General features: G+C 44.3%; 1 protein-coding gene across 1 annotated transcript; it reads right to left on the bottom strand.

Moving 5' to 3' along the window:
* Positions 1-20,529: 20,529 nt before the first annotated feature.
* On the bottom strand, positions 20,530-77,761 carry cdh2 (cadherin 2, type 1, N-cadherin (neuronal)). The gene is made up of 16 exons (XM_076098308.1): positions 77,306-77,761; positions 75,498-75,606; positions 41,763-41,974; positions 37,805-37,972; positions 36,722-36,877; positions 35,478-35,622; positions 35,000-35,172; positions 33,724-33,861; positions 33,107-33,292; positions 32,378-32,631; positions 31,528-31,670; positions 30,221-30,454; positions 29,221-29,454; positions 28,860-28,999; positions 24,213-24,377; positions 20,530-21,813 (listed from the first exon to the last, which is right to left on the bottom strand). The coding sequence occupies exons 1-16, from the start codon at positions 77,363-77,365 to the stop codon at positions 21,607-21,609; spliced, it is 2,724 nt and encodes a 907-aa protein (XP_075954423.1). The 5' UTR covers positions 77,366-77,761; the 3' UTR covers positions 20,530-21,606.
* Positions 77,762-144,179: the final 66,418 nt, after the last annotated feature.

Here is a 144,179-nt window from a genome sequence, read left to right on the forward strand (position 1 = left end):
CATCCTGGTGGACTATTGTGTCGTTTGCTGGCTCCCTGTGTGAGCGGGGATGCAGGAATGCAGCATCCAGTAAGCGGTGCCCTGCAGCCAACACTAGTAGAGCCCCCGCTAGCCCACGATGCGTTCTGCTAGCAATCACGGCCCACTGAGTCACGGACCAGTGGAAAGTGTCAGATAAACATCACACTGGGAATGAGCTTCCACCCTCTCTCCCTCGGCAGTATGAGTGGTTTAAGAATAGCACTAGAGACGGAGCCGCTTATTTTAAGTGACACCGCGAGAGTCAAAAGGTCAACTGAAACACTCAAGGTTAGGACGGGGCGAATGCGGTGCCGAGTAGATCGGATGACTGCGGTTTGTGCCAGAGCATGTTGTGAGTCTCACTCTAATTCAAACGCCCGTGCCGCGTGTTATTCCGCCTCGCCGACATCTCTGCTGTCAGCCTCCATCATGTACCGGGCCGTAAAGGAGGGGAAGGTATACATGGAGGAAGTGAAACCTGAGTTCTGCTGCAGAAACGCGGCGTTAGGACGAAGCGGAGGCTCGGCTCGCTCTCAGCCATCTCAATTTACACCTTCGCACAAACAGTCACAAAAGCTTGTCGTAATTTCCTGTCAGACCCTTAATAACACACACACAAACACACACACAGACACACACACACACACACGCACACACACAGAGTCAGGAACATTTCTCACTGCAGACTGCTATTGTAAATCACAGGAGGGTAGCTCCGATATTTCATTTCTGCTGTACATTTCTCTGCTCATCGACCGGTGGGAGAAAGTAGCCTGTGAAACATCTCTTCCAATTTCATGACGTATTACACAGACTGCAAGTGGGACTTACGCTATCTCACATTTTTTTGTCCGTTGTAATAGCTTTTTGTCATAGGAGATATAAAAATGAATTCCCTAACTTCTAAGGTATTATGCAGCCGCGGAAAGTATCGAGGTACATTTACTCAGGTGCTCCATTTTGTGCTACCCTTGCATTTTTAATAGAACATTTGAATAGTGCTTACTTAAAAAGGCATCAGTAATATTTATTTATTAATGTAACATACTCTGAAAAAGGGCTGTTTTGTGAAATAAATACTTTGTTGCACGTACTTCTGTACTTTTGCTAAATTGTGAAACTTGGACTTTAACTTGAAATTGAGTAATTGACAGTATCACACATGTATCTTCATTGAAGCTATATGATGTTAAAACTGAGTACTACATTAAATTACATTTTTCCCCACAATCTAGGCTGGAATATTTTGTGTCTCCACCAGAACATATAATAAAGTACCGTCGGAATGGACAACACGAATTTGTAGGTTAAAGGATCATCCGAATTCACAAAACCAATAAAACACGAAGTAAAACCTTATTCCCTAAACTCTAAAAGACTGGGCACAGCTTCATCGCAGGTTCCTCAGCCCCAGTCATCTTCCCGCCTTAAATGACTCCTCTCCAGTCGCAGAGACCTCGTTGCCGTTGCTGACTGAGTGCTGCCCAGCCGTCTGCTTTTCGGCTGCCTGGAGCAGGGATGAGCTACTGTAAGTGCCGTCTGGTTTCTCCTCCTCTCCCTCCCTGGCATTCACTCGAGGTGGCAGCCGGTGATCATGGCAACGGCGGCTCTTTTTTGGCGGGGGCCAGTCAGGTCTAGACCGGTCCAAGATGCAGTAGACTGCTGGCCGCAGTGCTAAGGCGCTGTGTTTAATTAGGCCCGTCCTGCTGAGCTGCTGCTGTTTATTTCCCCTGTGACACTCCGCTGATCTCTGAGAGAGAGAGAGAGAGAGAGAGAGAGGATCACTATGCAAACACTACTGCAGGAAAAGCACCCATACACTAACCGCTACATAGACACTTACCCCAAACCCAGCACAGCAACACTCTCATATGACCTGACTACATTCATACGCATTCATTTTCTGGCAGATTTCATTCTGTGCACACACAACCAATTTTCCAAAGAGACAGTATAGCAGCTCATGGTGCTCAGCCAGTGATCCTCTGGTCTTAGCCTCCCACATTATCACACTGCAGCAGTGTGCTAGCCTCTCACATCTCTTAAAAAAAGCACCTCAAAAGTCCTAGAAAGCTGAAAGTGTCTGCTTGATATTAGCCCCGTCATCGTTGGGACTCACGATCAGACGTCTAATAAATTAGTTTTCCTCTTTGGGGAGAAAATCTATCATTAAAAGACATTCGTACGACATTGTGGGAAATACACTTGGCTCGCGCGCTAGAGTTAGATGGGCAGATCGATACCACTCTCACGGCTGTACGGTAAATGTGAAGCTACAGCCAGAAGCCCATTACTTTAGCTTAGCACAAAGACTGGAAACAGGGAAAATAGCTCTGCTCAAAGGTAACTTTGACAACCTGAGGTTGGAAGCATCTGCCGGGCCAACATATTTTCCAGCAAAGAACCCCCCCTGGGAAACCACGACGTCATTTTCAGGTTTAACATTTTATACAGATTTAAAAACAACAAGATAATGTGTTAATTAGCGAGCTTTAAACCACATCAGCGGCTCCATGCCGTCTTGGGACAGACATCTGTCCACCACGAAACACCCGAACAGCAAAAAAATGGATAAATCTCTTCCCTTTTCTGTTGGCATCACGTTCAACATCTGGGAAGGAGTGGGACAGACCATTCACCTGAATCTAATCCTTATTTCAGGGTCTGACAAAATCAACATGTGTTCCGGTTAATGACAACAGTTGTATTGACGTTTAAAATGACAAAATCGGCATAAATCTAGACAGCAGAGATGGTACCGGTGTTGATCTTTGCATCTAACTCTCTCTAAGTATTTCTCATTGCCGTACTTTGTCAGTAAGCTACGTGAACACATGATGTGAGTGTACAACGTATCCTCATAACGGTTCATATGACATCCTACGGACATTTTTTGTGTGCTTTCCTATGACAGCTTGCAACAAGTGTCAATTTCCACTCGCTACATGCATTCGGCCTTTTCAAAATAAACTTCCGTCTTCACAGGAAACTCAGGTTTAGGCAACAAAACTACTTGGTTAGGTTTAGGAATAGGTTGTGATATACTAAACTTAAGTTTAGGCAACAAAAGTCATTTAGTTTTAGGAATAGATCGTCGTTTGGGTTAAAATAACCACGGAAATATTGTTACGGGAGTACGCAAGTTACGTGACACAAACATCAACACGGACTACTTGTTTCACGTGGGGAATGAACTGCGGTCTCCTGGCTGAAAGATAGTTGTTTTTCGGACTCTCCCGAAAATCTTTCGTGGGATATCTACGAATTACGCCGCATTTATTTTCGTAGGTATTGCTACGACTGCTGGATGAGACCAGCCTGGAGTGTAAGAAATATGGGATATGCACTGATGTTTTTTTTTAGTATTTGTTAAGAGTGCTACTGTGGCACGTCTTGATGTGGGAAAAAAAATCCACACCTCTTATAAAAATGGAAAAAGATATACACAAACATACACCACCCTCTGTCCCACATACACAGCTAAAAATGGAGTGCACATATCAGGGAAAGCCGAGTCTCTCTGGTACAAAAATCAATCCAAGAAAAAAAAGCCCTTGACAGAAGTTAAGTTGGGCATGTGAGTATCTCGGGAGCAGGGACAGAAGCTCCTCTGGGTTCTTTTAAGTATTAGCTGTTTGTGTGGCTCCAGTGAACTGGGGGAGTATTACTGTTTATCTCTGCTGGGTCTCCGTGCAGCAGGGAGAAGCATCAGGTCACAACATGGCAGCCGAATGGAGAGGCAGAGACGGATGGATTGTCAGAATACCTCGGTACCAAACAGCTCCTGGTGTAGGACGCCTTTTCCCACTGTGCAATTTGAGCAGCTTGGCTTAACAAGTGCGGGTGGAGCAAAGACAGACGAACAGGATAATGTGCTGTCTACGCCTTTTCTCTGCTTGCTTTTTGACTAAATTGAGAACAATTGGAACACATGACATGTTGGAAATCAGTTCTCTGCTCTGGCACCTACCAAACTGTGAAAGTAGGACTGGCAAAGCAACCATATGCTCTGTGCCAGAACAATCCTGTTAAACACACACACAATTATTTAGGGGAAAAATGATTGATTTCCTGTTTTTAAATATAAACAGCCATTTATTATATATGCCCTCTAGTTGTAATGTCAGGCTAAACTGAAGTTTGACGTAGAAAGGAAAACATATGAGTTGCTTTTCTTACAGGTATAATGGCACAATATCAAAACCACTTTGGGTTGAGAAGCTCGTGAATCTATATTCAAGCTTCAGGTGTTTCATTGTTGTTACATTACAAATTGACCCGTCGCTAAGTCCCGCCCCTCCAACGCAGCCTGGCCAATCATAGCGTGACACATGCCAGCTCCGACTGAGGTCCGGCAATTATCCGGCTCTGCTCCTTAGACTCCATAGAAGCAGAGTACGTTAGCACAGCATTAACTAGCGTTAGCACTTCTATGCTAAGCACGCTACTGAAGGTATATTGAATGCATTTATCTTTTGAAAGCCTTAACCGCATATTGAAGATATATTCTTTCCTTAAATACATTGTATTTATTCAGTGTAGTTAGTAACAGTGTGGGCTCCATGGCAGCTCTGACAGAGTAGCAGTGGGGGGGGCGGGGCTCAGCGAAGGGTTAATTATGTTTAGTTTTTTTGGGTTCTGGCAGGCGGGCTCCTTTGGCCCTTAAGATAAGAAGAGAATATTTTCTTTGGTAAATGGAACAATTGCTCCTCTCTAGTTACTTTTATAGGATCCGCCTCGGCTTGTAATTCATTGGCCACCTGGTGTCACTGTGTCTGGATGATAAAGTGACTGAAAGCTGCAAATAGGACATGCAGGAATTCCTTTGAAGCGCACAGCTGTGCTCATATTAGTTGTATACGAAGTGTAATGAGGGACCTCCTCGTCACTGTCACCTGTGATGGACTCATCAGACTCCAGCTCACACGGCTAATGGAGAGATCGCCCAGTGGGACGCGAGGGAGAGATATTGTCGCACGCGCGCAGAGTGTCACCTGAGCACTGCTATGTGATGCATAATGGCGGATTTATTTATGGTGTTAATGTATTTGAGAGGAGCTCATTCGTCTGTCACTGTGTGTGCTTGACTGGAGAGGATGGAGATTAGCCGCGGAGTCAGTGTGACCTTTCTCTCCGTCACTGCCGTTTCATTTTCACTGTCTGTTGCGCCGAGCTTTGGTATTCGTCTCAGACGGAGTGAGACCGTGAACTCGGTTTAAAAGAGGTCCTTGGCAGCAGCGGCGTTCCTGTACGATGACAAGGCCTCCAGGAAGGAGCTGATTGCTGCTGGTGTTTACTTAAACCTGATTAAAAACACACACTTATCATCGCACAGGCATGTGGGACCAGTTATGATTTGGAAAGAAAAACGCGATTGTAGCTTAACGTGTGACGTTTGTTTGCTTTAGCCTGTCATCTCTAAATGCAATGAATATAGAACAGATAAGAAAATGTGAGATACATGCGTCTCTGGAAGGTCTCACAGCTCATGCTTTAAACGGTCCAAAATAACGACTGATAAATAGCGATCCCCGAGGTAGTATCATGGTATCCAGACTGTTTTACTACTGGTTTATCTATGTTTACATAATGTTCGGGAGGACGCTGAAAGACAAAACATGTGTTCAGGGCCTTGACAGGCGTCGGAATCCGAAGCCAAAACAGAGTCATAGCGCAGAAACCCTCTTGCCAAATGTTTGTAAAGATTAGCCACAGTCTAACTGGCAGTTTCATTATTGTGTAATTGCACATTATTAGCAACGGTCTCAGTACGAAGTCTGAGAGTCCATTGTTGAATCCCCCCCCCCCCCCCTTTTCTCCATGTCACCTGAGTTCGGTGAACACTGTTGCCTTTGAGAATGATTGGAGGAAAAAAGAAAAAGAGGCTAAAAGTGACGGACCAGAGCAAACAATCTCAGCATGATCAAAGCTGCTGAGTGGAAGAGAACACTGTGTGCCATTATTGGAGAGGGGCGGGAGGAGGGCACCGTAGTGAAACGGACCGCCTCAACACAAAGTTCCTCTGACGCTGCAGTTCACTGGACGGGACTGGGGGGGGGGGGGGGGTGCAGTTACACTCCATTAATCATAACTAGCAGACTCTAGTGTCAAGCGATAGGAACTTTACGGCGAGCCGGGACGTGGCGGCCGCGAACTGCGACGAAAATGAAACAGCCTGCCTGTATTTCCTCACTTCCTCATATTATTCTACCTGAGGTGTGACAACAGGAAGCGGTAAACAACAGATGTCAGAGGTCATCGCAATCAAACCGACAATGCAGCAAACCTGCGTTTTTTTCGTGTCGTGTTAACAATCTGCCTGCTTGTGCGCAATCGTCACATTTTCCCGAGCGCAGCGAGCATCGTCGGTAGAGAGAAAGACACGAGACAAGCACACCCACCAAGCACAGTCATTAGACACTGAGTGGAGGCAAAGTTCAGCAGACGACTCCGGTATTAGGCCTAATGGTTGCACCTCGGGATGAGGAGCTGATGGGAACAGGCCAAGTAAAAAAAAAAAAAAACTATAATGGGGTGATTCATTATTAACTGGGCGGGACTTACAGTTAGCCGGCTGCGAAGCTGTAAATAATGCTTCCTTATTTCGACAGTATGATGTCATCCGTCTTCCTCTGAATACAGCAGCTCGAGGCTCCTCCGATTGTTCCACAAGCCACAGAATTGGTTTCGGTGGTGGTATTTCTCACCCACGTCAATTAGGGTTTGACTGTATGGTTTTGTGGAAGGCAATATTTGTTGCCAAATATTTGTAGGACCAAAATGGATATATTTCTCATAGCAGACCCTAGTCTGCTGAGACACTCAAAATATAGTTGAAATCTATGAGGAATCAGTTGTATGTGTGAAAACACCTTAAAATTCCATGGCCAGCAAATTATGGATTAGACTTTTAGGAAGGAATTCAACCATTTGGGGGTTAAAAGTCGATACTTTGGGCTCTTTAGGCATTTTCATGCCAACAAATAAAAAAAGCAAATAGAAATAAAAAAAATGAGATGAGAGTTCAGGCTTCAGGAAAGTTTGATTCGTGGCAAGTTGAGTTGACCTTCTAGCTGCGACGCTATAAGAAGACACCGACACGTAAACTCAGTAGAGCATTAAAACATAAAATAATACCAGTAATGAAAAAACATGAATGCATGCTTATTGGTGTGCAGTAAGTATTGACATAACAGACAATCAAGTAATACAGTATGTGTCTTCATGTCGAGGACGACTTTGATTATTCAGAGAATGTTAGTTCTGAATATGAAGTTTTATTAGTTTGATTCTACATCAACAGAACTGTATCTAAAATATATTCCTGAAAAATATATTCACGTTTGTTCCTGTGTTCTTTATTTTCGTCTATTTTGTGCAAATTTGTGTTTGCATATTAGAGATGGTACAATATAGGATTTGCAGGTCGGGAAAAAAACACTTGAAATAAGTCGATCGTGGTGAGTTTACATTATCATTTTAGTTATCGTCACATGACTTGAAAAAGCTGTCCAGCTTGCTATCATGGTAGAGAAATGAAAAATAGAGCCTGATGTTATAAAGACAGTACTTATGTAAAAACGTACACAATGTTGCTATTTATTTTAATGTGTTTATCCTCATGACATTATGATTTATGATCACCTTATTAAAGATTGTTTACGCGCTGTCTGTGATGCATTTTATATATTTGTTTCATCATTTTCAGCGGATTGTCAGTTCCTCGGCAAGATTCTCATCCAATCTGTTCCCTCCATGTACAATTAAAACACTGCTCAGGAATACTTCAGCGTGTACCAATTATATTCCTCCCAAAATGTTCCCGGCTACATTTCTGCAGAGTGCGCTCCTCTCCCTCTCCTCCCACCTCTACGTTTGGGTGACAGGCATCTGAAATACCTGGTTTGCCTGTAGAGCTTTCCACACAATGCCCCAGATCCATCATTGCGGGGCCATCGAGGCTCATTGTGTGCATCCATTAACTGTATCTATGGCGGAACCTTACAAAGGGCCAGCTTGAAGAGGGTTCACTGGCGCGTGGGCCACCGCCGCCATAAATCTGGGGCGGTCCAGAGCTAAACCTCCCCTGTGCTCGACTAATGGAGCTCTAAACGCGGGTAGCACTTCTTGAGTGGGACGAAGTGGTGTGTGTGTGTGTGTGTGTTTTGGGGGTTTGGGGCCTGAAGAAGGGACGGGGTGTATAAAGCATTTCTCATTTGTTTCCAAGCTCCGAGACCAATGAGCCCGAACTAATCACCCGGCTTTTTGTCTTTTCCATAAAAGTGTTTCTGTAGAGCACAAATTAGCCAACCGTTTTAGAGACACTTCCTTTGTCAAGATATGGATATTAATCATCGTGTCTATCCCCGCTCCAGCACAGTGTTAATATCCATATGAATAAAATATAGACCGCGCACGAGGCGTGGTCAAACCCCCTTCCCTCGCCGGCTTTCGGATGGATCTCATTGCACCTCATTATTGAAGTGGGTCAGTGCCTCTTCACCTCCCTGCTCACCTGTAGAAAAACATCTGGGTTTAGAGAGACCTGCAATATTAATGTCCCCATAAAGCAGGAAGGACCTTTCCTGCAACCATAAATATAGGTTCATGTTGTGCTTCTGTTGAGGAAAGCAGCTCTACACACGGTAAAGATAATTTGTTCCCCTGTGCTTGTAGAAGAGGTGCTCAAGGCACTACATGATTGTTTACAGCAATCTTCAGTGTTGAGTCTTCTGAGCGCCATATATGGTGATGTAAACAAAGATCTGGGCAATAAATTGATTTGATATATTTACTGGAATTCATGGTTAAGGACGGTGTTTAAAAAGGGACATTTTCACTTTAACTTCGCTAATAACGCTACAGAACAGCCACCGCCTCCCTTTGCTCCGGGAGTTCATAGTTGACGTGCAAGTTCTCTTCCGACCGCTTCACACTAAGGCAGAAAGTCAACATGGCAGCATGCTAATTAGTGTGGTGTTCTTTCCTATAAAAAGGCACTGTGTCTCCTCAGCAACCTTCAGAAAACCACTGCCCGCTGGAACGTTTGTCTAAAGTCTGTGGCAACTAAAAGTAAACTAATTAAACTACTAAACTGAACTAAAGCATCTCAAACACGCAGCCGAGTGGGAGAAGCGCGAGCGCGTTTTCTTCAGGGATACAGTGCATTGTTTTTTCAATTTCATTCTCTTATTTTTATACATTTTTTGTGTATATTTTCTCGGCCTTTGTCTGTTTTCAAGAAGAAACAAAAACAAAATCGAATGTCCCACTCTTCCCTCTACAAAAACATTCATTCAGTGCTGTGATGATTGCTGCAAATCATCACAGCACTGAACGATAAGACATTCTAAGCATAATTTGTAGTTGCAATGTTGCAATATCTTACCCCGAAGCGATTCATGAAAGGAAGAACTTGGAAATATATTAGAAAAACGGGCTGTTAAGAAACGTTTTCCACTCGTTGTGAAGAAAGCTGTGTCAGAGAGTGAAAGCTGGCCTCCGTACCAAAGTCACAAATTGTTACCTTGTCTAATGTGTTTCCCTGCGCTCTGAATGCTGAATAGCATCCCTGCTAGCATTGCCATGCAGGTACAAGTGTCCCGCTAATTCGCCTGCAGGGCCCCGGGAGAGCCCGATTCCCTGGTGCTGTATACCATCATCTAAATTGGGTTATTTTGAGAAAGCTAAGCAGGATATGAGAAGATTCTTTAACACCTGGTATCCCACAGTTTGTCCTCTGGAGTCAAATAATCTACTTAATTTATTTTTTTCCCCTCTGCTTTTTATGTTTTTCTTCTCTCCACCCCCAGCTTTTGTAGGCTGCTCAGTCAGAGCATCTCCCACCAGAGTCTGTGGGTGTCCTCTCAAGTAAGAAGGGACCTCCTATTGGTTCTCCCACTCCATCCCACCCACACACATCAAAAGGTTCCCCTCTCTTTGCCAATCGGTGCTGGCAGCCATCACAGTGTCTGAAACACAAAGGAGCGTGTCCACCTTAATACTGTCTCTGGGTGCAGGGAGATGCAGACTGCTGGTATTGGCAAAAAAAGAGACGAGTGCCTTTGCTTGAGCGTCCTCAGTCCCTCTCTCTCCTTCATGTGGAGGATGATCAAACCTCAGAGGAAGATTCCAGTCAAGTGCCTAGATGACAATGTCCCCCCCCCCCCCCCCCCACCCCCCCCTGGAATATAGCCAGTCATATTCTCACATCAAGTAAACCATTTAGATAATAGACTTTGTACACGGCTTGATGTCCAATCTTGCTGTTTACTCAGAAAGCCCCAAAAGTGGATGAATACATGAAATAAATGATCACATTGAGTTTTATAAAATACACAATTTAATCAATAATTTGTGAAACAATAAGCTATTCATAGTCTTTAATGCAGTTTTTGATTCATAACAGCATTTTTTTCCTTTGGCAGTTTTATTTTGTCACATTTTATTTCCACGTCCCCTTTATGTCTTATTTATACGTGTGCAGCTGTGCACCTATGCATTCTGTGCAGGCTGCTGCTGCGGGCACCTCTTGCGAGCGGCAGGCAGACACAGTATGGAGCATTTCTTTTTGGACCTGCGGTTTTCAAATCCTTTGTCAGGCGGATTTATTAGATAGGAGGGATTCAATAGTTCCATATAAGTTTGGCCCGAGACAACTTCACGGCTGTGGGGGGGGGGGGGGGGGGGGGGGGGGGGGGGGAGAAAATGGAACAGTTGGATGATGAGAAAGAGCTCCTGTGCTTAGAATTCATAAGGAGAAAAAGTGAGAACCGAATGAGGCCATGGTATGTGCTGCCTCTCAACACAACCCTTATTTGTAGAGGAGTTGTATGAGGGAATTATCCATAGTAGTGTATTACGTACAGTAGATGGCAGTTGGCACGCCCCCCAGAAGCAGGCAGGACTAACAGCACGGGAGCAAAGCAATGCACTGTGTGTGGGGGGGGGGGGGGGGCGCAGTTAGCTCCTGTTAGCTTCAACAATTCAAAAATAACTCTGAATCAACCAACTAGACACTGCTGCTATGAATGAATGCTATGAACACAGTGCACAGACACGGTGACGACCCACTGCTTTAATTACGCATAACAAGCTATGTTGCACATGCTACCTTAGCTAGCCGTTTAACTAGCTTGCTAAAGCTGCTCTTGAAATAAAGACACAGTCTCTCCAGCCAACAGGAGCTAGCTAACAGTGCTAACAGCAGCTCTTCACCCAGTAATAAATACAGCTTACAGCCCTGCCTAGCTAATTAGCTACTGCAGGTAGGAAGCATGTGCAGCCTTGCTAAGCTAAATGAAACAGTGGGCAAATGATTTGGTTGATTCAAAATTAGACATTGGTATTGCTCTAGTTGTGCTAACAGTTGTTTATATAATTATTTACATGATATATTATTGAAAAACATTAGGGCTCCATATTTCCTTGCTTTAGAAGAAGGGATAGTTCTATTGTCGCAATTGAACACAATCTACACTGTGTACATATTTTTCCTTTGCTCTTGCAATACCCTCATTAGCATCAATAATCTAAGTCACCTGTCATGATGCCACGTCAAGTGTGTGGGTGCCTCCATATGGTTAGTTCTAACCCATATGGAGATTCATTTACCCCAACACTAGCACCTATTAATCCATGCATACATCTCTAAATTAGTTATTTTTCTGTTTTTCCATGCAACCGTAACTAATAGCACTTTTAATGATGCATGGTGTACTCTTCCTCCTTGTGTCACGGGTCTAAGACAATGTTTTCTCCGAGGTTATCTTCCATAGCTATAGGCTAGCACTTTATTGTCAGTGAAGCTCGTATAATATGCCAGAGAATGCCATATCAGATATTCATCCGAGGTAGTTTCCAGTGTGTAAACATGAATGTCGCCCTTGATAAGGTTGTGCCCAATAGTCCGGCAATGATGATAGATGGCCAGTGATCCAGCCGTGTGTTATTCGACGCTCCTTCCAACGTGCTCGTCGGCTGCAGAGGTTGTCATTCTGCTCGGGTCCTTCTTCTTCTGTGTACCAGGGCGCTCTGCAAAATATTAAATACATACGCAAACAAGCACGCCAGCAGATTGAATAAATAAAGAGAAATATTCATGCCTACCTGTTGGATGTTGTTTGGTTATGATTTCTGGATCACTCGTGCATACGGCTCGCTTCATTAAATGGGATTCCTGCAGTGTTCTTAAAGCCATTTCGCCGCTCGCGTTCTGTTGGAGATCAGATTGTCTGTGGTGCCGTACAATGGTGCATTTTTAAAGCCGGTGGAGAGTTTTGTCAAAAAAGATGACATAATTATATAGGTAATCCCTGTCCTCTCTCTCTTCGTTTGTAAAATGCTTTATATATACCTAACGCACACATCTCTGTCGGTGTGCTGAAAACACAGCAAGTCCCCAGAGAAGACGTTCCCAAGTTAGACACTCTAATTGGAATTTTTTTCTTCGAGTTTGCAGCGATGCATTCACACTCGACTGCACATGTAAATTACAATAAATTATTTGAACGTCACTCTTTCTGTCTTACCTTCTGAGTATCCATGTCTTTTAACATGAACTTCTGCTGAGTGTCCTCTTTCCTTCCCATCTCTCCTCAGTGATACATCAAGGTGACCTGTCACTGGAAGCCACAGTAGAGTCTGAGGAGTTACATTATGACAGGTGGCTCTCGGTCTCAAAATGACACCTGAGAAAAAAAAAATCCAAAATAAACTGAGAAATGCATGTTTCCACATATTGACTCATTGCTAAAGAACCCACTGCGGTACAGTGAAGCTATAAAAGCAGCAGCGTGAGTCAGAAAGCAGAGGGAAGGAGCACAACAGAGATGCAGGTGGGAGAGAAAATCAGCTGAAGGCCAGAGACGAGCTTCATCTCTTTCTTATTATACGGCGTGCTTGATCCCCCGGTGTCATTTGTAGTGCTGCAAGTAAATGTGCGGTGCTTTCATCGATGGGTCATGGGCCCGGTCGCCAATATGTTGCCTCGTGCGGTGAGGAATGGCGACTTGACAGACGTTGGTGTGGTTGAAAGATCCTCCAGAATGACACGTTAAGGTTCATCCGTAGTTACTTGCTGGTATTCTTTTTCTTTTATGCTTATTTAGTTTCATATTACTTTTTTGCGTGTTGTTTGTTTTAAAGCACAATTATTGTTTTTGCTTTGAAACTCCAAATTATAATCAGTTAAAATGTATTCATTTGTTTGTTCCAATCAAAACTGGTGATATGCGTTTACAGGCTTCTTGCCTCTCTTACATGTTCCGTTATTATCTGCATCTTTTTCTTGCATGTTCCTCTCGATGTGCTCTGAGATCAAAGAGGAAGAAAGAATGCCATTAATGGTGTCGGAGCTCACACGGAGACACCGTGATAACAAGGTCATGCTACCCCCATTGTGCAGTGCTGTTCCTTGACAGGGTGGCAATATCCGCCGCCTCCGACTCACTTCCGAATCTTTCCACTTAGATGGACTATTATTACAAATTTGGGTTCTTCACTGCCACGGATAAAAACGGGGTTAAGATCCGTTTGAAAGCCTGTTTTGCATATCAATGTTTAATGAGTAGCTCCCATCCACAACCACAACCAGGGAATTATTGGCTTTGCATAGTCATTTCAACGCTAATGTGTCTTAATGACATCTCTATGCTTCCTATTTGGGACACTAATAGGCAGTAACGGATCTCAAACCGTGGTGTGTTGTATTAAATTAATTATCGATCGCCGCCTCGTATGCAATTGATGTCTTAGTTCTCGGATCCCTTGTTATTGATGATTCTCACCGAGGTCGTGGAAAGCGTGTCTGAGGCCCAAACGCACCAGGCTGTGCTGTCACGCAGACGCTTTCAGCGGCAATGTGTGCAATTTGTTTGTCCATATCGAGTCAAATCAACGAAGAACATACCCGCGGAGTTTCATTCACAATGGCCGGCTCTACTGCGACGTCGATACGCGGGGATAATGAGCTGATATTGCTATGTTCGGCTTGAACGGTGGGCGTCATCTTTCGCCATATTTTAATTAGAATGAATTTGCACTATTGTCACAGTGCCGTCTGGTTTTGTTTACACTGTGTAAACAATGTCACAAAATACTCTGAATCTGTAAGGGCGGGAATTAATACATGTTTTCACTTCTTTATTAGACTCACATTCAACCATGCTTTGGCATCTAAACTGTGGAGCTGGCTCTGTTCACATACTGCCGCTGTACTGTGCGTATGAACGGCGTGTTTGTATTTATTGGCCGTCTCGCACTGCATTCCTGCTGCCAGACGGCCATATGCAAACAGCACGCTTGCACCGTTGCGTCTTCGTCTTTGTGCGTTGTGACTTTTGTTTGTGTGCCTGCTCGAAACCACTTCCACTATGTTCTCCGCACTGATAATAGCAGTTCTGGGTTCTGCGGCTCCGGAGCCGTGAAGATGATTCATCCGTCTTGGCAGGCATGCGTTTCTGCTTGTTTATAAAATGAACACTTTATGGGGTTCTCTTTATTGGCACTGCTGCCTTCATCTGTCTGTCTGTACCGTTTCTTTTTCTTCTTCTTCTTATTTTCTCTTTCGGAATAATCTCCACGCTGCAGGAGAAAACAAAACATCTTAACATTGTTTCTTAAAGCCGGTGAGTGTCGGCGCTTAAAGATGCAGGCTGGCTGAGCTGGCAGCGGTTTTGGACAGTGCAGCACAACAAAAAAACAACAGTTTGACCAATAAGATGAGCTAAAAGGGGGAAGGTTAATCTAGACAGTGAGGTGTTTCATAATAATTTCAGCTTCGGCCTCACGCTGCACACCTCTGCATTGTGGGAGTGGGCAGCTTCTTTCCTCTCTGTGTATTTGTTTGCCCATCAAACAGTTCTTCCACGCCGCAAACAAGACGAGCGAGGCGGTCCTCTCGCTGCTTTTCTTTGTGCTGCTAGTCAGCCCTGGTTTCTTTGTTTTTTTCGTGTGCTAAAAATACTTTCTGTGTGGACAAACAGAAAACAATAAGAAGGGGAGAGAGAGAGAGAAATTCACATTCTGTTGCGACACATTAAGAAATGTTTTGAAATATTCACAACTATTTCATTCCCACTCTCGTGCTCCCCTTCAGTGTGGGAGTTATTAAGGCGTTATTATAGCTGTAAAAAACAAAAAAGTCAAGATACGCCCTAAAAAGTAATTTAACTATAATGTGCAGACTGTATACCAAAACGCACCCTGTGAGAAGTTCCTCTAGTGCAGCCATAGCTGGATATGTATTTGTGTATCTCTTCCACCCACAAGGGACATGATGCAAATGAGCCGATGACTCCGTGGCAATAAGGCCCAATGTGACACTTGTGAAATCTCCCCGGAGTGAGATCTGTGCTTGGACTTTGGACTTCTAAAGGACAGAGCTTGTAAAAAGTTCCCTGCGACAGAGAGAGAGAGAGAGAGAGAAGAGGATCCGAGTGTAAGCCGCCCTGCTTTTGAAGCTCCTCTCCGCCTCAAATTGAGGCTAAAGGGTCAAACCAAGAGAAGAAGGCATTTGTTAAAAACGATGGCCCCGAAGAGAGATTAGTCGGCGTCGGCCGAAAGCTCATCTAACATCATCCAGTCGCAGTGTGAATCTGTTTTACACCTTTTTGAGAGTTGCTGGGGCAACTACATATTAGCAGGAAATACCAGTTTGAGCTATTCATCATATCATGGAAGTTTTGCCAATTGAATTTTGGGATTAAAGGAAGCCTGTAATCGCCTTTTTTTTATCACCATCACAGAGGATGCTTTCACATACACGGCAGTGTTGACTAATGCTTTTTTCAGCTGCTAATTTATCACTGTGTTACAGTAATGAGATGTATTCCGTGTATCCCATTCTTACAGATGTCTCATGATAATAATAGGCTGATTAAAACACACTTGAATGGACGTGCGCTCATTCTCTGTGTGTGTGCGAGTGAGGAGCTGATGTTCTTTAGACGGACCGTGCTCCGGAGTCGTGCTCCTGCCCCGGCTGATGGCTTGTCACTCTGGCCCTGGGCTACCCATGCGAATGGGTGACTACAATAGAGTCAGTAGACAGGAAACACTGGCCTGCCCAGTGGCCTCCTTTCTCCTCCACGTGGACCACAATGGAACGAGCCCGTTGTACAATCGGCTGCACATTGATCTCGGGGGCCGTCTGGCCCCCGGCACATTTATTAGCCACCGATCATGGAAGGCCCTCACTAGTCGGCAGGGAGAACGGGCGACATATTTGTTCTCATTGGACGAAATGATCTGGTTATTGTGCGGCCGTGGCCAGGGGACATAAAGCCTTAATGACAAGAGGGTGATGGAATGTCAAGTGTTTAAAAGCATGAATAAATCGAAAGGCTCTCGGGGGACTCTTTGTTTTCCCTGCATGCCGTTCTCTTTTCCTCACTCCACTTTTGCATATTTTATTTCAAAGGAAAATAAAAAAGTATTTCTCTAGAGTGCCCAGTTGCCGTTTGGCTTTGCTTGATGTAATTGTTTAGGGTTTTTTGTCAGGTTGTGATAAAGAAGGTAAGAGCCTCTGTGTGTGTGAGAGAGAGATGTTAGAGTTAGAGAGAGATGGAAGGTTGGGATGTGTGTGGTTTATGATGACATGTCCTTTTTGTGGAGCACATCAACCATTCATGCAAAAGGAAACCGCGGCGAGATGAAAAATGTCCTTCCGTGCCCTCGCGGGCGCCGCAAAGTGACATTGAACGTCCCGCAGAAAATCTCACGCTCAGCCGATATGCATCTTATGTGAGAACCGGCGTTCATCATTTTCGTCTCAGTGTGCCCCGCCCTCCCCCATCCCCTCCCTCACCCGGTCCCGTGACCACGGTGTCACGGCCGTGCGTGGTCCGAGAGTAACGGCAGGACGGGGTCCTGATAAATGAAGGCTGATAAATCAGCGTCGCCGACAGAGGCAGAACAATATCTGCTGAAGCAGCGGGTGAGCCGTTCCACAGATATCTGCCTGCAGTCAGTGGGAACACGGGGGAGCTGTAGATCACGGATCTGGATGTTTGGTGGACCGCCGCGCAAAGAACCCGCGACTCAGGAGCAGGTCCCCCCCCGCCGGTCTCCGTGGGTGAAGCAATCCAAACCAATCGATCTAATATCACACTTAGAAGGCAGCGGCGTAGAAATGAAATTGATTGATTCCACACAAGCGACTAGGTCTATACACAAATACATTAAAGACTGCACCTGCCCCGCGTGTGCACTCGCTGTCATCCAGAGCCTGCTTACTTATTCATTCAAAGGTAGCATGCAGGGACCGGGGACCAGAAGAAATATGGGCTCGCTGCTGCGGGCTAGAAAGTTTCTATCGATAGCCCGGGTAGCATCCATCTTCCCAAAGTCCACCAAAGGTCAGGAGCAGCATAACTTAGAAGCTGGTTTGCATCGGATCCTAGTCTGTATTCTGCATGTTTACTGGCAGCCCCCCCCCCCCCCCATGGAGGCCGGGTTGGATCCGTGACACTTTGCTCAGCCATCCACACACACGCGCCGAGGAGCTGAGGACGGCTGTCTAGTAAATCTGCGATGGTGAGGGGGCGTCGGTGGAAGCATTGTTTCACAGTCAATAAAAGGGGCCCTGGGGTGCTTGTAAGAACAGCAATCTGCAGCCATTTTCCAAAGAGAACATCTTGGGAGTACTCGGGGGGGGGGGGTTATAAATTGAGTTGCTACCCGCATTTGGAGTTAATATTTTGAAATATAAAATATATATATATATAATAATGTGCCGGGTATATTGCAGTATCGAATGGGAAAAGACAACGGAGTCACTGGAATGCAATGTGCACACGGGAGACAGAAGGATACACAACAAAGCCCACAATGCTCGCCAGCTCATAACAGCTCATTATTTATTCATCTTTGTATTCCTGAGGTGTTTGCTCCGTTTTTTCTAAATGTGCATTTGCCATGTCAAAGACATAAACTGGCAGATGAAACCGATGTCGTGCCCATCCAATTTAATTAGCTTTGCACATAATCCCGGCCCATTTGCATTCCCTTGCATTACTATTTTTTATCCATTTGTCAGCGCGCTAAAATATGCAGAAACAAGATACTATTTCGAGCAATTATTTCACCCATCCATACGGCACCACATGGCAAATAAAATGATGAAAATATCACACAATAGTCATTCCAATTAGCGCTCACTCAGTCAACGTCAATCACGATAATCCACAAACTACGTCGTCCTTCAATGTCCCATAAAATACACTCTTTTTTTTTTTGCTTGCGTTGTGTTAACGCCGCGTGTCTATAAATGGCGGCAGCGTCTGTTTTTTTGGGGCGTGGATGGTGAAGGAGCCGTGCAGAGGCCTGCCTTTATGTCCTGGGCTCTCTTGGATTGCCGGCTTTCCTTCGGGGATAATCCATGTTGTGAAATTGAAGTACAGTGCTGGAATATCAATTCTTTTTTTTTTTTTTTGCTCCCCCTGCTGAGGGTTAATAAAAAAAAAAAAAAAAAAGTAGAGAGACAGAGGACTTTACTGCTTGGTGGATATGAACCCGCTGGAGCAATCTGAACATCGTGATGACAATATGGCGGGAGAGCCTCTGTAGCCCACGTGCTGCAACTGTAAAGCTACTCATCATCTGTGTATAATTTAAAGCAGTAGTTTGACAGTCGGGACTGTCTGGCGCAGAGTTAGATCGATATAACTCCCAAATCCGTCCGTTAAATGTACAAAATGTCTAACCACTCCGGTTAATGCCGTAAAATCCCACCTCTGTAAATATGTCCCGCTCGGCTGCACAGTAGTTAAGTAGTTCTTTAAGTCTTAAGCCGTAAAAAGCATATGGCGAAGCCCTTTTGAGACGTTGAGTCACGAACCACATCTGTGCCGACCAGAGATCAAAGCAAAGAAAGCATTTAGGCAGAGGTTTAAGTGCTGTTATCGCTCGTTTGGCAAAGCAGAAACAAAAGGAAGCACTTTAAAGCCAGCCGTCTGGTTTGAAAACCTCAGAGTTTAAGGAAGTAAATTGGCAAAAAAAAATAAAAAATCTGACTCGGCTGCAGTTGAAACGGCACCTTTGCGGTCTGACAAGTTTGTTGTTTAACATTTCACCCGACGATAAAGAAAAATGTCATGTTGCTTCTGGCTAATGGAGTGCGCAGCTTTGCATACTTTGAGATAAGTGATATGCGCCAGACAAGGTCACCTGAAAACAAGTCTGTAAAAAAAACACACAAGTCCTCGCCTCACGCAGGAGGATGTATGAGAACAGACTGGTGTTCTTCAGGTGTGTGTGGAGCAGCTACACCCATTACACCGGCTGAAAAACAAAAGGCAGGTACGGTTCACCGGTCACTCTCTAATAGACATGCGTCTGGGTTCTTGTGCGAGGACTACAAAACCAGACTCGCTCCCGTCTAATTTGGTTGAATTAATAAGCCATGTCCACATCTATTCAGCTGGGTGCAAGGGGAGGGAGGGGAAAGAGGAGGGCAGGTGAAGGCTAAACGGCCGACTTTCATCACAGAGATTCACCGCACACGGCAGAGCAGGTCGTTACCGCGCCGCCGCCGCCACACACACACACACACACACACACACACACACACACACACACACACACACACACACACACACACACACACACACACACACACACACACACACACACACACACACACACACACACACACACACACACACACACACACACACACACACACACACACACACACACACACACACGTGTCAAGTCTCGTCTCCATCCTGCCACGTGTCCCAGGGAGGCAGCGTGCGGAGTCCCTAGAGTCAGTTTTTGGAGGCGTGCTTCATTTTGAGGTCAAGTCCAATCCGACCTACAGTACTGTACAGTACACATGGCTGACGGCAGACAGGTGCCGGATGGATTTGGCATTTTCCACGAGCTTTTGACCTCTGACTTGGCTTAGAAACACAGTGTTCTCCGGAGTGAGTTTGTTGTTTACAACTTATCATCTAACCGCTTGGCCTAAAGAGTTTGGATTGTGTACAGCGTGTGCAAAAGGATAAATAAGGGTTTAAATGATTTATTCTCCCCTCTGGTAAAATATTGTAGAATACAATATGTACTATTTTTTTGTTGTCGTTTCGTTTAAAGCTATTGTCCTTAGAGATAGATTGCACAATTCGCAATCTAATTACGCCTCTGCAACAATGCTGAGTTTGAGTAAAACCAAATAAACGAAGAGGCAGTTTAGTTTTTAGCTCCAAAATTTGCATTTTATTTGGATGGTCGGGGTCAGAGATGTATAGTTTGCTTTCCAGTACACATGGTTCTCCTCAAGGCTTAAGTCCAAAACCTTCTCCAGTCTTAAAGCTGATTCAGCAATTAGTGCCTAGCATGTCACACCCCCCCCCCCCCCCCCCTCCCCCCTCCCTCCTCCTCCACCCAACCCACCCCCTTTTTGGTACAAATTCAACAGTTGTGCTGACAAGATCACTACTTTTCCATTTTTATCAATGCATTTTTCTTCACGTTTTATACCAAAAAAAAAAAAAAAACTTTACTTCTACACAGTTAATGTCACCCAGATTTTTTATTTTTTTTTTCACCTTGTAAATAAATTTGGGAAGCAACATTTTTCATTTCTGTTGTCATGAAAAGATAAAAACATGCAAAAAACTTGAATTTGTAGTCCAAATTATACATTTACAAGTTTGGAACCTTTTGCACTTTTTCATGTACTACAATAAAAGAAAAAGATCAAAGGAGAAAAAAAAGAAACATTATGTACACACATCTTTTTACATGATGATGACTAAGGCAAATGAAGTGTACATAGATTAGACCGAAACAGCTGTTTTTTTTTGTTTTTGTAAAATACTACATCACCTCAGAAACAAACGAAAAAAAAAAAAAAAAAACTGCTACAAAAGTATGATTCATAACTCCCTTTATTTGCAACCAGCTGCATAATTTTTTTTTTTTTTGTGAAAAAGTCTAGAAGTCTAGCGTAATGTACAGTGCTGTTCTTAATTGACTTTCTTTCTGTCCAAGCTAACAGAAGATCCTTCATTTCTTCGTCTTTGTAGTTTATTTAAATAATCTTCAACAAACAGGAGCGTTGTGTAACCGAAGAGGAAAAAAAGCATGTAGAAGCATACCAGAGTGTAACATACTTAGTTTGAAATCACTCCAAAAGTCAGTACCATTAAAGCCTTGAACATAAAACTAATCATTTAGATCCAAAAAATGTACAAAAAGGCACATTATATCCCAGTGCTTCTGTACTGTGAAATTCAAGTGTAACTGAGCGCATTCAATACCAACAATCCGAGTGGCGACAGCCCACCAGTGTTCCCTCCCCACAGCCTCCATAACCGGACCACAGCCTATGCCTAAGCTTTCAACAAGCATATGTATGCGTAGACTACAACAATAAGCCTAGGTTGGTTGTTTTTGAAAAAAATTCTGAATCAATGTTTATTTCTTTTTTTTTTGTATTTTTTCTGTCACAGTTCCGTCACTCTCGGGGAATATCAGAAGCCGTCCGTGTCCATCAACAGGAAATCTTTCCTTCGTTTTTTTTTTTTTTTTTCTTCTTCTTCTTTCTTTTCTCTCGCATCTCTTCTTCCTTCGCGCGCTCTAGTCATCACTTCCGCCGTACATGTCCGCCAGTTTCCTGAAGCGCGGGCCCCAGTCGTTGAGGTAATCGTAGTCCTGGTCGCCCCCGCTGCTGGAGGAGTTGAGGGAGCTGAGGGAGCCGGCCGTGGAGCCGCTGCCCTCGTAGTCGAACACGAGCAGGGAGTCGTAGGGGGGGGCGGTGGGGTCGTTGTCTGCCGCCTTAAGTCCCTGCACGGAAGGAAGCAAAACCGCGGTTAGATGAGGAGATTAAATTAAGTCTGCGCAACAACACTTCTGCACACAAGCAGACTAATCCGTCCTGCAAACCCAGTGGATGGTTCTACCTCCACTTCAGGAAGTCAGATTAATCAGGCTCTAGTGTTCCTGTGAGTTCCCGCTGTCTTCGGGTCTGAACTCTTTCTGGGATGTCGGATTATCTGCTGCTTGATCGAAAGCCAAGATTGAGCATTTAGACGAGAGGGGCTATGTGTTATCTCGGGGGTGGGGGGGGTGAGTCTATTCCGAAGATTGTGCTCAACATTCCCAGAAATCCTCGCCGCGGCATGAGAGGTCCTTATGGATTGTTATTGATTTTCAGCCGGGACTCATGGGACTTGATGGATTGCTAATCTAGGAGTTGAGATGTGCTTTGGCCATGAACCACTTTGGATCTAAGCCTGGTTTCTGCCAGGTAACCCAACAAATAAGAAATTAATTAACAGAAGTGGAGCAACGTGACACAGAACAAAAAAAAATAAATAAAAAAATCGAGACCTCTGCCCAACTTGTCAAAGATTTATAGTTTCCTCTGTGCTGCTATTACGGCTCTGAAATGCTCTCAAATAAAAAGACGGATTGAATTAAAGTGCCCGGGCACTTAGCGATTATTTTCCACTTGTTAGCTTCCGTTAAGTATTTGCTCAGGGCTGCGATGCTGATAATTTGGTGGGAAATATGACAGATGGATCGTTCATTACAATTACAACATAATCGCTCCGCTGGTTATGGTCTGCTCCATCTCCAACCAAAAAACCCTGCTGGCAGTTTCATAAGGTTAGTCAATCACAGAACTCAGCCTCGTGGTTTCATAATAACCGGGTCACCAGGCGGGGGGGTCCTGCGCTGGAGACGATCACGACTCTCGGTGAGATGTTGAACTGCGCCCCCCCCCACTGGTTGGAGTCGCTCCGTCCCACAGATAACAACACAGACGTGTAATAAAACCCACTGGTGTTTCCATTCGGACGCCACACCATGCAACAAAAAAAACAATGAGCGCAATCACTTCAGCTTTGTCTCCCTGTGTTTGGCACTGTGTCCACCTGTGACCAACCGAGGTCATGTCAAGTTGGTGTGTGCCCTCCCCCACCACCACCACCACCCTTTGTGAGAACAGACCAGTTGCCTAATAGACCTTTGTTTGTCCAACTGTGAGGTTAAAGTCCTTATGCTAAACCTCTGCCTAATGTATTTGTCCCTCTAATTGAATTAAGAGCCACAAGCTCCTGGGGGCGTGTGCACATTTCAGGATGGAGATCAGATGCCTCCTCTCCCCCCCTCACTGTCTCCCCCCTCACTGTCTCCCCCACTCCTCTGGTGGCGAGCCCTTATCAGTTAGGTCAGATTCCAGCTCCGTGTGAGCCGCCATGACTGAGCTTTTAGCGACAGTCAAATCTGGGACTGGAAACAGATCAGCGCTGTCTGGTTGCGGTGAGCTTTTTCTGGGTCAGGATGCTCAGACTTGGGTTTGTGTTTCAAAAGGTCTTGTGAGAACGTTAAAATAACAAGCCTGATGAAGGATGGGTGCGCGTTGTCAAACTGTTCGTCGTCGAGCGGCGGGGAAACATTACATTTCCACTTGGCTCAATCGGCCGCCACGACAAAATGCATTATGTGTGTTCACGACACGCGGCGAGAGCGAGAGCGAGAACGAGCGGCGTCTGGGCAAAAGAGATCTGAGAGATGGATTGCCGGGGAGCAGCGCTGAAAGAGCAAGTTCTAATTTAGAAACATGGGCGCCATCCAAAAAACTAGGAGAGAACTCCATTTGTAATGCTGTGAAACTCTTGTCTGTTGGAGCTTGTGGAAAAATACACGACTGCTCTTTTCATTTTACATTCTCCCTTCATGCTGGAGTCAATGATGGCCCCAGGCAAACCAAGGCACTCTGAATAGAGCACTCCGATAGAAAGCCAATGCATTGCTTCTCTCATCTCCTATTTCTATGCTGACACATCTATAACTCTGCTTTGGCGGAAAGTGAGGAGAAAAACAATTATGTCTAAGTGAGTTAGCATCATGTACTCTTTGGGCTTCTCTGTGTGTCTCAGTGGAAGTGTGTTCTTCTGCTGGAGAACGCTGAAAACAATTCTAATAATAATAATAGATTCAATTTAAAGTCCCCCCCGCACTACAAGGCGACACGCAACTGCTTGATGAGTCCTATAAACCAAATTGTTTATTTAGATAGTTTATGATAATAAAAGTCATTTGGCTTGAAAATGAAATTCCAGCTTTGTAACCACACAGATTCTTTCACTTCATCTGATTTCCTGGGATTTCATTTCACCGTACAACAAAACAATCTCAGTTTACCAAGTACTCTGTGTGTGTTGGATTTTTTTTACCTCATTGATGAAGTCTCCGATGTCTCCAGGGTGGGGTGCTGCTGACCTCATGGGGTACTGTGGCTCAGGGTGGAGGGGTCTCTCGTCTAGACGGCGGATTCCCACCGGCTTGATGGCATCAGGCTCTATCGTGTCCGGCTGCTGGAGCTGACTCAGGTCGTAATCCTATGGAGGGGGGGGGGTGCACATAGACAGATGGGAGTTAGCTAAGCGGGCGCGACGAGACCCCGAAGTGGAGCGTGATTATCCAAATAGGTAAACACATCCTGCTCTGCGCAGAGGCCGAGGAAGTTCAGCTGAGTGGAGGGGAAAAGAGATTTTAAAGTTGGAATGCAGCGGGAAGAGTTGAGGGTACCCGAGGGGAAACTTTAAATCTTCTTGTCTGTGAAGCACAAGCCCAGGGACAATTTGACACATCCAGAGAGCCGGCACCGAGGGGGTCCAAGCTGAGGACCACATCATACGCCTGCAGAGTGTTTGTACTTGCGCGGTGTGCTGCAGGAAGGACGTGCAGGCGACTGCTTTGCTCTAATCAATGCCCAGACACGGGATGGTGGATATGCATAAGCCATCGCTAATCCTATTAACATTACCAAGGCAACCTGAATGGCTCGCAGTTTGTGCAAAGTCATGGGCAGAAGAAGGAGGAGGAGGAGGTGGGGAAATAGTGAAGAGAGAAAAAAAGGAGTTGGGGGAGAGAAAAAGGCCGCGGTGAAGAGCAGAGCAGAGCGACTGGAGTGTCCCGGTGACAGCAGATATGAAGGAGAAAATGCCATTTGAGAATCAGGGTGTGTGTGCGCGCCTAATAAGCGTGCATGATGGATTGTCCCTCTTTAGAAGATTTTCGGTAATCCATCCATCTCTAATATCCCCCTTCAAAATTGCCTTTGCTCAGTTGTACATGCACCTACACACAAAGACGGCCGCACGCTCACTCCCAGGGGAAACAAGGAAAAGGCTGCAGACGCTCCAATGTAAAAATAAACAGGAGAATAAATACAAACCCTGTGATGCTGCACAAACAGCCCGGATAGACAAACACGACAGAGCATGTGGCCACTTGACAAACACCAACTCAAGTCCACACCAGTAAGTACCACGGCCAATCCAAAACAAGCACATTGATTATTCATGTGTAATTTGATTTCATGGGGAATGGCGGTGAACCCCGAGGCTGGCTGGAGGAGGAGAAGCAAGAACAACGGTCAGCACACATCGCGCGGTGACGAGCATCCATCATCTTTGGTCCGTTTCAGGCCAACTACTGTCCGACCTTCTCATGAGGTCGCACACCGGAGGGGTCAGGAGCCGGTTAACGGGAATGGCAACAGAGACGTATAATGGCCCGACTCAGCAGGAAGGTCTAATGACATACCAGTCCCCCTCCTGGGAATTGACTCCTCACATGTACTCTGGCCGGCTGGAATGGCCGCCCCCGGCCTTAACGACCCACATTCAAACATGGCAGACTGCCTTACACACTTGATCTGCTGTGAGGCACAGCTGAGCCGTTTAAAAACACAGAACTCAGTTTATCGATTTCGGCGTTTTTTGCCGTAATTCCTACTGGTAATAATAACATCGTACGCACGTATTAAAATCTGGAATCTGGAAGAGCGGTAACTTCACCCAAAAAAATAAAATCCAATGGGGCAAGAAACAGTCACATGATCACACCGGCCGTTTATAGAGAGAGCTCCAGGTGCAAGTCTGAGCACACACAGGTTTCCTGTGCAGTGATGGATTATTACAAACATGTCCTCTGTGCTCACTTTTGGCTCTACCTACCAAATATGATAGTTTATATAATCTGGCATTAACATGTCTTAAATAAATAGATCCAAAGACTTGGATGAGAAAATGTATACCACTATCTTTGTCTGTCTGCTCAACATAAGACCAGAGCCAGCAGCCGGTCAGCTTAGCTTAGCACACTGGGAACAGACGTGCCAGTAGACAGATTCTGTAACCTTTGGACTAAGCAGCTAGCCGTCTCCCTCTTTGGCCAGACTGTATGCTAAGTTTCAGGGTTCACACTTTTCCAGTCATTGAAAAAATGCGGGGGAAAAAACAGCAACTCAAATGTCCTGTAAAACCATGTCCTGTCCCTGAAAATGATTTCAACATTCTACTATTTTCCTTTTGCTGAGAATGAAATACTAATCTACGTATCAGAGCTCCACCAAAACAGATTTGCCATCTGAAAGGACCGAGTTATGTTCCGGAGCATTTTAACGTTAAATTTATCCATTCCCATCCATTATCCGTAACCGCTCATCCTGTTTCAGGGTCGCGGGATCAGCAATGTGCAGACATCAACGATGGGTACACATTGGACAGGTCGCCAGACTATTGCAGGGCTGACGTAAAGAGACAGACCACCATTCAAAACGGAGGAAACCCACGCTGACACGGGCAGGACACGCTAACTCCACACAGAGGAGACAGGGCTTTGCCACCACCCCACCGTGCAGCCCAGCTAGCTTGTTTTGTCTATGATCACTTTGTCATAATTTCCAAGCTCATAGGAGATGATCATAGATGAGTGTGTGTGTATGTATGTATGTGTATGTGCGCGTCCCAACCTGCCCACTGGCTTTGAAAGAGCTAGATTTGTGTTTTAGCGTTTTCAAAACCACGCTCGTTTGGACAGGATTTCTGATTTGAGAATGAAGGAGGAAAAAAGCGCCCGTGTACATGTGAACTAGATTACAGACTGCACGTCTTTTAGCTCCGACGTCCACAGAGAGGAACATATTAGTGTGTGGCGCGATCTCCGTCTGTCATACCAGCTCTCATCACTGACAAGGTCCTGGAAAAGGATCTCTAGGAAAGAGTGGGGGGCCTGAGTTGAGCTTCATATTAACCGTACACAGTCTCTAGAGGTGCAAAAAGAAAATAAGCCTCAGATTGTGATAAGCCAGAACTATCTCGTTGATATCAGAGATGTTACAGTTCCTCCGACATGTTAAACAGAATCCCTGCATAAGCAGGTCTGATTTGCGTAGTTCCACTTACTGCATGGGATTGAAAAACAAAACCTCGTTGTCTCTGAGGTGATGCGTCAAATCATTCTCAGGTCATTTGAAGAAGCCGATCCCTTTCTTACATACATTTTTTGTTTTTAACCTGCAAACCTGTGCACGACAACTTGATCTGCTATTATTCCTCCATTGTTATTTTTCCCTGATCAGCTGTCTGCCTTTTGATGAAACGAGTGCTTCACAAACCAAAACAAGCCGGAGCGATGGCAGCGGAAACTAAAATCATATACTCGGAGTGCACCCAATGGCCTGACACTTCAATTCCCTCCCCGGCGGGAGATAGGGAGAACAGAGGTGGGCATTATAAAGACCACATCGCTGGGAGACAAAGGGACACACACCCCCCCACGCTGACTCTCCTGACAAGGACCATTTTCTCCCTTCGCTCTGCCCTCCTCTGTGTCACTCAAAGAATGGAAGCTTGCTCTCCCTCTACAAATTGAAGTGTTTTTTTTTTATCATGCAACATGTTCTGGTCCACAGGTTCCACCATTCGCTGTGTGAAACAGAGGACGCCAATGAGCGAGTGGGTGCACTCCCACCTGCCTAATCGCCGGCCGATGTTTAATGGTCTTCCAGTCATATTGTCACCTTAGACGGAGCTTCATTATTGTGCCGCAGCAGATGTCTGTCTCCGAATGGCAGCAGCTCACCAATTACAAGTCTCCGAGGCTAATTTGGAACTGTGCTGGGTCAGACCGGGGTCTCCCGCTCAGATCTGCTCGACCTAAGCCACCGGAGCGTTTCAGCCAGCGGCAAGAAAACAGCCCATTTGGTATATTACTGCAGTTATTTTATATAAAATGATTCCGTTGTGCTAACAAGGGGTCATGAGGACAATTGAGTTTGTGTCTGTGTGTGCCTGATCAGCGCAAGGCGGATGAAGAGATGGGACTTTATTGATGCCTGTGGCACTGCATTTTCTGTCGTGCGTTTTGTGTGAAGCGGGAGCCGGTTCCAGTTGAGGAAGCAGTTCAAATAGTTCCAGAGACCGGTTGAAGATGTGTTTGTCTTATCGATTCCAGATTTCGATTCCCAGCTCCTTTCTTTCAGGTTCCAGGTTCCAGGTTCCAATGGAAACGCTCTCCCTCCTCGTTGTGACTGTGTGAAGCGTGTCTCGGAGCAGCATAACAAGCGGGACTAGAAGGAATGCATTGGAGGTGCATGCGTGTCGAGGTGGCCCCCCTTTTGTCCGTAGACTGCTTCGGTTACACACAAACTGCTACTCTGCTGCATATTGTAGATGTGACCTGAATGTTGCTCCCCAACGCACTCGCCTTATGTCACCCTTTCAGCAACGCTGCACAGCTTCACGGTGCGTTTGTCCGGGTGCTGTTTGACATTTTTATTTGCTGAAACCAAAACTATATCTTCTTCTGCCATCTTCGAGAAATTGGTGCTACAAGTGTGTATGTAACGTCTCACTGAGACAGAGCAGACTGTCTCTCCCCCCCAATTCAAAATACCCTTAATTTGGGGGGAAACAAAAAGAAACTCGGTAATGCGGGACACGGGACACTTATAGTGATAAGCATATTGAGGTTTTCGGGGACAACAGAAGTGTTGAGGAGTGTGCTCTCTGTGTTTACCACATCCTTCTCACCTGATCCTCCTCTCCCCCGCCTTCCTCGTCGTACTTGAGAATGTTGTCTCGCACATCGTCCTCCGGGTCGATGAGGAGCTGCTTGGCCTGACGCTCTTTGTCGCGGCGCTTCATCCACACCACGAACATCAGCACGAGAACTGATGGACGGACAGACAGATGTCATATTACAAAACATAATAACACATGTTTTCAGACAAATGTAAATCGGATCCGGTGTTTTAGAGCCTGGACGGGCGCCCGATCACGGCTATCTTTTTGGTAATCCTACGGTAAGCTAGCCGTATCTCGGATAACGTTTAGCTGCCTTTGTAATCCCCGTGTGCGTCCGTGTTCGAGAGGGCCCCGCTGAGACACTCACTGAGGAGGATGATGATGCAGAGGAGGATGGAGATGATGGCCCCGGTGCCCAGGCCGGCGGCCATGATGTGCTGCTGGTCGGTGCAGTCTCCGTTCATGTCGCACTGGCACACTTTGATCCGCAGATAGGAGGTGTTGGACATGGGCAGGTTGCCCGAGTCCGTGATTATGATGGGGATCTCGTAGATACCGCTCTCAAGGAAGCCGATCTTCAGGCTCACCTGAGCATAGTCACCTGACAGAGAGAGAGAAAACGACAGGAAGCGTGAGTGGGTGATCCACGGCGGTGCCTGTTTCAGAGCGAACGCGTAAACAGTGCTGAGACGAGAGATTAAGTTGCTCAATGTGTATGGAAATAAAATAACATCATGTTTCTTCAGCTTCTTTAAGAGGGGATTAAATCAAAACAGTGAATCGTCGTCTGTATAGGCCGTGTTACACAGCAAGATTACGTTCCTTTTACGGCAAATATGCGGCGTAAATTCCTACCTGGAAGTTGCATCAGCATATCTAATCCAAAACATGGTCGGGATTTAGATTTGGAGCTTATAAATCTACTGAATACCTTTTTGATAATGCTGCTTAGGCTCAATTCCCAGCTGCAATAAATCCAAATGCCATTATCCTATTAAGATATATTCACTGCTGCTCAACTGACACTATCTAATAGCTAAACACCCGAACCACTCATGGTTTTTCCTTTTTTAAATTAGCATAAACAATTAATGACTGCATGGTAATGTTCATATATTTTAGTGTCTCTACCTGACCCCTCTGCAGTGGGCTGTTTACACGTCTCCAAAGTGTTTTCAACGATTGCTCGAGCTTTAATTACTGAACAGGCCGCTGAATGTTATAACCATATTTCTTTCTAATTAATAATCGTGATTAATTGAAAAAACAGCTGAAAAGGGCTTCTCTTTTTTCATTTTCCAGTCACAAATTCAACTGAAAAACGCCACGTGAAGATGACTTTATACCAGAGTTGCTGTGCGTCTTACCGCTGACTCTTGTGATGGTCCAGTTTCTCCGAACGTCAATGGGCCGGTGGGCCAGCTCGAAGGCGAAGGGCCCGGCGTTGGGGTTCAGGTCTCCGTCCAGCGCGGTGATGTTGATGGCGTTCGGCTCCGGCTTCTCGCATACCTCGGTCTCCTGAGGGAACACCTTGGGAGCGTTGTCGTTGATGTCTATCAGGTAGATCTGCAGAGTGCCCGTGCCGCTCGCTGAAGGCACACCTGCGTGGACCATAGAAGGACAAGCACACACACACTCAGCACATACATATTTATGGAGTACACATGGACGGGAATATATACTATTGAAATGCCGTTTCTCATTTTCGCAGTCATTATGCAGGCGACAGAGAAAAGTAAAGTATGGAGTTTATTCTTTGGGTCTCATGCTTTAATAAGACACTCTAAACAGCCATTTACTCTAGTGGGAGAAGACCCATCCAAACTGCATACTGATCTGAGAATCTAATCTCAAGTGAGGAGGGAGACAGAAAGAGGGAGATATCAGAACATTTGGGCAGTGTGTGTGTGTGAGTGTGAGTGTGTGTGCGCGCCTGAAGAACGCAGGACACGGGATGGGAATACTAAAGCAGGCAAACAGAGCCCACTGTCGCTCCTCTCAGGCTCCTCTATGTATTCGCTCCGCTAAGAGGCTTTTTTTTTTTTTTTACCATTCAGGCCACGCTCAAAGGAGCTAGTCATCCAATCCTGACCCATTAATGCTGAGAAACCTCTTTATTGGTAGAGTTTTTAAGCCTATTGGCCCCTAAGCTATGCTCCGCAGAACAGGGTAAACCTGAACAGAGGTAAATCCCGCCAGCGCGGGGAAGAGGTGAATGTATCCACAGGCCGGATGGCTCTGGGATTGCGAGCACATTAACCTTGGACTAAGGCGGTCAGCTCTCCAGACGTGCCAAGTGCCTGGTACAATGTTGACCTTCAAGCATAGTGGATGTATTTGTGGCTGTAACTTAGTTGTTGTTTTTTTGTTTCTTTCTTTCAACAGATATTGTGCGTTGGTGGACCTGGCTTCAGATGTATCGCAGTGGAAGTCAAAGTGATGCTCGGTGGAAGATTGACCTTTGAGAGGTAGGTTACTGGAGACATCCGCGAGGTTTTTCTTTTGAAAGAAGGCGGCATTATCTCCTCCTGGATGCTCTTAACAGCAATGGCAGGGAACAGAGTGCTCATGTAACGAGTCCGACTGAAAACACCTCGACAGCGCGACCGCTGTGTCGCCCGGAGCTCAACGAGGTATTTTTCGGAAATGCAGCGGCGCTTGACCGGTTACTTACCGTCGTCAGACGCCAGGAACGTTGCATTGTACAAACTGTTCTTCACAAAGGGCGACTCTCGGTCCAAAACGGCAGTTGTTGTGATGCGACCGGTGTTCGGGTCAATCCTCAGCCAGTTGGCTGGATCTGAGAGTTTGGTGTATCTGAGGGAAGGAGAGAGAAAAACAGGTTTAACCAGAGTTATAATCCTTACTTTAAGATGCATTTTAAATCAGGAGTTAATCTGCAAGATCTTTTTTTTTTTTTTTTTTTAAGTAGTGAGGAGGTTCTATTGTGTTTTCATCAGAAGGAAATCTTGCTGCTGAATTTAGTCTCCATTTCCAGCTCTGGCATCGTCTAAAGAAACGCCTTTGTTTTTATTTGTACACAGAATAAATATTTCAGACATCATGCATTTTACATAATGCTAACTTTTGAGAACAGCCTCACATCGGAGACCAAACTGGCTCGTTATCAGCAGCTCAAACTAATTTGTAGGACAAACCGAGGAATTACAAAGCTAGCTTATTTCACATGGACTGTTTTGGGGCTGATAAACTCTATCGCGGCCAAACAGCTGCGAGGAAAAGGCCGTTTGATGATGAACAGGGGGAAATAATAGGGGTTGTTGGCAGCGTGGTGCTATTCGAGCAGGAATGAAGCAGAAAGTGGCCAGTCATCTCGATCATCATGTTACTCCTGTTTCACACTTAGAGGACTATATAGTCAGTGATAAACCTACCGGCATCTTCATTTCAGTTGTCGCTGAATGTGTGATAAAGCATCTGTGCTGGATGTTTAAGGGAGATCAGACATTCTAGGAAATTCAGCTATGAAATGGACTCGACTCCATTTCTGCTGTAAAATCTACCTGATGCTTTGCTTCATGAAGCGATCCGGGTCCTGTGCAGTGAAGGTGCACAGCGTTGACCCGGACAAAATGCCCTCGTCCCGTCTAATGAGTTCGGGGTTGGGCTCGAAGTAGGGACTCTCGTTGACGTCGATCACTCTGATGGAGACGGTGGCGGTGGACTGTCGAGGAGAGTGGATGCCTCTGGCCAGGGGGACCTCGTTCCTCGCCTCCACCGTCAGCACATACGTCCTGCTGGTTTCATAGTCAATGGGCTGGAAGAAACAGGAAGAGGGTGTGAATGGAGATGCAGGATGAATTAAACAAAAAGGGAATCACGTTACATTTTTGGTAACGTGAAACTAGTGAGAGAGCAAACCAAGAGAACTCGAGCTTTTTTTTTCTTCCTCTTGCTTGAAACGTCGTATCGGGAAAGCTCACAATATGTATATATAATATAATATAATGAGATGCAATAAAGAGACTGTGTCCATATGTGGTCAGTTAAAGCGTACACAACGGCAAGAGAGCTTTTTAAAAATCACGTTACAAGTATTAATTATGCATTTAAAAATTTATATATGTGACAAATGTGCTGCAGTGACCTTGAGTTTGGTCAGTACTGGTCTCCTGTGAACTGTGTTACACAAAATGCTTGTGACACACAACAGAGTGAATAAGTGTTACATGAGTAGTCTCCCATGCCTCTCTGAGGGATTACAGGGGCGGAGTTTGAAGAGGAGGCCTCACCTTGACGACCGTCACCAGGCCCTCGTTAGTGGTGGGATCGGTGGGCACGGAGAACCTGCCGGTGGGGTCGCCCCCGGTGATCTTGTAGACGGCGTTCCAGGCCGGCGTGTTGGGCTGGTCCTTGTCGGTCACCGTCAGGTTGGCCACGATGACGTTCACGCGGTTCTCGGGCACCTCGCCGAAAAACTGCGTGAATAAACCATGAAGGGACAGAAACAGCGAGCCGTTAGTGATACTGCTGCGGCGGCAGAAACAAAAAATATTCCCGAGCCCGGCCTCACACGGCACGGCAGGACCGATCTTGGATAAACAGACATCTAAGGCAACTCATCATGTGGTCATGGTCATCTCATTCGCAGTACAAATACACAGTAAGTGCCTCTTTCACTCAGGCATGCATCCCAGTAGTTGCACGTGTCAACATTTGATATAACACTTTACGCACGGCTGGCTACTTGCATATCTGTACGGCTTCAGAAGCGCTGGTCAAGCAGAACTAGGTAAGTGAGCGGAACTGGCGGCTGAGTGCATACTCGGGGTGAAACAGGGGTCCTCGTGCTGCTTTCCCTGGGCTAAGATCGCCCCGTTGCTGCCTCAGATATGAATTTGTTTCTTACCGTCTCAGCAGTAAACTCTGGCGGATTGTCGTTAACGTCCGTCACTCTGATGACAGCAGTGGCTGTGTTGGAGAGGCCGTACATGGGGTTGCCCTCCATGTCCGTAGCCTGGATGATCAGCGTGTACTGAGGCACTTTCTGGAGGGAAAGGGAAGCGAGGCAATAGCAGGAATTAAGGCACAATTCTTTCTTCTTTCAACCATAAAATCAATTCTGTAGCCGCGTTTGAAGAAATCGCACTGAACTGTCAGTTTGTATGTAAATGAGGACAAAAGTTTTCTTAACAAATTCTCAGCAAAATAACGATTTTTTTTCTCTGTACAGTTTTTTTTTAGCTTGCAATGGACGACACACGTGTCCCTATTAAGCTGGCACCTCAACGCACATCAGTACGACTGTGTCCAACCTCAAATGAAACAAACCTGGCCGGCTTCTTAATTATGATGACTAATGGTGGCTTTTTGTATACATCCCATTCATTCTCTATGGGGGATGCCAGTTTGCGAGTGTATGTGTGAAACTGTGCTATGTACACCATCATGAAGCTAACAAATGACTCTCTTCACATTAAAAGCCACTCAGGTGATGGACCAGTTGCTAGGTAATGAGAGTCGGGGCAAATTACTTTCATGGTGGCAACTGGCGGACATAAAACGGCGGCCCCGGGGCGGAAGTGATTGAGCAGCCACCTAGCCAGATTGCCCTCAGTAGAATTGCACCAACTGGCTTTGGCTTTCTATATTCATTTTTATTTATTGTCTCAAACAGCTATGCGATCCAATTAAATGAAAAGGTGGGGTGGGGTGGGTGGCCGGGGAAATAGAGAGGAAAATGGGAGTAAAGCTTCTGCTTTAGAGAAAGAAAGACGGAGAGGGCGAGAGTGAAGGAAAGGAAACATTTAGCTGCTCAGTGATGCACGCTGCCTCCTTGAAAGAGTAAATAAGTGTGAAGCAGCCAAGTCCATTTCTACTTCTCATTTAGTCGGTAATCAACTAAATTCACTTGGGCTCATTAGTCCTCAGTCAGTCTGGATATTAGCAAATACACTCAAGCTGCGTTTTGTCATGTTGAAAAAGAGAAATGTTCAGTCCATATATGTAAACAGGGATGCGTTGATATGCAACAAATGCAAGAGGAAAATTAATCAATATAATAGTCTCACTTAAATGCTGAAACAATCAAGTCTACATTCACAAACATTAAGTTTCTAGAAAGCTAAGTCATAAAGCGATGGACCAGAAACAATGAATTCTAAGAAAGACGACGCATCAAGCACCTCTCTGTCCAGGCCTGCCGCCACCGTGATGATGCCTCCCGTCTTATTGTTGATGGTGTACATGTTGGAGGTCGGGCTCTCTGGGTTCTGAGACAGGATCTTGTAACGCAGCATCCCATTGGCTGTTTTCGGGTCGTCTTTGTCGACGGACGTCACCGTCATAACAAATGTTCCTAGAGGACAGGAAGACAGAGAGCAAATGCGTTTAACTCATTCGTTTATCGGCAATCAAAAGACATTCGAAGCCGAGCAGACGGTGCCGCATTGAGCGCTGCTAGATTTAAAGCTTTGTAATATAGGAATCCAATGTTCTTTCCTTGTGATCTTAAAATACCCATAAACGCTTTAATGCAAAGTCAACACAGTGGCCGTCGATGCCGTTTGGTCTGCCAACGGTACGGCGGCATGTGAAGCCGGGGGCTCAGACTACAGCCAATCGGGTCGCTCGAACGGTGGGAGGCTTCGCGTGGTGCATTACCTGGCTTGGAACCCTCTGGAACGGTGCCGTTCCAGATCTGGTGAGTGAACTCGGGTCTGTTGTCGTTCATGTCGATCACATTGATCACAATGTCAATCGGGTTTTCTACCTGGTTGCCGTTCAGGTCCACCGCATGGGCTCTCAGCTGGAGGAAACACAAACACATCTGGGCTGTAGAACGCGTTCGAGCAGGGACGATTCTCGGCTGTGCAAACAATATATTGGGACAGAGTGCGAACTACTCGCTCAATGTCACCCACTGACCTCTGCATTTAATTCTGGTTTCGTAAAGACTAAATTCTTTCAAAAGAGAAACACGCGATTCGTTTTTTTAGGGAGATACCGGCAGCGTGTTCACGGTCGTCTCTTGAAAACAAACTGATTTCATTCAGTACCGTTGCCTACACTCGTTCAGCACAGGTTCACTTCTATTTTAGCAAAACAACTCTGATTTGCTGCCTTTTTTTTGCACTTCAAGTACATCTCTCCTGCATACACACACCTGCAAGGTTGGTGCCTCACACAGGAGTTCAATTGACTGCATTCATTCTCTTTAATAAATATAGGTAACAGTTTATCAACAAGACTATGAACAGAATCCTTCAGATGTAATGCCTTAAAGTCTAGTTGAAGTGGAAATAAATGAATGTTTATACTGAAAGTGGAGTGCAGACAGTAAGTTTAATAGTAAATATGACTCACAAGTCAGCGACAGATAAAACTGAGCTCCTCATTGATCTGCAGTTCACAGTTCAGGTTGGACGTCTGTGAAGGTTTCTTGTCGTGAAAGTCTTTCGTGCCCTTCAAAGATCACGTAAGTAGACTCGATCATTTTAACTACAGCTCTGCTTGATGTCTACCGTTTGTCTACCGTTTTGTCTGCTTGAATAGCATTAAAAGCTAAGCTATATAGTTTAAAGACCACTGCAATGTAATGGGAGAACCACTAATGAATGAAGCAGCTCTGAAGGAGCCGCAGGTTATCATAATGCATCCAACACACTCGGTTCACTCCAAAACATCACGCTAAGTCCTCTACATTCTCAGACGGATAAGTCAGACTTCCTGGGAGACCCCGGTCTTTATTGGGTCTGAGCAGACTGTATAGGCTACACGTGACCCTCGGGCACATGACAACTGGCAGGAATGGACAGCACGGACAGAGAGAACACCATTTTACAATCATGAGGATATCATAAAGAGATTTTTTTTTTTTTTTTTTTAAACTACGGTGTCTGACGTACATGGAAGTTGGAGATGTGCTCTCGATCCAGGGGCTTGTTGACAGATAGCTCTCCAGAGATTGGTTCAATGATGAAGATGCCGGTGGGGGGCTGGTCAGCTCCAGGACCCGTCACACTGTATCTGAGGGACCGGTTTTTGTCGTGGTCCGACCGGATCTGTGGGTGGAAAGATATATTAATGATGAGCAGCAAAAGCCCGGGATACCACTTGATTTTCTTTTAGCTGATATCATATCTAATAACAACATGGACTGATAGTTCCCTTTTGACATCGGCATATAAACACTTGTAGCGAAGTCTATGTGTTCATGCGATGTTTATTTCAGCACCAATCATGGTATTAGTTTAAAAATAGGTTGGCGTGTAAGTAAAAGAGTGCATATGAAGAGTGTGTGTGCGTCTGTGTACTGATGTTCTGGGCCGTCTATCCTGTTTGCCATGTAAGCCGAGACCCTCTGTTTGCTCAGCATGGATGGAGGGTGTAGGCACAGAGTATTTCCTCATCCTGGTATCATCCATTACGGCCCAGAAACATCCTTCTAATATGACCGGATTAAATATAAAAGCATGTACAGGACTTAAAAACTCGGTTCGGAAGTCAGCTTAACATCTACTTCTTAGCTGTCCCTGGGAGCGTTGCTTGTCCTCTGTGAACCATCTACACCCAGCCCTGACCAGAGAATGGCAGCAAATTAATTTGGTCGCGAGTGTCCTTGAGCCATGATAAAAAGGAGTATAATATCTCAACAGGCAACCAAGGAGCAATTGTGCTGGTGGCCACTTCAGATTTCTCTCTGCTTCTAAGTAATGCCAGGTTACAGCAATACCGACCGGCGACCGGCCCTTAAACAAAAGATAAATAATAAGAGCCCTGACCTTAAGCAAAGTGCTGTAAATATGAAGCATTTGGAGAAGGCATACGTCCAATGTCTGTGACCCTCCGAGTGGGAGCTACAAGGTTGTCATATCTAGCAAATAGGCATTTTCTTTCATGTCGTGAGAGTGGTGTGTGTGTGTATGTGTATGTGTATGTATGTGTGTGTGTGTGTGCGTGCGTGCGTGCGCTTGGGTGAGCTACGTTACCCGGACAAGCTCTTGTGGGAATGGGCCTCGTGAGTTCTCTGGGACATTGATTGGGGGGATGACCCAGTCTCTCTTCATGCGTTTGAGTGGGCTGTCCGCGTTTCGGGATGGAAATGCTATTTCCTTCAAATCCTTCGACATGACTGGAGGGGCAGCAACTTGCTGGACCTGTGAAAAGGAAAATGATTAAGTTCAAGGGCTGGGCAGTGATCATATCTGTGCAGAAAAAATACAGACGAGTACATTCATTTTTAAAATCACGCTAGCGGCATGGCTCTACGGGCGGCATCGTCGGCCGGTCGATCGGTCCACCGCAGACTGAAATGGCGAGACAGCTGTTGGATGGATTGTCATGAAATGTTATACGGGCATTCGTGGTCCCCAGAGGATGAACCCTATGGCTTCAGTGATCTCCTCAAGCATTCCTTATCCTTTAATCTAGCGCCTTTATCAGGTCAACATTTCCATACATCCAATACCTAAGTAGAAAGCTAATGGCATGTCATGTCATTTTGTTAGCTAGTTGGCAAACATGCTAAACTAAGACGGTGGATAAAGCACCGACTCTTAGTCTTGTTATCCTGCGGGAATGAAAGACTTAATCCGATCGTGTATCCATTCAGCTACAATCAATAGCAGCCGGCGCCAACCCAAACACTGTCGCGACACCTTACTGCAACGAACGGTATTGCGGGCCGACTGACGACGGTTCCATCAAAGGAACTTGATGTGGTGATAAAACGAAACCGGCTGCAATTTCCTGCAAAACTAATAAGCTCTTCCAAATGCCATTCAATACGTATTCAGAAATGTGTGATCAACCACACAATCCATTTTTTTTTTTTTGCGACTTTCTTTGTAGCTTAAAATATCTACAGTACAACATGTGATGATATGCCTTGAAATGCTTTGGTGTGGTTACGGCAGCGGCAGCCGCACACGGACAGCCCTCCTTGCTTTAAACGGCAGACCCCTTCTTATGTCCTGATAAAATGCGCCCACACAGACAGAGCAGCTTCCATAATGGATCTGCCATCCTCCCTCGGCTGTAATGAATGAGATTTGAAACAAAGGAGGATGGTACCTGCAAGCCAGACACTAAACACACAGATGGCTCAAATTGCCTATGCCGCTCCAGAGACTGAGGAGACTGAAGTAGTGCCAGGGAAAGTTAAAATAACCTTGAACGAAATGAGGCGGGAAGGAAAACAGAAAAACAATATGTAAAATCTGTCAATGTCAATGAATGATAGCTGGGAATTCAATGGAGCGTTCAAGTCCCTTGAAGTATCTTCCCTACTGTTGCCTGTAATTATTCAAATGTTGATTGGTTGTGAGGTAGTCAAGTCCTACAGAATACTACAAAGTGTCCTATGCAAATACAGAAAATAATTACCCCTTTGTCACCTTATAGCGTGATCCCATATCCCCCCTCCCCCCCTACCTCTTAACATCTGGGGAGCTGTCGCAGAGCTTCCACTAATCATGTTTGAAATCCGATTATACTGCTTTCACACATTGGAAATGCAGAGAGGCGAGCGGACAGATAGCGAAGGAGCATGCTTCAGAAATATCTATTACCCTGTTAGAATGGGCGCGAGTGAGGGCAGTAATTATTTGCAACCCGCGTCTGGAATGATGAATGGCACGCTGGGTTCGTTCAGCCCAACACGCATCTATCTGTGGAGCGCTGGAGGTCCCGCGCCTTTCTACACTCTAAGAACCCCCCCTCCATCTTCCCACTAGGAGTCTACTTTAGAGTCCAGGAGAGTGTTCGGCTGAGTGATGACCTGCGTGTGGGGTGGGGGGGGAGAGATTAGGCATGAGTCTATTTGTCCTTTTTAGAAAAATTCTCCCTTTCAGATACGACATGTTTTCACCTCACGGACTCCGGGGTTGTAATAGAGGTGGCGACGGCGGCCGAGGACACTCATGTGAATGAGGATATTGTTTGGTTGTCATTGATTAAAATGTTTCCCCCAAGGCTGCCGCAATCTAATAAAAAAAAAAAAAAAATGCAAATCACTTATGTGATTAAGAGATGCGTGATGATTCATGACAATAATTGTGCTGAGGGGGAAGATAACAGCTCATGACCTCATAATCGTGGGAGATACGGGAAAGTCAATCCTTGATTTCATTACCGACAAATCAGGAGGCAAACCCAACCGCTGCCCGCAGATACTGATCAGTAAACAGCTGCTGCTGTACAACAATGTACAGCCAATGTGGGCTTCGGATTTTTATTGGAAAACTAAGAAGAAAAAAACCCTACTTGGGACAAGTATGTATTTGCCTTTGACCGGCCGACAACGGTGAGTAATGGTCCCATTAAAAGCACACACCTGCAGGAGTCCCAATAGTAAATGAGTGTCAGTGGCTAACGACGGTGTTTTGTAAAGCCATGGAATCATTACCGGCCACAGGTTTAATTTGGGCCCAGCAGACAGTAACTGTTGGTGTTAATTTTTAATCTGCACCCACGCACAATAAAACACCCGCCTTTCCTCAGATTATCTGCTCTGCAGCCCGTTTAGGAATGGCCACTTGTGGCCATTTGCTTAAGTGTATTACAGGGATGAAAAAGGAGAGCGAGACGCACATCGCTCTTTATAATGCAAACACTATTATTGCTTTTGGGGGTGTTCATTAAGATGCCAGAAGGCTAATGATTTAAGATCTTATGGCGATGATCATTAACGTATGCACATAAAGGCTCACTTGGGATAGAGAGCAGCACACAGAGGAGAGAACAGCAGAGACGCAACGATCAATCAGCCGGTTTTGATCTGGCATGACCGATGACCGGATGGTCAGTCTCAGATAACGCCGATTCTCTGCCGGTCAAATATATATACGCACGAGCCACGTGGTGATTAGCGTCGTGCACATGGTGGCACAGGCAGCGACCCTCCTATTGTCACAGCCACACACAGAGTCGCCAACTAGATTTAGCGACTTTAGATACAGATTCATAAATAGTTTTTTATAAATAAATAGACAAACAAATACATAGTTTTAGATAAGAGGATAAGAAATAGTTGACACACTATAATTGGCATACATACACAGTATGGAATAGTTTCTCTGATATGTAAATAATATTTACATATGTTCCTAATTTCTAAGAGAAGTTACAAAAATGTTTGTGTGCTGTCAATTACAGCTTTTCAAAAGAAAGAAAAATGGAATCGGCAGTTCAGACAGTTCAAAAATCTGTCTGTCTATGTGTGTGTGTGTGTGTGTGTGTGTGTGTGTGTGTGTGTGTGGCTTCACCACTGTAGCTTCAAAGCAACAGATATTATCTAATTGAGCAGGATCACATAATCCGCTGGCAATGAAGTTAGAGACCTCTACAATAACACGGCCTCTCTGCGCTTCTTCTCATTTCCTGGTTACCAGGCGGACAGAAAGGACATGTGCAGCGCTTGTTTTTTTGTGCACTTCCTCTGATCCACGGCCAGCCGCCATGTTGACACACGAGCACACGGCCATTCTAACTAATTGCAGATGACTGCGCAACACGTCCAGCGGAACAGTTGGAGCGCTTTCTCCACAGCTCAGACAGATGCTTCCCGTCTTCCACAGCACTGAGAGAGGCGTGTCCCCGTTTGGATGATAAGACAATAACCTCACAATCGCACGGCACGCTCGCCGAAAATCAACTTTACGAGGAGCCATTTTGCATCTGCTCTCGCTACCCGCTGACCGTGTAGAGTATATGTTTGTGCTCCTACTAAATTGACACATTAAGTTTTAATTAGCGAGCATCCATCCAGTCTCTCGGAACACCTGCTACAATTTAGGGAACTAGTCATCTGTGAATGTGCGGTGTGCCTAATAAGCGTGAGTTATTGGATGCGAGGGGGGGAGAATTGATCATTCCACCTTTCTGCGGCGGTAACATCAGTCAACAAACAAGCCGGAGATGTCGTGGAAGTGGTTAAGGCGCATTCACCTGCTGGCTGGAGGGCGTCAGCCTGACTTGGGCCACCCATTGCTGCTGAGTGGTGGCGTCGCTGGCCTTGATCAGCAGCGGCGACGCGGCGGGCGTGGAGTGCCGGATGGTCCTGGCGGCATAGACCACTCCGTCGGCCTCTATCCGGAAGTCAGATGGGTTACTGCATTCAAACCGCACCAGACCCCCTCGGCCACAGTCGACGAACCTCACTGAGAGAGAGAGAGAGAGAGAGAGAGAGAGAGAGAGAAACAAATATATATAAATAAATCAGCCCAAAAGTGAGGGAGAAACCTGGAGGGTAAAACTAGCGATAGAGACAAAGGAGGTGGAAGACAGACAGCCAGCCAGACACAGAGGGTCCACAAAGGTTTTCTGATTTTCCCTCTCGCTCATACATTATTCACCTCAAGCTGTGCCCCAAAGGTATTGCTCAAAACAGGTGCAGTGGAGGAGAGAGTTGGAGGGAGAGAAAAGTAAAGAAAAAAAAAAAAAGGAAGTGTGCCCCTTAAGGTCTATTAAATAAGAACCCCAAACCCCCCAAACATTGCATTAAAAACCTGAAGTGTAAATTAGACTGTCTAAATGCCCCCACCGTGCTTGCATTTGAGGAAATGCATGCCGCGTGTATAAACATGTGTCTAGGATGGTGCTGGATAAGTCCTGTTTTATTTCCAGCTTTCAGGCCATCACATGCTAGCTTTGTCCCCCCATGACATACAGGGTTGCCTTCCGTGGATGGCTGCCGATCTGCAGCTCCTCCAGAGAGAGAGAGAGAAGTGCGTGTGATGTTTATTTCATCAGCGTGTTCACACAGGAAGAAAAGAAAAGAAAAAAACAAAGAAACACAGAAACTCTCGCATGCAAACATACACGGCAGACAGGTGGCTCATGGGGGCTGGAGTCCCACCGGTGCCTCAGTGGCACAACACCGGTTCATGTTTCAAGTGAGTGACACTACAGCACAGCCTACGTAGCCCCTATGTATACACACAAACAACTCAACACCTAAGAGCATCATTGTCTGATCCTTTTGTGTGGCTATGTTTCCCTGAAACCACCCCTCCCCCCCCCCCCCTCCCCCTCATGTTTAGGGCACACAAAACGGCATAAAGGAAAAGATAAAAATCCCTTCCGGCCACAGAGATCACAACGTTACCATATATCGCTTGTGTGGAAGCTCGGCTGGTGCCGCTTTGAATTATTAAAGGAGATGTGGAATTACTTAACAAAAGCCTTGAAGCAGGGTGCCTAATCTTCCTTTGTGCTGCTACCTTGGAGACCCACAGATGTCTCCAGAGCGCCGCGTGCACTCGGAGGCGCGTCGAGTGCCTCTGGGCTCGGGGAGAGGATGCAGCAGATCCACTCAGGGTCCAAAGGAAGTCATAAGTGTAGCCCCCCAGACCTAATTTAATAGCATCACATAAACATGCAATCTATTGTCCTAAAGTGCACCCGTCGCTGTCAGAGGTGAGGAAATGGAACGCGGTGAGGAACACAATATGGAGTTTGGTTTCAGTTCAGTGACTTCAAACCAAGTAAGAAAAGAAGAGCATTGAGTAAGTAAAAGTCCGCTGGCCGCTAGGCTAATTCATGCAGTGTGAAATGCCATACGCTTTCAGTGCTGCTATGTAAAAAAAAACAACATATTTTTGCAAATTACAGCACACTTGTAATGCACAGCAGAAGGCTTTGTATTGAATTTCTGTAATGTTGATGTACTGAGGTGGCTCACACAGATGCTTGTATTAGATGCAGCTTTTGTCTAAATAACGAGGGAGTTCAGATCTATCCGACTGCTTGTAATAACTGTGGAAAAAGTAGCCGTGAGCTGTGATATAGAAAGAAATTGAGGATGCGATACATTGAGATTCGCTGACAGGTGAATTGGCGAAACGGCGCGTGACTACAGGGAAGCTTCACCTCTCAACGACCTACTGCCACAGAACGGCTGAACGCCTGTAGCTTGAAAACAGCAGTCGAGGTCAATGTTTCCAGGTAGGTACCCTTTGGTCCCAGACGTACCTGTGTTCTTAGTGAGCATCTAAAGGCAGAATGGCTGAAATCAACAGAGCAGAAGGACAATGCTGTTTTAAAAAAAGCCTGTTTTTTTTAAGTTTTTGAATGTGGGAAATAGAATTAAGAAGCAAGAAAGAGAGACAGAGAATGAATCAGAAATAGAAGGTCGCATCAGGGAACTTTGTAATTCAGTGTAGTCGCAAAGTTATCGACCCTGGTTGAATGAAAAATGCGATCTTGCCATACAAAACAGGGAGAACAAATCTTCCGAAAAGACCATGAGCTGCACTCCATCACAGGCTTCTGCTAAAAGATTTAAACACTGACGAAACGAGAACAAAACTTCACTGCGGAGTTTGCAAAGTCGTCTCAATATTGCTCAACGGCACACAAGGTGAAATAGCATCGCAGGAGAGCCAGCGGTTCCAATAATGAAGATGGAAGATCACGACAAGATCTTTCCCTCCGTACTGGAATACACTTGATATTGACCATCTCCGTCCTGGCTGCTTTTGCTCAATTACCCTCGACCAATTAGCTTTTCCTTTTTTTTTTTTTTTCTCGTCTTTGAACCCGGCAAAGCTTACATCAGATAGATGACCTTCTTTCTCTGGAGGGTTTTCCCTAAAGCCAGCCACCTGTAAACTCAAAGCTTTCAGGCAATCACCGGCCAGCCAAAGTCAGCAGATCCTCAGACAGAGGTGGAATACAGAGTGAGGGGCTGTCAGAGGAGCTCACAATGCAGCAGAAGACAGTCCACAGCTGAGTAATGTCTCACTCACACTACTCTGACTGAGGTGTCAATGCTATGTCATGTTACACAGCAGGCGTAGCTAGAGCCAAAACAATTAGTCGATCATTAAATTAATTAAAGATATTTGGGCTGTTGGTCAGATAATACGAAGAATTTAAAGACGTCACTTTCGGCTCTTTTGATTATCATTTATCACAATTTTTCTGATGTTTTATAGACTAAATTTGACAGGAAGCTGGAAAATAAGCGGTAAATTAATTCCTAATGGAAATAATCATTTCCGCTTCTATAAATGAGTTGGCTGCAGGTATGAGTTTGGGTAGCGCTTGCTAATTATAACAACGTCTTCGGCCATTCCAGTCCTCAGTTTGCCACTAAGTACTAACAGGACTCCCATAATGCAACACCGACTTGTCCGATCTTAAAACAGTAATGTATAGACTACAGATGTCAATCTGCCTCAGCTAGTTTGATTGATATTGTTTTTGACAAAACATTTATGCTTTTAATCGACTACTTATCAGCACAACCACCAAATGCATTTCGGCGTCAAACACTGAAGCCCATGTGCTTCCATGTTCTGTCCTACAGGCACTCTTCACTACACATTTTTTGTGAACGTGTGTTGCGGTGCACTTGACAGCGGCGCTCCCCTTGTGAGTTATTTTAGCCCCAGAGCTGAGCTCCGGCTCTTTAACATTGTCTGAAATTTGGCCATCAGGACAACCTCCGAGAGGCCTCTTCAGCGGTCGGCCCCCACGGCAATCGCTACACAAAGTCCCAGCAGGCGCAGCCAGTCCCAATGATAATGAATGAGCGTGTCCAGCATGTGTCTATTCATTTATCAGACGCGCTCTGGTGGCTTATAAAACCACGGGAATGTGTAGCGCGGCACCGGTAGAACCCTGGCTGCTGCAACCTCTCCATATCTATCTAGATGTATGGGCTCCCTACGGTGCAGGGCGAGAGGAGGATCTTGGCTGCCACGCCCTATCAGACATGTCGTCATGGCCGCTACGATAAAGGCCTTTGGTTTGGACAGAAATGCCGATGCAGCAGCTGGGGGCCTGGGGGTTGGGGGTTAAAAAATAAAAAAGAGGGAGGGGGGGAGGAGAGAGAAGGAAAAACAGGCCTGTCAGCAGAAAGGCCTGTCCAACTAATACCCTGCACCGGGGCCCAAAATTACCTCCGACTCAATGGTTCTATTCACAGTTTAGATGCCGCCCCCCCCTACTGACAAGCAACACAAAACCCCCGGCTAACCTCTCCGTAGTGCCAGAGTGCCTCTCTATTGTCTGCTCCGTCACGTGATAACTCTAACTCAGACAGACACAAATAGTTAGGGAGAGATAGGGAGAGGCAGCGAGAGAGAGAGAGAGAGAGAGATACATTTAATTTGAAACGTGGAATGTGGGCTCCGAGACTGCAGGCCGAGGCAAAGAAAGCGTTCCACGATCTTGGCTTTTTACGCCCGCCCGCCAAATGTATACACGCCGGCTGAAAGTCCCTCTAATGTGACAAGACTGAAAGCTCTCATGTGAGATCATCCTAATACACCGCCACTCATTTTGCCGGGGAAGTGAGTTGACTGGCAGTTGAGAAATACTCAGCGTAGGTGTTTCATCAGTGGCCGAGGATAAATGCAGACCCAGGCAAATGCCCCAGCGGCGCCCCCCCGCCCCCCCCCCCCGACAAAATGCATTATTCGCAAATGAATGTGACCAGGTTTAGTAGGGTGGCCCGACGAGACAATGCGATATGAAGCGGAGGCTCCAGCTGAATGCGCTGTGCGAGACATCCATGCCAGCGCCGCTGTTTATAAGATCCGGTTAAGCCCCGGTGGAGCTCGCACTCTGCTGCCTCAATAACAACTGCTGTGATATGAAATTGTAATCCAGTCCAGAAATTGTGGGGAGAACACGGCAAATTAGGGTCAGCACTCTCTTCCAGCGTACGGACTTTGTGCCCCGACCACAAAAACATCCTTCACAGCGTGTTCTGTAATTGCCCAATTATTGAACAAAATGCTAAAAGCACAATACACGTGTTTTTCTTTCTCTAATTCTTATAAAATGACTGCTTGCTATGCGTACTTGTGCATGCATACGTTATTCTCTGTTTCTAATGCTATTATTATGAATTTATATTCTACAGCTTCAAGGCCAGTAAGCAACTTATTACATTCCATTCTTCACAATCACGGCGATTTCCAAGTTGACGCTTAAATAACACTTTTTAAAAGTAAGTCTTATCCTTGAAAATGACTGTTGTTGCTCTCTCATCTGATGCAATAAATAAAGATGGATTTTTATAAATTTATAAACCATGCGCATTTAAATTAATAATTAAAAAATACTATTATCAATAGTATGCAGGGATAACGTTTTTTGTAGGCCAACCCCGGAAGTTAGCGTGGCACGGGTTCCCTCGACAATAAGTCAACGGGATTTTTCAATTGGGTTTTTTAAAATAAACTCAAGTTTATGATACTGACACGTTTTGTTCAGCAAGATAATCCTCAAACATGAACTCTGCTTCTACGATTTTTGAAGCGTGACTACAATCCGCTGAAGTAAAAAGCCAACATTATGCTGTGAAGGAACTACGTCACGGTCACATGAGCGCCAGCATGTACAGCGAGGGCGGCCTCGTTGGCGTGATGACGTTAGCGTTAAGCTTCAAAACGAATACGAGCGGAATTCATGTATTTTATACCGTAGAACAAACGTCTAGGTGTTTAGCTTGTGTGAACTACAGACCGTATTTCAGGCATATCATCAAAAACCCAATTTAAAAAAAGCCCACAACAACGTGAACTCATTCCCATGTTTCAGGACTCATCCCTGCAGCGCTCTACTGTGTCAAGAAGGAAGCCGATAAACGTCGGCCTGTGAAGACATCATCACTCTGTTTTAATAAAACAACCAGCGCCGGTAGAGGGGCTTGAGGTGATGCTATGTTGCACCGCTGACTCGAGACATGTCTAAAATATCCACGCATTGTAAGAAGATGAGATGCAGGGACTAGACAAAGACACTATTTTCTGTTTTCAGAAAATAGTGTTTTCTTCAGAGAAGGTAAACTGTTTGTAGCTGAAGCTTTGGATCTGGGAATGATGATACTGCCTTTTGCCAGACTAAGCCCTTGAAGGCATTTTGCTAATGCACCGCACTTCAAACGCGCAAAGCATTCCATGCATTTATAGCTGGGCCTAAAATATGTAAGGGATTTGCATGAAAAAAACACGCAGTGTTTGTACTCTGTTCAGTGTCTCTAGCAATTAAGAAAACTAAAGAGGGATTGCACCAGAGCACAAACACATTTAATAAGCGGCTGGCTCGCTTTCCCAGCGTGATTGCAGTGACCAACCCCCCCCCCAACAACACTTGGTTTGTGTGGGTTATGCATATTGTTGGAGTTAGTTTTCCTCTCTAAAAACTGGTGCCTCAATTGGAGAATTTTGAAGAGGCCCTCAAAAAGACGCAGCGATACTAGCTTCTCTTATCCCACAGCGAGGCATTCAAGAAGCATGGACGTCTGAGCGGGGTTAGCCAGGAGTTTGCTCAACCTAAAAGAGTTTTAAGCTCCCTTGATGTAGAAAAACAGGCCCTGAGGAGAGGGAAACTATTTTCATGTGTTTTGACGTGCGCTCTCTCTTTCCTTTTTAAAACGTGCATTTATATCCTGTTTGCACATGGTCATTTGCTCACCCAGGGCACAGCAATCACGTTTGACAAACACCGCATTTAAAAGGACAATTTAAAAAAAAAGTGTGCAGACTCCCCTCCCCACGAGTCACCTCCATTTCCTTTTAGAGTGGCAACACTTCCCCCTGTTCTCTGTGGCCTTTAGTGAACTACCACCACCATCTCCACTGGCTGTTTTCATGGCTACACATCAGCTACATGCTCGGTAGATACCTGCCGAGTTGTGACTGAGAAAAAGAAAAGCTCGCTGAAAGCATTCAGCCGCTGTGACATTCATTACGAGTCTCTTGTTCCTGTAGCAAAACAGGTTTCTCTGCGCAGGAAAAAAAAAGAAGCACGATGACAGTTGGGCTCTTTTGAATAAGTAATATTTGCCCTTTTGAAAATTAGCAATCTGGATGGGTTGGTAGTGGAGGGGAAGCGCAGGGGGGGGGGGGGACATCACAATTATTCTCAGGCCTTTTGTTGGGTAAATGAAATGATTCTGTGTTTTTCCAGTACAATGACAGCCGAGCATTGTGCGGATTACTGTGTCACTGGAGCCAAGAGCTGATAAGGCTAAGCTACATCCTTCTGCAGTTATCAGCGCGGAGCTACTGGGGTTTTTGCTCCGCGAGTTATCGAGACGAGCGGCTTGATACGTAGGCTTTAGCGTGGCGGTAAACCGTCCACATTACCGGGATGTCAAACCCCGCTCGCTCTTTGTGACGTCTTTCAGATGAGCTCGTCGGACGCTTACAGGTCATTGTGAAAAGCATCGCATGGATCTGCTGGGGAACTCGAACTGCTTCAGCTTCCTTCCAGTGTCCTTTCTCTTTCGAACTTCAAAAGGACAATAATTGATACTCTAGAATGAAACTTAATTAGTGTGGCCTACAATGGGGCTAAGTGTTCGGTAAATGTGACCATACATAACGATGTAGCCTCCAGAAGCCTTTCTGTCCACAACGTCTCCGATGTAAATCACAGTTAAATTAAAATGAGGTGCTGAACTTTGACCGCCTTCTGTCCTCCCATAAGAAGGTCAGAGGTTTTTAATTGCTCTCTATTCCCTACTTCACCCGATAACTGCTGGCACTGGTCACTTTGTTCAATCTACAAAAGGCTTTTGTGATTAGCGGAGGGACGGAGAACAAAAGCAGGTAGAGGTAAAAAAATAAAGCAATACGTGTGAGGCTGGAGGCCAGTGGTGGGTCAAGGTGTCTTTGAGAAATCACAGTGTGAATAATCAGCCATTTAAAGGTGGCCACAGTCATCTTTTCTTTTGTATTGTTCCTGTATGACAGAGGTCACTCTCTGGTGATGGTACACCCGCAGTAATACACATTTTTAGGGGACGCTCCGCCATCCATCTCCGCCGTGCCACAGTGCTGATGTTTCAGTGCTTCAGTACTCGGGCACTTTGAGCCGGACAGGAAGCTGACTCATGTCTGAGGCTCGCGTTGGGTGAGAAACGAGCATGAATATTAAACATCCCATATTGATCGCTTTCATTTATTATGCATCCACTGAGATGCAAGCAAAGATGCTACTTAAAAAGAAAAGGGCTCGAGCGGTATGCCCACGAAAAACACAAATTAATTTTGATGTATGAAACCCACGTCCATTTCATCTCTTTCCTATATAGACATGCGGTGAAGAATTTGCTTGAATGAGATGAAAGAAGTGGTGGTGTATAGGCTCTCGGATATATTTGTCAGTTAATATTCAAAAGAAGGCAAGTTTAAAAAGGGCAGCAGCCATCGCTACCTCAGCCGATCACTATGAGCTCCCCCCCCCCCGTGCCTCCTGAGCTGAGCTTTTGTGACGAGGGCCGGGCACTAAAACTGCCTCGGTGCAACCTGTAATGTGACATTATTAGTTCCTTTTGATCTCGAAAGCACGGACTCAGAGCTATTTAGTTCCTCCCCTTGATCATTCCCGTCAACATACCCTCGTGAAAATCAAAGAGACAAAGAAGGAGGCAGTGACCAGTGGTGAGCTAACCTCTGCTGGCATGTTCGCTGGGCCTTGTAAGACTTTTTATGAAATTACAGCAGCAGAGAGCGTCTCGTATTGGATTTGTTGCCGAGAGAAGAGACACAAATATATCCCTCTGCCCAGAACTCTACCAATCATTGTTCCGCAGGGACAATCATTATCCAGGGATCTTGTTGGGGAGGGAAACAACCGAATAGGTGACTTATGCAATGATGTCAGTGCCTCCCTCTGCTTTCACCAAGTGGAAAAGTAACAGTGTTGAAAACACACATTGTTAGGGTATAAGCTCCGGCTCCACCGTCTCTAGCTGTAGTAAATACTGTCTGTCAAACACCAATGCTGCGGCTCTGCGCTGGCACAGGATCTCCTGCCATTTTAACTCCGCGGGGCATGTTTATGGAAATTACAGCAACAATCGCTGAAGGTACTCACTCATTTCAGAAAGAGAGTAAACTGTTATCACTGCACAAAACACACCATCGGCGTCTCTGCGGTGGAAGGCGGCTGGTGCCAGACAGAAATGCCAGTTTGGGTGAAAACGTCGCATGTTTCAGTCGAGGGTGGAAACATGTATCAATTATAATCCTGACCACAAACAGTGGCAAACGGAAGCTGTGTTTTTAGCCACTTTTCTGGGCGTACAGCTGAGGAATGAATGGTTGGTTGAAGCTTCAACGGCTTTTTAATTCTTTAAAAAAAACAAATGTGTTACCAGTTCTCTGTGAAGCAGAATATATATATATATATATATATATATATATATATATATATATATTTAAATTTTTTTACGCTAGAAATGGTTATGAAAGCTGAATTAAGAAAGAAGAGTTTGATCACATTTATTGTCGGATGACAGACGGGACCTCTACTGGGAGAAAACAAAGCACGGTTAGCTCAACGCTTCATTAAAACTTTGATTCGAACGGGGCAAAGGTTGTGCAAATTAATGTTCAAGAAGACAAAGACATTTCCCGGGAGACGGACCACCGAGGAAGCTATTTGTACGTTATCGTTTTTAATAAAATTAAAAACAGATGTATGTGGGGGCGCGATTAAATTCAGACAAATTGTCTAACCTCCTGTGTCATTACTTGACACGGAGTTCATTTAATACTGACGGGAGGCAGGTTCAGCCACCGTAAATAATAACCACCGTGCGTGACACAGGCGGGCGCCTTCTCTCCATATGCAACACGCATCGCGTAACAGCAGCACGTGGTTAATGCTAATCCTACAGTCCTCACCTGCTTTCTGTCTGCTGAGCCATGTAACCACCTCGATCGCCTCACTATTTCTCAACGCATTTAAACTTTCATTACCTGGTGCCACACGAATAACCAGCTCGCACAAAACCAACGGCAAGGACGTTGTGATGTTCAAGGCGATGCAAAAGAGTATTATGAATAATATCCCAGTTTGAATGAACCGTTTGGTGAGTCACATTCACACATGCACGGGTGACCAGAAGTCAAGGCTGCTTGTTACCATGGGTGTAAAATAACATCCTGTGTGTTTTAGAACTGTATTCAGAAAAGAAGGATTGAGATTGTGCACAACACATGCATTTTATTTGTAGCTTTGCTGCCACTCGTTAAAAGGAGCAGTATTTAACATTCTGAACATTAACATAGAAGCAAACTATTATCTATGTAAAGATATAGTGGAGTAAAGTCTACCTGAGCACAGAGTGAAGTCGCTCTCCCCCCCGTGTGTGTTGTTATCCGAGCTTCTCTATGCTTTGTTGGCGTAGCCAGCCGCGCGTGCTTTTTAGTGCATGTGAGCGCATGTGAGCGCGCCGCACTGGCTAGCTCACAGCTGCTCTCATATGGCGGTTACAGCTGATAACGCCGTCCCGACCAACAGCGTAGCACCCACCCTCCTGTTCCCCCTCAGGTAAACACTGTTAGCTCTGTCAGCACTTCTGCCATAGTTTGCGCTGTTAGCAGCAAGCTGCCAGCTAACCGCCCACATGTCGAGAGGCAAAGCGAAGTGCTCCCAATCTCGGATCTTGCACCTTTCTTCTGAGTATGTCAAGTTTGATGACAAAGGCAAATGTATAGAAACCGCCCACTACGTTTAACCGGAGGTGAGATCTAATCGGTCAAAACACACACACACACACACCCCGTGGCTGGTTAGCGTTGATATGCCATTCATGCTAATTACATTTCAGCCATAATGACTCAATATCAATTAACAAGAAAGTGATAGCTATGAGAAAGGCATGGTCTGTGCATCTTCTTTACCTTCAGAGGGAATAATGCTGGCGCCTGCTTTGCATCGCTCTGTTGTCAATCAAACCCATGCAAATGACTAGCTCAGGTAAAGACTGATACGGTCCACTGAATCCAATTACAAACCCAACCACACACACAAACATACAATTCCTGTCCACTCCCTCCCCCTTCTCTTTTTAAACATGCGCGCGCACACACATACACACCGGCACACATATAGACTTTCCCTTTATCCTTTCCGTGCACTCGAAGCAGAAAGGCGCAGCAATTGGAGCCACGTTCAAAAAGTGAAGGATTTTATTCAACGCAGGAGTGGCTATAACAAGAAAAGACACGGCGGGAGGAGATGCACCTACAGCATGAGATGTAAAATAAAAGCTGTAGGAGGAAAATAAGGGGATCTAGGACCAGTTCTGGGGGCCATTATGTCATGTGTATCACAGTCACGAGTTCATGCTGAGTTTTTGAGAACAAAGCTAATGGAATTCCTGCTTCTTTGCCTTTTTCCTTTGGAGGAGTCGAGGCGCGGGGAGAAACAAGGAGAAGGCATGTGAATCCTCTTTGGCTGGGAAACAAAGCGGCAGACAAAGGAAGATGAGGCTGACAGCCTCTGGAGAGGACTATTATACTGTAAGATGGGGGTTGTTTCTGCATCTCTCTCAGAGTAAAGAAAAAATGATTTACTGAGTCATTTGCACACACAGAAAGTAATAAAAACACAATATATTCTGCCTTACTGCTTACAGCAACCTGTGTAAACTGTACACAACGTACATTCATAGATAATTATAATATTCCTATAATATAATATTCTCTTTTTCCGAAGAGGCCATACGGATACGTGTGGATGCTTGTCCTTTGAGTCATTGTGGTGGGCAGACCATTACAGTCACAGCTACCAACCGTTATCCTCGGTTTACTCTCATGCCCCACTCTGCACATCACGAGACGCTCTAAACCCCATCATGAGACCAAAACAAACCCCATGGCTGTAGCGTCACTGGATTTAGAAGCATGCCTCCTCTGAAAGGTTGAGGAGAACAGAACAGAAAAAAAAAATAAAAATCTTCCGCAAAACAATGATGGCAAGAAAAAAAAAAAAAGAAGCTTCTTCAAAGAGAGGGATTAGGGCAGCTGCCAATACACGGGCTGTGCGCATTTGAATAAATATGTTTCAAATTCCGCTTGAAACACAATTAGCCCGAAAAATACAGATTAAAAAGTCGAGATTAAAAAGACGGGCCGCAATGTTCCTTCAAAGCGTTGCCATTCAACACACATACACATCGCTTTTTCAGACGCATGACAGACTGTTATGTGCCGCTCCGGGAAAGTGTGCTTCTGTACGTATGCTGTCTTAACGTGTCAGCGACGCTCATCCCTTTGTAGTGCGTCGTCGGGTTCCTGGAGGTATCGAGCTACAGCTGAGGCGTCGCGCTACTAACCTACTGTGACCCGCGTGACCCCTCCCCCACACGTAGCCGGTGCTCAGAAGAGATCGACTGGGCGGAATGGGGAGGAAAAAAAAGAACTAAAAGAGGGCAGGCAAGTTCTCCTGTGGATGGATGGTGGTATAAAATCCATCCGCGCAAAGCAAATCATGACCCTCTCAAGGCTGAATGAGTCATATTTTCATATTGATAGAAAACACATATACTTCCAGTAGACAAATAAATCCATTTTAATGCTTTGTTTTTACGAATGCGGGCTGTTTGGAGACTATGAGGACTGGAAAGCGTTCTTCTGGATGGAAAGTTGGTATGTTGCGTGATGCAGACATCTCAAGCACAATCCAAAGCTGTTATTGATCCCAGTTGCAGTTTTTTTTGTTCATCTTTAATGCTGAAGTTCAGCCTCTGACGCTCAATTTGTAAGAGAGACACATCTTTCTATTAGGGCTGCTCACTTTCATATGCATGACTTCTTTATTGTATTTCTGAGCAGAAGCAATTTACTCGAGCAACACAACTCGACAGACTTGCATATTGCATCGGAGTCGCGATTGAGTAGCGTTATAACTACACAAACTAATTTGTTTAAAAAGTTTCCCATTAAAAAAACGCTTCGGCTGAAAAAAGAAAAACACGTCTGCTCTCTGCGAAGATAAAATATGGATTTTTAAACATGTTCATGTAGATAAAGAATGAACATGGTGTCCCTCATGTGAGCAACATCTGCTTTACGCATTCCAAAAAGAAATGCATACGACAGTCCCAAAACTGTAACCGTCGCCCCGGTGCTAATGCAACATCAGGTGTGAACAATTAGTGTTGGCACCGGTCCAGCAGAAGGAAGCGTCTCCTCAGGCCTTATCTGTGTTCAGGGAACAGTGGAGCGCTACCATGTGGGGAGCATGGCTGTGTGACTGGGCTGTGTGAGAGGAGAGCCCTCTTACTCCCATGTAATCAGCTGAACTGAGTGGGTTCAGAGACGGATCTGTGCAGCTGTGCTTTATTACAGACACAATGAGTCCCGGATTAGGGGAACTGGAGAGGGAGGGCGAGAGGGAAGGATCGCGTGGGGGGGGTGGGGGGACAAGAAAACGACTCCAAACACATCTGTCCTCAGTTTGTCTGCAGCTATAACACCAAACCACAAGCATGGCCATGTACAAATCTGTCTCCGCTTGGAAAGGCCGCCTGCGGAAACGTTTTCCAGACCTTGGTTTTTTTTTTGTTTTTTTATGTGAGGACTCGTGGGGATAGTCCGTCGCCTCGCAGTTGATGCCGATGTTCGCCGGGGGGGGGGGGATCGCGCTAGTGTCGATGCCCCAAACAAGCAGGTGGCACAAACGGGACCCGGCGTCTGGTGCCGTCGGTCGCCGTGTGCGTCTCGGGGAAACAATCGGTGCTGTATTTATTGTTGCCCTTAGTTTAATAGCGAGTGACGTGCCGGTCCCTGCTGTTTCTTTGCTTTAAACGCAGCCCGGTCTGTCATTAAGCAGCGTAATTACACAATGCTTTCAGGCCAGACCTGGCGGTGCATCTACGCTGCTGTGAGGTGGGCTTTTTTTTTTCCACAGCGCCTCCACCTGAGTCGCCCTAAGCGACCCAGGGAGGGTCGAGAAGCGAGCTGCCGTGTTTGTCCTGTCATTCTGCTTCAGAGGAAGCTCTCAGGCAAACACAAAATGCAGGTTCACAGCGTGTTATGCCAGCGGAGGTAAGATTCCCGGGGAAGACATCCCACTACCATTAGAGCTTACTGAAAAGCCTCTCTATCCCCTTAGAAGAGCTTACGCACGAGCAGTGTTCAAACATCAAACCGCACTGTTGCACCCTGTTTGTCTCGCTTTCTTCCTTCACGTACACATACAAGTAGAGGCGAGCCCGTTTCCTAACACTACTTGGAATTAATCCCACAATAAGATGCGTTTGAAAAAGTGGCGGCATGGCTTTGTAACACAGGAGATGTTCCTTTGTTACAGTTTACTTGCCAACAAGAAAAGCTACAGCTAACGCAATGATGAAATGCTATTTCGGTTTGAAAGGACGTCGATAAGCTTCCTTATCGCTCAGGCAACGCTGTATTTTTCAAACTTTGTTACAAGGCTGCCTGTAGGTCTTTCGCTCTCACACACACACGAAATTTACTTTAACAAACAGTTACTACTCAAAGTTTGACTAGATCATGGGAGACACGGTGCCTTTAAACGTCCGCTCCATAGGGCTGGAATTGATCCTGTTGTTTTTTTTTTTTTTAAAGGCGCATGAACAGAGCAACAGGAAGGCCTCGCATCACATGGTTCATGGCTTGTTTTTCTTACCTACACCGCTTCTCATCTAAGGCTGTTCTCCCCACATGCCTCCGATTCACTGGAGTGGGTGCAGGAATTATGTTTTCTTTTTGTTTGTTTTCTTAATCTCATTACTTTCATTGGCTGATGAAGCCCTGCTCTAAAAGTAAGCGTATTATTTATTGTTGTGCACAAAGTCTATCTGCACCAGGCGTGTGAGCGTGCTCAGATGGATGCAGGGATTTAAACAAGCAGTCCAGGGGTGATAATAATAACAATAATAACCTTACATTTATTTGGTCTCTGCGGTCAGGGTATGGCACAGCTGCTTATTAACCAATATGTTCTCCTCCGATACTCTATAGCCTCTAGGAGCACGCCGGACAGATCCGGCAATATACACGGACGCCCGAGACGTACGGCCTAGTAACTCACATTATATGAATTCGATAGCACGCGTCTGTAGCCCTGCATGGTAGTTGATGGGAGCAGTAAAACAATCTTTAATATCCTAGTGTGTTAGAACCGTTAATGATCAGCGCTGAGAGCAGTTAGGCTGTAACTCACTGTCAACGCACACTTTAATTCTCATGCTATATGTGGACATGGGAGAGAAGTTCCTCCACAGCACCCATAAATAACAACGATTCAACCGGTTTTCATACGCACGCCAGTTCTGTGACATCAGCGTCGAACTCGTGGATCCCGCAAAACTCACCACCTCGTCTGTTTCACCACCTTGTTTTTTCGGTAATGCCCCGATCACTTGTGATGGTTAACCCTTGGCACGAGGTCCCGCCGGCATGCGAGGGCAAACGATTAGTTAGCGGAGGAAGGGCTTTGGCGAGGCCGACGAGCGCAGCAAAACATGGCAAACGCGGCACGCTATGAGATCACGGACCGCCAGCCAGCTGGGTCTGTTGATGCTGCAGAAACCCTTTCAAGCCCCTTCAACATGTGGTTCCAATCAAGAACATCAGAGTCACACTGAGTTTTAAAAACAAGCGATGGTTCCATGTTCCACGTAAACGCTGGAGTCATTCAAATCCTGAAGACGGCCTCATTAAATGCAGCTTGACGTGCAGAAAAGCTGACACTGTGCTTAGGAGACCACATAATTCAAAAGCAGGAAATGAAAATCTACTTTGCTAGCTATTTCAGTGTCAACAGTTTAAGATTAAAATCTTAACAGCATGTGACCGTGAGGTTGACTGTAAGTGCGGTAAAACAAATCATGGATTTGACTCTATAACAAAAATGTTGTTCAGGTGGGAAAATATTCAAGAAATCAAAGTGGTTTAAATTAAATACAGCTATCACAGTCCATTTTCATTAGCTCAGTAAATGGTTTATAAGACCATCCACGGTTAGATTACAAGCTGTTAAAAGCAACAACAAAAAACAAACTGCCCACCTCCTCTTGCACATGCTCAGACGGAGACACGCATTGACCAACAGCTGCCGGTCACACAAGAGGTAAAACTGCTTCTTTAATTCATCGAGTTTGGCCATCCTTTCTTCAAATGCATTATTCTACAGTGCATCGCTATACTGAGCAAACATCAACATAAAAGCAGACAAAAGGTGTGACAAAAAAAAAGAAGCCATTACCGTATACTGAGAGCCATTCCATCCAGCTGTGTACTTCCCACTACTGAAGTGTGAAGAAGGGTGCTGTTGTATTCATTAACCTCACACACAAAAGGCAGGAGACGACTGCTTTTCAGCCTCTTGGAACAACCAACACAGTAAACAGGTTCTTTTCTTCAGAACATGTTAGAAAACTAATGAGTCACTGATTGGAGACCGCTGTCCCTTTGACCCTCTGAACCAGGATACTGTACACAGGTTCAGGCCACATGTAATCCATATTAGTCGCATGTAAGCACTGGGTCAGCTCTGTAACTAAAACCTTGTATTACTCGACCTGTTAGTCTCCACATCAGTTAGAACGGTCGAGGTTTGTAGATGAGGGTTTATTTCCCCTTAGTGGCTGACATACAGTAGAAGCGGTCACCATTATATACAGGGTTAGGTTATATCAACGAGAGGCTTAGTGTAACAACCATGTTGCAATGGTACAGTTGCATGATTCACTCGTTCATACCAAATCAGGCAGAAACGCAGACAAGGACCAGGGTCAGAAAACTGAAACGCAAGACTTCTACGACCAAAAATGGTCAGTTGATACGCTGAGATGCGGTCTGGGAAAGGGCGTTGTCCATGAACCTCAGCGTGCTGCTTCATCTTGTGTTACACATCCCCAGCCCCCCCCATCCTTTTGTGCACAGGGACAATAACAGCGTTTTGGACGGGGGGGGAGGATCCGGTTACCTTCCCAACCACTGCCATAACAACATATGGCGGAAGCTCAGTACATGACAACGGGTCCATCTTCCCCATCTTCCTCTCCGTGCTGTTGAGTCGCTTCAGGACACGGATTGCTAAGCAGTAAACATAAACACACTTACTAAAAGCTAAGCAGACTGTTGAAATTCTGCTCGTTCACAAAGACATAATGTCCCATCGGTTTGGATTCATTGTGTGCAAACTCACAAAAAAATCAACGCACAACTAAATTGTGTGCGTTTGTAGGAAAATAATCGCATCATCCCCCTCTTTTGTACATTCATTTACATACTGTGGGCGTAGAGGGGTCAAAGATCAGCCCCATCTCGAATCCCTTTGAGTGAGGACTCACAATGGGCAGGAGCTGAATGCTTTTAGCCTAGCGGGCAAAGGGGAGAGCAGCTCCTCCCCTGGTGCTGCCTTCCTCCATCCCTATACCCGCACCTCTCCTGCATCCTATTCACAGAGTTTAACATTTGAAAAGAATCTCGCAGCCTTCACTGTAACCTGAAGCCGTCTACTGCATATCGGTTTTCGACCGAGTGTAAGGCGAGCTGTGGAGGAGAGGAGAAGGAAAGAATATAAGGCAAGGAAGAAAGAAAAAGCCCCTTGTGAAACAAAGAGAAAGAGGAGGAGGGGGTAAAACAAGAGCTCCACTAGTAGCCGTTTTATTGTGTCCCGGTCCATGGCAGAAAACGGCGGGGCTTCTTTCAGTTGTCACATTAAACGACCCATCCGTCAGAAACAGAGTTCAGTGTGGTCCCCGCAGACCGGCAAAGAGGGGACACTTTCCACCGCGCTGGCCAGCACTCCTAAACCCATCTAGTGTAAATAAGATTTCCATTGGCACTCGTCATGCCCGGCATACAAACAAGGCCATAACATTCCACGGGAAGGAAAACAATGGAATCAAAGGGCAGGGAGGATTTTTGCGGACTAACCAAGCATATCTAAGCAGAGAGTTTACCACCTTCTACCCTGAATAACATTGTACATTATTTAAAATTCCTACTTCATATAAAGTCCAATGGGATTAATAGAAAGGGCATTAAATCAGATTCCTTCCTTGAAAAGTATAGTTGTTGTTTTCCGGTTGGGACTTGAGCCTCAAAGGGGGGGGGGAATGAGCCGGAAGCCTGCTGATTAAGTATGCAGGCTTCTGTCAAAATAACAGCAGATATCTTAAAGTGTCGGCAGCTGGGCTCGCTAGCAGATATTGTGTTGCATCCCGAGCTGGAAGGCTCGGGTGAGATAGGGGATAACATGACAGCTGTAGCGACCCCGGATACCAGGAAGATCTGGTAGCACAAACATTTGCCTTTCTGCCTGACTGGAATCCACATTAGGAGGTCATCGGCATTACGCAAACCCCCCCCCCCCCCCCCCCTCCCTCAACCACCAACCAAATATACGTGCCCCGGTGGCAGCTGTGCTCGGGGGTTCACAGCCCAAACACAAACAAGAGATAGGGTGCTCAGAGATGGATGTACAGTACGACACAGACACACGATCCCCGACGGTGTGCCCGGGTTCAATGAAATCATTATTTCGTGACAGCCAGTTCAACGGAATCAAGCTCACTTTTAAAGTTTATATACTACGAAAGACGGGATGGGGATGAGAAATGAGGCGCGTGGTAACACGAGGAAGCCCATTTGCGTCATAAATCAATCACAATAACTTCACCAAGGCCATGTGATCTTACACCAAACAGTGAAATGTTTGATGTTGCCCTTGCATGTGTCCCACTCAATCAGGCTAAGGTCCTCCGCTCAAGTAGACCAGTGGGAGCCGAGCTTTCTAGATCAATGCAACATATGGAACACACCAAACTGGGAGGGAGTGGCGCCCAGGGGTTAGATTTTAACACGGACAGACAGCTGGTGCCGTGAGCTATGACAGCAGAGAATTCATATGGAATTCAATTCCCTTCTTTTACAGCTGTGGAATTGTGGGCAAATTGTGGATCTTCCCTGGGAAGACCATTAAAGGCTTTTTTTCTTTTTATGGGTCTCCTTGCAGCGAGCACGCTTTAATGAGGGGCAATGTCCAGTCCCTGCTCCCCCTCTCTTTTAACAGCATGCTGCCTCAAAGCCCACCTTGGACCCTCCGCCACATCAGGGACATCTGGCCCCTCCATCTACAAACATGGCTCATAATGGACCATTACCAAGTCCAGGGTCTGGGAAAATGCTTCGATTTATAGTTCCGATGTAGCCAAACCCAGAATCCTCTGTCTATCATGGCCACATTAGGTTATACGAGACAGGAGGCCCATCAGACCTAATAAGCCTTATCCTTTCCAGAGGATGGCCATTAAACCCCCCCCACCACCACGCCAGCCCAGCCATCGGCTCCCAGTCTAGTAAATTAAACAAATGAATGGCGTCTTCAGTATTACAATCAAAAGCATATAATAACATGAAACTATGAGGCTCATTACAGCCCGACTCCATCTCCTCTCCTCTCCTCTCCGAGCAGAGCAGAGCAGAGCAGAGCAGAGCAGAGCAGAGCCCGGCAAAACTCAATTACAAATCATTTATAAAAGAAGGCAGACATCCAATGTGTGTATTTAGTTTCACCCTTTCAGTGTCGGGCTCACATTCAGTCCTAGTATATACGCCTACATCTGAGCTGTCTTGAAGCTGGGGGGGGGGGGGCAAGAGCCATTTCAGTTGCCCCTGACAACCCATGGCTTTTGCCAAGTTGAGCTCTCTTCATTCGAGTTCCTCTCTTCTTCATTTCACTCTTCCTCCCTCCCTCTTTTTACTTCAGTTGGGGGTCTCCTGCTTTTATTAAGTCCCCTCCCCCCCGTTTGGTTACAAACACGACTACGTTATCCGTGTCCAATCCAATGGAGACAGCCTGAGGAAGTCAACATGGAGCCAATAGATTCACTGTGGAGCTCCTGAGGCAGGCAACGCAAACTATCACGGACAGCTCAAAGCAACTGTGGCAAGCTTTTTATTAATCTAAGGCAAGCAGATAGATTATATATAGATATATATATATATATATATATATATATAGATATAGATATAGATATAGATATAGATATATATATAGATATATATATAGATATATATATATATAGATATATATATATATATATATATAGATATAGATATATATATAGATATATCTATATCTATATATATATCTATATATATATATCTATATATATATATATATATATCTATATATATATATATAGATATATATATATAGATATATATATAGATATATATATAGATATATATATATATATATATAGATATATATATATAGATATATATATAGATATATATATAGATATATATATAGATATATATATAGATATAGATATATATATAGATATATATATATATATAGATATATATATAGATATATCTATATATATATATAGATATATATATAGATATATATAGATATATATATACACACACTTTTTTTTTTTTTAGGAAAGAGCTGGTAATTTGAAAACAAAAACCTAACAATTCAACTGCAATTTCTCTTCACATCAGTGTGTTCAGATGTATTCAGGCGTGACAGAGATGTTCCAGTGAAACGTTTTTCTTTCGAGCAATGAAATCTTTTTTTTTTTTAAGGCCTTGTGCTGAAATGAAATGCTGGGCATGTGAGAGAGCCTCAGAGATACTCAAAGGTTTTCTTTTTGTACAAACACATTCATCTGTTCTTTGTTGAGGTGTTGAGCAAAGAGGAAATTAAAATTACGAGGCCGAACAAGAACAGAACAATCGATTGTGAGGCACTTTATTCCTCCCATTTGAGTTTCAGAATGAGGAAATTCTATTTAGCAGTTTGAAAATATCAGCTCAGGAGAAAGCAATTAACACCTGCCAACAGCTTTTCACCGTCCTGTCCTGAGCCGCAGGTGTGAGGAGATCAATGTGTGACCTGATGAAAGACACACTGCCAGAGCAGTGCCAAACCGTCATGTCCCCTCTCTGATAGGCCATTCTTTATTTAGCCTAAGGAGCTACGCTTAGCCACACCGCAGACAGACCAACACTAAAAATAAACCGATACCACCGGCGCAGCAGGTCACACGTTCACCACGGCAAACTAGTTATTCCCCGACGGATATGATAACCAGTCTAGAAATTAAACGCATCAGACGGGGGGGGGGGGGGGGGAAACAGGATGAGGGAAAGGATTGAACGCGGTGAAAGTATGAATCACCACCTGTACAGCACTAGTTCTCCCACTCTTCCTTCTGCTCACCCGATGGCCGGAACTCTAGAAGTGACAGTGAATACGAACAACGTGAGCTAGTGTCTCCTGGGCTTCTGTACAGCAGGCGCAGCGTAGAATCAGAAATGAGCGACTTTGACAGAAAACACAGGCTTTTAGAAAGAAAAGGGTGAAGGATGAGCGGCAGAGGATTCAATGAATTTAGAGGTTGGGGGGGGGGGGGGGGGCTTTCGATATGTTGGGGGGAGAGTAGTTATTTGCTGGCAGCAGCGAGCCCTTTACCAACAAAGGGCCTTTCATATTTCCTGTGAACAGAGACTCCCATTAATCCCGGAGGGAGGACTCATCTGAGGCTTCTCCGCACATAAATTACTCTTCTTATGCCCTTCCTCCCGTTGCTGCTCAGGGTTTACAGCACGAAGAGTAAAAGGAAGAACGTAAGGGAGCCCGCCACACATCCTTAATGTGTTAGGCCGCTCTTAAAAACACTTATGTCAGCACTAACTCATAACACTTGTGCCAACATTTGCTTTGCCCCCGAGACGCAGCCAGGAAAGCTGCGGCAGCCCCGGCTCACCACGTCCCTGCTCTCATTGCGTGTCTCTCTACGCCTCACTTCTGTCCGTCTTTCTCGTGTGGGAGGAGCCAACTCTGCCCAGCTGTCGCATTTCTGAGCAGATGAAACCCGCTCAGACGGGCAGAGTACATGCCAATCCCCACTTATCCCACACAGAGTGGACTTTAGCAGCGGTGCACAGCTGCCTGTGTACACATGCTCAGACCCCTTTGGTGGACGCCACGATAAGCGGCTGAGGAACCGTCGTCTCGCACTGAGACTGGTTTTGCGACAAGTGGGGGAGAGAGACGGGGATGGAAAAGGAGAGAGAATGAGAGGAAAAAAAAAACTCCCATTTATGCATGTGCCCAGTGTCTGGACCGCAAACAGACACTGGGCAAACAGACGCAAATCAATGTTGGTGCAATTGCATTTTCCGAGCGCACCGCAAGACGTGTCAATAAGCGAAGGCCCGGGGGGGATCGGAGGATATGTCGAGGCTAGACACCGCGTTGGCTGTGGCCAAAGCTCCATGCGGTGCTGTTCCAGCTGTCAGCAGGGTCCAACACCTACTGCTGCGCACTCGTACCCTTTAATGCCTGCAGCAGCCCTGTTCATAAGGTGCGCAGCGTGAGAGGGCTCAGGTTGGTAAGTCGTCCGCCCGTGAAAAGCAACAACGGCCTCACTGTTTTTCCTGTGAGACTGAACCGATTGTACTCGTCTGCGCCGCAAAGCTGTGGACCAATCATCTTCAACATGGGATGGTGTTAATATTCAAGTATGAAGTCATCCTTGCATTACATCCATAGTCTAAAATATGAAACAAGTGGATTCTTATTGTACTCCATCTCGTGTCATCCAATTTCTATGACAAGAGTGTGTGTTAAATGAATAAGTAATAATGAATAAAGCTCATGAATAAATATTCCCTTTCGATCAGCTAACGAATCTTTCAACGGATGCATGAAAGAACAATGTGTGCCAGTGTTGCCCGCTACCGACGCTCTGCCCAGAATAAGCCCGGTGATACAGAACAAAGCCTTGTTTGTGTCCTCTGACCCCGGCCCTCCTCGACAACACATTCTTGGTGGGACAGAGGAGAAACATTCAAACGGGTTCACCACAGTTGTTGTTCTGCTAGTTATCCAATAAGATGGCCTTTAAAAGACGAGCCGCACGTGTGTGTGTGTGTGTGTGTGTGTGTGTGTGTGTGTGTGTGTGTGTGAGAGCACTAAGGCTGGGGGAGCTGCTTTAAACAAACACTAAACACTAAGGTAATAATGCCATGACAACCTGATGGTTTATGTTCTTGGCATTAAGTCATCCATAGTTTACGTAATGAAGGTTCTTTGTTCTCGGCTCTCTCTCTCTCCTCCAGTAAGAAGTTCATCTTTTACATGATTTAACTGAAAAATCTGTCAAACTGTTTGGCTAACATTATCGTTGCTAGGGATGGGCAATTTGTTGATCAAATACTTTGATATCGACATTGGTGCTGTTACAAAATATTTTTGATAAATAATCATCAGTAATAATGACTAAGCGTGTAAAGGCAAATAGAAGAGCTAGAGCAGTCTGGTGATCACTCTACTGTAATGCAGCCTTTAACACACACAGGCCATATTACTATATCCATATCCTAAGACGATATCTAGTCTCATATCATGATCAATAAAATATCGATATGTTGCTCAGACCTAATTGTACCTAAAAGGTTTCCAGGGATGTTTACCGACTCATTCTCCAGAAAAACGCAATCTTAAAGACTAGAAATGACTAGAGGAGAGAGGCCCCGACGTCCTCACTGAGTTGATGATTGACAGCTCCATCAATCACTTACAGGGATGTTAAATCACTAAATACACCAGAGCACGATGAGTCAGGGAAATGCAATAAAGGTCTTAATCCATTACCAACACCCGTAACCACAGCGACATTTGCACCGCTCAAAGAACGGTGCCGCCACTAGCGCTCTGAAGTTTGGGGGGGGGGGGGGGCGTTTAAATCAGCTTTCGGTTGCTCAAACAAACAAAAGGTGTGATTTTATGAGAACGCCCGACAGCTTTGAAAACGTGCCGGAGTTAAACCTCACCTCCATCTCTACGAGGAACTGGCAACTCGCACTGAAGAAGGCAACTCACACCTCAAAGAGGGAGGGGGAAGGTGATGTTGCCGACTTCTAGTTGAGTTCTCTTTTCTCGCTTTCTTTTTTCAGCACTTGCTGAAGAAGTACTCTTTTGTAACTGAACTGTGTGTGAACTGGAGCTTTGGAGTGACAACCATATTTGGCTGCGGTGCGATCATACCCGGAGAGCATGTTTCCCCAATCAGCTGGCACCCACTTGTCCACAGTCCACCCTCCAGCTATGAGCTTTTGCGATATGGAGCTTTTCTGGTCCAAAATAGCCCTCCCACTCATACGTTCCACCGTTACCCACAGGCAGAGAGAACTTGTTTTTCCTTTTCTTTTTTTTTGTTGCACACGCTGTCCATTTTGATAAATAGTCCACCTCAGCATGCAAATAAGTCCCCCACAAACACACGAGTGAGCCTCGCATTTGCAAACAGCGCTCTCGAGCGCACACAATCCTGACGCATTAGTCCCTTTACCTCATCCTCTGGCTATCTCGCTGCAGATAAACAAACACTTGAAAACAATTCAACAAGCTGCTCTAAATGAATACTACGGAGGACGGCTCAAACACCACCAGTGGCTCCGTCTCCGTTCTTGCTCCCTTAATGAGGTTATAGCTGAGCCCACTTGTAATATCTGAGGTGTGTGTATGAACAGAACAAATGCACAATATTAAAAATGTCCTTAAAGTTGGACCTCAAGGGGGACAGAAGCACATTTACGGTACAAGTCCTTTGCTTTTTTTTTTTTTTTTATCCACCGGGATGCGATTGTGGTCCTATGTACAAACAACGCATCAGGCAGAGATAAGCTTCTCCAGAGTTAATAAAAATGGTTTTAGTTCAACGCCACAAGGGAGCGGATATGATTATAAACACAAGTGGAGCTGGAAAAAAACAACATCATAGCATGTTGATCCAATATAAATGCTTGCCTCCCACCAGGTTTTTACAGACCGGGAGCTCTGGGGGAGGACAGGGCTGAAACAACATGCGCTCGCACGACATTCTTTACATGCTTTATTTTAGTCAAATGTTGTGCAGCTTCTCCCCCTTTGTCTCACAGCTACGAACCAAAAGTAAATCACAAGCTAAGACCCACAACGGCAAAAAAAAAAAAAGATTGAAAGGGATTGAAATGAAACGGCGAAGTCTAGTCGCGCAAAATCGCCTTTGCGTCGAAGCTTTGATTAGTGAGAAATCCCTCATCTGATAATAATGACCTCGGCTGAAGATGTGCTTCTGTAATGCGTTTTGTGCTCCAAGTGTTAATCCGTCGGGCATTTCACGCACCGCGCCCGGATCTCTCCCAGACACAGCCAGGGAAGCATTACCATTCAGTGTACCTCCTGCTATCAACTGGTCAAACGGTGTAAAAAAAAAAAAATGAAAGTAATGATTTAAATGAAAGAGAAAACTGGAGAGTAAAGTTGCGCCCCTCGGTTTGATTCAAAGCCCAGCTCCTTAATAAGCCCAATTCATTTCCCTGCTGGGTCTCGCTCCCTCTATCACTAGTGACAGGCGTGAAAGGTCAATAACCTTGGCTCATAGCCCTCATATGGTTAGCAATGCCATAAATTATTGGTCGACGCCGTTATTTCCGAACTCTTCCAAGTCGGCCGAAGAAAGCTTACCTTCTACAAAGGTCACAGTGCTTAGAACACTTAGTGTGAGAGTGAAGGGCTGACACATGATCTATATAAGATTGAGTGCGTTGCACTTTGGCGGAATCAGATGGACGGGATGCTGGTAAACATTCGGAAACCTGCGTTACTGTTGCCAAGTTCGCGGTGCACAGTAAGAAGTCTCCAGGAAAACAGCATCACCTTTACCCCATAATGCAATGCAACAGAGTGTTTGTGGAGATTCTCCACAGATCCTAAGAGATCTTCTCGCTTCATCGTGTTAGCAGCTAACAGCAATGCTTTTGACATGTCATCATCGTCTTATAGTCTCGACGTTTTCATGCAAATGTAACCTTTATGTTGCCAAACTGTGAGCACGGACACTGGATTGGATTGAAGACATTTATTTATTGCAATTTATAGAGAAATGATGATCTCCTGCTAATACAAACACAAGCAAAATCATTGTCAAGTCCGAATGAGATGTGAATGTAAATATTGATTTGAACACAATTAATCCCGCAGCTCTAACGGACGGCTTCTACCGGCTCACAACCTCAACGGGCGAGATTTTACCGAGACAAAAAAAAACCAACAAGAAGCTGCTGAAGACATCTGAATTGTTGTGATGTTTGTGACGAAGTCTTTAGTGCAACTTGATTTACGAACGCAGCCACTTCGAGCAACTGGTGATACAACCGTTGTTGTATCATCTCCACAATACCCTTCATTGTGCTCACAACTTGAGGCAGGAAGTCATTTATAACAGGAGAAATTCAAATCAAAATGACAATTAAACTGTTATGCCATATGCCTTTGTCTGAGCCAACTCATTTGTTCAGACACGACATGTTTTGGAAATTAGCAGGCCTTCATCTTGTAGCAGCAGTTACCACCCCCCCCAAGCTCCTGTCCTGCTGAGCAGGCAGTGCTACAGGAAATAAAGTGGCGACATGCTGCACGCTCTTTAATGCCTCAGTAAATATCGACGGAGGCAGAGATAATATAAACTCAGACAACGTGGGCCGCAGAGCGATGTGTTGCTCGCTGCCGCGGTGTGCGCTCAAACGGAGACCAGATATTGCTGCGGGTCAATCATAATATCCACGCGGTGATGGCAGACACTGGTGTCAGCAAGACCTGGTAACAGTAGATCACTTGAGACAAGTAATAGGATGGGCTACATATGCTTATGTGATGAGTCAACGGCTCGGGAGGGGTGGTGGTGGGGCGTTCCCAGTCGACCAATCCAATCAATATCGAATGAAAAGAGGAATTTACTGCAAGTTAAATAATGATATTCGTTATATCTTATATCTTGAGATACACACAAAGCAAAAGTTAGCGTAAAAAACAACAGCTTATGGTAAAAAAAAGAAAAAAAAACACAAGTTCCAAAAAACCTCAGACATCCATCCATCACGACATACTACCAACACCACTAAAATCCCACATCACACTCACTGCCGAAGCCGTGCAGCGACCAATGTCACCCCAAGAGACAAACTCAGTGAAAGAATGAAGCACTAAATGCTGCAGTACTGTCCTTGCATTACTCAATTAAGTCACATCAATCATTGTACAGAGCCAAGAGAGCTGCTCCATCTTAAAGCTGGTGGGAGGGAGGGAGGGTGGAGGTGATAGAGGGCCGGATAGGAAGGAGGATGCATGGAGAATGTCACGAGATATGACCCAGTGACTCATCAGAGGCCGGTGTCCAGAGAGGCGCTGGTGCGTTGAAATTGAAGCCCCACCACCGGAACACAATAGTCGGCGTGGCCCCCCGCAAGAGGCAGACGTCTCCACCCCCCCACATCCCCCCTGAGGCAGGATATTGGCTTTTGTGAACATGGTTACAGTATCTGGGTCAATTAACGTGTCCCCTGCTTCAAATTTCTCTTTTGTTGGCAGGAGGAATAATGGCGTGCCGACTCAAACGCAGCGTGAGGTTCTGAAAATGTGAGCAATGTGTGTCACTCGCGTGAGGAAGGAGGCTAAAGACAAGGCTGGTTCTGTTTTCTACGTTTGCTCAGACTCTCATTAATATATTCAGTCGCGTATTGGCTTCCCAGTTTGACCCTGCACAAAAAAGACCTTGTGTCTGCCTGTTGTCTGTGGTTTAGTGCTGTTGAATTTACATCTGGGCAGCCAGTGAATGCATTCTTGTCTTAAAGCAACAAAGCAAGAAGCCAAATGCATTGCCTCAAGAACAAAAGATTTGATGAGAGAGAGAGAAAGAGAAAGTAGTGGGGACTGGGAGTGGCTTCACTTCACAGGTCAGCCGATGTAAAAAACCGAGGCTCTTTATACTCTCACTTAGTCAAACGTAATGAGGAAAAACACAAGCCAGGCGGAGGGAGAAACTCTGGGCACAAATCGAACGGGGGGGTATTGCACAATAAACAGCTGGGGCAACACTGCAAACAGAGCTCTCTTTGTAGAGACAGGATCTGTGAAAGAGATATGGAGCTGTTTGCTCTACCAGCCCAAAAAAAAAAAAAAAAGGAGGTCTGTCTCACGGAAGAGAAATGGCCCTGAAATCCACAAATCAGTCTCAGGTAAAGTAAACAAGTCACTCCATAGTGCTGATGTATTGTCTTCGAGGTGCAAGCTGGCATTTCCTTTTCCACACTTGTCCTAGCATTTGGAAAAGAACATGGCCAGCCTAGTTATACCGAGGCATGTATGCAGAAAGCCAGGTCAATACTGCTATTTATACACGGCCTCATTACATAGTGAGGGTGATCTTATGCACTTCCTGGGTGTTTTTTTTCTTCTTCACGTTAAATAAAAACCCCACACCGGCTGCCCAACACAACAAATCGGCGAGCATGACTCCAGCTCCCTCTCATGTCGAGGCCAAACTGCGAACAGGAAATGATTGTTTTAACAGAATAAAATAAATCTCTTCATTTTTGACAGCCTTGTAAATGGAAGCGCACACATCAATTTAAAAAAAAAAAAAAAAAAAAAAGGTAGCAATACGGCACCAGGGCTGCAGGGGCCCAGGTGTGATCTAGAACCAAATAACCTATAAAACCCCTCTAACCTTCACATGACTGTGTGAAGGAGCAATACAGCCAACGGTCTGCTTTCTCACATCCGCATCCGGACCCTGCGGGGCATGATGGACGGTTCTGAATCGGCAAATGTAGTTACATGCAACCTCGTGGAAAGACAAATTACAACCGGCATCTAACCAGTCACAGTCGGATTACACGGCGCGGTCTGGCTGCTGATTTGTCAAGTGTTGTGCTGATAGAGGCGATCGAGGCGAATTAACCTCCACCGGCTAGTTCTAGAAGTCTCTGTTACCAGGAGCAGCCCTTCAACACCACCACCACCAAGAGCTGTCCGGATTGAACAAGCTAATTATATTCCAAGGACAACCCCCCACACATTCACGCGGGCATATGAGAGGGACACCTACACTAGAGCCCAATGTCAGAGCCGCACACTGAGGTGCCAGTGGCAGAGGGCAGGTCCCGTAGCTGATAAGAGCGATACGAACAGAGGTGATGAGAAGCCATCAGGTTAGTGTCGGCCCTGCTTTATCTACATTTAGCCGTTGCTCAAGTACCTGCCTGCCTCCAAATGTGGAGGCATTATCATCAGACGACCGTTATTCAGGAACTTAAAAGAGTCTAAAAAAAGCTCAGACATGCATAAACTATGTCTCATTCCGTCATGCCAGCCAGCAGGCTCAGAAAACACACCCACAAATTAGCCACAGATGGCTTTAATGCGCTAACATTACTCTTTCATTTTCATAATATGGCCTTAGGACTGCGGCGGAGGCGGCGATCCTCTGACAAATGGCCGCGGTGTCCCTAACACCAGCACTCGAGCGACTCTCCTCCGCCGTTACACTGGAGGCAAACTGCATCAAAGGTTACTTCCCAAAAGCATGCACTGCCAAGATTCAATCTGCTGTCACAATATGTGGCGGTTATCTAGGCCATGGTGCTCCCAAGAAAAATATATTTTTAAAAAAAGACAGTGACAGGAAATGAAAATAAATGTTTGCAGGCTGATAACAATAAGGAATAAAACAAATTCAACTCCAACCAGCCAGCGATGCTTCAGCTGGGAATTGGAGCGCTGCCTACATTACAATATATCGATCGCTGCAAACGAAGACCCTGGATTCATTGATCCACTTCCAGAAAAAAAGAAAAGGGAGTGTGTGTGTGTGTGTGTGTGTGGGAGGGGGGGTCCTCATGTTGCTTCATGGATCTCATTGTGAACGGGGATTTGAATATTAAGAAAGTCATGTTTGACTGTTGAATTATTCAGCGTCAGCACAGACATCGATGAAGACCTCATACATCTCAAACACAAAGATCCCAACGGCAGCCACTCTTTTTATGACACCAGACTACAGCGGCTCTTCAGGGCGATTCCTCAAAGTTATCAACCCACGCTGAATATTTCAATAGACAACAGAGCTGCGTGACATGGAAACTCTGCAATGTTTCAGAGGCAGCCCATTATAGTCTTTGGTCCATGTTACAAGGGCCATAACAGTGATGTAATGTCCACGGAAACACTCAAACTTGTTGTGCTAGAAAGCTTGGGCTTTTTAAATTTGCCTTTGTCTGTTTGTTCAAGCGATGAGCGATCGAGTGCGTAGGTCAGAACAACATGAGGTGGTGGTGCCTCCCCCCCCGGTGACGGGTCAGGACCTCTTTGGCTGGTCTTTCATTCATCTATACCTCACCAGGAACCCCCCCCCCCACACCAGCCTCATCCCGAATCTAGAGAGCAGGAAAAAGGGGCTGAGTATGTTGCTGAGCACTCGGCCCAGTTTACAGGAGAGGGTCGAGCAGGGTCACGTATCGCCAAACACTGGGGCCCCTTAAATACATCTGAGTGGCCCCAGCTGTACCCAGGGGCCGTCGGAATCCTAAACAGGGCGCAGACAACCAGAACAACACCAGAAATGGTTTCAGTCGACGCACAAGTCCGGACTTCACGAACGCTGTGTTGTTCTTGTCAAGAGGGTGAAATTTGGTTTGTTTAAAAGGGTTGCCTTAAACAAACTCGGCAAAGAGAGGTAATTACACATAATGATAGATTAACTGAAAATTATGATGTGTGTGTGCGTGTATATATATATATATATATATATATATATATATATATATATATATATATATATATATATATATATATATATATATATATATCCCAAGAGTTGGAGTTCATGTTCTCGCCGCTGACGTTGACACTAATTGTTACAATCACGTTATTAAACTGGTCAACTGTAATTCCCCCCTCCCCCTCGGCTCATCTGTGGAGCGCCCCCCCCCCCCCCCCCGTCTTGACACGCTCACATTTAAAGCACTTGAACCAGAGCTAAAGCAGACAACAAGCATACATCTCTTTTTTCATCACCAGTGCTCCAATAATTGTCAGGAAAAAGCAGCAAAGCAACGGGGCTGTGGGGCGGAGGTAAGATACATGAAAGCAGAATACATGGTGGGGGGATGCAGAGCAGCACCATAAGAGTTTATTAAGCCCAATTAGGCTTTTGGGCTTTTCATTAACCCACTTTTTAGGGAAACCTCAGCTGAATAATGCGCCGACTGACTCACTTTGCAACCCCACTTTAAAGGCCTCATCTGGTAAAAAAAAATAATAATATGTGTGTCAACTCTCCAAAGCCACCAGAATTCCATTAGACACCCAGAGGCAAACCACCCGCAGCCTACCTGAAATTAAATGCAATTTAATAAAACAAGTGACTTTATCAAGCGACTAAACAAGATAAGAGGAAACGCCGCACAAATGTTTAAAGACTGCTTTCATCTGCATGATGGCCTGATAATGATTAACCGTGTTCGGCCGCTTCCCCCTCCGCTCAGTATCAGGCCAGAGCAAATATTTCAAAGATTAAAAGCAAGGTCATGTGGGCCCCGGAGGGGTGGACAGTGGGTAACCCCCTAATCCTGATGAAGGTCCTGCATCTGCAAACAATGAGCGTAACCTCCCTTTAATGGATCACCGGAGAGGAGTTCTCATAACAGGAATAATTGTCCTTTCCTGGCTTTTCTCCATCGCTGCTCTGCCAAGCGACTTTTAAGAAATGCATTTTAACAAATCTATTGAAAATCAATGGAGCATCACTTGGCCAACTAACAGTTAAAGTCCAGTCTATGCCCCCCCGGGAGTGTGATTAAATCTTACAATCAAATAGCTGTGGTAACTGCTTGGCCACAATTGGCGTCAAAATCCACAGGACGCCTTTCAGTTTAGCACATACAATGTCAGCTGTTTACATGCAAACGGCCCATTTCCAGGTTTTACAAACTGCGTGATGTGTATTCTCTATCAGTAACAAAGGAGAGGCTGCAATTAGATGGGACAAAGATAGCCAACAGCTCCCCACCTGCTGCATCTCATGCACATACCGGGGTCAAAAGCAACACAATACGAGCAATGGACACCTTACACGACGTACAGATAGTATTACACAGATATGCAAGAAAGTCCCACTTCAACGGAGTTAAACTACCAACCAACAACACATGGAGACTTTTCAGCGTACCGGAAGTAGCCGACTGGGTTATTTCTAACACGACAAAGCTTAAAAACGAGCCCAATAACATTCTCTTAATGCTTCTCTATTCTTTATCTAAGACCTTTCAGGCCACCATTGACAACGTTAATGAAATGCAAGGACACCTAAAGCTAAAGCAGGCTACATGCGGCTACAGAAGCATCAATATGAATAAAAAAAAAAAAAAACTCAGCTCCTGGTCAACAACAATATCTCCGACCAGCATGGTGGAAGCAAGGTTGAAAAACTTTGGGCATGCTTACCCCCCCCCCCCCCACACTGTGGGGGCTTTGTCTTTCAAAACATGCCACAGGAGCTTTTCATTAGAGAATGCAGTTTCATTAACAGCATCCCACGCTGCATGACAATGACACAGGAGTGCCCCTCTCTGTCAAGGAAGTCTCCACAGAGCAACAGCTCTCTGAGGGGGGGGGGGGGGGGGGGGTAGAGAAAGGAGAAGGGGGGGCAAACAAAAGGGAACCTGATTACCCCAGGTCACGGCTCATCCACAAGCCAACAGAGGGAAATCCATCACCTGCAGGATCAAACGGAAAAACTTGTGCACAAGGTAGAGCCCAGTGAAAGGCCGTACCCACCCATAGCAATCACTCTCTTGCCGCTCCTCTTTCTTCTCTCGTCATTGCCACCCCCCCCCCCCCTCCCTCCACCTACCTATCTGACTCACACCAGCGACAGCGTGCAAGTTTTAGGCACACACTGTGAAATCCAACACAAGTGAGAATGCCTCCTGGTCCAAATGACCTCAAGGCTCTAACCTCTCTAATAGCACGCTGGTGATATATTCCCGTTTTTATTGCCGTCTGTAGGCCTGTGTACTCTTTCATGGTTGCTGCATCCTCATTTTGCCAATATTAAATTCCAAAGAGGCAGTATTGGTCATGCTTGCTGCAGTGTAATGGGGCTACTGCACAAAAATAAAAATAAAACATTATTTTTCACTTTCTTCTTTGCACCAGGTTATACATTTTATAAAGCTGCTACATCTGGGTTTCGCACACAGAAAGACGACTGCTGTAACCAACATTTTGAAAGAGAATTAAATTGCTGTTATTACTGCCATGGAGTGGGCTTAGCAGTGTAACACTGTGAATGGATACATCACCATGCGATTCGAGCTGGGAACCTTTAGGCATAAACACGTTTAAAATAATCAGACGGAAATACGCCCCACATATGGTTTGAATCTGTACTGAAGTGATGGTGAGTTAGAACAGGACTAATGCAGAATAATGGCATATGGTTATAGAAAATAATGAAATGCACCAGCACAAGGAATGCGATGTTTCACAGCTAGGTTACTCGCTTGATCAAAGTTGTGCAAGTACTCAAATCTGTGTGGAATCGACTTTTTAGTAACCAGGTCCCCAGTGCAATCAACACAGTTTCCCTACTTTTAATGACAATAGTTAATATTTTCCTGCAAAACACAAACTGTTCAGCCACAATGTATCAGCTAGCCATGAGGTAACAACGAGCATATGTTTGAGTCAGCTAAAAAGAACGAGAAAAAAAAAAAAAACAGCATGTAAGCAAAACTGACAGGAGCGACATAGTTAAGTTGAACCACATTGGTGCTGGTTTACAAGGCAAACTACACCACTTGCAGTACAACACGGCTACACCGAAGCTAATTGTTTAAATATGTCAGGCTTGTTCTGATCCTCCCAGAAATGTAACACATGGACACACACGCACACACACGCACACACACACACACACACACACACACACACACACACACACACACACACACACACACACACACACACACACACACACACACACACACACACACACACACACACACACACACACACACACACACACAATATTTCACCACTCACCGTTGAAAAGGGGGTGTCCTTCCTCCGCGATATCTGGCACCACAACCTTGTATACATCTTCAGAGAAGCCTGGTCTGCATGGTGGGGTGCCCCTGCCCTCTGCTGCAATCTGTAATGGTGGGGGGAGGGGATTGGGTGGAGTGGGGGGGGGGGGGGCAACAATGAGTCATAAATCAACCTTGAAACAAATATGCACTCTGTTGCCTCCAAAAAAAAACCTCTTGGTCACGTTCCGAAGTCCCCACAGTTGTACAAAAGCATCTGTTGTTTTTCCAGCGGGGACCGCAATTAGGATAATGAGGCCAAAAGGGTTAAGCATTAGCCAAAAAGCATGGCTAGGCAAGAACAAGCTCCATTTGTACCCCTGGAGGGGCCCGGGGCCCAGGGAAGGGCCGAGCCCCTCTGGTCGACACACTCTTACTCTGGACAAACACTCACACTTTGTGATGCAGGAACAAAGCAATAAAAAGTAAATGCTAACGATCCACTGTTGTGGGAATAAACAGTGTAAACGTCTGAATAAACAAGACAGAACAACCGTCGAAGTCTAACGAGACTGCAAGGCGATCAATTCAGTGCTTCTTTTTTGTTGTTGTTGCCTCGTCTTGAAAAGGAAAACTGTGCTTAGGGTGTCAACACAAAAGATTTGGGGAATAATGGGGATGTTGCAAAGCAAAGAAAAAAGAAAGAAAGGTATCTGAATCACTGGGGCTGGAGTTTCCCTTCAGCATGCATTTTTGAAGTAGATAAACAAATCACGAACAGTAAGACCAGGCATGTTCAAGTATACTCCCATCACACAACCCTCAGCACTGACTCAGAGGCCTGGCCCTGTTTCTTTGCATGCACATCTCAAAAGACTGAAGCGACAAAAAATTAAAAAAAAAAAAAGAGAGCATTGTGGGTATCTGTGCCACTTGCCATTTTTAATCACAGGAATTTAGATGGAAAATGCAGAGGGTTGGGGGGGGGGGAGGGAGGGGTCTGGATATAAGTGTCCATACAGACGCCAGTCCTCCACAACTGTTTCAGCTGCCAAAGCTGCATTATTTGTACTGCGTTAGGGCTTTCTTTCTGTTGCTAATTGCACAAATGTTTAACAAAGCAGCCACATAATCACAATGATTTCCTCAACATTAACAAAACAACACTTCATTGCACCGCCAGGTTCCCGATCTAAGGGCTCAACAACAGTCGCTATTCCTGCCTATAACAGTGATGGTGGGCTATAGGTAACCTGTGTTTGCAGTGGGCTACTTTTCATCGTTGCTCACAACGGCTTTTACCAGAAAGGCAATTAACTCGCCGGGGGGGGGGGGGGGGGGGGGGCACGCTGCAGCAAGCTACATAAATATTAAACCTAAACTAAATATAACCAAGTGAGAACTAGGTTAATGTGGGCCCGTGTCGCCCCGTAACTTCCCGACAATAAAAGATTCAGCTATTTCAACTCTTAAATGACGCTACGCCATTGCCCAATTTCAACTCTTGTAGCTGAAAGAATTCACTCAAATGTGCGTATAGCAGTTTAAACAACACATAGGCATCTCGTGCGCATGTGATTTAAAAAAAGGAACCGTTAGCCAGCAAATACAGCACGTGCTAGACCTACTTTACCGTTAATTTATTTTGAGTACATGCATGGCACAAAACCTGCTCTGCTGCGTAAAGTGCCCGTCGGGGAGCTAGCGGGGCTCGACGGGGCTCGTAAACTCAACAAATGTCGTCGCCACCGAACAACACCGAGCACCGTAAACTGTCCGGTGGCACTCCGCTCGTAAACCCCCGGGCTCTGAAATCACATTTACCTGCAGTCCTGCCAAGACCAGCAGCAGAAACAGACCGCTGCCCTCGTTTAGTGAGTACATTGGTACGCCCGCGACTGCTTAATTCCCCTCTTCTTGTCGGAATCCGTGTACAAAAAAAAAAAAATGTTAGAAAATACAGGTGAAAAAAAAAAAACGCAAAACAATATCCGTCTGGCTCGAGCGTGGCCGCGGTGGAGAAGAAGAAAAAAGAACAGGTCCGATTTATGACAAAGGCAGCAGCAGGAGAGGTGGCGTCGGCGGCAGCATGTAGCAGCCTCCTCCTCTATGTCTATCCAGTCAGCACTGAGGGAGAGCGGCGCCTGGTACTGAGGCTGCTGCTCCCTCCCACCCAGTCCGATACAAAACACAGAAAAAGCCCCAGCCACTAGTCTACGAGCCGCCCATCTCACTGTCTCTCCCTACTGGTCACACAGCCAATTTCACTGCAGCCCCCCAACCCGTCCCCCTATCCCAAAGCGCCATCCCAAATGACAGAGTATTATAACATTTACACATAATAGTGATGTTCACTCACAGTGTGTGGCAGTCACTGTTAAGTTCACGGTGGTCTTACCATACATTATGGCTTTTATTGTTTTTGTTTATTTATTTCTGTTTTTCGTGATTCATCTTGGATCTGTAAAGAAATTGTAATTAATTAATTCATCTGTATTTTATTCATTTTATATATGGTAGGCTATTTTAGATAGAACATGCGAAACTGCTGATAAGGCTTCGGTGCTTCCTGATTTAAACTACATAATATCAATACCAACCAATTGTAATATGACTCTCATTGATGTGACCAAGCTGTCCTTCCAGTCCAAACTAAATCACCTCTGGAAAGACCACGTCTCACCATCTCGGATCACAACACCCCGGTCAGTTTGAGGTCACCGTTTATTTGCTGATTGTCTGGTTTCGCTTACTCAGGCGCTTTATATTTAAATGAGACTGGCACGGAAATGCGAGGACAGACAAATAAAAACAAGAGATTGCTGTATGTAAACATCTTACAACTTAACAGTATTTACAACTTGTCATACATACTACTCGGGATCTCCCGTGTTTTCAACGTCTCATTTTAAAAGTTACCTTTGAAGTCATCAAATGGCAGCGTGTTGTCACTGATCATGACACACCGGGTTGTAATCTATTTGCATGTTGGTTTTTCATTTAAATTCTATGGTTATTAGCTCCAGACTCCTCTGCTCTCAAAGCGCTTTCTGAATGTCACGGGCATGAGTAATTCAGGATTCAATCAGTTGTCTCTCTGCCTGCATAAAGAGTAGCCTCTATTGATCATAAGGTTGGGGATTTGGATCACATTGCCCTTAGATAATTGCTGTTTACTGCACATTTGATCTTAAGGATTATTAATATTCAATGTTTTGGTGCCAGATCTGTGCATATGTGTCTTCCTCTCTCTCTCTCACACACACACACGTCTTCCTCATTGATACCAAAAAAAAGCTCCCCGTTTCACAAACTACTGTCACGGTGGAATTTTGCATTCTATTCATTCATCTTGACTTAATCCTCGAATCCGTGAGTAAAGCTTTTTTTCATGTCTCACTAAAATATGCAATGAATAATTCCCTAACATTATCTTCTCATGTGATACAGGCTGATGAAGGTTAAATTACCTTGGTTGTGCTGCTGACATCTAATTAACTACCTAGAGACGGCTCCGTGGAAGAGATTGCATCTGTGACACCGAGATATTTCACTTTGGCAGACGAGAAGAAATATATATATATATATATACTTATTCCATCTCCAAATAATAAACAAGGGCTGACTTTTCATTCACCTCCTCCTGGGCAATCTGTTGTTTTCCAAGTTATTGGCGTTTTGTGAGTGTGTGATGGGAGCGATGCTGCTCCCCTCCTCCTACAAATCAAACCATCCGGTCCTGAGAGTGTCTTGTAATCCTTAACAAACAGTGAGCACTATCGCACCCCACTTACAGTCAGTGCACACACACACACACACACACACACACACACACACACACACACACACAAAGACACTTGCGTCTTGTAATAAGACCCTCATGTCACTTAACACTCTTGTCATTGCAGCAAGCCTGATGATCCACATTTTGAAATAGTCAAACTCTCTCTGGAGGTAAAGAATGCAGTCAAAAGAAGAAAGTTCAGACAGTTAAGATATAAACAACAGTAAGGTAGCATCAAAGAAAGACTTTTTCATGGTTATGTTTTCCCCACAGCTATTAAGAAACTTCACATAATCATGTTTTCACCCGAGGCAGTCAGATTCAATGTGCACTTTTAGCAGAATCGGGCTAGAGATCAAACTGAATGACCTGTTGATAATTGATATCGTGTTTTGTGTAACATAATTTAATTGAAAGTGGGATCAAAATGCTCCATCTTTTTGATTAATGCAGAGGCGGTTATCTCTCATCGGCACTTGTCTAGAAGGGGGGGGGGGGGGGGGGGTTAGTGGGAATCCAATTTGGACTTGGTGCTTTCAATCAAAGAATATCATGTTGCATGATTCATAAGACCAATCTGAGGCGCGCACCCCCCCTCCCCCCCCCTCAGAGAACTCTGTGTGCAGCATACACCTGAATTTGGCATGCTCTAAAATGTGCAATCGCAGGAGAAACGTGCCCTTCAAGGTCGCCGTGCGGCCTGTGGGTAATGTATTCTCCGGCCTGTACTGTGTGTGGACAGATAGCGTTGCTTCGCGGGGCATGTGTGAGGCAGCCGCGTGATGCATGTTGGTCGCGCTGCTGACACTGCTGTTGACTCTCATAAGCGTCCGTGGCCGAGGGGCTGGTTGGCCCGGAGGGGCCCTCCATTCAACACCTTTCGCTCCGCACAATTAGATGCGGGCGCGGAGCACAGCGGCTCGGCGGCCTTGATGGCACTGGAAGAAAAATGGGCGAGGTCAGCAGCACTTTCACATCCGCGGCACTTCCTCATGCTGACTCTGTGTTGATACAGGAATATCACACAGTTCACACTCAAGCTCCCGCATACTCCAATACAGAGCTCAGTCGTTCGTGCCGTAAGCCAAATATAGATGTCAGCACACGCGACACACATGCACATAGCCTCCTTCTGTTGAATTCATTGGCTACTTATGTAAATTGACAGAGGCACGGACACTGTGTTTAGAAATGACACTCAGTATTCCAATGGACAGGGAGAATGTTTTCTCCTTTGGTGTGAACACACATGTTTTGACCCCTCTCAACTTGGCTTATTATCTTGTCATTGACAATCCTGTGCATGTCAAAGGTTGCTTTAGAGCAAATTAGTGACTGGAAAGGAGCGACCTAGTCCTCAAAGCCACCATCAATTCCAATCAAGCGCCATTGTCATGCATTCAATAACAGATCTCTGAGGACCACAGTATTGCTCTGATTATTCTCCTCTTGTGCCAGATCGTCTCATTCAATCTTTTATGCCATTCGAACAATGGAGCCAAATAGAGCTATGTGTGTAATAGGACACACACACACACACACACAGACACACACACATACACAGACACACACATACAAATATGTCTAAATGTATGGTGCTTGATGTTGTTTCTGGCTTTCACAAGAATTTCACAGCAAGGTCGCAACATGTTGTGTCCCACAAACATAATGCATGGCATGTTTTAGACTTAAGTATTGCATGATCACTTTGCTGAACATGTGTAACCTTAAAAGGGATCTGATTATATTGTAGTATATGCAAAGTGACAATGACAGAGACCTGCAATTTCCACTGAGCGTTCTTTCTCTGTAATTTCTTGTGAAAAGACGTGTCAGTAAAGCGGCTTGGTGCCGCCCTACTTGTCGACTAAGAAAAAGACAAAATGCTGTTTTGTGAGCTCCGGCAGCAGCTCTGGCAACATCTACTGAGTCACAGGGCTCATACAAGTGTGTGTCTGCCCCAATTTAGGGACTGTAGTTTCTTCGCTGGGGGCCACATCTGCCTGCTGGTGTGGCACACAGATCTAATAGTGATTGATTGCCTGATTAAGGGAAATTGTGTTGAACTCCAGAGCAACCCAAGAAGAGAAAGAGAGCATCCTCAGTTAGTGATGCAATAAAAGTGAGGCTATTCATTTGTAACGGCTCATGTGTGCAAAAAGCCAGTCGTCTCAATTATTCATTGCTCTCTCGTTATCCTGTATTTCCTTTCGAACAAATCACGTCCAAAAGCTTGTTTTGCATGTAAATTGTTTTTGTTTATTTGTTCATCATTGTATCAAGGATATACCGTACTTATGATACTAATATACAACGACAAGATGGCGGTGGAGAATAGAGGAAATTGAATGATTCTTTTTTCTTTAAAACATGTAAAAGAGCCCTTGGGTCATGCTGGCAAATCTGTGAGGCTGCACTGAGGCACAGTGGTGCATTGAGCTAAATGCTAATATTAGCATGCTGGCATGCTCACAATGACAATGCCAACATGCTGATGTTTAGCAGGTATAACGTTGACCATGTTCACTTTTAGTTTAGCATTTTATATCATTAGTTTTGCAGGTGTTTGTTCAGTTGTTGTTGAGATATTGTTGAGAGTTGTCTGGATCAAAACTAACTCACTGACCAGTATTGCTACAACACAACCCAGTCGCCAGAAAAAATGTTGGCACTGTACGTTTCTGCAAATTACGGGATACGTCGACGTTTCTGAAACAAAAATATGTTTCACATTAACGTGAACAGTGCAGCAAGGTAATAGTGCAACAAGGTAACAGCGCAGCAATGTAACAGCGCAACAATGTAATAGTGCAACAAGGTAACAGCGCAACAAGGTAACAGCGCAACAAGGTAACAGCGCAGCAAGGTAACAGCCCAGCAAGGTAACAGCGCAGCAAGGTAACAGCGCAACAAGGTAACAGCGCAGCAAGGTAACAGCGCAACAAGGTAACAGCGCAGCAATGTAACAGCGCAGCAAGGTAACAGCGCAACAAGGTAACAATGTAACTGGTGTAAATTAATAACAACTACACATACACATAGCAGACTTTCTTACGTAACGTAACGATGTTACATAACAAGCGTAAAGTAAACATTTACTTTTAATTTCCCACTGGACATGAATAGTACCGAGTGAACGTCCTGTTTGTTTGACTCACCCATCCGCCCTCAGTGGACTCTCGCTTTTTATACTGTACTCGTTATTATACCACGTAACTAATGCAAAAACATTCGCACTTACGGGCAATTCAGAGTTAAAGGCGCTAAATCAGCTGTAACCGGCGTATGTGCGCAGTGCAGAACAGCAGCCGTGAGCTAGCCGACGGGGCACGTTCGCATGCACAAACATGCACTAAAAGCAGCGCATTATATATATATATATGAATATGATATACGTCGTCTAGATATCATTGCACAGACATATTTCATATTGCATCAAACAAGTGCAGCAAAATCATAATGTGCATAACAACACATCACCTCAATGACAAGTTATCCTCATGTTATCCACATGAGCAAAGATGACCAAACCATCATCTTCCATTGTGCGATATTCCCAGCATAACATGCAAAACTAAAGTGCGTATGGAGCTCCTTGCGTCCTGAGTGTCTCTTTGGTGTCCTCACTGTTTGCAGCTCAAACTGTATTTCCCCTTATCACTATTGATCTGCGAGAAGACGACAAGGTCTCTGGTCGTGCCAGCCTGGCCTGTCTGATTTAGGCCCTGTCCACATTACTCCGTTTCTCCTTGGATGCAGATTTGTCAAATAGAAACGATCTCCGTCCACACGGGAGTTTCAGCATCATTCTCGAGTTGATCTGCGTCCACACGGCAGCCTTCGAAGGCGGACAGCACGTGACCATTAACGTACACTGGGCATGCGCGTGACGGTGTAAACAGGAAGTGGATTGCTTGCTTAGTTTTAAAAAAAAGAAATACGACAGAGTAATAAAGTAGTCTTTAATAATGAAAGGTTGTATTTGATACTTAAGATCTTCCTCTAAAATCTCCCTCTATAAACTCAAACAGACACAGTTCGTGGAAAGTTTTAGAAGTTTTATTTTTCAGACGTAGTTACAGCGCTGCGGGTCTATCTCTCTCTCTCTCTCTCCAAATTTACTTTAACATCAACACTTACACATAAACATTTACTAGATTATGGGTCCATCAATGTGGTCAACACACGTCTCTCACTCGTTTCCTCAGTGTTGTTGATGTCTGTTCTCACTAGTAGCTCTGAACATCATGTCCGACTAGCTAGCTTCTAAGCTAATTTTAACATTACCGCCAATGGAGAAATGCTAACCGCGATTAGCATTTAATACAACACAAATGTTATACTAAACACGCGAATAGAATATATCTACGTACATCTTTTCATGCTTCATAAAGACATACTTACAGACTAAGGTCTCTCAAGGCTACCAAACGGAAGAAGTAAAACGTTAGTGCAGCGTGTCTTCTCATTAGAATCTAAAAACAACGAGCTGCTCCATAGGGCTGATGCTGGTCACGCCGCTCGCTAATCACTCCAATAACAGCTGCTTCCTCCACAGAAATGCAGACTTTTACTGCACAACAGCTGCTAACTGCTGCTAGCTGTTGTGCTAGCAGCAACATCATGTAGCTGTTGTGCTAGCAGCAACGCTTGCAATTAGTTATCCATGTTGAAATGAATCGCTGGTAGCCCAGTTTGTTTTCTTCCGGGTACAGGTCACGTGATAGTGAGTGTGACGAATCAGGGACGGAGACGTCATGGTTGCCAAGAACCAATCCAGTAGCGAACACGGGTGTGGGCGTAATTTTTTCTAAGCACATCCGTATCCGACCGTCCACACGCAAACGCAACCCCGGAGTTCTCCAACCTCGGCGGAGTTTTCAGATTCCTCCGTTTAGGGTGCTCCAAAACTCCGGCGTAGTGTGGGCGCTCAGTGTAAACGTAGCAAATACGGAGTAAAAACGGAGTAATGTGGACAGGGCCTTAGACCAACAGCCCGTCTGAGCACAGGGGCCTGGATGGATTTATACGAGGGCTGTTGCTGCTGCTGATCCACCCGAGTGCCTTTCTCTGTCTCACTCTGGGCTTTCCTATCAAGAGCTTCATTTTAGAGGCAGTCGGGGAATGAGCCACTGTTTGTTTTTGTTTGTTTTTTATAATCACAGAGGTAATGAGATTATTAGGTTACTTCAATAAATGCTTGATTTCTTTTTCTTCTGTTTTGGTTATCCTAATGTGTTCAGCGGGGAGAGTTTAGTTTCCACATTTGTTAGATTGCTTTCATGCAAAAGGCACAGAAGCCTGATTACAAAAACTTCGTTAATAATTACTGTGGGCTCAAGAAGGTGGCAAAGGGCCGGCTTGCTCGGCTGCATAAAGAAGTACAGTGTGTTCATTAAAATAATTAAAATCAGGATGAAAAATATGATAAAAGGCAAGTTAATATTCCACCATAATAAATTAAACATGGATGCATAATTATTGTTATTATTATTTCAGTTGCCTTTATCATGGTGGCATATATAGCCAGCTTATTTTAAACATCTGTAATATTTAAACATTACAGATGAAAAACCTTCTAACTAACAGCTACATAATTAAGAGCATTATGTTTGAAAAAATATATATGTTTCTTTTACAGCTGACGCTATTTTTGATTTGACACAACATATAGTGTTTTAATGAGAAATATGATCCTAATTCACAATAATTGTCATACCTGTTCCAACACACCTGTCTGTGGGTAATGGGTATTAGTATCTATTTTCTTTCCCCCAGTCAATGTGAACAGGATTATTATCTGGTGCATAATGCTATCACAGCTCATGAGCAGTCAGCAGATTATGGTGCTCTGTTTCTTTCATTAATTCAGAGAACTGCAGAACACTGGCATACCAACAATATGCAACATTTAAACTACATTGTTGCAGCTTGCAGTCATCCTGTCTGCATTGCGACCACTGATAGACTTTCCGCTGTTGCTCTTGCTTTGACTTTCAGCAAAGCGAAGTCCTGCCAGTCACAATGTCAATATTTCAAATCAAGAAAAGATTGAAAAGTAGCACAAGTAAACCTCAAGTAAACCTTTTACTTGAGGTTTTCATCCTCGCGGCATAGACAATGGGTCAATCCAATAAGCAGAACACGATTTATATAGGCTAACCCAGAAGGGCATTTTGCGGCCAAAGCAGCAGATGTTAGTGGCAGGCTGCTCAGAGCGAAGGGTGCCTCATTTGGCTCGCTCAGGAGGTGATCATGAGACATATTGCCTTTATTCTCGCCCTCCACACACACACACACACACACACACACACACACACACACACACACACACACACACACACACACACACACATGCGACTGCTCCCTTCAACCGTCACCCGCTGGGGAATTTGGCAACGCAAATATCAAAGGGTCAGCAGGACGCAGCGAAACATCTGAAGTGAGCCAGTTGAGGTATTTCAGGTGTCTCCCAGTGTTTGTTTGTGAACATTGCGATATCAAAAGCCCCTCGCAGTCATAGCAGCACTTTATTTGGTTAAAGGGCAGCAGAGTGATGCGTCGGCGTGACTCACACGATCCCCGCTCCTCCAACACAGCGCTTCTGAAATAGTGACAGTGAAGCTGTCTTCACATATGTCGTTTTCAATATCAGCTTTAGCACTGTCAAAAATAAGGTGAGGATGTGTCGGTACTGCAGAGATGTTTGATTTACTGTCAGGTGTTTTTAGAAAAACAAAACAAAAATCTGGGAGATCACTTTTTCGACTCAATCTAATCACTCAATTCCTCACTCACCTTTCTTGGTGCCTAATTGGGTTTCATTGATTTACTCCCCCACGATGCTGGCTTGGCCAAGTCTCTGCTGACCCTGCAGAAAAATATCAGCCAGGCTGTCTAACAGGCACTGTTCCAGCTACACACACACACTCTCACACACACACACACACACACACACACACACACACACACACACACACACACACACACACACACACACACACACACACACACAGCACCCCCAATACAAGCAGTGAATGATTGTGTCAGTGAGCTGGAAGTGAGTCAACCTGCCGCTCCCGTGGCCCTCACAGCAGCAACCAGAGATCTGCGTCACACCGAAACAACAAAAGGCTCCAGGAGGGAGGGGTTGTGCCTGCTGCGGTGTCCGACAGGAGGTCTGGGGACACAGCCACTCATCTGTGCCTGAGCAACCATGTGTCACCTTGAGCTCTCTGGAGGAGGTGTCCGGGCTCCAACCTGCTGGGCCAGGCAGGGTGTGAAGAAGGAGGCAGGATGAGGTAGCGGAGCTAGGAATCCAGCTTTCAGTACGCCACAACTGTGACTCGGATAGGATGAGAGAGAGAGAGAGAGAGGCAATAACTTGAGGGAAATTCCAGCAGCGAGGGAAAATGAAAAAAATCAAGAATACCTTCACATTTTCAATTCCACATACGCCAATAGAGAGGGATAAGAAGAAAAGGATACAACACAGACAGAGCTTTGATACCGACTGTGTCCTCATTTCCTCCTCTCGCCTCCTGTCCCCCTTCTGCCATGCATTATAAACGGCTGATTATGACAGTGACAGCTCCTCAGGTGTGCAGCATTTTAGATTTGTTATTCAGCTCGCAGGCATTGCTGTCCTTCCCTCTTACCACCTGCACACACACACACACACACACACACACACACAGTGACACACATGAGCAGAAGTGCGGACACGAACACACACCCACGCGTGGACGTATTGCTCACAGCTGCTGTGTCAGCGGGACTCTGGAGCCGGAGAGAGGGGGATATTACATGAATCAGCCTCACTCAACCGGTGCATTCACAGTGCTGTGATCCAAACTCACTATTTGAATTGGGCTCTCATTGTTTGATTTAGATTTACATGGGCCACTGGTGGATTTTGTGAACTCTGGTTTGTTTAATTTTGGAGATGTCATTAAATTTTAGTGGACAAAATGGCCAGACTTGCATACCTGGAGCTCATTGAAAAATAAACGACCTAAAACCAGATCTTACAATAGATTTTCTATTGTAAGATCATCCATAAGAGCATAAGAGTATCCATAAGAGCACTGTGGGCCCACATGATGACATAAAGTACACCCCAGTATGACTTTATGTTCTCTGTACAATATTCAAGGCATTAATATAGCAGCTTACAACTATTAGCTATGTAAAGATATAGTGGAGTAATGTCTTCAATGAAGGGCATTGTCTGCACTGTTAGCGCCGTTAGCTCAACTGTCGCCATGTTAAGAGCCGTGCGGAGGAAGTAGATATGCTCTGAATTTTAAATCTCGCACCTTAAAATTAGCACATTACACTCCTAAGATGATGTGTGAATGTGGACTCTACTATGATATAGTACAAAAATGTTGAATGTATCACAAGGTAAGGCTTTAAAGCAGCACGGATCAGTATTCTTATATTAATAATACAAGAATGATCAACCCACCTTCGTAGCCAAAGGGTTACTGTGCAGGTCCCATTACCTTCACATCTCGGGTTCCATTTCAGTCATACCGCTCCTCCAACCGCCCATTTCCAATCTATGTCTCTTCACTGTCAAATAAAGGCCCCAAAATGCCCCAAACATGTGAAAGGGGTTGCTGGTAGTGACGACCCCACAGACATTTATGACCCAACAGTTCCCATCAGGAAAGTTTAGGCGTCTTTCAGCTCGTTGTTTTGGTTTTAAGGCCCACACCTTTACTGTTTCAGTTCAGTCTCTCTCTCGCTCTCCTTTCCAGTCGCAGCAGGCATGTCAATCTTCATCAAAAAAACAACAACAAAAAACTCTGATAAACCCACTACTATACCTGCCCAGCCCCAAAACCCCTGTCAAAAAAGGTTACCGATTGGCGGGTGAAGATAATGGAGCATTTAGCCGCTAAAGAGCCGGTTATTTCCCTCAGGAGCCGGTGAAGACCAAAGCTAAGCGAAATGGAGAGTGAATATCGGTCTCTGCTCGATGTGTAAATAAGCAAATGTTTGCTTATAAGTTAGTCTCAACAACTGTATCAGGTTAATATATGTCAATGGTGTGTTTACAGCTCATTCTGTCAAACAGTTATTGGCAACATACAATTGTTCATAGCCCGTTGCTCAGTGGTGTATTCTGTTATTGTGGGGACTGCTATGATGGGAAGGGACGTGAGGTCACCTTGATATTTTTAATAACGGAAAAGCATCATTGAGCATATGTGTCATTAAAAACATCAATGCTAAACATTTTATCGTCAGCCCTTCCAAATGGGAAAGTAAGGACGCTGTCACTGGCTGCAGTCCTGAACCCGTATTTAAAGTACCTCTAAATTACAAACCATGACAACAATTCCTGTCCTGAGTGATCAAATATCTACCCTATTAAAATATCCAACTAGGAAAAAATACAGATCTTCTGCTGCTGTGTGCAGCTCTCCTGGTATCTTCTCCAGTTTCAGTTTATTTTTAGCATTACAAATTGGCTTGTGAATAAACAGGCAAAGATGGCGAGAGCATGCCATGTGGTGAGAGGTAACAATTTCAGGGCATGTTAATTAAAAAAGAGGAAAAAAAAAAAGTACATTCCTGAGGTGTTGATTTTGATGGCGTTTCTCGGAGTGCCTGTTATTCCAGCAGAGCCGAAGGCTTAGCTCTCTAATTTACTCCAGCTTTGGCTTCACTCTACCATGTAAATACAATCAAGTTGCTGACAAAGTATTTCTGTTGGCAGAGCTGCCGTCTGCCATTAAAAAAAATATAGGAGAAAAAAAAACAAACAGAGGAAACTGATCTAAAAATAGAAATATGAATCACTTTGCCAGGCCTTGCTGTGGGAAACCTTCAGCGGGTTACGGCATCACCTTCTGAAGCCACGTCCATTTCAATCCAGAGCTTCTATTTGCATTCCTGTGTTTTTCCACAAGTGTTCCTTAATCCAACTTGACAGGGTTCATTTCGTGAGGTCCAGTGTACAGTGAGACAGATTGCGGACCTCTTGACATACAGAGTCGCAGTCAACTTTTAATTAGGTTCCATGTTCACTTCATTTACTTTGCTTTTCTAACGCGCGCAGATTGCAAACGCTATAGATATATTAGATGTGATGTAACCTTAGCGGGCTAACCGAGCATTACGCACTACATTAAGACTGATCGCCCAGCCTCACACACGAAAAGGTTACATCAACCTTCAATTAAAAACCCTCTTAACGTTTCACACCATACGGAGAACAGCAATGTAAATGTTAGTATAATGGTGACCGGGTCACGAGCTGAAATGTTAATGATCTGGTTTTTTTTTCCCTCCCCCTCGAGCGTTAGAAATTAATCCTCACAATAGAGAGACGCCATCTTGATTGGACGTTGCTGTTGCAGAGTTTAAGCTTCATAGGTCAGTAAAAAAAATCAACATACAAGCGCGTGTGTTGATGTGTATATTTCCTATAAGCACCACTCTCAACATTAAGCAAAATAAACACACAGCGGTTGTTGTTGTTTTTTTTGTCTCGTTGTACGTTTCAAAATGACTATTTTAATCAAGGACCAACCGAGAGGAAATAAAGAATTTTTTTTTCATGCTATAGATATCAGCAGCTGTCAGTCAGGGCTGTGGGCACTCTTTGGCTTTACTCAACTGCGTTTAAACCTCGGGGACGCGGTTCGAGCATCTGTTGGCGGGAACGCCAGCGCTCAGACCCCCTTTAGAAATAAGACTGGAATCGATGGTGACAGAGAAGCTCTCATGAATGTCACGGCCTCCTGAGCGCGATGACAAATTGTATTGTGTGCAGAGTTTAGGATTCCGGTGACAAAGTGTCATCTCGCATTAGCTCGCTGTAGATTGGCTGCTCGGGCCAAACAAGGTGGCAGTGAGGTAGTCAGCGCATGAGACTGGTCCCTCCTGACAAGTTTGCCCGGAAGCCTTTCAAGCGCTGAGAGGAAGAGCCGGCGTTGCCAAGCGGTTTTTTAAAAAGTTCTCCGTGTTTTCCCGCAATGCTCGCTGTGTGAACCGCATGATTTTTCCCATTTTTTGAAGCCAACTCGGAGCGCCTTTTATTTCAGTCAGATGAAAGCTAAAAGCTCCTGTGCTTATCAAACCTCCCCATCCACAGTATCGACTTGGAACAAGTCTAACAGTCAGCCTCCCCACGGCATCCTGTTGGAATCACATAATATGCTGGTGCAGAAGAGGAGGAACCCATGCTGACATTTACCACTTCCCGTTTCCTGCATTTTGTTTTATTTTTTTGAGCAAATTCTGTAACTATAAAGCAGCTAATGGTGACTGTGCTATCTTATGTACCCCCCCATGTGGAACCTACTGTCTACATTTAGTGCCAGTTTTTAGGAAACTTAATAGAAAACCTCCATGCACTGTAACATCTGAGCTGTTTTGATCTCCCTTCTCCTCCCATTCTGTGTTCTTCTGGCAAAGGCTCTCTCTCACTGTCGCTGTCCCCGACTCACGGTGTCTTTGTGAAAGGCTTTGCTCTTATGCTGCAGTTTAAATTCTGAATTTAATTAAAAACAGTTAATAGAATCCTATTTTTAGCTTGTTTTATGCCATTCAGTTGCGTATGTCTTTAAAGTCCTATATGCTGTGAATCACCTGTATTATTACTCATAGGATTACAATTTATTTCAAAGGCATGTTGATCCTGATGCTTAATCCCCCTTAAAATATCATTATTATTTTTTTAATGATATACTATTGACGCTGATGAGACGATGCCTCTTAGTCACACAGGCCAAGAAGCAACTTTGCGGCTTCCTGTCATCATCGTCTGGCTCCCGTTAAAGCTTTGAGCTGAAAAGCCGTACATGTTCGCTGTCCTCTCCCAACCTTCGCTGGGAGTTCGAGGGGGGAAAAAAGTAGGTCAAAAATGTGTCTGAACATGCGCGGGAACTCACTTTACCCCACGTCGTGCGTTAGGTCTGCTGTGTCTCATCAGACGTCTGAGATCCGTTCGGCCCGCTGGGTGAAAATAAACGAACGCTATCAATAGGATGCTGGAAATTGTCCTTGCGATATTCGTGATGTTAATTCAATTTGTATTCCCACTTTGCAATTTGAAAGGACAATGTGGCATCTCCCTGAATGCAAAGCAGGGGGGGAAACGTGTTATCTTATAATAGCTAATTAGATTTCTTATGTGTACGCTGACATGTTGAATAGGCTTCTCCTACCAGTGTCCTTCATGGGCCGCACTCATGTTTGTGATTATGCCGACCATTAATCCTGCCAATGGAGTGGAAACATCTTGCAGCCGGTGTCTCATGGGCTCCTCAATCTTGTCAAAAAGATTTTTTTTCTTGATGTATTGTTGTTGAACATTTGGGCCGAAGTTATTTCCCAACGAGGACTGATTTCCTTTTTTCCCACAAAGCTGTTTGTTAGAGTACTCGGGCTGAACAGAAATATTGATACATATCCAGTGGTAGTAACATCTGCAGATGCTGTGCTAGTCAAAAAAAACTGAAATAAAACAAAGGCTAACTCCGGTAGCGTGTACTTCCTTATTATGATATGACGTTGGTAACTTCTATTAAAGTCTACCTTTAATTGCAGAGATGCGTGCCTCAAATCCCGCTTCTGATCTCCATTATCCAGCATTTCATCACAAAATAAATCTTCCATCGCGACTGCAGCCACACGGCTGAGCACAGGGCATATGAGGCGAATTGAAAAATAAGTTGTTAGCATTATTGATTTGTCGACATCTCTAGAATAATCGACCCATACACGCCCAAGTCCGGGCGCTTCCTCTTAACATGCGGTGCTGAAAGATGAATGTTTTTCGGGGCTGCAGCGTTCGGCAAGATTAACAAGGTTTCCACTTGTTTTTCAGTTAAAAAAAAACAAACGAATGCATCTTCGTGGCTGAGGCGCCATCGCCACCATGCTGATCTGCTGATGATTGTGTCCGGTCAGAGCATGCAACGGTCTGCGGCCGTTTACCGTCTCCGTTCCTCCCCACTGCTTTGTTCAATGGGATGTCTCTAATGCTGGCACAATAACAAATTACCTGGTGCATTTGCATACTGTTGCTCAGATAATTGCTTCAAATAATCGCCCCTGATTTTTCTCATGGACCTCGATTATAGCATATCCGCATATTAGTGCAACTACATGTGGTCATCGAGCACAAACCAAAAGACCTGCGAGCAATTTGCTCACTATTTCATAAGATGAAAATGTGACTTTCACATTCATGTTGCCTTTAATGTGGCTGTATCGGAACGTGAGAAATAGCCCAAATGTTTGCTTTGTAATGAGAGTGCTTGATCTCTGCTGGGTGAAACTCACCAGCTGACTTTTTTTCTCTGCAGCCTCTCTTGGTAGAACATGCCACAAATAGAGAAATCGGGTGGCTCCGCGTTTGACCTCTTTTAGCCCGTAGGACTGCCCTGAGATGGAGCACTGCAGTTAAGTGCACTGCAAACTTCCGGGTGATTATTTCCCAGTTGGGGGAGCAATAACAGCTGGACTCAGACTTCACTTCAGGCCTATTGGAAATCCAACAATCCAACATTGCAACGATATAGCAGCATTTCCCATCCACCTTCGTTTGGATGGAAAGTTGGAAAGCTCTATTGTAAATCCTATAAATAGAAATACTGTAAGCGCATTCCTTTGCAGCACGTATTTACTTCTCTGTCGTTTCTTATACTCACAAGCTCCAGATGTCAATAGCTGATATCAGTCTCCCGTCCGTGAAATGCCAGAGCTTTTGGGAATATGCAATAAAAAACCAAAAGGTCAGAAGTAATCTAAGTCAGATAGGCTGAACAAATACTTAACACGCTGAATAGCTTACGGGTTTTCACTCAAGTTCCGGCTGAAACTGCTCCAGGGATTGGGAGACTTTGCTAAAGTGCTGGCAGTAAATCAGTTTCACCCAGAGATAAAGGAGCCTTTTTTATTTTTCTTTCAGTGACACATCCTCCCTGACCTGGCACTAATTCTGCCGACAGTCACATGTGTTTTAGCTCAGTGTGATGACAGGAGGGGAGTGCAGACCAGATACATGGCAGTCAAAAGTAAGTACAGTAATACAACCCAGAATACAGTCTTCAGTCATACACGTGGTGTTCTTTTGAACAATGAGCAGAAAGTGGCAGTTTATTTGGATAAACAACTGATGAGGCTCAGAGAGTTTGTGACCCCGCCCCCTTAAAAAGACAAAAGTATGTATATTCAAGCATCAACTAAAAGTTGTAATGCAGAAGTAATTATTACACAAATTTATTTGGGCGTACTAATGACAGAGCGGAACTTAAAAGTGTGCGGGTTTTGTCCACTGGGGCGATAATTATTGTTACAGCACTACACACAATTGAGTAAGCTAGCTAGCACTAAATAGGTCTTTAGAGAATCGTTGTTTTGTTTGTAATAAACTGGTTTTAGGGAAACCAGAGCAGCTGAGCAATGAAGTTGTGGTCAAAGAAAGTGCAACAAGTGACAACACATGTAAACAAACATGTTAACTGGAGGACATTTTTATACCGAATATTGTCTGTACGCTACTTCTCGCTGGGAAGCTGCTGCTAGCGGCCTAAGAGAGGACTCAGCCAGAAGACACCTTTACCCGCAAGTACCCTAATGACCTGAAGGAGAGTTATCCTGCGACGTTTCTTCACCGACCCCCCGCAGACTTCAGCTAAGTCTAATGGTGAGTAAAGTTTAGTCCCCCCCCCCACTGACACCCTCCTGCTGCTTTGCTGTTGGTAAATTAGTGCATGACATACTGTTTGCTACACGTCTCTCTGCTGGCTATTATTTTGTTATGTTTGGTCCACATTGTCTCTGCTTCCTGTGATGTTGGAGCTCGGTTTTGTTTTGTTGCTAATAATTGTTGTTTTCGATGGCACTGAAGGCACCGACTATCCATCGACCGCTTCTTAAAGCCTTTTTCTCTTTTAGCACGTTATTTATCCAGTTGATAATAAAGCATCAATATTGAACTATTCAAATAAACGGCAAAGACAGATACAAAAAACACATGTAAATGTGTGTTTTTAGCATGTTTTAAAGACTCTTGGGATCCCGCTAACATCGTGGCAGCACTGGTGGAAAAATAGCCCATCATGAAATTACACCAAAGGCCTCTGATATAAAGACAGAAGCAGCGCTGATATTTTGAAGCATTTAAGGATTATAGGAAAATGCCTCACGTCTGTTCTCACACGGAACAGTATCCCCATTACACTCAAAAGACAACATAGACGCCTAGAAGAAGCTAATTAACAAATCTGTGGAGTTTTGCATTTGATCCCTGGTTTTAATTTTTCTTCTGCACTGGGAATCCTGCCCTCTCATTTCTCTGAGTGAAGATTAGGTTTAAAATGCCGTTTTCACTAAGAGTTGACTCGGGTTAATAAAATGTCACAGCACTTGGAATGAATTCGATTTAAAAATGAGAAAAAGCCTGGCCACAGTTGGATACAGGAGATATAGTGCTCCGTGCCCCTCGGATACTCATTGCAGCTAATGGGTATGTGTGGCTAATTCAAAGGAGCAGCAAAGCATTTTTGATGCCTAAATTTAGTCGAGCATGATCCTCATCAAAGCCATTCCGATGTGGGAAACAAAAACAGGGAGCTTGTTGTAGAAAAGGACTTTTTGATACGAAAATCAAAGCATCTTTTGGTGTCAAACTGTCACAGAACAGAGCTGATTAAGGTGTTACAAAAAAATAAAAATGCTGCGTTCTCAGACTAAGACCGGCGCTGTTGTCACATGCAATGACAGCTGGGATCCAGAGTACGCTATCGTGAAAAGGATATTGCTGTTCACCTGACATGGGAAATCTACTCGCTTAATAACTGATATGATTAAATTTCCTCAAAGAAGACGCATTCAATCAGGACTTGAATTTAGAGGAAATAAAGGTTCCCACCTCTCTTAAACAATAAAGCAGTTTTCTCTCTCATCAAACAGACGGAGCAGCATTTCTCAGGTATTTAACATTCACGAGACCCGGCATGAAGGGGGATTTTTTCTGGCCTCTATTCTTCTGCAAAAATTGTGATAACAGGAGGGGAGGCGTTTTTCTTACAAAAGAGTGTAAATTGTGCCTTAGATGCTATTGTTTTGGTGCTGATTGATTTACATAAATTTACCCTGAAATATAACATAATTAGCTCACATGGTCTCCCCCCCGAGGTGCTCCACTCTGCAGGGAGACTAGCTCTGCATCATTTACCACTTACTGTACCTGCGCTTTAAGACCACTGTAATCAGATATTATAATGGTACTGCTGTTCAGGAGGCCGAGGAGCTTTTTCAGACGGCTACTGCAGAGTTAAGGTGAGTTAATTACGGAGACAAATCACTTGAGCTTTTCCCAACTGTCGGAAAAGTTGAAAACCAATTTGTGAACACATTAAAGGAGTTTCAGTGCACGCGCTGCATGTTGACACCTCAGCCGGATGAGATGCTGTTTTATTACAGGACACTGTAGATATTTAACGATACAATATCATAAATGTTTCTCTGGTAGTTGTACGACTCAGTCTTATGGTACTATTATTCCAGTAATTGTTAGGGACGCACCGATCACACTTTTTCTACCCCGATGCCAATACCTGGGCTTTGTGTATCAGCTGATACCGAGTACTGATCCGACACCAGTGTTTAATCAATAAGCTGTAGGCCTCACTGTGTGAAAGAGACTCTATTGCATGTGTAAGGCATCAGACCTGACTTTAACATTGCTTTCCTAACTTTGTAAAACAAGACGTAACAAATGAACACATTTAAATGTGCTGAATTGTTTTTTCTACAAATAATGGTATACCAGATCATCAATTTAAATCAGTATTGTACTGACATCAGGTAAGGGGCTGGGCGGTGTCTCGTCTGGCCACGACATGGAGCTCAAATACCGCTTAAACCGCGATAAACGCACACACGTTTTGATTATAGCACACGCAAAAGAGCGAGTTAGATGCGACACCCAATGAACTACGTCACTCCCACGCCGTTATTGCCGTCCGTGGTTAGAGAAGCCACACAGCCCGCTGGACTGCCGTACGCATGCGGTGTCCCCTCAGAGCAAGAGCTCTTAAGATTGAAGCAGTACATCGTTCCCGCTGGCGCTGTAAACAATAACAAGAAATAGATTTTCTTTTTTTTAACACTTCTTTTTCGAAAGTTTGGTTAACTCTCGAGTAATTTCATGGCACATTTGCAGTAAAAACACAAAAATCAAGGGTTAATCAGAGAAGCAGGTTAGAGTAAACGTCGGCGCTCAAGGATACTTGCAAGGCTGTGCAGGCATCCCCTTTGAAACAGCATTAGGCTAAATTATACCACTCAATCATTACTTATGGCTCCCTTGCTCTGTGCCAGGTTGTGTATCTGCAGAGACTCCATTCTGCCTACATCCTTTCCTTGTTTTCTCCCCACCAAGGACGCAGTGTTTTCATCCCAATTCCTTTGTATCTTAGATTGTTTGCACCATATCTCAAAAAAATATTCTTAACAGATTCCAGTGACATTTTGTAAATTTTCTTTTTGTTAAAATCCATTTTGTTAGTTCTGCAGCCTTGAGCTTTTTTGGGTTGTTACTGCTGTTATTTCTGAATGTCCATGACATTCCGTAGCAGTGTGAGCTTGCAACACGTGTCACCAATCTCACCGCTTGTGAAAGAACAATTCATTGTAACAGCCAGTACCAGGAAGTCCTTTGGCTGAGGTTCCTTTTCAACCTCTCAAACCTCTTTGTTTTACTGGATAAAAATATTATCTTTTATTTCCTTATCATCTGAATTATGTGTTTTTATGAGGGAAAAAAAACACCAAGTTAAAGGATAGTATTCAGAATTTTTTATGGTTCTTCAGAGTGGTTCAAATGATTTTTGGGACGGTGGCAAAAAAAAAAGTACTCTGGAGCCTCGTAGACCAGCTGCTGTAATCAAACAACAATATGGATCATCAATGATCGGCAATTAGTATCGGCGGCAAACAACAAAACGGGATCAGGGATCTCTAAAAATTATATCTGCTCCTCTTCTTTTTCTTTTTCGTGCTGATCCGATCTGTGATCCGAAACGTGAGTTTTATGATCCGTTGCACCACTAGTCTCCGGCTACATCATGTCTCATTCACATGTAAGAAAACATTATGGTAGTGAACGTAAACAACAAACATGGCTATTGTTAGAACTCATGCATGCCCAATGAAATGATTGGACGGGCTTACTGTGACAGCCACAGATACCGGATTTTCTTTTCTGATTGCTGTCGGGATTTAAAGAGAAATTCAACAAAAAAAATGCTGCTAAAATAAATTCCCTACCCTAGCTTTAAAGGAACAGTGTGTAGGATTTAGGAGGATTTATTAGAAGAATGTGATGCAATAATCATAACTATGTTTTATTAGTGTATAATCACCTGAAAATAAGAATCGTTGTGTTTTCGTTAGCGTAGAATGAGCCGTTTGTATCTACATGGGGAGCAGCTCCTGTCACTTACTGTCTGTTGTAATGGTTTCTCTCCTCTGATCGCTGTGTCTCACCTGACTGCTTGTCAGGAGAATCTGAAGATTCACACCTCTAATTTTTATACTGTAGTATTGCGACATTTACTTGAGTACAAGATCCGAAATACTTCTTTCACCGCTGCAGTTCTGTTCAGGGAGGCGCCTGTTCAGGACATAGAATCTCACAATATATCCCAATAAGAAGGATGGGCACTTCCAGTGTCCTTACTAAATACATAACGCTGAAACCTCCAGATGCATCTTTTGACTTAACGCTCTATGAAGGGACCTCTTCAATAAATAAATTCTCTTGTAAATTTGAAATTAAAATTTTTTTTTTTTAAATGGGGCGACCGTGGCTCACTGGGTTAAGAGGGTTGTCTGGGAACCGGAAGGTCAACGGTTTGATCCTCGACTGGGACGTGTCACATGTTGAAGTGCATTTGAGCAATACATTGAACCCCAGGCTCCCCGGGTGCCTGCCATTGGCAGCCCACTGCTCCCTATATACAGGGATGGGTCAAATGTAGAGAGAGACAAATTTCCCCCTTAAAGGGATCAATATAGTATAATAAACTAAATTAAAATTAAAAAAATTAAAATCAAATACAAGGAAAAGAGATCATGGAATCTGTGTGGAAAGCAACTTCATAAGGTTGACTGAAAAGGTTATAATTGCAATTCACAAAAGGAAATCTGACTTTAGCTTAAACGACAGTGTGACGAGTTGGAAAAGGGAGTAAACTAGATGAAACAGCTGCATCTCATATTAAAAAATGCATCCTGGTCCTTGTAAATGTGTTTATGTTTCATCTTCCCCACTGTAGTGCTGTATATCTTGGCTCTGCACTGTATACTCTCGCGGTCCAAGTGGATGATAGAACTTTCTTTCATACGGCGCGGAGAGCTCTGCCAGCGCGTAGAGCATGGCTCCTTATCAACAAATACCTCGCTGAAATTCAAATGTGGCGAAATGCAGTTATTGTTTTCATGGGGCTTTGGATGGAGCCGTTTGGAGAGGGGAGAGTCCTCCTGTTCATTTATTCTGTCACCATGGAGCCGCTCAGCTGCATAACAGAATTGATGCACTGTGACAGTCTTAAGCAATTTTGTATCTCCTTTCTCCATCGCGTTGAGAAATTGCAGCTGATATACTGTAGAAAAGTCATGGATTTTTCCAACCGGCGCCCAACCGAACTTGATAAAGCTCATAACGCCATCTGAGCCGGCGTATTGAGTTTTGTTCCTCTGTGACCTGTAGATCACAGTAATGGACTATCGGAGGCTGTACTCGCCAAACTAAAGAGGCTTGAGCTACTGAGCAGTTTAATGGTTTTGGGCAGGTTCTTAATTATCGGACAGTTTCCCCCTGAGTGATTCCTCTCTTGCGGAGGAGCGAGGCAATTCTACATTTTCACCTGATCAATACGGTGAGGATGTTTAATAAGAGGTACATGAACGGGCTTCATCAAATCAATTAAGACTCGCTTATGCAGACTGGCCGCGATGCAATACATTAGCCTAATATGACAGTAGGAAAGTTCTAATAGCCCACCGTCGTGTAATAAAGCTACATGTTATTGGTATCACTTATTTAATACAATTGCCTTATAATTCAATATGTCTTTGCAAACACATGAAGTGATGAACGGTGCAACCTGCAACACCTTTTTTGACTTTTGAGTGAACAGATTGCTCTTCAAGGTCTGTCCTTGTTCCCCCCCCCCACACTGTTCTGAGCATCTTGCACGAATGCTCCGTCAATGGTCCGATGACTTTTTGTTCCGACACGTTCGGCGGGTCAGACGTGTCGTCCATTCCGCTTGGGTTCCGAGCTGGTATCGATCCCTCCTAAGCGTGGCTTCTTCTTTCTCCCTGAGCAGGGATTTCTGTAGCAGCGAGGGGAGAAAAAAAAAAAACACTCCTCTCCCACACTTATCTGGGCCACACTCGCCACACGTCTTACATCCAGACAAGCTGTAAACATTGATACGGTACAGCAGAACGCTGTTAAGCTGATGCATTGCAAGTAAATATGTTTCACAGCGCGGTACCACTGCGGTGGAGGAATGGACTGTATTCACCGGTGAATTGCTGGAGAGTACTGTGTTTTGAATAGAAGAATCTGATATGTACTGGGTGGAAATGTACTTCTTGCAGAATAATGTGCTTTTGAGGATTTTAAATACATATATATTTACACAGCTACATGTGCTATTTATTGAAATTTGATAAGTGGTTTTGTATTCACTTGTTACATTTTATTTAGTAAAACTCTGAAATTGATGAGAGAAAAATCATTGCTCAATATAGGGATGTGCGCAATTACATTACATTACATACAAAGACATTGCTACCCTCACTCTTCACCTTCACCGGAAGTAAAACTGTATTTATTTATTATTGTATTAATGCACACATTTAAAATATACATCATGTTTAACCTAACAGATTAAATTGTGCTCAGTTCCGACTGTTTCCGGTTTGCTTTCTTACTTTTAGACTCGTCGACTAGTCTAGAGAATAGATTTCAAACAAACGTGCTACATGCTAACGATCAAAAACTTTGACCAATGCTTTGATGGTGTATAATATAGAGGGAGGTCAAGACCTGCCTTTGATGATTTCAATTGGTTTAAGACATTCAAACAACCCACACTGCTCAGTAAATAGTAGAGGGCTTTCCCGGACCCTTTTCATCAGCAGGCATATCTCAAATGTGAAGATATGATGTCGTTAGAGGGTTGTGTATTGCCGGTACACTGTTGCCATGTTTCAAAGGAATTGGGCATACACTCGAGTGTCACAAGGTTTCTAAAGGAACAAGAAGATATGAATATTTCTGCAGTCAAATTGTTTGGGTATTCCACAATAAGAGATATGCTTTTCTGAGTGATTCCCGTGGGCACTGAGTCTCAACAACCAGGTGATTGTTCAGTGATCAGCTGCTACAACTCTTTGAAACAGTTTCCCCCAGCATGCCGAGGCTGTAACGGGTAATCCTGAAACAGTTCTTTAATCGTTATGGACACCGTGTTTTTGTGGCCTCTTTTTCGAAAGCCCAGTCCCGTCTCACGCTTAAGACGCACACTTTCTTTTTTTTTCAAAACAGACTGAATAATTTAGTTTTTAAGTGGAGTTGCCCTAAAAGCAAAGAGTGAAGTGCGCGGTGAAGTGCCTTCTGTACGGCTATGTTAGAACCGCTCTCTGTCAAATCAGTGTAGTGTGCTTGAAAGTCATTTTGCAAGAGTTTCATCAGTCATGCATAATTCTCCTTTGATGCACATGGCCGCCGACGGTGAGTAATGTTAGCCTGTTTTTTAATGTGAGTGACAAACTAACCTTTAGCCTGCAGATACCTCAGGTAGATAGCCTTCTGGCATTTCAATTTTCTGTACACCTTACCTTGTCTAGATTTCTTTTGATCTTATGTGATGGGGACGATGCAAGTTAAAATAGCGCCAGGACAGGGCATGAAACTGATGTACTGCACAGGGGCTTTAAAGCTATTGCTAATTACAATATAATTAAAATATACAGCTTTCTATATCACACAACCACAATACACCAAAACCTTTTTCTGCCACTTGAATGTGATTGATATGTAAAATCCAAGCATAGCATTACATTACGCAGGAACTTCAAGCCGTTTTGGTACCGCGGGAATAAAAGCAGCGCTGCGGTCACCGTGCTCAGAGGTGAGCTAGTTGAGACGGGCGGCTCACTCCATGACTTTGAGAAGTTTCTGCAAGGCCTCGTCCTGTCACGCTCTGGACTGAGCTGGATGTGAGGCAGACGGAGATATCATCCATCAGCCACTTCACCTGGGCCTAATGGCTTGCCACAGACGGGCATGTTTGACTGTGTGTTTGATGTGAGCATACCACGTACCCACCTACTCCTTTCATGGCAGAATATCAGCAGGCAGCACAGTATTAAGGCTCTCAAATGGATTTCCTAATCCACTTGTTTGCTGGAAGTTCTTTCAACCCACGAGTTTTGAAGCGCAAGCCAAAAATGTACTTAAACACGAGCGTTCCCTCAGACTCCTGTCTGTCTCACCCCGCGGCTGTCGTCGTGTGTTCAAACATTTCTGTGGCGGAGAGAAAAAAAAGTGCGCGGGCAGGAGAGGCGAAGGACATCAGGAAAGCTCAAATAATGAGATGTCAAGCGGGGCAGACCATAATTGTTAATTACATTTATTCCAGTGCTTTTGGAATGCAGCCATGATGCTTTCAGGAATATAAAGTGGTGTCCTCAACATGTTCCACGTTCAGCCTTTTTAAATGGGTCTGAGCGATCAGTCCTGAAATTCAATAAGTTAGTGCCCTATTCCAATCTGCAGACACGGCCATATAAGGAATAGAGACAGACAGTTTAAAAGCAAGACGGATAAAGTCTCAACAGCGCTGAACTTAAGGAAATACCGGCTTTGTCGGAATGTCTGCCGACCTGCCAATGTGTTATTAGTCCACCCTTACACACACAAATATGTTTCTCCATTAGAGAAGAGTTTGAGCTGCGTGGGTCAGCGGGACAGGGCTTAATAGTTTGACAAAGTGTACATCAAACTGTTTTAAGTCAACAGGAAATCACTCCCTGGGTGTTTGCCTCGGCTAGGCCGTGTTTGCTTGTTCTTCTCTTTTAGTTGACAGAATAATGACCTTTCCCCAACTTTGTACCTCCGCTTGAACCGGTCCTGCCTGTGCTTGCGGGCAGTGGTGGTCCCCCTGTTTCACAACATCTGAAGGCAATTCAAAATGTGCTGGACAAAGGCCGGCTAGGGAAGTCTGAAGTTGACGAGCGTCCCGTCCTCGTCGGAGCTCCGTGATTCTGTAAAGTCTACGCTCTCGTCTCCTATCCAAATAACGGAACAGCGCTTCTTGTTGGAGCTCCCTCAGCAACCTGCCAACGCGTTGCCTTCATTGAAGTCTGAAGAGAAACTGTCAATCATTCTACTTTTCTGTCACTCCAACTGCATCGTTGCTCCAATAAAGACATATACTTGGGACTTTAAACAATGCTCTGTTTGGTATCTAAATCTCTTGTTTTTACACACATGCACAAGCAAATCCTACCGAAATATAAATACCTTCCTAGTTTTCACTTGCCACCTCCAAACCATCTGCTGTCAGACATCGGTAATTAGTTTTATGGTCTTCTCGGCGGCCAGAGTATGGCTTCACGATAATTACCCTTTCATTGTTTGCTATTCTATTGTTAATGTTGTTGTGTCGCGGTTTGTCCTAATTAAAAGTTTGGAGCTTTGCGGAATTAACACAGGCTGCCCTCTTTTTACTCCTAAATTGCTTATCCTGCAAAGCCAACATTAAAGGATATTACGGATATGAATGAGTGAGTGAGTAGCAGATATGGTGTAGGACGGGTAAGTCTCTCAGTAATGGAATAGACTAAATCCTTCTGTTACCACAAGCTGCAATGGCTACGAGGTGAAGAGGTTGCTGCCACTTTTCATCAATATTATAGCTGTTTTTCTCCAACAGTCTTGTCTTACAACCCAACTTGTGTCTCCCCCTCTTCAGCTTTATTTTGACATCGCTCCTTTTCAGTCTGCTCTGCCATCCCCCGGGGGCACAGTACCAGTCAATATTCTCCCTGCATCTCTCCCCGTGCAGGTTGTTTTAATGGCTTTTAAGTTGACCGGCAGTCAGGGCGGGCTTTCTCTGGCCTCAAATGTGTTGTCTGAAAGGTCTCTGGTGCCGAGCCATTGTCATCGCCACGGCCAAATCCACTTACACGCAAACCAATAAGCTCTCACATTCAACAGCACACATTAACCTGAAGTAAAAGCGCTCTAGATTAAATGGAGGACTTGACCGAGAGAGGGAAAAAGCTGACTCCATCATGGTATCGATAGACGCAACCCATCTTCATCCTTTGGACTTACAATTCTTTATTGAAAACAGATTCAATCAATCAATCTATATATTTTTTTTAATATTTCAACTTTTTTGAGGTAGGAAAAGAAATTGGGGATTGTTATGGTGACAATGTTATCAGTGTTCTCACTGAACGCATCATAATGTAACTGAACGGAACCCTCGTTCGTTAGCCGTTAGCGGTGCGACCACCGTCCTGTCAGTTTAAACACGGAGTGGTTGTTTACAATGTAACAATATCAGAGATCGACGACTAGAAAAGCATAAATCATGTTCTGATCGCATCTTTTTCTGATCTAACGATCGTCAGTAGAACTTTATTTCACACTATGATGGATAACGTTCAACTGTGTAATTAATCTGTGGTTCACATGCGTTCCTAACCGCGAGGGGAGATCCGTACACCACTAGTTGTCAAAGTTTGCCGGGAAGATAGCAGACTCAGCTCCAGGGAGACGGATGGCTAGTTAGTTAGCTAGTTATAGTCTCCGGCTCCAGCCCGCTGTTTTTGCTCATTGTCGGCAACCACTTAAAGCATTGATGATGATTACAAACTTAATACATTTCCCTTTTCCACAATAGTGTCGTTTTACCAATACAACAAGAACGAATTCTGCACTGAGAATAATTTGTCAGCTCTGTACTTTTCTTTGATTATGAAACCATAAACTCCAGAGAAATGTTATTCCCGTTTAGCTTTCAGCCTTTCCTTTTGCACAATGGCATGCCGTCGGCAGTGTGCTGTGAAGCAGTGAGGGGTATGTGTGATGCAGCCCGACTGATTACTAGATCTCAAAAAATGCCTGTTTAACCTGAATTTTGGGAAAGCAATCAGAAGCTGGCTTATTCTCTTGCTATCTCTCTGTTCTGTACATTTTCATTACGTCTGCAATAAAAGGCATCATTTTCTGACGTAAAAATGACAGAGCGACTTATGTCCATGTGGCCCACAGGAAATATTAAAGCTGTATTTTACCTCCGACATAACAAGTGGTCATTTCTGCCCATAACTTTAAAAGTCATTGTAAACATTTCACTATGAATTGGGTGAGATGCATGTTTTTTAACTGACATGATGATCAAGGCGGTCAACTGTCCTTTGTTCTTACGTCTGAATGTCCAGACCACCTTGGTGAGCCTGTAGTCAATACAACAATCGCTAACATATTAAAAGAAGCACGGCACAGTGAAAGTATCCAGATTTATTTATACCAATGTATGATTAGCAACCACATAAAAAAACTCTTTCTCCTTAATGACTGGCACTACAGTCGCCAGTATACATGGATACGTTGAATGACAACTTTCTTTTGTTTGTTTTACATTTGGTCAGAGCATGTGATGTATATTGAGCGGACGCTGTTAACAGTTACGTTGATAACGAATATAAAGCGACAAAGTACTCTAAAGGCGTGTGGGAGGATGTGGTGGTAGATGGGTAAAACAAACCATGATGTCTTTTTCTAACCATAACCAAGTAGTATTTTTCCCTGAACCTAACCAATCATCTCACAACGATAACCACGTGGCATTGTGCGTTTCTGCAAGTGTGATACGAGCCTCTTATGAAACATATTTTTGATTCAGAAACGTAAACCGGTGGTTTGCAGGAACGTACAATGCCAGCATTTTTTTTATGAATTGCCACCAATTATCATAATGAAATGATACCACAGTGGTCACAGTAGGTGACAAATGATGAAAGACGTACAGTAGATATAATTAAATGATAACTGGACCGTTATCTGAGAAATTAAGCGCTTACTGTGAATCTTGTCTGACCCTGTGCGAATGTTAAAAAGGCGGTGTTGCTAAAGGTCGTTTCTAAATTAGGTTTGGTGTCTTCTCTCTCTATTGACCAGGAAACAGTGAATTTATTTGTTCATTCTCGTTTCATTTTCCCACATTTGACTTTTTCCTAATAACCCCAGTTTTAAGTTTGCTTTTACATTACACCCTATTTGTCAGCTGAAATGTCACAGCGTTACATATTTACTCTGGCTAATGGCCTGTGCTGACAAGAGAGCTATCTCTTTATTTAACACATGGAGGGTAATGATTTGCACTCAGAGGGGGCCCCGGTGAGGGCCGGACATCTCAGTCTGTTTCCTTTAATAGGGCCTGTCTCCAGTGATTAGGGATTGTTGACAGCGGAGGTTGTACTGCCTATCAGCAGATTCCCTTTTCTCCATTTATTAACGTCTTCCCAATCTACGCTGACTACAACTAATAGCCCGACACACACGAGCACAAATAAACACACATGTACTTTTGCTCATTATGTCAAATATCAGATGGTGAACCAAACATTGTCAAGTCGTGGTGGAGGGAGAGCTTGGTTGCCGTTTCTTCCCACGCCTTTTAGAAACTTATGGGTCTCGGGGCCACACTAGCAGTCGCACTCCAGCTCTCTCATCATTACACAGCGGCTCACAGCACACCATCAGTATCCTGGACCGGGGCTGGAACCAAACAAATTAGCTGTCTGCTCTCTTGTCTTTGAGGCTGCTGGATTCAATGTGTTTAGTTTCTTCCATGTCATTTCAAAAATGGTTCAAAGGCTCCAAACTGTTTTCTACCCAAATGAATCAACAGGATGTCCTTTCTCCTTCTTCTGGTTAAAAAAAAACAAAAAACAGGTCTTGAGCAAATTGTAAAGGGATGGCACCGCCACTCGACAAAGAGGCCTGATTGTGACAAGTCAGCTCCTCTGTTCCCATCTTCACCTGCTGGAGGTTGTAATTGACCTCCGCCTTTGACCTGTGCTTGTGCACGAACTGTGCAATCACAATGCAGCAGGCCATGCGTAGTGAATAGCTTAGTCTTCCTCTTGGTGCTGAAGGCTAAATTAATTAGTATGAAAGTCAAGGATAACTAATGGGCAGCCCGCACAAATAATGCAATTATTTTCTACAGCGATTCAAACACACCAGGCGTATTTAATTGTATATTCCTGCCAAACGCACGCTCGTCCGCGTATGCGAAAAAGGCGACCTAATGGCATGCTAATGCACAGTGTTACCCATTATGCATGAACCGTTTCAGCTTAAGCCGCCACGAAAGCCAATCAAACCATAGCCTCCGAAACTCCACAGTGCGACTTATTTTCCAAAACAGTTTATTCCTCTGATATCGCCAATTAATTGCATGGAGTTAATTGCAGGCTTGAACTGCAGGTGACCTCCGCTGCTCCGCTGCTGCAGTGTGGATACCCTGAGAGTGGAGTGTAATAGATGCACCAGGAAGAAAAGGATGCGCTCCGAGGATTGCGCCGGGCTCTCTCGCGGCAACTCAAGCCGGCGTGTGATTCTTGAAGATAACGCTTGCCCGGTATAAAGAAAAGCTCGCAAGAATACTTGTTGAGGTTGTGTCCCGTCAGTGCGGAAGAGAAGTTCAGGCCACAAAAAGCCTCACTCTTCAAAGGCATTCTAAGCGGTGGAAAATGTGACCCAGCTTTCGTCACCATCCATCATACATGGCCATTAACCCGTGACACATGGCAACCATCTACCAATCATCCGTCGCCATAAATCACTTTGTCCCGTGAAACAATAGCATTTCCGCACCTTACAATGCGATGCCACGGGGGAGCGAGGAAATGGGAGTATAGGCTGCCACATCGCCCTGGGAAAGTGGCCTGAGGAAATTGGCCTGAGGAAAGTGGCTCGTCACCTGTGGCGATTTCTGCATTGCCAGCTCCGGTGCACGAGCCCATGTCTTCTGATATGTGTTGGTGCATGCCAGCTCTGGCCTTAATTGGCTATGATTATAACTAATGGCTATAATGACGTGTATTTTCTCCCCAGCAGGACACTGCAATTAGGATCAAGCAAAATCAGTATCTCCTCGGGCAGTGCACAAATCCTCTCTCTCTCTGTCTCTCTCTCTCAGTCTATTGGCCAAGCCGGTGTATGTGAGCAGATGTACAGTATGTTTGTGTGAGAGAGAGAGAGACAGAGAGAGAGAGAGTTTGTGCTGCCGTGTATATGACATAACATGCTTTACCTTTATGGCTGCTCGATTACGTCAAAAGTCCCAATCACGATTATTTTGGTCAATGTCGAGATCACGATTGTTTAACACGATTGCTCGTGGACTTTGGAAACATCATGCGATTAGAAAGAACATTTTTTTCAATCTGGTGCACTTTGAGAGCAAAATGAACAGGCTCGATCTCTGAAAAAAACGTTGTAACCTCGTGTCTAGTAAACAATTTAATCATGAACACGGTGGTTGTATAGATATTAATGGCGATGACATGGCAAAAGAAAAGTCGCTCCCACAAAGCATGGAAACAAGATGGGGTCTGTGTTTCAAGTAATAATAATAACAATATTAATAACACTTTATTTGTATAGCACCTTTCATACAATAAAGGAAGATAGATATAGAATAAATGGAACTTTCAATGGAGAAAATTGGAAACTTGTAAAACCTAAACTCCAAAAGTTTGACGTCTTGTGCACAATTAATATTCGGTACCCAGGCGTCGGGGGGCCAGAAGCAAACACAGACCCTCCCAGTTTCCCGCTGGACTCAAATGAACCACATGACTCAGAGCATCCTCCCTCACTGCAGGTCTTATCTGTGTCGGCTGCAGCCAGAAAAGAAACTCTCAGTGGGGCGCTGTGGGGTTTCTCAGAACACCCACCACGGTCTTTGCATCCAAATCTACCAACCACTGTTAACAATAATGAGGAAAAAAGTTTAGAATATTAAAATCCGTACCCGTATTTGTACCATGCACATATACATCAAGTATATAGAATGCAATAAAATTAAAGAAAATGCAACATTTAAAAAGATTTGCAGCCGTGCATACGTGCAGAGTTCCAGGCCTGTTTCAGGAGAGTCGTAGCTCGTGAAATGTTGAAGTGAAGTTTTTAGCTTTCTTTTCAAAAATATTTAGCAAGCTGGTTTCAGCTGATTTGATTTTCAAATTCTTTCAATCACTCTGAATTTAGTGTAAACTGTCAAAAGTTGTAAATCCTTTTACTTTGTTATAGTCATCTATACAATATATGCATACAAACACAGTATTGAAATGATTAGGAAGTAAAAGATTGAGTTTTAGTAGTTTTAACGACGTATTATAAGCTGCTTAGAGCCGGTGTTAGGAAGTTAAACAGGTCATAATTCCCTCTCTAATACTCTAATATCTGTTTTTATATTGCTGTGAAAACATCTCCTTCAAACAACTGGATTCATTCAAGTTTCTCACCAAAAGCTACATTTTACATTTGAACACGTCATGACGTCACTGAATGGAACTTCCGTACGTTGGCTGGTAGCTCCGGTGCTGCTAACAAGTTTTGTTGTTCACAAAGTAGCATTATCAGGGATCGGCACCCAGAAAGCATTGCTGCTGTTCTCCCGACTGAATATCGATCCTCCCACACTGAGTGCTCATCCCTGACCCGCCGAGCAGGCCAAAAGCCAACAGCCATATAAAAGGAAAGAGGGGTGTGCTGGATTTATAACACAAGACAAAATGAGAGCAAAACCCAATGCAGCACAAGCATTTTTTTTTTTACGACCATTACCTTGTTTTCATAATCACTGGAAGCCATAAATTGTAACTGAAATAGAAATTCAATTATTTAAACAGCCCTACTTTCAGGTGTGTTAACAACTGACCTTTCATTAGTGACAAAAGGACCCTTTGAATGTCTCTGATGAACTACTTCAAAAAGGTAATTATCCCGTCTTTTGTTTTACTTCTCTTTGAGGCTGATCTGGCGTTGCATCGGATATGTTTCCAGTATTCTTCCCCTCGTGTGAAGACAACAAAGCGCTCCATGTTACAAACGCCGTGGACGTTTAACAGCGAGCGTGAGAAACATGTGCCCAACGTGTGCTTTAAGGATCGCTGCAACTTTGTTGATCATAGACGACTGCATTATTCATCAAACGGGCTCGCCTCTGGTAGCGCTCTCCACCCTGCAGCTTTCACAGTTGTTGTTTTTTGCACTAAGAACCTCGGATCATTTAAAGTCACATCTGTCTGTCCAGACCCTGAGCGTCGCCGTGGCCCGGCTGCACTGGCTGCACTGGTTCAGACTGCGTTCACTTTCAATCAATCGGTGTTTGTTGGTAAGTAGTTGAGCGATGCTGAGCGACGCGCCGCCTTTAATATTAACAGTGTATGGATATCTCCCTTATATGCTTCTGGTTGCCGTGGTTACTGGGATTCTAAAGCCTTACAGTGTGTGCATTTCATGATAAGAAAGACATGGAGTCTACTTACAGCTGTATCTCTTTCCTGCTTCAGACTTTTGGGCAGAAAACGCACACACACACACACACACACACACATTGTGCTCGTCAAATCAAGCTGCGTCTCCATGGAAACTAGAGTGGAATAAAGAGATCGCCTTAATCACTTGATAAGTAGTACAAACTCTGCTCCAGTCTGGCCAAAGACATTCACTTTCCCATATTATTTAATATCTGCGTGAGTGAAATACGTGAAGCCATTTCATTCTATTAGCCAGACTTATACACGGGGACATCTGGGACAGCTCTCCAATATGTTGTACTAGAGGTTAATTAAAAATGTAATGGTCAAGTCTGTATTTCTAATAGAGCCAGAAGGAGCTCATGATTCATTCAGATTGATTCGATATTAAACCAGTGGTCCTGTAGAAGCGGTGCTCAGAGACGACTGTATGGAACAATTGTCCCTGAATCAGCCGCTGTGATTGGGACGTGGATGGAAGTCTGAGTAAGCAGCAGGAGCTCGTTGAGTCTTTTTTACTTTCTGCTAATCCGTTGACAGTGACGCAGCAGTGTCGTGGATGATTCGCTACTTGAAAATCTTCATTCACTTTTGAAACGATGGTTACAAGCTGCTCGGGCATTGACCTCAAGATAGGATTGTATAACGCGATACTTAGAGATGAGAGCATCGACAGAAGTAGCAAACATCCTGAGGATACAAAACCTTTACCTGTGTGTGTGTGTGGTGGACCCATGAAGCATTCCTTTTAAGAGATGAGATTGGTTGATCGAAAAAGAAAACAGCTCTTATTGATAATGGGAATAAAGCTAAGAGGGAAATCCATAGAACCAAATCATATAATTGAGTCTCTATTCAGACATTGCTATTTTCTGTAATGAACATCTCTGTTGAATGAACTGTAAGCCTTTAAAATTTACCGACAAAATGTTTGAACACACATTTTTATATTTATTTACGTACGTTTTTAGTACTTAATCTATTTGATATTTAAAGGGGAAAAATGTCTGAGCTCTCATCAGTTTCTGTGATCGCTGGTCAGTCTATACGAGTACTGGTTTGTCAATCTAAACCGGGGAACACACAGTTTTTTGTGTTGCGATCACTTCCTTTTCTGGCGTCGTGGCGTTGGGTGAGGGAAATCATCTCAACATTGCCCCTCCCTCACTCGCATTGGGCATTTGGAGAACATTTTTTATTCCACCGCTTTGTCTTTCCGAGATGCGCTGTGAATAGCTTTGACCTTTCCTGGGATTTTGTAATAACTTTAATTAAGGGGACGTTCTTAGAAAACGTCAGAATTCCGCGAATTTATCAGACTTTCAGCGACTCTTTGTGCTCGGAAGCTCGATGAATTCAACCCCTGTAGCTTAATGAATATGTTCCACCATACAGTATGTGCGCAGCACAAAAGAGTGAAAGCTTCAGCTTAAAAATGAAAGCAATGCAGTTCCTATTATATAATATTCTTAAGTTTTCTGTCTCCTGCATCAGAATGTTGATGTTTCTTTAGAGAGGATAAAAGCATCCGTGAGCGGTTGCTTATTCTTGTGGTAGTCGGTTGTAATTAGGGCTGAACACTTTGAGGAAAATGTGTAATTCCCTTTTCTTTTCAGACAAACACTGTGATTGCAGTTATTGAACCCCAGGCCTGTGTTTGTGTCCTCTTGACAATATATTTACATCAGACTGACGACCCCTAATGATGAATTATTGAATGTTCGGTGATGATATTGCTCCTTGGACAGAGCTCCGTGCATGTAGATGACACGCATTACAATGCATACTGTTTGAAGTCGCCACTTACGAGACTCTCACAAGAAGGTGACACAAGTGTGTGTGTGATTTACTGCTTCATGCCGCTGCACCAAACACAAGCCGTGATTGATTTGCCAGTTTCAGCTTCTCTCTCACTGAAAGAAGAACACAGGCTCTATCCGTGTTTCCCATCTCCGTCTCCTGAGGCAGTGCTCTGATGTGGATGAAGTGAAGAATTATCACTGTGGGAAAAGATGGGCACCCGCCTGCCTACTGTACCTGGCTTTTATTGCTTTTTTTTATATTGTGGTGGTATTTATCTGTATTAGAAGTAGAAAAACGACAGGAATAAAAAGAGAAAAGGAAGACTGGATTGTCCTCACATAAACCAATTTTTCACGCCTGTTTACAAATGGATATTGAGGTGGATGTGAACACCAGTCTTACCGACGCAATAAGCTCGTGCGGAGGCTGAGATGATTCTGCATATGTTTTCACACCTTTATTAATTATACCCCCTTTGAAACATCTATGTAATAATGCAACAGTGCAAATATAGTCCTGCGTTATTATAGAAGTTTGATGAACCAGGCGGGTTTGAGGAATCACTGAATGAATGAAACTTTAGAGGCCAGTATTACTTCTCGAGGAAATGCTAAGATTTTTTTTTTGTTCCTCGAGGCAAAAGAGAAAAGATCATTTGATGCATGTGAACACTGCTTAACACGTTTTCCGCTGTGTCACAATGATGTCGTCGAAGAGGCTGACACCCCTGAGCGGAGGTATCTTGGTGCTGAGTCATGACAAGGACATCCACAATCACATCTCTTTTTGCTAAAAGCTATCGTTTCACTCCATCATATATTGCTGCTCGGTCAGTGCTACACGCTGTGCTAATCTCAGGCAACGGGACAAGAAATGCAATCTCAGAACCCACCTGCTAGCGTCTGACGATGACGTAGCTTTGTATTGGTCTAAAATGATAAACTGGCGACTTTTGAAACAATCCAGTCGTACACGTCGTTTCTCAACTCCAGTCTGGAGTTGCTAATCGGATGGTAAACGGTGAGCAACGCACGGAAAAGGTAGTCTTGGTTCGGATATATCCGCTAGACACAGGAACCCCAAAATATAGCCGCCAGAGGCTCATACTCGTCTAGTTCTGCGATTGGGCATTACCGGCATTCAATTTGACATTTTGTCACGTCAACCGTTAGTCTTGTGTGGTGGCTCACGTGAGTCACATGGCTCGTTTGTCACTCGCTAGTCATGTGAGTCGTTCGTCCGTTAAAATAACGTCACCCAGGCTCTTCTCGAAACCTAAGTAAGTGGGTTGGTTGCCTAAAACTAAGACGGTAGTTTGTTTTGAAAAGACAATTTGCATGTAACGAGCGTATATTCACATGCAGTCACTGACACGTAGGTGGAGCGTCATAGTTTGAAGCTCAACAAGCTGTGTTATTTGACGCATTGGTGTGAGAATGTGTTGCCTCTAACCAGTCCCAGGAAACAAAGAGAGAAGGAGAAAGAAATCACCTGAGATTCCTTGGCTGAGCCCTGAATGGTTATTATGCAGATGTGACCTAACCGCAGCACCACGGCCATTGACCTGGGAGCAGGGAAGCACCTCAAAATCAGGCAAGACTGTTTCATAAATGCTGGCAGGAGTGGACAAATGTGGTGACGGACCTGGCAATTTCAGAGAAATTACAATAAGAACTGTCATTCAATCAAGCAGTGGAACACATCTGCAGCTCTTGAGCTGTAAGTGCTGATATCTGGAGAAGACGGAGGAGGAAACACTCTTATCAATTTGCTGTATCCTATGAATAACAAATTAATATAGGAAATAAATTATGCAAATATATGAATCCGTCTGTCTTCATTTAGAGTGTGATGAGAGCATCGGGGGGGAAAATAGATCTGATTCTCAGCTGGAAAGCTTCAGAGGTGTTACTTTTGGCTTGTGGAAAGTCTTAATGTAATGAATTATTGAGCAGGGATTATAAACTATGGATTTATTTTTTTTTGCTACGATGCACAACATTTCTGCCTGTTTACATCTGTGCTTTGTGGATGTTGTTTTTTCTTTAATTTAGGCATTTATTTGCTGCGTCCAGTGTGGTTAATGGACATAAAATGTTTATTTGAATGCAATTTCAGGATGTATGACATTAAACAGGCAACATATTGTTAGTGTAACTGCTAAAATTAAAAAAGCCTAGGTTTATACATATTGATGAAGGACGGTGAATTACTGTTTTCTCATTATGTACAACATCTTGCAAATTTCTCCCAACCGCCGCCGACTAAATTAGATTCAACTTTAACAATCCCTGCAGGGACATTGGGAACATGTTGCATAATGTGGCCTAAATACTTGTAAGGTGGATAACAAAACGGTGTAACAATGTAAGGGAAGTAGTTTTCTGATGTCACACAGACAATGGATAAACGATACGAGCAACAACAAACCACCACACACTTGTCAAATCAAAAATGTTACTTTTGCCAGTTGACACAAAATCTTAGTAGACAGAAGTCCTTCTGATACCGAGCTTGATTTTGAAGTGTAAATGATTGAGTTGAATAGTATTTTAGTTGTGTTTTTGATCTGACAGAAGCCATCTTATCATCACACCAATAACGGTATTATTTACAAAGGTTAATATCGAACTGTCAAGATAACGACAGAAGGTTATGTACTTCTTCTCGCTTCGCCCTGCTCTTATTGTCCCTTGAAGGGAAAGTTATCTTACAGCAGGCAGCAAGCAAAACATCAATAACACAGAAGACACGGCAGTAAAACACATGGACCGACGCGGAAAGACCTGCTGCTGGTCACTACAAGGGCAGCAGCAAGACGTGAGCCTTAGATAACGAGATGAAAAATATACGAGCCGACCAGGGCGTCTTTGAGAGAATTTCCCTTTTTGTTGCTTCTCAGAATTGCCCCAAGAGAGAAAACATTTCTTTATGTTACTAAAAATATAATCCACTCCCAGGGGCTTTTTCAAGGTCTGAAAAGCATTCTGAAGATTTTAGGCTGTTTTTTTTTTTTGGCTATTTTCATCCGTCTATAAATACAATCAAATGCAGTCAACTGACTGACAAATCCAGCAAAACAACTTGAGACGCGTAGGTCAGCGAGCACATGGTGTTCAATCAGAAACCGTTTATTGCCAATGTATGTTGCACATGAAAGGAATTTGTCATGGCGGGTGGTGCATAACATTAAACAATCAACAGCAATCAACACAGTGCAAGAAATAGAAACATATTCAAATTTACAATAGAATATAAAATAAAATAAAGTGCACAACAAACAGATACCAGTGCTATAAACAAGTATAATGAAGTGTAATGTAAAAGTGTCAAGTGTATTTAAACATAGAAGGGATGTGCAGGGGAGTGTACCGGTAGGAAACTGTCCTGGGGATGTCAGACTCAGTGGGGGGTCCCGGGATTTGTTGATGAGCCCGACTGAAGACGGGAAGAAACTGTGCATGTGGTGTGAGGTCTTGGTCCTGATGGACCGCAGCCTCCTGCCAGATGGAAGGGGCTCGAACAGTTTGTGGCCATGTTTATATATAAACGTATGATGCCCAATATTCATTGTGTCAATTCACCAAAGGTTTCTGGAATTTCTACAAAATGTTGTTCAAGAGGTTCCTCTGTAAAATCATAACTTTAATCCAGAGCACACAGTTGTGGCTTCTTTTAAACAAACCCATGATGCAGAACGTAGGTGGTATTGTGTGTCCATATGTTTTACATTCATCAAATGTGTCATAAACAGAAACGTTATCACACGGAAGACATTTCATCTTCTCTTGCCTCTTGCCAGTGTGTGGTTGGCAGAATAGTGGTTATGAAACACAATTAGGAGAATCATTTTAAAGAGATGGAAATTATGCGCGCCTCGAGGCGCACACACGAGGAGCTTCAATACTCCCCCTCTTTTCCCTTGTTTTACCCGCATATGTTTTCATACCCACCATGTCAAGATAATTACAATAAGTACATGGAAAATTAACACATTACACTGCTATTTGTGCAGTTTGCGCCGTATGGTAGTGGTCAGCAATCCGTGTAATGAAGAGCGGAATACATTCCGCATTAGTGTATAAGCCCACTCGTTACGGCCTCTTAAATGTGTTGCAAGGAGAAAATATCCCATCATCACACCCTGAAGACTGTACGGTTCTTACACCGTGTTCTGATGTTATCCGTATGACATTTTGAAACGCGGTCCCTTTACCCGAAATACTTTCTAAATAATATCCACCTGTGATGGGTTTGACACGTCCTTGAAATGCACTTTATGTGATGTGTATCTTTCTTTGGGCTTTAATTCTAGTGCATTCCAGACTTCAATACACCGCCCTGCAACAACCTTTGCAGAATGTCTGCAGTTCATCAACAAAAGACAAGCTGCTGCCGACGTCAAGGGATGGACAAAACATTTTATGAACTTCCTTGACGAATATAATGATAAAAAACCGGTTGGTATTGACCTGCAAGCTCTGGCGTCGGTGTCCAAATAGCTTTATTCAGTGGAAGTTCTGTCAAATCCAGTTTCCTTAGTTGGCCTCGATACCGCCCGGAGACTGAAGTTATCCGTCGAACTCAACAATGGGTTGTTTTGATTGGTATTAGGCCAACAGCGCTGTCAGACTCAGGAATATAAAAGAGAATGAGAAATCATAATCCCACTTTTACAAGATGTTAGGTTGTTGAGAGTCCTGGTGATTCTTTAAACTTCCCTCACATGCAGACACCTCAGCGGACGCGGACTCTGCTGGGGCCTCTAGAGCGCTCATCACAGGGCTTTAACAGCCTGCGCTTTGATGTGTGGTTAGATGGGTAGACGGAGAGAGAGCAAGCAAGGATAAAGTTTAAGGCCAAGTAAGTTTTGAATTAACGCTTTCAAGCTCTAGAACAGCCTTTCAAAGTCGAGAGCTGCAGTCAAAGACAAGTCGCTGGAGATCAAATCAGCATTGAGAGTCTTATCCAAAGGTCGTTTTCATAAACCTTTAATTATTGATGTTCGGCAAACCAACACTGAACACAATGGAAACAGAAGACGAAGGCGGCCTCGCAGTTTTTTTGCCAATGTAGAGCACACAGGGACGCGTTCAGAAGTTTCCACTGTGATTCACTGACAGTTTCATGTTGCAGAAGAATTCAAAAACCTTTTTCTTCTTGAGAATATATTTCCCCACAATCGTCATGAACAGGAATAAACTAAAAGTTTATTTTATCGACATAAAACGCACAAGTGGGGATAATATAATAATGAGCAATATGCAGTTCAAGATATTCTCATATGCTTCGGTCAAACTATCGGGACTCCGAGACTTCATGGATCCTCCTTAAAAAATAAATACAGCCCGTAACAGAGATAATAAAAAGCATTTTATTACTTTAAAAATACAAAGCACACTCGCTTAATGTACATTGATCACAGTAACATTAAGAGATAATGCATTGGCAACATAAACGACAAGCTATGCCTTCCCTGCTCTGCAGAAAGTGAGACATTTGTTCCGCTCGCTCACAGTCGTAGCGATACGTCACCGCTATAGCAGTAGGACGGGGGCTAGCCGAGCGCCGCGGACAGGAAATATGAGGAGGGTGATTTTATTCAACAGCTCATTTAGCATTCTTGTATAGTACCTTTTAGCCCGGGTTCCTAATGGCCTGTATCCCCCCCAGGATTTGTCAGAAGATGTATGAAAATGCAAATATATATTAGCAGGACGTGCGCCGGGCTGTCTTGTCATGGAGAGAGGTTTGAAAGTATTGCGGTAAAAAACACTGAGGCTCAAAGTGGGGAGCCTTCAGCGGGTTTGAAGCGCTGAAATACGGGGCAACACTTCATTTGAAGTGCATACGGCTGCCACAACACTGGCAAGGACATAAATTGAACTTTCCCAATGTTTTTAAGTGCCATTTGGTTAATAAGGTCACGTACAATGCAACGTGTCCTCCTGTTTGTAACTGCTCTGTTAGGACAATTCTTCATTCGTTTTTGAGAATCAGAATGACGGCAGGCTTCACTTAGCCTGTCAAACATCATCGTGATTGTGTCAGCGATAGTTTCCCTGACTTCAAGTATGGATGGAATTTGAAAGCATTATGGATGTATAATAACATCTGATAAAATAGTCAAATGTACTTACAGCGGTAAGTAATGATGTAATAAAACCGTCAAAATGTTTTCACTCGTATAATAATTGAATTTGATCGTAATGTAATCCAGAAATACCCGATGTGAGGACTGATCCCTGCTAACTCTGACCCCATTTACTCTCCAGTGTTGCTTCCACTGGGACAGACCTGTGTGGACCTTCCTCAGGCTGCTCACTGACCTACTGCACCGTAGTCACACTTGGAAGTGGTAAAAAAATGACATGTGGCTCACATTTACAGCTTTTAAACATCTGGCTAGAATGTGTCTCGGACCACCACCAGAGGTGGATTTCAATCCGTATGTAACACTTGTTTTGTTGCTTTTACACTCGTATACGTATTAGTATTAATGGAGGCTGACATTAACACACACCGATTATGCAGTGAATGCATTTCTGTGGTTTCACTTGGCTCTTCATGTCCACTATACAGGGCTGTCAAAATTGGCCGAAAATGACATTTGAATAAAAAAAACACATTTTTGAGACACAGTTGAACTGAACGGAATAAATAGTTTCACAGATGAACTGAACTGATTGGGAATCTGCTACTGAATATTATTTAGATTTGGGGATTTATTGTCGTGGAAAACACGGACTGGATTTCGGGTTTTCTGTGTTTTCAGAACCTGAGGGGGGGGGGGGGGGACCGGAGGGTGGGTGCTATGCTTCTGACATGAGGCCGCTATCAATGGTGGAGGATGAAGGGTTCAGAAAAATGAATCACATCCTCAGCCCTGGTTACGCTCCTCCCTGAAGGACCGTTTTCCGCCACACTGATGTAATTTAGGAATGTAAGTAATGGAGAGAGGTGATGGAGAGAAAGCACAAGAAGTGCCATGAAAGCCACCGACAGTGAAATCGCAGCCGCTGAAGCCCACCTCGGCATTACCTGCCATTACATTGGACATGATTGGAACATGGAGTCAATCTGCCACACCACCATGCCACAGGAGGACAGACGCTCGGCACCCGGCATCGCAGAGTTGGAGGAGGAGGCAGCCAGGTTTGAAATTCCTCCGAGCAGATTCATTGCCATTGTGCATGGAAATATTGCAAAAACCCTGGTGAAGCGTGGGTGGTCCTTCCCCCCCACCCCCGCTGCGCTAGCCGCACCTCGCAACATCAAGCTCAAGCCTCAACTGTCACACAGAGGGGCGGACGGTGCCTTGACCTAAAAAGCCGAGCGGTGGAGCCTGCTTGAAGAGCTTTCCCACAGCCCTTGAACCCCTTTGAATGTGCCACTGTGTTTATGAGTGGGCAGAAATACATCGCCGATGGTGAAGTCCACCCGGAGTGCTGCTGCCTTTTGAGTCGGCAGCAAAGCAGGCTTTCCAAGTCACTGCTATGGAGTGGCGATGGAAGGAGGAGGCCACGGCACCGAACATTAGCTTCCTCTTCTCTGCCCTGCACCCGGGGTTCAGGAAACGGGAGTTTGTGACACATAAGCACGTCTTTAATGTGCAAACACAGGCATTCATGGTGAGGATGGAGGTGGATCAGCAGCAGCAGCATGACAGTATAGCTCCTCCTGGACCTACTGGAGGAACATACACTGCTCCTCCACGTTTTGCACCTATAGCAGCCTATTGAAATGCATGTCTCTCTCTCTCCAGAATCTCCCTCCAACTGGCCGTGTATTTTAGGGAGTATAAATCCATGGTTGTCCTTCGTCTGTGAAAACTCAGCCAATCCCATTAGGAGTGAACTCCTCCAGGGCATTGCCCCCCTGTCGGACAATTACTTACCAATGGCTCCTAATGGGTTCACCACAATGTATTATCCCGACTCTCGTTACCCACCAAATACAAACCACAGCTGTTTCAGCTAAACATGGGGAGGGGAAAAACTCCTGGGCATTTATCAGGTGCTGCATCACTTAAGTGTTGCTGTGTAATGTGTGGAGGCGCACTGACAGCTCCAGTCTCTTTGTCAGCAGATGTCTGCTGGATCACTGCCAGGCGGACCTCCTGCAAGTGTTTTCCCGTTTCGCTGCGACGTCACCGTACAGAGCAGCGCCGCTGTAGGTGTGCTCCTAGTTTTATAGAAGAGTACACCGCTCTTTGCACCAATCCCGCCAATGTAATCACCTTTGTCTCTGACCAGTTGCGCGTATCACCACATTACAGTGGTTTGAATTGGTTTCCATTGCTTTCCGTGGGTTTATTTTAGTTAACTTTCAGCATCGGAAACGAAGCCGCAAAACAACAAAACAGTGGAATGACATTGAGCCTTTACGAATTGAAACAGTCAAGGTGCTTTGTGCGACACAGTTCCAAAAGTCTTATATTTACTGTCTTCTCCAGAGTGGGTTCAAGGTAAGTTAACACAGTGAGAGTGAAAATACACGAGTAAGAGCCCGGTACTTGACCCAATTGCAGAGGTTCCCACGGTTCTCACTAGCCGTCTGGTAAATGAGAGCACACCGTGGGAGGTATATTAATCACTGAGGCTCAGAGTTGCTGTAGCAACACAGGGACACAAAATCCTCCTTTGCTTTTATACTGAGCCCACCTGGCTAGTTTCTCTACAGGACTAAGGGTCAGTCTTGAGTAACACAAGGCAAGAGTGTTCGTTTTTATTGATGCAGTGCTCAAAGGATGAGCGCAGATGTGTGTGTGTGTGTGTGTGTGTGTAAAGTGCAGGCTGTGCCTCAGGTTTGTGAGTTTAAACCTTTTTTTTTTTTTTTATCATTTTTGTGCACATACTGGCAAAATCCCTAGTAAGATAAACACCTTCCTTCCTGACAGATACCACACATTCTGCACCACACCTGCAGTTCTTAAAGTGAGAGTTTCTAGGGAGCACATGATAGTGTTTAACAGCTCATTTAGCATTCATAGAAAGGACGGTTTACTCTGAAGTTTAGCCGCTCCGGGGACATAACAGCACCACCCACCGCTGGCCAATACTTTTCCATCTGAACACAACTCTGATGTTAACAAGGCAGTTTAACTAATCCGGGCCCTGATCGTCTTTCATGATTCCTCATATGGCTCTCAGATGCTGAGACTCCGTCAAAACAGGCAACTTTCTGTTGCAGCATAAAATGTTCACAGCTGTAAAAGGCTGATCTAAAAATAGCCCCCTCTCTCTTTTTGCCTCCTCTTGCTTTGTCAAGTGGGAGGACACTTTACTTTTTTTTCTTCTTCTGCTTTTCAATGCCCGAGCAGGCCTCTAAGTTGGGAGCTTGCTCAACTTGATCCGCTTTGTTTTTTTTATTCCCACCGCTTGCCAATTTTCCTGAAGCAGACGGAGAGAGAGAGAGAGAGAAAAAAGGGGGTTTTGTGGGCTGACGCAAAAGCATGACAGTCCGTCTCTGTCCTTTGTAATGGCCGTGCTCACCCTTTAACAATCCCCCCCAGTCCACCCCCCCCCCCCCCTTAATACTCCTCCCTCAAGCCTTACCAGAACAGGGTTTATCATCTGTGATAAAGTACCCCTGGTCTGGGAGGAATCAGCACTGGATGTTTATTACATTAGGTCAGCGCGTACTAATGGAGAAACTCCTACAGACCATGTCATCGCCCCGGGGCAACAGGGTAGCGGATACAAAACAGTATAACTCCTTCCTCCTCCTCCTCTCCCTCCCTCTGTTCCACTTTTCTTTCTCGCCCAGACAAAAAACACACTCACACCCACACAGGAGAGGTCATACTCGATTAGAAAGCTCATTACTGTCTTTAGCATATGTCATTTATTTGACTCTATTGTATATTTTGCCTCCTGCTCGCATACAGCGCGCTGTCAGATTCCATTTATTTCGCAGCAACAGAACATTAGTTGACAAAATGGTTTAAAATGGTGGCCAGTGAATGATGTTTGTGTGGGACATGAGGATACACCTGCATATATTTGCTACCATACGCCTTTGGTGTGACTGATGAGCAGACAGATTGAGTTTCGGCACACATTTTTACACGGTTTGCTGTCACATTTGTTATTTTAATACTGACTGAAAGATTGAGAATAAAACTGCTAGGGAAATACTAAACAACAATGTATTTTTGCGTGTGTGGCGCTCAGACGACAGGTGTGAAACAGCGATGCTTTCTCCTTTAAGATCATATGAACGTTCACACGAGTCATAAGTATGTCGACCGATACGTGTTTGCATTCGGAGCGGGTTTCTCAGTTCCGCTCCAGTACTCTGATGATGACTTTACTTCGGCTTGCGTTGTTCAGATGTCTGAGACGGCGTCAGCTGCCAACTCACCTGAGGCCCGCAATTAGCGTCGAGCAGCTGCCGATCGCTCCGTGCCACAACAATTCACACTCTGTGGACACAGAGCCTGTCGTCTCTCCTTCCCGGTCTCGGTCTTTCACACTTTGTCCTGGATTCGGTGAACGCACGCAAAGAGGCGATGCACCTACTGTCACGCTAACGCTAACACCCGTCCTTCCTGAAGCAAGCCGGCTAGGTGACTCTCATTTATATTCATCATCAGCTTGTTGACCCCCCGCAGTGAACAGGCAGGCGCTGGCCTACAGGTGACCCCGGGCCAGTGCAGCATCAATAGCCGCGGTGGCACCGTTAATGAGACGCTGGCTGCATGTGATGTGAATCACAGAGAGGGCTGGACTGTTCCCCTGCTGTTCAAGGCGCACTGTGTTTTGTTTTTTTAATGATTCTTAGGGAAAGTGAGAGAAGCCCTGGACAGATGGTTTCTCTTGAGGCATTTCCCTGTTTAGGAGCAACTGTCACAAGTGAAACCGTTTTACCTTAAGTTATCTGTTCTACTCCATCGCCCCAAAAAATCGTCGTCATTATAAAAAATGCACAGAATGGCGGATAGGGACATCAATGCTCCTCGTGTCGGATTCAGCTGTAACCTTTTTATTAAATCTGTCGTTCTTCTGAGAAATGTGGATCCATTTAGAAAGCAGACAGACTAATGCATGATCTGTCCAATCCTGCGGCCCTCCAGGGCCACTACCTCCTTATTACGTCCTTCTTAAAGCTAGTCTCCGTAATATTGATATAATTAAATTAATACATTGTTATTATATCAATTTTAATGGTACTTTCATTGTGGTTTGAGATGTTCTTTTGAGAAATGGCACCCGTACTGGTTGACAATACAGTCCGCTCAGAGCAGCCAGGACAACGAAAGTGACACCTTTCACACCGCGTTTGTCTTCTCCTGCATCAAAAGAAGCCGCCTGAGCACAGTAATATCACGCTTTGCTAGCTGGTGCGTCTTTTTTTCTTCTCATTTTCTTTATATCTTTTTTTTTTTGTAACGGCTGATTTAAATAAACAGAAGGCTTCCACACAACCATCCACAACGAGCGACGGCGAACAATACAAACACTGTTTTAATCACCCGTCGTCACTGGAGAAGATGACAGGCACAGCGCTCTGGATTCACGCTTTAACGGCACGTCCTGCTTTATTCAGGTCGCAAATATTTTATAATAGCATTCTGTGTGAACACGAATGAACATCAGCACCCATACAGCGTGTTCGGTCACAACTTATGTATGTGTGTGAATACCCCTGACACAAATACACACTGACAACATAACAACAAAATAACTTCCCTTGGCGCCGTCTTCCCTGCGATCCCTGAGCAGGATTTATATGTGCAGTAGCGTTTTGTGCTCGTGCTGTACAATCCTACGGCAAGTGTTACAGTGTGAATCAGTGTTCACATAAATGAAGGTGTGGAAGCGCCTTCAACGCAGAGCAGACAAAAGGAACACCTAATGTGTTGTGTACCGTATCTGCGTATCTGAGAAATCCTTCCCGGAAGCAGCGCGGGTACCCGCCTCACAGCCTCTCTTCTTCTCCTTCTGTGAAAATGCTGTTTTTCTTTCGAGGGAGCGAAGGTGCATATCTGCACGGAAAGAGAAACATGTTGCTGCTGTACCAAAACAAACAGGATGAATCTCACCAGCAGAGGCAGCGGAGCAGAGACGAGCCTGACAACAGCCGCAGGGCCCAGCGACTGCTGCACTCTGCCTAATCAAGCAGCCTTTTGAAAGCGTTGTCACTTTTATCCCGGCAAAAAGAGGAGGGTGAGAGGGGGGTTTCAGGTGGCATCCGAAACAATAGGAAGACAAAAGGAGAGGAGGATTTTGCATTTTAGTTTTTTAAAGAAGAAGAAGAAGAAGAAGAAGAAGAAGAAGAAGAAGAGGGAGCCTCTCTTCAGGAGTTGTGCAAAAGGATGGAGCGAAGGAACGAAATACAGTAGTGCGTAGGAAGCAGGGGTGCAGGCTGTCTTGCAGAATAATGGACTTGATTAATTGCTGTGAGCATCAAAGGAACCACTAATGCCTCATTTCCACTGCATGCTTCGGCTCGACTTGAATTCAAGTCATTTTTGGCACAAGTTGCTTTTTCTCTATTTCCTACTCCTCTACAGATGGTAGCCCCTCAGCTGGTCGCCAAAGCGAAGCAGTTTGAAACTGTCGTGACATCATCTCCGTTATTATCCATTACCTAGAGTGTGGGGGCCCGCCAAACTCTTTTTTTTGTCCAGCCACAGTTTCATAATGAAAGAAAAAATATTTGTACACTTGTCAGCCGGTGGGCTGGCTGTCCTTCTCGTGGTGCACTTCCTACAGAATTTTACTTCAGTCAAATTAAAAAAGAAAAAGCTTAAAGTACCAAAAGTAAAAGTTTACTCATTATGCAGAATGGTCCTTTACAAAAAATATATTTACTTTAAGCCTATATCATTGGATTATAATCATTGATGCATGGACTTGTAGGTTAGGCTATATGCTACTTAATAATAATACATTATAGTTTCTAAGCTGATGTATATTTTCTATTAAGAATCTGAATCTGTAAAGTAGCCTATCAAGTAGATACTATTGTCAAATAAATGTAGTAAAGTTAAGAGTACAATATTTCCCATACATAAAATGAAAAGTCTCTCATGACAAGTACCTCAAAAGAGTACAGTACTTGAGTAGCCTAAATGTGCTTAGTTACATTCCACCACTGCAAGAACACACAGTTCCATATATAGATCTGGACTCATCATTTTGCTGTCAAAGTGCCCCAGGTTGATGCATTTTACTTGAAAATGTTTACAATTTGGCATCAACCTCAACCGTGGTGGTTCCAAAACAAGTACCAGGTACTATCCACCCAAAACAAGTACCAGGTACTATCCACCCAAAACAAGTACCAGGTACCATCCATCCAAAACAAGTACCAGGTACCATCCATCCAAAACAAGTACCAGGTACCATCCATCCAAAACAAGTACCAGGTACTATCCACCCAAAACAAGTACCAGGTACTATGCATCCAAAACAAGTACCAGATACTATCCACCCAAAACAAGTACCAGGTACTATCCACCCAAAACAAGTACCAGGTACTATCCACCCAAAACAAGTACCAGGTACCATCCATCCAAAACAAGTACCAGGTACTATCCACCCAAAACAAGTACCAGGTACTATCCATCCAAAACAAGTACCAGGTACTATGCATCCAAAACAAGTACCAGGTACTATCCAGCCAAAACAAGTACCAGGTACTATCCAGCCAAAACAAGTACCAGGTACTATCCACCCAAAACAAGTACCAGGGACTATCCACCCAAAACAAGTACCAGGTACTATCCATCCAAAACAAGTACCAGGTACTATCCATCCAAAACAAGTACCAGGTACTATGCATCCAAAACAAGTACCAGGTACTATGCATCCAAAACAAGTACCAGGTACTATCCACCAAAAACAAGTACCAGGTACTATCCATCCAAAACAAGTACCAGGTACTATCCACTCAAAACAAGTACCAGGTACTATCCATCCAAAACAAGTACCAGGTACTATCCATCCAAAACAAGTACCAGGTACTATCCACTCAAAACAAGTACCAGGTACTATCCATCCAAAACAAGTACCAGGTACTATCCACTCAAAACAAGTACCAGGTACTATCCACCCAAAACAAGTACCAGGTACTATCCATCCAAAACAAGTACCAGGTACTATCCACCCAAAACAAGTACCAGGTACTATCCATCCAAAACAAGTACCAGGTACTATCCACCCAAAACAAGTACCAGGTACTATCCATCCAAAACAAGTACCAGGTACTATCCACCCAAAACAAGTACCAGGTACTATCCATCCAAAACAAGTACCAGGTACTATCCACCCAAAACAAGTACCAGGTACTATCCACCCAAAACAAGTACCAGGTACTATCCATCCAAAACAAGTACCAGGTACTATCCACCCAAAACAAGTACCAGGTAATATCCATCCAAAACAAGTACCAGGTACTATCCATCCAAAACAAGTACCAGGTACTATCCACCCAAAACAAGTACCAGGTAATATCCATCCAAAACAAGTACCAGGTACTATCCACCCAAAACAAGTACCAGGTACTATCCACCCAAAACAAGTACCAGGTACTATCCATCCAATACAAGTACCAGGTACTATCCATCCAAAACAAGTACCAGGTACTATCCACCCAAAACAAGTATCAGGTACTATCCACCCAAAACAAGTATCAGGTACTATCCACCCAAAACAAGTTGAGTAGAGTCGTGCCGTACTGTGCAGTGGGAATGCAGCATAAGAGATACCGAGTCAACACGGCCATTTTCATTTGATCAGAGCCTTTATTTTAAATTCTTTAGTGTTCTGAACAGCAGGTAATTAACACGTTTCTCTGTCAGACCTTGGCAAGGAAAACGTGCTGGATTTACCATCTTAACATACTGTATAGAATCTATGTGGTGAGAATTCAGCAGCAAGTACTGTGTGAAAATGTATTCTCAAGGCTACATCATTATCCATAACATCTACTGAACATGTGCTGTGTTCTGTTTGGATTAAGTTCTCTGGTCAGACCTTCATTCATGCAAACATTTATTCCGACAGTGTTTTTGATGGCGGAGAGGCAGAGCGAGTAAATGACCTTCTACTCTTATTCTCCTTTTTTTCCCTCACTATTCAGTTAAGGGCCCCGTAATTACTGGTCTTAACTGCCGCTGCATTTCAATGGCTCTCTTTCAAATCGAAATAACTGGAGGTTCAAGGTTAAGAATTCATTATAAATAATTACATTAAAACCCGTTCCATGAAAAGTGTTCCTCTTGATTACATTAACACGGAGGGAATTTGTTGAAAGTATTTAAACATCCTGATAAGAGTAGAAATGCTGTAAAACTGCGTCTTTGACCAATACATGCTTTACAGTATATATCCCTTTTATGTTCGTGTGCCATAGTGTTTCTGTCCAACAACATGCTAACAAACAACGTCTGTCTTTTCCTCCTCGGTTGTGCCAGTGTTTCTGTATATGGAAAATATTGAGGGCGCCGTACCTCAAACCACATGTTTCTTCAATCAAGATGTCGCTCCCCTCTTTATAACGTTGGTCTTGAATCATAACATAAACCATCAGCTCTGAGATGCTGTAAAATAAGAGCAGACAGCATGCAATCTTTTAGAGGAGAATAACGCCAAATGCAAGGTTAATCTACTCCATGTTTTATTTATAGGCTCATTGGTCATCGCTAAGTAATTCACTGAAGAGATACTGTGTTTTAAGCTGTTTTCTATTACTCTTTTCACTCCGAAACAAATTGTGATTTTAAAGCAGAACGTACTCAAGGTTGGGTGAACTGATACTGTATATTTCCATTCATCTTCCACTTCCTTTTCAAAATAGGTTCAAAATTACTTTTAAGTAGCTATTAGCAGTCCTCAGCAATCAGCCAGTGAGCGATCCAAAGGAAACACCTCTGCTAGAATAGCAGGGACTTTGAGAGAAAGTCTGACACGTGTAAATGAGTTCGCCAAAGCAGAGGACTTAAGGATGTTTATAGGTTATGGTATCGGTGTCCACATCAGTACACGGAGGCTGAGGGAGAGACCCTCTCGGCCCCTCCAACCAAATCCTTCAATCTCAGCGAGCTCTCTAAGGCAAACAGAAACAATGTTCAAATTTAGCCTCTCCTCCCTCCAGCAGGAGAACGTTGACTTTTCTTCTTTCTCATCGGTGCAAAATGTAGAGTAACAAACTAGCTGTAGGAAAAAAGAAAATAAGGTTCGTGTGAGGAGATGAAAGAAAAACTTTGAGAACATCTGGCAAGCAGATGCTGGCAGGTTAAGGTAAACAGAATGTCCTTTTATGGTAGTACTCCTACCCTCCACAGAATCAGAGGTATGATGTGGAACACCTTCAAAGGAGCGAGGGGCCAGCACAGCTTGTTTCAATTTATCCTCTCACTGGCAGACATGCTCTTTGGCCATAATATACTCCCACAAAGAGGATACTCGGCATATGCTCACACAATCGCGTATTATTAGTGAGCCCTGCTGGGGAATGGGCGCATTCTCAGACACAAAAGCTTTTTTGCTAAAATATGCATTTCATACCAGACTCCTACACGCACACGCACACACACATACTCAGATATTCACAAGCTCACGTATTTTTAGTGTGACCTTCTGTGAAACCAGGGCGGGAGTAGATTAATTAGTTCACGGCCAGCAATGAAAAGTAGCCTCGTGCCAGACCTGCATGTCAGCCTGTACAACATCTGGCAGCGGGCATCTGGTGCCATACATCAAACTAGCTCCTCCACGTTCCACGCCCCACACGCTGAATGATAGAATGATCAAACTGACTTCTAAAACTAACATTTGCTTTACATGGGGGGGGGGGGGGGAAGGGACTCCGAGGTCCAGAGGCAGAACAGGTTCTTGTACCTGTTCTTTTAAAGGTCGCTGCCAGTCCAACAAGTGGAACTGTACTAGGCGATCGGATCGTATAAAACCTATTGAAGGGATGATCGACGACGTTTTTTCCGACACCAATATGAAGGGGATTTGAACTAATATACAGAACTAAGATGTTAAATAAATGTTCTATCTATCTACTATCTCCACTAACGAGTAACAAGTGAATTTTGAATCCAGTTTAGCGTCTCTCTTCCATGGATCTGACACCATGTATCTCCGTTGTCCACACAAAACTTTGCTCTGCGCTCTAAATAGCGTTGTATCGAATGTCATTTTCTTTTTACATTCAAAGCTTTGATTGAGGTTTTCGAATGTCTGTCGGACAACATGACTTAGTGTTGTTTCGGTAGAATTGAAGCAGAACGGAGACGAGGAGCGCCACGATGCTCACTGAGTGTGTTGGAGAGAGAGAGAGGGGAAGATAAGGTGAACTATCGCACGCTTTGTTTCTGTAAGTTTATAATAATAATGTAGCAGTTAAAACTATTTGGTACAGCTCTAGCTTTGGATGTGATTTGGATTGTGATACCTAAGATACGATAATGGCCTAATGTTAAACGAACATCAGACACACGGACTTTTAAAACAGAGCCATTATTTTAATGGATTCAAGACATCATTTTTAGATATTTGAAATAAAATGTTCAGTCTTTTATGAATGTTTATTCATGAACTTCCACTGTATTTCTTGCAGAAGTCTTAAAGGTTCTATCATTTCAAAGCTACATCAGATATGCACGATTGAGCGATATAAAAGTTAAAAACTAGCTCCCAACCCTATTTTTGCTTTTAGGGGAAACATAGTACGAGGGAAAAGGAGTGCGTAGGAATGCTTGTTCATCCATTTTGTGTGTGTGTGTGTGTGAAACCAGTTCCAACCTAAGGCTCACAGCCCTCATACCCCTGAACTGCTCCACGCATCCCCACATGCCAAAGCCTTTGATGTGACTAGCTGAAATGTCACAAACCTACAAGCACTCGAGCCGCTTAGAGAGCTCTAATGAACGGGATAAAAAGAAGAACACAACCCCCGAATCAATGAGCAGGCGGCAGCAACCCTGTAGCTGTCACACTGATATCAGAGCAGGTCTGCCCTCGATGCCGAAAACTGCGGGAGAGAAACTGTCTTCCCCTGTGATAATAGGTAGCAGGCTTTCGGCTGTTAAACTGGGTCACTTAGTGGTGCATGTATCTGTGGAGCTCTCTAAATTCTTCCTCCTCGGCTTACATCCTTTGTCTCTTTTCTTCTCTCGTTCTCACTCCTCATATAGATCTTCTTCTTTTTTAAAGGCTCATCCTCCAGCAGAGCGCCGACGCCCCCAGTACTCCTCTCTAGAACTACCACCCACTATCCCCCACTCCTGATAACGGTGACTACATTCCTCTCCAGTGATATACCACCAAGTCTTACTGCCGGAGGTTGTGCAGCACATTGTCGGACTGCCGTGTTCGCACGGTCGTAAAGCAGCATGGCGGGATTTGAGCAGAGCTGCCTGTCTTTCTGCTCGTGTGTGGCATTTCATTATCCTGCTTCTTCGAGTCCCGACTCTCTCGTTGGGTAATGACAGAAGGAGATTGTTACCTTTATTACCTCTCCCTCTGTGTGCTCGGTGCCACACTCGGTGGTGGAGTGTAATTGAATGATTTTGCGAGGGATCAATGAGATTAGGGATTGTGTTTATTCCTCTGTCGGTCTGGATTAGTGGTCCTTTCATATCTGCCTTGAGGAATAGCGCGTACAGTACACACCCTTAAACACAAACACAAACACACACACACACACGCACACACACACACACCATGGCGGACACACTGATAAACGTGCTGACAGCATAGCAAGATGGTAAGAATGTAAGCGTTGAATGTGGAAGCTGTAAATGCGCTTAACAGACGGCGAGGTGTTCTGTTTTAAAGGGAATTGCTGTGAATTGAGTCATTTTCATGTTTATGTAAAAACCTATATATATATATATATATATATATACACACACACACCTGCGTTTTCTTTCTGTTACCATGCTCATATATTTGATTGTGCGTTAGCCTTCGCTCGGGTATAGCGAAGCAGCCCTCAAGAGGATTTTTCTCATGGACTGTATTCCAAAAGTGGGGGCAGGCCCAGACGTTTGTAATGTAAGGAAAGCCTGCAGGCCGGCCTATCTGCTGTAGGAGAGTTTGCTATTATTAACCTTGCCATGAATCCCGTCCTTCCACCAATCCACCAGTAATCCTAATAATCCAAGCTTGCACTCTCATCCCTTCTATAATAAGTGCCAGATGCTGATAGTACAGATAAACAGCGAACCTGTGTTTTTTTATCCAAGAAAAATAAAGCAGAGAGGCCCCACTGGAATCCACATGCTGTGATGAAAGAATGTGAAAACAGTGGTGCACATAAGCAGAGAAAATCTCTCGACTAGAGAGACAATGGACCTCAAGCGAAACCACTCATCGGAACGGATTTGTTTTGGAGTGGCACGCAGAAGTGATTTAAGATCCTTTGTGGCAATTATCTCACACAGCGCTTGCAAATTCCATTAAGCAAAGAGAAATTGGTAAGTGGTGCCGACCTGTCGCTGGAGCCATGTGCAGAGAGTCCGCCTTTCTCCACCCGGGGAGAAAAAACACAAGCAATAACAATCCATCCATCTTCCTCCCATTTATACATATTAGTCAAACTGCTTTTTGAAGGGAATGTAAAGGCAACACAAAAAGAAGACAAACAGCCTACACACTGCGATGATGCACCGTACATTTCTGACAGTTCAAAGGAGCTGCCTGTGGGCTGAACATCCACACCCAGTGCTCTCTGGGCCTCACAGAGACCCATCTCCCCGGGTCTTTGTGGGCTGCGCGGATCGCTTCCATCCATTCCTCAGAGGCAGGACAGTGGTGCCGGGAGTCTGAAGAGAAGAGATAATGAGCAGGGGGGGGGGGGGGTTTACACCAAAACGTAAGGGTTTCATCTGTTCATGTAACCCTCCCGAGAGCCGGTGAATCGTCACGACACCCGCTATTTGATGCACAGCTCCCAGTAGAGAATGAAAAGGAGAGGTGGTGCCTGAACACCGAGGCAAAGCCATTATTTCGTGTTTTGATTGAGGCAATAATGAAAGATAGCAGCAGGAAATAAAGAGGGAAATGCATAACGGTGCTTTTGTAAGGGGCCAAGAGTCGGGTGACTCTATTCAAGGCACCATGCTAATTCAATCTCAAATCGTTGCGGCTAAAGTTAGCGTTAGCAGGCGGTGGGTAGAAATGCTTTTTTTTTTTCTCCTTTTTTTCCTTTCAGCTGAACAATGTGCTGCCCTTGACTGATACTCCCGCAATAGCTCGCTTTGAAGGCTTTCACATGGTCCTCGGCACCCTTCAGTGCTGCATTGGTATCTGTGAGACACACCAACAATAAGGCGCAGCAGCTTTTATCCTTCACGAATTCAAAGTTCAACTGTTCTCAAGCAGGAATGTGTATTTGTTTTGTTAGCTGTGGAAAGTATAGCGCAATATGGCGTGATCAGCATTAAACAAACAACACAATGCTCACCGATGATATTTCAGAATGAGCTGACTTCGGATTTGATGGTGGTGATGAAGAGGGTGATAATGACGACAGCGCTGATGTCTGATGATGATTGAGGAGACGCCGTAATAGTCGCGTCGCTGTTCTCCCGCATCTTTTACACAACAGAGCACTAAGCGGCGGCGCTCAGCTGGCCAAGCAGCGACTTCCTTCACCGCCTCCCAGCCAATCGGCGGCCGCCGTTCGGAGACTGGAAAAATAAGAGCACCAGTACCGAGGAGGAATCGATCACAGTAATGGCTTTTCCCCTGTGGCGAGGGAAGCTGGGGCAGGTGACATATCCACCCCCATCATACGCAGCACAGCACTCCATCACCTCCGTCAGCCTGGACTGCAGACTCCTCATCCTGTCCAATCTAGCGGCCCTTTACCGTATCTCCCCAACCGACCGCTTTGCTGCTGATCCTGTCCCCTTCAGCCAATTTAAATTCTGGAGCCTCGCTTTAACCAAGTCAAAGTCCTTTTGGCCTTTTATCATCCCAACCGGTCAAATGAATAGCCACTACCTTGTACACGTAGCATCAGAGGGATCGGCGAGGCAAGAGGGACAAAGACGTGCCTCCCGCTGCTTCGCTTTGACACCGCTACGCAAACTAGCTACGCCACTTGACTTTTGTGTCAGCCGCAGAGTAAGAAAATGGGAAACAAACACCTCTTCTCTGTGGACCTAAGCTTCACATTATGTTCATTAACACTTTCATTTCTTGTTCATCCCTTTTTCACACATGCCTGATGCTGCTCACTTGTGCTAACAAGCTGAAATGAACCAAATAAGAATTCATAAGCCGCTGTACGCTTGAATCGAGTAACAAAGACAAACCTTTAGAAGATAGAAGAACAAAAATGGTATTATCTCAAGCCACTTTGACATCCGCACTCTCTTTTAGAGGCACAACACCTCCAAACCCTCACGGTACACATTCTAACCTTTTTTTTTTCACAGTGTCACACTCTGAGTCAAAAGTGATGTTTCTTTTTGCCCGAGATTGAAAACAGAGAAGTGTTGTGTTAGAGGATGACGGTGAGGATGACTTGTCCACATTGGTATCTTAAAAGCCAACACTGGCTCTTTTGTCTCACCCTCCTTTCATGTCGAATAATGGTGGCCCTCATTAGGCAGACATGCGTAATTGCATGAGTCAGACGCGCTAAACAGCTTCTTTTCTGTCAGTGTGCGCGTCACTCTGCTGACTACAGGTCAGGGCAATCTGCCAGCTCTAACTCTAAAGTCCTGGTTTTCTTTATCCAGTGTGTGTGTGTGTGTGTGTGTGTCTCCCTAATTGTGCGTGTATGTGCTCATTTCGTGCCTGTTTCTTATTTATTGATTTCTTTGTCTCATTATTTGGCTATTTGTCTTCAGTCCATTACAGCATTATTGCCATGATTGCCCTTTGGAATACATCATGCAGAAGGCTGCTCAGCAGTCAACCCGCATACTGTACAATGAGGAATATCCTCGCTACGTAACGGCTAAATTGTGATGGTTTATTAACGCAATAAAGATAATTGTTATCGGTAATTGTCCAAATAGATAGAACTAAATAGGTTCAAATAGCTTCACAAAGACTGGAGGCATGCTAAGATTATTTCTATGAGCAGCAGTTTTAGTGACTTTTCAATGGGAAAACAAATGAGCTCATTTGTACTTGAAAGCCTCTCTCCAATATTACAAATTGCTGGAGTAAAAATAGCACTTATTCATGCATTTACCCCTCACCGAGAGGCAGTTTACTTTCACGAACCTTTCCCAAACAGCAGAGTGGGAAAGGGGATGAGATTAGCGGCATGTAGTGTTTTCCAATTTAAATGATTTAGCATTTTATAATAATGAAATGTAATCAGCCACCATATATTGGAAACAATTAGTATGACTATCATCAGCTGTTTGTATATAGTCGTAATATGGAATTTTGCATTGCAAATCATATTATGCGTCATTAAGTTCAGATCTTTGCCATTTGCCAAACATCATTACATACTTATTTGTCCGTTTTTTTCTCCGAACATAAGTCTCAAAAGTTATCCTTCTCTTTTTCTCTACGTGACAATTTGAATAGTAATCAATGTCAGCTGAAGGCAAAAGTTGTTGCTTTTTTTACATTTTTCTTAAGAAGGTTTTTTTTCCAACATTATTAATCACAAATGATCTAAACAAGTAGCCTGCACACCTGCCCGGGGGCTCAGTAGTTCCCTACCGATCCAAACACTCAACAAAGCGGGATCAAACATGGTCAACATTAATATTCTCTTTCAAAATCTCTTGAAGTCGTCAGTACATCACGTTACATAATTGTCCGTCTCAACTGTCGGCAGGTTACAAAATGGGTCATTTTTTAGCAACCCAGACAGTCATTGAGAGGCAGTGGTAATATCGAGGGAAAGCCATTACCCCCTAACACACCAAATCACTTTCTCCTGTGATGTTATGTCCCCCCCCTCCATTAATGTGCTGAATGCCACCACTAGCCATAACTCTCCACCAGGCAACCCTCACAGAGAGGACAGGTCTGACAGAAGTCCCATGCAGTTGGGAAACGACAGTCCATCAGCTGAGAAAGAAAAAAAAAACACATCTATCTGTTGTTGCTTATGAATAATTCATGTGACAGCGTTCCTCACATTTCTTTTTCTTGTTTCTCTCCTTTTTTTTTCATGGCATAATTAAAATCTCAGGAGCCCTCTGACTGTGCGGGGGATTAATCTCCCATGGCACATCTCCATCTGCAGCCCGGATCATCAGCCACCCCTCTCTGCACCAGCCTCCAGCTGTGCGACTGTCTACCCAGCCCGGGATACCAGCAGGCAGTGCAGGGGCACACTTGGGAAAAGAGAGAGCGAGAGAGAGAGAGAGAGAGAGAGAGTGTAACGAGAAACGACGGAGAGAAGGAGGTGTGTGTGTTTGAGGGTGGGGCCGGGGCGTTAAGAGTCGCAATAAATCCTGATATTTCACATCAATTTTATTATGCAGAGCTGATTTGAGCCTCATTTTCTCTGAAATGGCCTTCTCCGCTGAGATCTGATTGATGCTAATGGCTTCTACAGCGGTTACATTTAGGGAGGGTAAGAGTCTTTTTTATTGGTGCAGACACTTGTTAGTGCGGCACCAAGTAAGGCTGTAAATTTGTCTCTCTTTCATGTAATGCGACTCTAAAGGGTGGTTAGCCTGAGAGCTTTTGATACACTTGCCCTGTGGACGTCCAATACTAATGAGATGAGTAATTCCTTGAATCTCAAAAACAGACACAAAGTCGAGCTAATTCTGCTGGTGTGTGGAACTATTTGTTCCACGAGTGGCCAAAATACAGTCAATTTAAAATATAGCCACTTTGTCATTATAATAATACAATTATAATACTTTGCAAGTTTGATGACGTTCACAGTAATATCAAACAATGACGATGAGCGTAGGTTTGGTACAGACCGAGTTCTCGGGCAAATAAGCGATGCGGTTTGACAGCAGTCGTCCCAGAGACCATTGGGTTTATAACTCTCTCAGGCGTTCGGGTTGGAGACCGTCCCATCAACTAAACAGCCGAGTATTTGGTCGCCTTACAGTCCAGGCGATTTAACGAGCCCCGGGTTCCGGGCATGCGAGATATAGTTGATCCAATTTAGGCCATGCTCAATCTACCTAATTCTACAGGGGACACGGAGGCTGGGTACTGCAGTGCGTGCAACAATGGATTGCTCAACAAAGCAGCTTTTAAAGGTCATGTTTTCTGCTGCCTCCGTGCCTACAAGATCCGTATAGAGAGCGCCGTTTGCGAACAGTGTATGTAAATTCATCACAAACCTCCAACTCTACAGTGATTTATGCTGTGACCCTGAGGGACCTCAGCACTGGCTCAACATTGGAGTGTAGAATGCAGCGTGGCCCCTCTAAGGCCCAGTTTGTCTGCACTCTAAGAAGTTGAGAGATCTCTGAAGATTACGCCAACATTACAAGTATCAGAAATGTTTTGAAGTAATTGAGTACAACCTGCAAACTCTTGTTCCGCTGTTTACTCTTGCTTCTTTTTTTTGTTGCAGACGCAGCGTAATTACTCGCCAACACTGTAACTTGTCACAAACGTATGCGAGTGTGCACGGCAACAAGGTTTTGCTACTCCCTCTCAATTTTCCCGTCTTTCTCATGGGGAGCCCGGTGTCAGAAGCTTTTGCTTTCTGCCATACAAGGAGCCAATTATATTATCAGCATGGGACCTCCGCTTGACATAGCTTGTCCTGATGCCGTAATGAAATAAAAGAGGTCTCACACACGTGCTCCCACTGTGTCCTTGGCGTGCGAGAATGTCTACTTTGCAATTTCTGTAATTTAGGTGAGAGGTATACTTTCAAAGATACCATGGTGTTGAACGTTCTCCACAGGGGACAGGCAACCCCATCCTCCCTTTTCAACGGGGGAGTCTTTTAAGGGGAACAGTGTTGCAATCGGTTGTTCTACAACGTGAAACTTGCTTTCGGGGTTGACCTGAATAACGGTTAAAGCTGCGTTTGGACATATTTAAATTCTTTGTATCAAAAGAATCGCTGCATTGTTAGAGGAATACCAATACTGGTGATCCCACATAAAGGATGATTAGAGTTTATGTATCACATGTCACGGGTCTTATTTTCTGAGATTTGTTCATCAATCCTATTGTTAAAAATAACAGCAGTTTATCCCCCTTAAGTGAATCTGGAAACATGGCAACATCGTTACCAAAAGAATTATTTGAAAGAGAGAATGAAGGTGGAAATCAAAACGATTATCTCGTCATAATCATCCATCACTGTTGACAGACCAGCTTCCTGGTTCAACTTTGACCTATACTTAGAGTATGTTGTGTGCACACAGCTTCCCCGTGCAGTGAGGGATTTTTATTAACATTTGCAGTACGCCCACGTCCTTTTGTATTTCCAAAAAATGTTTTTTACCATCTAGTTTTCCCACATAGCAGCAATTACTGCCACGTAGTTGTAACAAACCAGAGTTGATCTTAAGCAACCTGCAGCTTTTAGCCGCTTCCAGCTCATTGTTCTGTTCCATACGACGCTACGTGTGACTGGCTTTGAGGAACCTCTGCACATTGTCAGTTTTAAGAGCTTGACAAAACAAGTTTCAGTTTCACCACAATGCGTTGGTGTAGTTGTCCTGTAGACTGTTTAATGTTTAATGGAAGTTGGTTTATTTTAATGATCGGTTGCGTAATAAATTAATTCATTAATAATTGATTAATTGTTAGCCAAACCTGCCAAATATTCTGTGGTTCCAGCATGTCCAATTTGAGAACAAATTAATTGCACATTTTGAAGAAAGAAAAAATCATCCATAATGAAAACTATAATAGCTGCAGAACAAGTTAATATGCAGATGCAGTGTTGGATTTCAGCCAGATGTTTTTCACACAAAATAATAAGTACATTGAAAAACAGCGTAAACAAAGAACCATTGTGACTCTTTGTGACTGAGTGATACAACACGGAGGAAGGGTCGACATGGAAACTGTCAACCGTATTCGGCAGCGATGAGGAGAATTGAACTGACTGATGGAAGTCATCGAGTGTAACATGCAAACCTTTACAGCAGTGAGGAATGTTTGTTGTAAATGCTCAACATGCTGCAATAAAATGTGCCAAGCGGTGCTAGATGCTGGGGTTTAAAAGAGGCTCGTTCTAATGAGATCCCCCACCAACAGACAGATGTGGTGAACCAGCATTCTGTGAAGTTAACATCTGCAGATAATTGGATGGTGTAGCTATTGTGGAAAACATGTCGTGGGCCCCTGTTTCACAGTGAGAAGTCATTATCAGTGTTTATGGTAATAGCTTTGCCGTACCAAGGCAGCGTGTGTTTTTGGACTGAAGGGGCTTTGGCAGACTAGTTCTGCTTTCCATTTCTTGGTTCATGGGTGCATTGCTACTCTGATTTGCAGAAGTCGTGAATATCTGAACAATCTGTTGTGAATTTCCAAACTTAGTACTGCAGTTTGACGGAGACCGTGGCGCTTGTCACGCGGGTTAAACTCACATTAATGTGCCTGCCTCCAGGTTTAATTTGACAGAAACTTATTTTGAACTTCTAGAAGCCTGTGCCAACAACATGTTATTAGAACTAAAGGTCTTTGTGCACATTTTTGCAAAGAGATATTTTAGAAGAAGCACTCTACATCTGTTAATATAACTAGGGAAGTATTTGGGTTTCAGGGTTTCGTCTGTGTAGAACGGCTTGATGAGACATGGATGATTTGGTGGGATAAGGTGTGGATACCCACAGATACTCTGCTCCTATTTAGTATTCTCAGAAAAGAGTTGAATAATTTGATACTGTTAGGTTCATGGAACCTCTGGACTGTGGGGAAACCGCATGTAATCCAGCCTCTTACACAAAGAGAACCGGTTTCAATTATAAACAAAGCATTTAATACCTCTCATGCTAAAACAATTGCATAGTGGAGTACATTATTTACAGTTACACCGAATATGACCTGCTCACCCCAAAAGTCGTTACCACCCACCCAGTGGTACAGGAGCAAGAGACCGGAATTTCTTTATCCCCCGCCTTACATAGTTCAAAAAACCTCCCATAATGTCCGTAGTTCCTATTGGCTAAATCCAGTTGGCTCCTCCTCCTCGCAGGACCCTCGCACGGGTATGACCTGTAATTGCCTGTCTAGAAATCTATCTGTCCCTTACTCCCAACATACTATTCTTTACAGTTTAAAACATTCAATGACTGTCTTTTATGGCTTAACACTTCTATGGTAAACATTCTATATAAAGATAAGGATTTGCAACTTTTGGCAAAAACCTTCACAAGTTTCACAAGCAAATATAAAGGTGCTACTAAGATACACTTCTAACTACAAATTACTAAAACACTAAAACCTAAAACACTTCTACAATTATGAATCTTCTAATTATGTATTCCAAGACACTTCTAATTATGATTTCTTATTTATGAATCATTAAACACTTCTATTATAATTTCTTAAAACAGTTCTAAACCCAAATGTCCTACAATACCCACTCTGAATGAAGATGTGCTCTCTCTCTCTGTGTGTGTGTGTGTGTGTGTGTGTGTGTGTGTGTGTGTGTGTGTGTGTGTGTGTGTGTGTGTGTGTGTGTGTGTGTGTTTCCCCGGCAAGGTTTGTACTTGATTGCAATTTCATCACATTTGATATTCACATTCAGTCTTGTGACAAATCCAATACATCATTTATTCATTTCAGAAAATAACAACATCCAAGGACAAGACATGAGATGGTAACTGCCTTATGATGGGCAATTGAAAATGTTTGTGTTCACAGGCTTTGGATGGAGGTAATTTAATGTCTTAAGCAATGGAAATGACTTTGAAGTGATGAAAGTTGACTACAATTTGGTTTTGGTCCCCTCTCAACACAAGGAGCTCACTCCTCCAGTCAGTCAGTTCCTTATGAATAACGTATAAAGCTTGCAGACAGGTTTGACCAGCACATTTACTGCTTGACTAAATGTTAAAATAGGCAAAAAGTGATACCAGCTTGGCATGTTGACCTGATATGCCTCCAGCATCTCAGAAACCCTGTGACCACAAGCACCCCTGGGACTTTCCGGCCTTATGCTTCTCGGATGTTTACAGGGAACCATCCAGTCGGCAGCGGTCCTGCTTTGTTGTGAGAGAAGTCAGAGGAGAACGGCAAGAGTCATTCCAGCTAAGTGAAGGCCGCCAGTAGACGACAGGATGCAACTGAATGCAACAGGGAAGTTCAGAGGTCTGAAACCAGGCTGTAACCACCGAGCATCATTTGACAGAGTGGTTAGCTTGCGCTGCAGCTGGATCCTCGCGACGGCACGAGATCGCGCGAGATTAGCGGGGATCGCACATCACACAAAAATCCTTCTCGTCAGACTTTAAGTAATGGGTTTGTGTCCGGTAAGCCAGAGCACCGACCAATCGGCGTCCTGCGACTTCTGCTGGCAGCTATGGCCGTGGCTTAGGTGTCGGTGAGACGACACGGAGGAGCGACTGTGCATTTAAAACACCAATGGCGGCTCCCGAAGAGTTTAGCTGAGATGCTGCAGTACCGTCAGAGGTATCAGAACTGGAGACTTCATGGAAAGCAGAGCAGAAAAACAGCACTGAAGGCTTTTCTACATGGAAAATAGGTTTTTTCTCTTTTTCCGACCGCCTTCGGCATGAGTTTGATTGACAATCACCTGCCACGTATTTTTTGAAGGCGCCTGCCCTTTTCCAAACATTTCCCAATGAGTGCTTCTCAGATGGTTCTGTGTAACAAACCATCTGGCGGGTCAGGTTAACGGAGTGGATCCGTCCATTGTCAGATGGATACTATCTTCGGGAAGTCTGCTGTGTCGTGAAAAAGGCGTAACTTAAACATATGTGAAAAACCACCGCGGTGACTTTTCTTTACTCCCATTGTCTACACAGCCCACAACCTCAAGCCAACAGAGAACCTCAGTATATCTTGTGAATTGAAGGCCGGGAAGGATTCAGGCTGTTTTGTACAGTAGACAAAGGCGGGTCCTAATAAGTACTAGATAAGAATACCATTTTAAAATGAAGCTCTTGCTGATCTACATATTTCAATTTGTGTCACCCATCGCAGCAGTCGGCCAGTTGAATTGAAATGGGAACAGGATATTCTGACCTGAAGAGGAGCTACATCACAGCCTGTGTACATGAGCACATGTAATACTCTAGGGCTCTAGGTGATTTTCGATTTAATAGTAATAGTAGTGTTCAACGAGACAAGCCTTTAACCACATTCTGAGCTGCACTTGGAAACATATAGGGGCGATGAATGGACTTGTGATAAAATTATACAAAACCAACAAATAATAACACCAAAAACATTACATTCCCACCTAGCATGTTTACAAAGGAAATAACGAGAAAGAAGTTGCAAGTAAAAAGAGAATATAACACTTCAATGTCACAAGTGACAAAAGCTGATGAAATAACTCTATGAAAGATGAGGCGTTTGCATCACTATTCATTAGCGTGCTGCACATCCAACATGTTCTCCGGCGCAGCGGCGACAGGCTCATGTTCAGGTGATGAGATGTGTTTTGGCCGGGCTTCAAGTAAAATGTTTTACTACTTTGACATCCTCTTTATTGCTTTTTGAGGAGAGGTGATATTGAGTCGGCTCGGCAGGTTCAGACGCGCTGCAAGATAACAAATTGATCATGAATTAATAAGGTCACCACTAATCAAAAAGTCCTATGCTCGAGTCTGAAGGTATTAGCAGGATCAGACAACATGTGTTCAGAATCAGAAGAGTTAGCGGCGGCGGCGGCTTCCGGCTCCGAGGAACGAATACCAGAGAGACAGCCGGTCAGAAGGTCAAAGGTTAAGTAGGAGACAGACCAGATAGGTCCGGATACGTTAAAATCATTTATTATTTTTACTTGAATAAATCTTTCCGTGGGGTTTCTGAAGCACACATTCTCATCTATGTCTGTGTGCATACAAATAGAGAGATTCATAGTTACTTATTAACATACTGTTGTGGTAAAAATGTTCCTGGTGCCACAAGGACCCGCCGACTGCTTATAAATTGATATCAAGACGTACCACTGTGTTTTCATTTAACAGTTTGGAATGAATAGTGTTTCCACCCGCTGTAACACCCATGACGCTCTCCCTATTTTCTAAACAGGCAAATCATTTATCCATCTCTACATAACTGACATTGATACAAGTACCAGAAGACGTGTTTTGTGCAGGCAATGGAGTGTCATGGCATGTAATCATCTCCTACTGTGTTATGTTTACAAGGGGGGAAAAAATATGCCATGTCTAAAAATGGTTAATCCCGGTATTAGAGAATAGGAAAGATGCATGTCTGTGAATTATTTTTGAAATGCTTTCATTAGAGCCCTGCAATTGAAATAAGTTATTTGGCTGAAAAAGTGTTCGGAGATTTTCTCTTTTCTTTAATAACAAATGACTTGGAAGAGTTGGTACTGTAACTGCATAGAGCTGACAATTGTTCAGACTGCAAATGATAAGTGCAGCTTTTTAAAATATATATATATATAGAAATAAATATACAACAGGCCTTGGTGATTACTATCATTGGAATATCTGTGGAAATGTGGCTGTTATCTGTGAAAGCTTTTAAGCTATTGTCCAAATGCAGAACGTGATGGTCAAATGGAACTGGAGGCACTAATCCACAGATTTATATTTTTCAAAATAAAGCCTTAACACCGCTTTTGTGCTATCACTGTTAATCATTTTTTTTACAGTAATTTGAAGAATCTGAATGAGGCAACACAAAGTGCTTCGCCTAACAAAGAACTAAAACACTGACAAAGCTAAAGTGCAGGAAAGTGCTCACCATGCAGGAACTTAATTCTATTAGACTGACAACTATTTCATTGCCTCTCTACGCAGTTCTTCCTATGTGTAAACAAATGAATATATATATATATCATTATTTATTTTTTGTGTGAGGGTATTTTTACCAAATTAGCATTTTACAAAAAGTAAGAGAGGCCAAACACATAGTTGTTGAATAAAAGTCTTCATAGTCATTCTCCCCTCGTGGTATTTTGACAAAGTAGTTTTGCACATTTTGATGCTTAAATTCAACTGCTTTGTTTGACTGTTCGGTCATTACGCACTGGGCCTCTTCAATAGAATGTTGCTGTTATTAGTATCTCCTGTGTTTTTCCTTTATTTTTACTACAAGTTGAAAAGTCTGCTGTGAAAAGGCCTATTTTTTCATAGGTTTACCTGGTCTTATGGTTGACAAAATTTCAACAAACCTTGTATGACGGCCAAACTAAAGTCAGGATGTCTTTGTTAAAGGCGAACACCACCTAAATAAAGTATTCCAATATTTCCATGAGCTAGGAAGTTCAATCAGTACTTGTGAACAGGAGTGAGGCTCTCTCAAAGCCAGTAAGTCTCAAACTTGTGATGTCATCCAATATAAATTCTGGAGCCGCTCCGTAGACAATCAACTGATTTTGTGGACCCAAAGATGAGCTTTATTCTACTGTTATATATACTAAATATACTAAAAATACTCAGAGCATTCCCCTGGCTGCTCTCAGTGTCATATATAACATATTTCCTAATTCATAATTCCACATTTCATACTTGATGACATCACAAACTTCAGTTAAAATGACGAGGAGATGACGTTTTAGACAGACGTGGATGTAAACTGCCACATGACTGGTTGGAGGAGGCATACAAGCACAAGGCGGTACTTCTAGTTGTATTGAGTGTTGTTCATGCGTACTAATGTTTTTGGACTGTCTTAGACCATAGGGATGACATGTAGCAATTTTGAAAATGGTCGCAGTTCCACTTTAAGGCTTGGTTCCATCACAAAGTGAAACAGCAAAACTCAGAATTGGTTCTTGAAGCTTGGTGACTCACAGCGTCCGGTGAGCTAATTGCTAACGCAGGCTAGCCAGTGACATGTTAGGAAACATGGTAGTGTTGTAATTTTGTCTGTACCGGTCTGTGTACTCGCCCTGGTATTTTGCTCTCAGGATTGTGCGTCATTTAACCAGACAGTGCACAAGCAAATGCCCGCCTACCTGGTCAGGACCTGGCCTACTAACCCAGCAGTGAAGCTTTGACCCTTGACTCCCTGTCTGGACAGCACCCCGGGCTCCTCTTGAACTTGGTAACAGCCTTCCCCTCGTCTCTGGCCTGGGCAGCGGTGATTTATTCTCTGTGTCCTCACTACAAGGAGCACCGCGGGGTCGAAAGATGATTGTCCTCCTGAGCGGGGGAATAAACCGTGGCATGATGGTGTCAGGAACCCCAGCTGGAGCCCAGAGCAAACTCGTATCAAAGGCACAAAGGAGTGATGGCCTTTAATCAAAGCAAAGCGATACATATCACAGCTGTCACAAGAACACCCCGTAACTCCAATTCTGGTGATTTTTATTTTGTGACTTAACTTCAATTTGAATATCCTAACATTATGAATGGTAAACAATAGTTCAAGAAACTCTTGCAGTAATTGGGCTATATTTACTGACGAGGCAAAGGCGACTTTATTCACATAACAG

This window comes from Anarhichas minor, unplaced genomic scaffold (genome assembly GCF_050575085.1).
Source record: "Anarhichas minor isolate MPS153535 unplaced genomic scaffold, ASM5057508v1 ptg000024l, whole genome shotgun sequence".
NCBI classification, from domain to species: Eukaryota; Metazoa; Chordata; class Actinopteri; order Perciformes; family Anarhichadidae; genus Anarhichas; species Anarhichas minor.

Coding starts and splice junctions, on each gene's coding strand:
- cdh2 (XM_076098308.1), bottom strand. CDS start 77,365: ATGTACTCACTAAACGAGGGCAGCGGTCTGTTTCTGCTGCTGGTCTTG. Junction 41,975..75,497: donor AGGACACCCCCTTTTCAACG/GTGAGTGGTGAA, acceptor TCTCTCTCTCAG/TGAGGTTCGTCGACTGTGGC. Junction 21,814..24,212: donor TCGGAGACTTCATCAATGAG/GTAAAAAAAATC, acceptor CCTTCCGTGCAG/GGACTTAAGGCGGCAGACAA.